The sequence below is a fragment of the Schistocerca americana genome, chromosome 4 (genome assembly GCF_021461395.2).
Source record: "Schistocerca americana isolate TAMUIC-IGC-003095 chromosome 4, iqSchAmer2.1, whole genome shotgun sequence".
In the NCBI taxonomy this organism is placed as follows: domain Eukaryota; kingdom Metazoa; phylum Arthropoda; class Insecta; order Orthoptera; family Acrididae; genus Schistocerca; species Schistocerca americana.
Genome location: NC_060122.1, coordinates 721,301,804 through 721,445,982, shown reverse-complemented (window position 1 = coordinate 721,445,982; position 144,179 = coordinate 721,301,804).

The following is a 144,179-nucleotide window of genomic DNA, read 5'->3' as shown; positions in this document are numbered from 1 at the left end:
AATATTAATCAACATAGCCCACATATGTGGAAATACCGGAGCAAGAGTTTTGTTGCATTCGTCCAAAGCGTTCGTGGTGTAACACTTTCCATTCGTGTCAGTGTATAAAAATTTGAATATTGATTCTCAGTTTATAAATTTTCCGTTAACATTCTTCGGATTTCTTGACAAAAAATACATGCGTCTCTGAGATGAGTCACGAAAACTTGAAATTAAATTTATGGAAAAATAAGATGTGAATCTGACCTTAAACTGGTTTGATCACAAAAAAAAAAAAGTGTCTAGTGTCTTTACTGTGGTAACGGTACTGATGATCGTTGAGTGCTGCTGCAAGGTGCTGATGTTGATGGTTGATATATTTCGTTCTGAGTGGGTGAATGGAATCTGAAGATAAGAACAGTGCAAATTGCGAATCGATTCAGAGGGAGGTGTTTGTATGGTTGTCGGGGGTATCAAACTGTGAAATTGAGTGTAGGAATTCTGATGAGATGAGATTCGTCCCGATATATGACAGGTGATTCTTCATTGAGAAGAGAGAAGAGGGGGTTTAAATTTTCTGTAGACAGGTTCTGCAGAGTTTGCAAGGATGCCGAAAAGGCAATATGTAAGTGTAGGGGCAGCAGTGGGTCAGAATTCGTAAGAAGTGTGGAGACTATAAAATTCCGATGGTCCAGTATACCGTAAAGGAGTAACAAGTAGACATCTCATTATCTTCCCCACTACTTTTCAAAGAGAGCTGAAAGAAGTTGTTTTGGAAAGAAAAGTACCACAGCTTTGCTTTATTCATTTCATTTACAAGTATTAATCGATACTACTAGCAAAGAACCATGGAAAACTGAATTGAATAAAAGTAGTGTTGTGGAACAAATGTGTAGAGATGTTAGTGTCCTGAAGAGTGGAGGCAACTGTGAAGTAGGAGAACATTTTCTTCCATTTTGTTGCCATTTAGTTCAATCACGTCTGTCATTTTAGCTAAAAACGTACGACCTTTGCTGACCGATATTGCAATCCCATGCTGATCAACAAGTCTCATCACTTACAGTGTGTGTGAAGCTATTGATCATGCTCCCAACAGCACCAATTTAATCAACCTTACTTATAATTTTGGACCATGGTTTCGGCAACTAGCTTTTGGTACTATGAACTTGGCACGTGACTACTTGTTGGTTGTTCTACCGACCTTCTTCGTAACCCGTGCTATCGCGACCTCACCCATTCAGATTGCAATTTCCACAGCTCTGCTATTCTGTGCGGTTCACCAGAGGCAAGTGTTTTTACCGTCAGTGAGGCGGAAGTGTGCTCTTGCCTCTCTTCGACATGCGATCGAACTTTACTAGCAGTTATACAGGAATCTACAATTTAACGTGGCCGTGAACCCACGGTGAAACTTGGAATTTTTCACATTATGAAATGATAGCCATTGGTCACAGGAGCGATATGTGGCGGGAAAAAGCAATTGTATTACATATAATATTCCGTAAGTATATGCGTGAAGTTGCAATGGGAAATACTGTTTCAGACTTAACTGTCTTACTGTCCATAGCTTTCACTATATCGAGGTTGAGTCTCATTGCTAAATTCAGTGTTGTATTTTAGTTACAGTGAGATATTTTCAAATTGTTGATTTGTTTCTTCGTGTTCTATATTAGTACAAATAAGGTTCAACGGCTATCCTTTCTTTGCGCACTTGGCTTGGGCCGGAACGCCGTCTGCTGGCCGTCTTGCGAAGCTAGGAGGAGAGGTTTCCGGTTGCAAGCACTCGCGAGCGGACACCGACGAGCAGCCTTCTTTCGGATCGCACCGGGTGTTGGCGGGGACAACTACAGGCCGCGTCCCGTAGAATGTCGTTTCCGAGCATAGAGGCGGAGCGCTAGGAAAGCGTGGAGGATATGAGGTCTGCACACGGTTGGCAGCAGACAGCGGGAAGACGAAGAGCACGTTGTCAAAGTGTGTTGCTGCGGACAACAATCAGGTTCATTTGCCTATGGTACATCATATGACACGTCCAATATTATTGTTTATGTTGTTGTTGTTTTCAGTCCATGCTACTCTATCCTGTGCAAGCTGCTTCATCTCCCAATACCTACAGCAGCCTACATCCTACTGAATCTGCTTAGTGTATTCATCTCTTTGTCTCCCTCTACGATTTTTACAGTCCACATTGCCCTCCAATCCCTTCATGCCTCAGAACATGTCCTACCAACTGATCCCTTCTTCGACTCAAGTTGTGCCACAAACTTCTCTTCTCCCCAACATTATTCAGTACCTCGTCATTAGTTATCTACCCATCCAATCTTCATCATTCAACTGTAGCACCACATTTGGAAAGCTTCTATTCTCTTCTTCTCCAAACTATCTATCGTCCATGTTTCACTTTCATACATGGCTACACCCCATACATATACTTTCAGAAACGACTTCCTGACACTTAAATCTAATACTCGATGTTAACAAATTTCTCTTCTTCAGAAACGCATTCCTTGCCATAGCCAGTCTACATTCTATATCCTCTCTACTTCAAACATCATCAGTTATTTTGCTCCCCAAATAGCAAAACTCCTTTGCTACTTTGAGTGTCTCATTTCCTAATCTAATTCCCTCATCATCACCAGACTTAATTCGACTACATTCCATTATCCTCGTTCTGCTTTTGCTGATGTTCATCTTATGTCCTCCTTTCGAGACACTGTCCATTCCGTTCAGCTGGTCTTCTAGGTCCTTTGCTGTCTCTGACAGAATTACAATGTCATCGGCAAACCTTAAAGTTTTTATTTCTTCTCCATGGATATTAATTCCTACTTTTTTCTTTTGTTTCCTTTACTGCTTGCCCAACATACAGATTGAGTAAAACCAGGGATAGGCTGCAACCCTGTCTTACTCCCTTCCCAACCACTGCTTCCCTTTAATGCGCCTGGACTCTTACAACTGCCGTCTGATTTCTGCACAAATTATAAATAGCCTTTCGCTCCCTGAATTTTACCCCTGCCACCTTCAGAATTTGAAAGAGTATTCCAGTCAACAATGTCAAAAGCTTTCTCTAAGTCTATAAATGCAAGAAACTTATGTTTGTTTTTCACGTTCAGTATTATGAAAAAAGTAGTTGCTACCTACCATTCAGCGGAGATACTGACAAGGGAACCTCCCCATCGCACCCCCCTCAGATTTAGTTATAAGTTGGCACAGTGGATAGGCCTTGAAAAACTGAAGACAGATCAATCGAGAAAACAGGAAGAAGTTGTGTGGAACTATGAAAAAATAATCAAAATATACAAACTGTGTAGTTCATGTGCATGATAAGCAACATCAAGGACAGTTACTGCTCAGGAGCGGCGTGGTTCCGTGGTTAGCGTGAGCAGCTGCAGAATGAGAGATGGCTCTGAGCACTATGGGTCTCAACTTCTGAGGTCATTAGTCCCCTAGAACTTAGAACTAGTTAAACCTAACTAACCTAAGGACATCACAAATATCCATGCCCGAGGCAGGATTCGTACCTGCGACCGTAGCGGTCTTGCGGTTCCAGACTGCAGCGCCTTTAACCGCACGGCCACTTCGGCCGGCGAGAATGAGAGATCCTTGGTTCAAATCTACCCTCCAGTGTAAAGTTTAATTGTTTATTTTCAGTTTGTGAGACAAACTCTTGTGTGTTCATCACGTTTTTGGGAGTGATTATCACATCCACAAGAAAACCTAAATCGGGCAAGGTAGAAGAATCTTTTTACCCATTCGCCAAGTGAACAAGTTAGGTGGGTCGACAACATATTACTCTCACGCGACGCCCATGCCGTCACCAGTGTCGTATAGAATATATGAGACGTGTTTTCCTGTGGAGGAATCGGTTGACCTATGACGTTGCGATCAAATGTTTTCGGTTCCCATTGGAGAGGCACATCCTTTCGTCTACTAATCGCACGGATTTGCGGTGCGGTCGCAAAACACAGACACTAAACCTATTACAGTGAACAGAGACAGCAATAAACGAACGGACAGATCATAACTTTGCGAAAATAAAGAAAGTAAACTTTTCACGCGAGGGAAGGCTTGAACCAATAACTTCTCGTTCCACAGCTACTCACGCTAACCACGGGACCACGGCGCTCTTGAGCTCATACTCTGCTTGATATAGGCTATCTTCCACATTGACTACTCAGTTCGTATATTTTGATTATTTTTTTCATAGTTCCACACAACTTCTTCCTGTTTTCTCGACTGATCTGTCTTCAGTTTTTCAAGGCCTATCCACTGTGCCAACTTATAACTAAATCTGAGGGGGGTGCCATGGGGAGGTTCCCTTGTGAGTCGCAGATAGGCACAACAACAAGACTGTTAAACAAAGCTTTCGGCCAAACATGCCTTCATTAGAAATAGACAAGACTCACCCCCCCACCACCACACACAAACACACACACACAAACACACACACACACACAAACACACACAAACACACACAAACACACACACAAACACACAAACACACACACACACACACACACACACACACACACACACACACACACACACACACACAAGCGCAACTCACACAGACATAACCAAAGTCTCTGGCTGTCAAGGCCAGACTTAACGTTGTCATTATTCCACCTGTATTTTCCATTGTTTGAAGTGATCCATTCAAATCTACAGAGGAAATAATAAATTTTAAAACCGATTTTGATCGATCGTCACGAGAGAAATATTATTTCACGTCTTGACGACGATGCGTCCAGTGCTCCTCAGCAAGTCTGCGAGACGTCGGGCAGCGAGAACAGCTGACACAGCTGAAGGCAAATACAATTTTTCTCAAAACGATAGCTTTCTAAGACAAGATCATTGAAACTGCTTACCATATTTGTCATACATTTTGATTTGATCTGTACTGTAAGTAAAGGTATGTTATACAAGAAAATTAACTTCAAGCACAAAACAAAATCATTATACTTGCTTGACAGCTGCTTCTACTCAGAGTTTTTAAAATGTGTATGAGATGTACGTGTGGATGTGTATGATTGTAGTTAAGTGTAATCATTGTGCGTAGAAAAGAATTACTGGTAGAAAAGACTAATGTAAAAGAGTATCGTAATAATGGTCAGTAAGTTGTCAACGGACAATACGTGCGTAAACTAAATCATTTGACACTACAGGGGGAGACGGCATTTATAATCCATTGCAGAAGTAAACAATTAACCATTTTCCGCAAATAACTCGAGCGAATACTGAGAGATAACACCGAAAACCGACGATATCTTAACAAGTAACAGTCACTGCAAGTTTATGGCATTTTACAGTTCGCTTCTTGAAAATGCATGGGTTTACCTACAAAAATTTCGGAGATTTGACGAATTTGTCGCGTCACATTCTCGCGAATTATTAGAACATCAACATTCCGGGAAAGCTTAATCTCTGCTTGGGCAACACGTTGTATCTCAGTCTGCATTATTCATAGGATACAAATTTCTAATCAATAAAAGCTAGGAACTTCTGATTACTATGTATGCAGCTGATATGTTGACAAACCTTTTTTAAAACATGAGTCTTTAAAACTAAGAAATATTGTTACTTTACTTTGTTCCAAAGTCTACATCGTAATACCGTTGTCACTGCTGTTTGAGTTTGTGTCTGATCCATCTGATTGTAAATTTTCGATGATAGGTTAAAGGCTTACATCCATCTTCCCTATCAAACCCTTCTTCCTGAATCTCCTCAGCACGCCACACAGACTGTGCCCTCTCTAAAGGGAGTATGTTGTCTATTACTTTATTCTCAAGCGATTCAGTGTTTTGTATCTTGAATCTTTTGTTTTCTTCTCCCACATAGCCTTTAACCTTCCCCCAAATCAATTCCATTGATATACTGTCGGTGACACGTGGGTAAATACAAGACTGTGTGGTGGTGATGTTTGGTTTATGGGGTGCCCAACTGCGTGGTCATCAGCGCCAGTAAAAAGGCCGAATTTTTTCACACTCCAATGTTTTACGCAGTCCAATCTAGCCACAATCACGAATGATGATGATGAAAGGATGAGGGCAGCACAAACACGCTGTCACCGGGCACGGAAAATCCCCAACTCGGCCAGGAATCGAACCCGGGACCCCGTGATCCAGATGCGGCAACTCTAGGCACTAGACCACGATCTGTGGATACAAAACTGTGTGACATCATTCACGTGTACGAAGGTCAGGTTTCTACGTTCTGTCGCCTCACTTGGATAAATCAACGAGCTGTAGGAGTGCGACACGAGTTGCTGTGCGATATATTTTTATTTTTATGCCGGGGCAAAACATCGGCTTTTCTGGTGTTTGTACTTGGTGTTCTCTCTAAAACAGCTGAAATATTAGTGGCAAGTTACATTACAATGAACGACTTCGGAACAAGGTCTTGTAAGAACTGTGAACCCCTCCACGAAACTGACAGCGTTCGACTCCAAATGGTAGTCACTGCTGTTCTCCTTACGTCTAAATAGAAATTTTCCCCTCAAGAACACAGCCAGAAGAAGAAGATAACTGATAACCTGTTCCTACGGGAATTTTAAGACCGCCAGTATTATCACTCATTTTCCAGAACGTCTTCCTGGAATGATTCTGACTGACCCGCGTTTCATCAATCTTTATGTGAGATGTAGTTCGCGCAGCACCTGTGTCACCTCTATCAATCAAAAACTCTCTTCTTAACATTTATAGAACCAATGTCTTTTAAGATACTTTATGTTGACGAAGCTCTACGTTTGAAGCCAATTTTCTCATGCATAACTCTAATAAATTTTTGTAATGACTGGTATCCACAATTCACATGGAGCACTTTAAAACGTCCTTGTTAAAACCATCCATTTGTGTTTCGCGTGTCTTCGATGATTTGCAGGTGACACGAAACCAACTTTTCCTACGGTTGCTACAGATCGGACACTTTCGTTTACAATTGTCTGTACAGTTTCCTTGCCGACACCACAAGCTTCTGCAGTCCTTTATTGGGTCTTCAAATGTCAACAGTAGGAGGCGTCTTGATTTCAAATTCACTTATGAAAATGTCATAGGGCCTAAATGCGCTAAATAATACCCCTCACCTGCCTGTGAAACTTTTCACTTTTATTGCCGTTACCTGAATACTGAATGAATAACTTTCTTTTGTCCTCTTGTCACGAAGTACGGCAACAGTGCAGCATGCAGGAAGTAGATTAGCTGTAACTCGCGGCTGGCCACTCGGAAAGAGAGTGAATATTATTGGCTGCCAGCCGGTAATGCAGGGGATGCGCGGAACGGCTGAAAATCGTGAGGCCTTTCTACATGACTCGCACCTTATGGCCGGAGAGAGGCGGTTGTGCGGGCGGGCCGCTTGGCCTGTGCAATGGCCGTCCGGTGTGATCCGTCCGAGTATTTCCAGTTTCTTACCCTTGATTTGCTGATGGCTGGTTCTTTCAAGTGAGAATGCATGAGAGCGTTTCTGATGGTCGCGCATCTCTCATCTCATGTACTGTCTCACCTTGTAAGCATAATTTCACTGTGACTGTTATCATGAACATTGCCGTGGGCGGCCGTGAGCTAGCCGCACTCAAAGTGTGATATTGTTAATTGCAATTACATTATTACGGTGGCAACACGAATTGTTTGACCCTGGAGAGTTGATCGTCTTGGGTGGATTTAGGAGCAGTTATTTCTGATTTGTGTTTTAAGTATCTGCCTCGTAAAGTTAAATTTTATGTGACTAGTGCCTCGTTAATGTGTGTTATAGTGTTGATCTGAAGTCTGTATTTGGCCTAGAGTGTGCTGGCCTCATCCTTGCCATAAATTACGAATTTTGCCTGGGCTGGGTTGGACAGTTGCTGAGGGCTCCATACATTTTTCGTTTCTTTTGGGGGCTTGTTGATACCGAAATCCATGTACCAGTCTTTTTGTCGTAGTGAGCACCACTGCTTTTAGTATCGCTCTAGCTGTTCGTATGTTTGTTTGTGGAGTGGCAGCGCTCGCTGACTCTCGTGTCCGATCATCTCTGGATCTTTCTTGCTTCCGTGCAGTGCCTAATTAATAAAAAGGGAAGGAAATGAAGGGAGAAGTACTTGATGTTAGTAGTGTATATGTGCAGTACATTTATGTTTCAATTGTATCTGTTCGATTATCGGTAGCTCATGACCAATCTTAGTCTGTTACAGAGGTGGCTCCTCTTCAGCGGCCGAGGCCTACGAGAAACACAAGCCGTGGCGTGTACGTCCCGAAGGTAGGCCTGAGCTCACTCGCTCTCTCAACTCAGCAGACAAACTTCATTTCTACACCTGTTAACCCGTAACTAGGTGTGTACATACAAACGAGAATTTCATCTTCTACTGCAGTCCGCTAGTAGGGAGTGAACGGGTTACCTTTCCCATTGTTATCTTGTTTCTAAAAAATGGCTCTAAGCACTATGGAACTTAACATCTGAGATCATCAGTTCTCTAGAACTTAGAACTACTTAAACCCAACTAACCTAAGGACATCACACACATCCATGCCCGAGGCAGGATTCGAACCGGCGACAGTAGCAGGAGCGCGGTTCCAGACTGAAGCGCCTAGAACCGCTCGGCCACAGTGGTCGGCATCTTGTTTCTCTCTGTCCCAATCTATGTTACAGCGTGCCAGTTGCGTGTGTGCCAAAGCCTCTCATATAAACGCTGGTTCAATGCTCGGAAGGATTCATTTAAGGGGACCGGCCCGAAGTTAGGTGATTATCATATTAAGATTTCACAACGGATGATGTGGGGGACGGCTCAAGCAACCAAGTGGGCAAGTAACTAATTACCACGCTCTAACATGTTCTACGTTCTCTATCCTTGATAATTTTCGTTCCTGCTGGATTATCATGACGTCAATTTAGCATTAACATTGTTCTCTGCACAGGATGGGGTGTTATGATCAGTCACTGAATCCATGAAATTAAATTCGTATGACATTTTTATGCTTTACCCAGAAACTTAACAAATGTTTTAACCATTCATACAATGAAGGCTTTCAGGACCGGATGGTACTGTTGTTGATAATTCTTCCTGGTTATATGGCCGTGGTCCATGGAATTATTCTATTCCTAACGTTTCGTCCAATACTACGTTGGACATCCTCAGAGGTATGGCTGGTCCTGCTGAGTCCTGCAGACTGACGAGTCGGGCGTCGGAGAGCGGCCTAAATACCGAGGAAAGTCGGCGTGGCCTAGCTTGCACATAGTAGCAGAGAGAAAACTAGTCAAAGATAAAATGTAACCATCGATAATAGTCCGTCATGGATAAAAACCACTTATCGATTCTTTAACGCCTCTGTCCATATCTCGCTTAATTTCAAGGCCTCTTCTTTTCTATTAAAATTATCTTCATGTTTATAAATTTCAATAGCCTCCCTATACAGTCGTGGATAATAGTTCTTGGTAGCACTTAAAACTGTAGTTTCAGAAAACTACGAGGGCAGTTCAATATTAATGCAACACATTTTTTTTCTGAAACAGGGGTTGTTTTATTCAGCATTGAAATACACCAGGTTATTCGCCAATCTTTTAGCTAAACAACACTATTTTTCAATGTAATCTCCATTCAATGCTACGGCCTTACGCCACCTTGAAATGAGGGCCTGTATGCCTGCACGGTACCATTCCACTGGTTGATGTCGGAGCCAACGTCGTACTGCATCAATAACTTCTTCATCATCCGCGTAGTGCCTCCCACGGATTGCGTCCTTCATTGGGCCAAACATATGGAAATCCGACGGTGCGAGATCGGGGCTGTAGGGTGCATGAGGAAGAACAGTCCACTGAAGTTTTGTGAGCTCCTCTCGGGTGCGAAGACTTGTGTGAGGTCTTGCGTTGTCATGAAGAAGGAGAAGTTCGTTCAGATTTTTGTGCCTACGAACACGCTGAAGTCGTTTCTTCAATTTCTGAAGAGTAGCACAATACACTTCAGAGTTGATCGTTTGACCATGGGGAAGGACATCGAACAGAATAACCCCTTCAGCGTCCCAGAAGACTGTAACCATGACTTTACCGGCTGAGGGTATGGCTTTAAACTTTTTCTTGGTAGGGGAGTGGGTGTGGCGCCACTCCATTGATTGCCGTTTTGTTTCAGGTTCGAAGTGATGAACCCATGTTTCATCGCCTGTAACAATCTTTGCCAAAAATTACGTCATAGGGTTATAGCCTTAAGTAACTCACACAAAACACGGATATCCTGGCGGAATCGTGATCTAAGTTTCTCATCAGCAGTTACGACCTCGTGTTAAGCTAACTAGGTGGGGTGAGGCCCCATGTTACTTCGGCAAGACCAGTAATAAATTTAAAATTGCAAAACGCTACTGCTAAAAGTGGAGCTATATGACTTTTGATACTTTTGCTGATCTCGTGAGCTGAAGGAACTAACTAATTACATTACTACAAATGGATAACGTGGGTCCCCATGCTCAACTCTGGAAAAGAAACTCTAACCGAAAATTTTAATTTTACGGGCAAAATTTCTCAAAAAAGTGAATGGTAGTAACGACATGCTAACTAATTCCATCCTGAGAAAGAGCGGATTAATAACAATACAATAAATTATAGCTCATCCCCCAAAGAATTTGGCAGCAAAAACGGAGATTGGCCTCGATTCCGTCCGCTCAGTTCAACAGCTTCCCCCAGAGTGACCCTGTCATGGCGGCCCTCCGCCTTGGAGGGGAGGGGAACCTGTTACCAAGCCCGTACTACCCCTGGCAAGCATGTGTATCATCGCTGCCCTTATCTGAAATTTATGTTGGCACTAACCAACTGACAAAGTGACCACATCTCTGCCTTGCCACTACCAGCAGACGAACTCTTAATATAAACTCAATGTTAATTAACCCAAGGCAACGTAGGGGGATTAAGGGAACGAAGTGCTTTCATGTAATTATGAATTAAATAAACATGTAGTCCTTTTCTTCCCTCGAATTATAACATTTCTTAAATTTGGAAAAATGATGAAAGTATCTCAAACATGCTTTTCCCTTTCAGGAGTCTTACTGTTATTAGTCCTACAATGATCGGAAGTCCATAGGCCTGCTAATAATTTGTTACGGCTGTACTGGGGTACAATAAAATTAAAATCAAGCCAAAATGATTATCAGTTGAATAAGGCACGACATGCTGTCTGAAATGAAGACTAGTAAGCAGAAGACACTAAATGCTATAAACAAGTCGTTATAACATTTATGTCGAGTATTGATTTTAACTGAATTTTGTTGTAGTATCGTTAATGAGTAACACTACATAGCAGAAGATTCCAGTACAAGATGCAGTTCTCGTTAGTGAGTACACACCCAGCTGCGAGTTAACAGGTTTAGAAACGCATTTTGTCTGCTGAGCTGAGCAAGCGAGGCAGCTAACTAGTTCAGGCCTACCTTGGTGACGTAGCTGCAGCGACCTGCCATTCTCGTGGGCCTCTTTCAGTGGCGCTGTGACTTATGTCTCGTCTGGAGGCGAGAGCCTTGGTGTGCCTTCAGGAGGGACCTCCGGTTGTATTTGCTTTCACCTGTTGTAATATACTACTATTAGCCGGTTTAACGTTTTAAATTTCTTAACTATTACAAAGACTGATTTGCATAAGCTTTCTCATTACTATTGTTTGGGAAAAATTATTAAAGCCCTGTTCTTTGTTATTATTTTTCTGGGATAAGAAATTCTTGAGCTATTTAAATTGATTCGCACTGTCTTTCGTTGTTATGACATTGTTGGAAAATTTTATTGATTATTAGAGCTCTGCTGTTTTTGTGACTGTTCTGGAATACATTTTTATCTACTGAAACTGATTTGCCTAAGCTTTATTAACATTATTGTCTGGGAAAATTTATTAGTTATTATTGCATCTTTTATGTTATTATTGTTCGGGATAAAAAATTAACTATTTGAACTGGTTTGCATAAGCTTTTGTCGTCATTATTGGTGTGGGATAAATTCACCAATTAGTTACTGTTGCTACAACCTTAACATAATGGAAGGGGCTAACCGTCTGAGTACTCTTATTAATTATTTTGAGGTTCGACTGCTTAAAACATCTTCCTAATCAACTGGAAAGTTGTTTGTTACTTGGAATTTGATCCAAAATAAATTCAGTGTGTGTAGCTATGAATGTCACTGCCCTTGCATGTTTCCTACACCAGCCTTCCAATGGCCACTTGCGCTGCATATTGCGGTCTTTTAATCCACAGAGACTCATCAGCGCTCTTCTTGTAATTTATCTTGTATCCACGGGAAAGTAGTCTTGTTAGTCAAACGCCAAACTCAGTCCGATTGCTAACAACTGAATCAAAGAGCTACATCGCGTTGAGCGTAAAGTAGCAGTATGTCTCGGTATTATTGTACTATACGATACAGATTATCCAATAGTGATGGCAGCTTAATCAGTTTGATTGTATTACTGATACGAATAGTAAAAGTAATACCTACTACGCCAATAGATCTATTAAGACGCACACATACCTATGGGAGACCCTTAGCGCTATAAAACATCTGGGATGGCAAAATAAATAGAAGGCCACCATGTATTATTTACTGGGTGAAATGTGATGGGCAACTGTTGGCAGGTAAAGGGAAACAAACTCAGACTCACTGTCAAATTTTACATACATTTGATTGATACCGACATTCATCGAGTCTGTTCACCTTACACGGCACAAACTTTACTATAGTCTCAGCGCTTGACAGTTTATACGCGTTTTGGGAACTGACGACTGTACTCCGAGCAACGCAAACATCGATTCTCTTCAGCATTATCTCTATCATCTGTATTAGCAGCCCCTGCCCTGCTGATAGGTTTATAACTCGGTGCATACGGACACTGTTGTGAGCGCAATGGAGCTGGTGAGTATATTACAAGCGTAACTTACTTTCGAGGTACCCCTTTGTATTATGCACAGAATGGCGGACATATGCCCACTCCTGTCGAAAGGTGGTCAGCCCTCCAGTAAAGGCAGGAAGATCAGACATTAACGTGTGGTAGACGAAGGGATCACATTAGACAAAGCACTGGACAAGGATTGTGAAGCAAATTTGTCCCTTTGTAAAAGTTTTCATCCTTGTATAAGCCTTAATCAGTATAGACAAACCATGCTAATCGAAAACAGGATGACTAATAGGATTTGAATCTCTTACTTAAACGATGACCAAAAACGAGTGAATGGTGCCTGGCTTACACTATTCTTAACTGCTTTACGGTAATTATTTTACTAGAACTTGAATGACCATATGTGCACTTGCTACTGCTTTATCAAAACAAAAATATAGTAACGCTCACTCTGTACTGATTCGTTGCAACCTCTCACGTCTTCTATTGTAAATAAAGCCAAGACACCGTTATTTTTTCTGTTTTCCGTCGTTCCTTAGTTGCTTCATAATTCATGAAGGCGTGTGCAATCTTTGCAGTTAAATGCAAGATAGATGGTAAATTATCATACGCGTTTATTACCCACATCAAAAGAAGTTTTGCATCACCCCTGTTCCCAGAACTCCTGAAGATAGGCGTTGACTGTGGATATTGTATCACAGACACAGTCCCTTTGACTGTTTAGAGATGTCACTAAACCTCCCCAAAGATGTCAACAACCATGCATTAACAGCGCCTATTAGACGGAGGAAGTTCGACAGTCGGTCAGTTCCAGTCATTCCACCAGGAAGGAGGTACATGGCTCGTTTTGTCGGTAGACGGTCAATACCGCGGTTCGATTGCGTCCGCATTGTTACTTTGTGCCAGGAAGGGTTCTCAACAAGGGAAGTGTCCAGGCGTCTCGATGTGAACCAAAGCGATGTTGGTCGGACATGGAGGTGATACAGAGAGACAGGAACTGTCAACCATATGCCTCGCTCAGGCCGCTCAAGGGCTACTACTGCAGTGGATGACCACTACCTACGGATTATGGCTCTGAGAAACCCTGACACAACGCCACCATGTTGAATTATGTTTTTCGTGCAGCCATAGGACGTCGTGTTACGACAAACTGCGCGCAATCCGTTGCATGATGCATAGCTTCACTCCCGAGGTCTATGGCGGGGTTTATCTTTGCAACCAGGACACCATGCAGTACGGTACAGATGGGCCCAACGACATGCCGAATGGATAGCTCAGAATTGGCATCACGTTCTCTTCACCGATGAGTGTCGTATATGCCTCCAACCAGACAATCTTCGAAGACATGTTTGGAGGCAACCTGGTTATGATGAACGCCCTAGACATACTGTCCAGCGCGTGCAGCAAGGTGGAGATTCCCTGATGTTTTGGGGTGGCATTATGTGGGGCCGACGTGCACCGCTGGTGGTCATGGAAGGCGCCGTAAGGGCTGTACGATACGTGAATGCCGTCCTCCGACCGATAGTGCAACCAAATCGGCAGCATATTAGCGAGCCATAGTCTTCATGACGACAACTGGCGCACCCATCGTGCAATTCTTGTGAATGACTTCAGGATAACCACATCGCTCGACTAGAGTGGCCAGCATGTGCTGCAGACAGGAACCCTATCGAACATGCCTGGGATAGATTCAAAAGACTATTTATGGACGATGTGACCCACCAAGCACTCTGAGGGATGTACGCCTAATTGCCGTTGAGGAATGGGACAATCAGGACCAACAGTGTCTTGATGAACTTGTGGATAGTATGCCACAGGCATGCATCGTGGACGTGCTACTCGGTATTAGAGGTATCCGTGTGTACAGCAATTCGGACCACCACCTCTGAAGGTCGCGCTGTATGGTGGTACATTATGTAATGTGTGGTTTTTATGAGCAATAAAAAGGGCAGAAATGACGTGTTATGTTGATCTCCATTCACGTTTTCTCATGTTATTTTCTTATTTCGTAGGTTAGAAACAACTTTTAAAGCACAAGTTTCTAACTTGGAAAATGAGAGAATACATAAAAAATCGTAACTACTGCATAATGCGTTTATTATAAAGGAACATGCGTTACGGGCTATTGAAGATGCTTCATAGAAGCGAACCACGCATAGCCTCTCATTTAGTTACAGAACCGGAGCATATTTTCATGAAAGCCAAGATACGTTCAAATACCCTCAATCATTCATAGCATCTGCAGCGGCTTCCCGGAAAGGAGCTTGTCCCCATACGAACTCCAGGATACCATCAACTGTTTGGGAGTTCTCTTTAAGCCCAACAGTCGATGAACAGCGCACCTTGCCTACAGTCGTCTCTTACAAGGCATACGCATAGATATCCATAGCAAGTTGCTATGATCACTGAACATGTTCCAGAGGGTGACTGATGTCAGTGTCTATCCGGTGTCCAGGATAACCAATCTCACTACGGTTCACCTGATACTGAAGTCGACAGCACACAGTTTGGAAGCAGTCTTTGGTTTCTTCGCAGTGAGGGAATGCTCATGAAAGTGCTATATGATATGCTCACCCTTCCTACCATGAGGAAGTCTCGGAATGGTCGATGTGCGAACTACAGCAGCTGTTTGTATGTCGCCACGATAATGATGATGTGGACTCGCCTCCAGCGCAGCTTTACGGAAACTCTGGTCGAAGAACTGGCTCCCGCCCGTCATGAACCACCAACTTCAGTGGCGCATATTCCCTGACACGGTGTAACCTTAAGGAGTTTTTGGTGTACTTCAGCACGTCAACGCCGACCAGACAAGTGAGCGGCTGCGGAGAGCCCACGATGTTCATCGGCGGATGATTCGAGGCCATCCCCGAAATCCGACGGAAAACTGTCTACCCTAGGTCACTTGGTAGATGGTCTGGCGTGTGGTGCATGGCGCTTTTCTTGATTTGGACACCAGAGCGCCTGGCGTCTGGTGATCAACCACAAATATATGAATCGCCGGAGTCTACACACCATACTTATGGCGGACTCTCCATTATGTCTCCGTGTGCCATCTACTTGATACATATGAACACCTTCTGTAATCTGGGATTGTTGTGGAGGAGTGGAGGTTGATGATACTGATATTGGCTCTCATTCAGTGCACGAATCCAACTGCAGTGACACAAACATCTCTTCTCATTCTGGATATGATGTCTTACCCATGTACTAAGATGCATGTAGTGATTTGTATCAAGGGTTCGACCTTACTGGATCTCTACCAGGATGATGACAAGCACTTTATTTTCTTACCTGTTCCACTGGAACAATTCACTGATCACTAGTGGAAACCACGCTACCGCCATACATATCTGGGTAGCGTCTTCTTGGACCCTTCCCACATTTGGGGTAAGCTGGATGTGAGAAGTTAATTTTATCAGGAAGTCAGTTTTATGGACTGGAACAAGTGACTATACAGCCCCTACCTTTGTGAAGATTTGCATGGCCCCAATGGTGGGTTAGAAGGATCTGCAGACATCTTGTAGCTACTAGCTGAGGGTGCAGTGTTGAACGCTGGCTCCGCAATAAGTGCGGCCTTTACATTGTATTTATGCTTTGATTTTGTTTTCGTTGTTTAGATATTTTCTTTACCCTAAAAGTGGCACAGTTGTATGGATAAAGGTGATTTGTTTCACCTGCTTTAACCTGCCGACCTGTGCAACAATAAGTTGCTGGGTCGGTTCAGAGACATGAAAGGAGAGGTATCGGGGCCACGCCTAAGGTTGCGATCCCGACCCTTTCTCCGCCGACATGAAGCTGACTGCTCTACTTCCCTAAGAATAACAAAGGCTGTTGAGGGGGGGGGGGGACAAGAAATAAAAATGCTGTTACGGTCACAGCTCGCAAAGAAAGACTAAAAAAAGAGAAGAAAGAAAAACTAGTTAAGCCGACCGCTCACGATTTAAAAAAAGAAGAAAGAGAAAACTCCGTAATTGGTGGATCGCAGGACAGGGTATCACTTAGGACTGCTCATATTTTTAAAAATATCGGGAATCCGGTATATTCATATTTAAAAAGAATCATTATCGGCTCTCGACATACTGAAAAAATATCGATATGTCGACACAAACATCGACATACCGGCCTATAAGAATATTGGCTGCACGTGGTAAATGTACTGCCAGTTTTATAGCTGTATATTAAAGTACTGGTTTATTATTACACATTCTGTACAAAAAGCTAGCGCAGCCTGATTATCCCCCTTAGAGGAAGAATTGAAAAGGAAACGATGCTCTTTAACGCTTGGCGATAACCACTTTCCTAACAATTTTATCTGGATGTAAGCGGCACAATAAAAGCCATCCGATGTGTCCATCCTTAGGTTTCGTCATATATCACATTTGCTCGGGACACTTCATGTCGACTTCACTGATTTTTCATTTCTGCAGACGCTGGCAACCTATCAGTTGTATGTCAAAACTGCATGGTGAAGTTAATCGTTGCAATTTCTCTTAGTAGCTCCGAGAGCCGATTACGTCAGCATTTTCCCTCACACGTCTCCGCCAACCACATACACCAATCTTGTAATTTAGATTTTTGTTCATTTTCAGCAACTGTTTTTGAGGAATACCGATGTGAAGAAACAGCACTCTAGTTCCGTTAAAGCCGGCCGCAGTGGCCGAGCGGTTCTAGGCGCTTCAGTCCGGAACGGCGCGACTGCTATGGTCGCAGGTTCGAATCCTGCCTCGGGCATGGATGTGTGTGATGTCCGTAGGTTAGTTAGGTTTAAGTAATTCTAAGTCTAGGGGATTGATGACCTCAGCTGCTAAGTCCCATGGTGCTTAGAGTCATTGGAGCCATTTTTGAGTTCCGTTAAAGCTTGCTATTTCTTCGCATCGGAACACTTGATACTCCGTTTACGCCACCATCCCCCAGTGCAAACGGACTTCTTCTTTGTGCCACCTATATTTGCTTCATACAGTCAAAGAGAAAGACTGATCGTGATGAAAGCCCAAAAAGTAGTAAGACTCCTTCACACGGTGAAAGTAAAATTATGTTCTACTACGATCTCAAAAGAGCAATTACATTTATCTACCAAAAATTGCGAAAAAATAACATAAAATTAAAATATTGGCACACGATACTGCAAATGTCAATATCGAACTATCGATATATCTGGGAATGTACTGCAGCGCAATTTATCAGTATATCCTTGAAAGTGTATCGATGTATCGATATTTTATCACAGGTATACCCCCACTCATTCTTTTTTTAATTTACATTTTTTTTTAACACTTGCCATTTTGTGTATTACATATTGCACCTGAAGGATGACAAAATGAGGGGACATGTATTTGCATGAACGTTTGTTTAATTTTCAAGGTTACTTCGAAAAATGACTGCTGGAACATCAAATCCCTATCAGCCTTCTATCTATGGTTCGAACGCTTACCAGGTTACTTTATTTTTTAGACGTCGTTCCCTAGTTCTCGGCGTTTATAAGCAGAACACAGTTTTAAAAAAAATAAAGAAATAAGTCGTTAAGGCGACGACTTGCATAACGCAGGAAATCAGGGCTCAAATCGCGGTCTGGCACAAATTTTGATTTGTCGAAATTGAGTTATTTGACGCCCCAGTTCAGTAAAAAATCCGAAATTTCATTCGTCTAAATTTTTATTTGCTCCTTATGATACACACAGTTGCCATAAATAGGTCGTGAGTGAAGTTCTTTAAAATCTCAATAGAAATTATACAAAATGACGCTAACATTTCAGTGAGGGTGGAGGTCGTGCAGTACCAAATTATATGGAGGCTGCATGGAGGCAACACAGTAAGATTTCCTCATCTGCGAAGCTCGTGAATTCAGAGATAATTAGACAAAAGAGACCAAATATGATCATAAAATATACGGTACAAGTTTCATGGCAGACCAAGTATGTTGCGAGCTCTGAGAATGTGGATTCTGCTACTACAACTGCAACACATCTCCCCAAAAATCAGCTAGGGTGCACCAATCAGCATCAGGCGGCATCTGGGAGATGAATAGCCCGGAAACTTCCTTCTCTGCCCTCAGCTTCCAGATTTCGAGAAACACTCCAGAGGGAGGGGATGTCTCACTGCTGTTGCCGATGTGACAAACGAGATTTACCGAGCGAGGTGGCGCAGTGGTTAGCACACTGGACTCGCATTCGGGAGGACGACGGTTCAATCCCGTCTCCGGCCATCCTGATTTAGGTTTTCCGTGATTTCCCTAAATCGTTTCAGGCAAATGCCGGGATGGTTCCTTTGAAAGGGCACGGCCGATTTCCTTCCCAATCCTTCCCTAACCCGAGCTTGCGCTCCGTCTCTAATGACCTCGTTGTCGACGGGACGTTAAACACTAACCACCACCACCACCACAAACGAGATTACCGTCAATTTCATGAAAAAGACAGCGGAATACAGCAAAAATTTTCCACTCTTGGCATAAAAAACGCACATTAACAAACAAAAGATTGTTACTGTCCTAGAGCAGCGTCCCACTGATTAATCAACTGGTTCGCACAATTTCGCTGATTGGTGTCACTCATTCAACCGGGCGCACAAATTTGTATTGAAAGCATCCAGTTTTCGCAAGCTGTTCGAATGACTCCATGGTGCGCTGTCCTTTGCTGTCGGTGCAGAAACGCAAGAATATCGTACTCAATCATTCTCTATGGACAGCAATGGCGGCACGGCGGTCTCTCCCCTCAGTGAGGACATGGGCTTGCTCTAGCCAACAAAAGCGCAGAGTCAGCTGCAGCAATCCCACTTCTGTAGAACTGCTCTGCTTCACAGGGACGCTCCGCCTCATAATGGGACTCACTGACTGCCATTTGCTGACAAACAGGTGTTAGGTATCACACTGAAAGTGCATTTTCCCATCGAGAAAATTACGTATCTTTCCTCCCAAGTCGGCCACGGAACCGCGCGACTGCTACGGTCGCAGGTTCGAATCCTGCCTCGGGCATGGATGTGCGTGATGTCGTTAGGTTAGTTAGGTTTAAGTAGTTGTAAGTTCTAGTTGACTGATGACCTCAGATGTTAAGTCCCATAGTGCTCATTTTTCCTCCCCAGCAAACACGCCCAGTATCCTCAACGAACTAACCATGAAAAAAAAAAAAAAAAAAAAAAACAGTGTCGCATAACGATATGTGACAGTTATTTCACGTCATCTTCTGTAACACAAGAGATTGCTTAACAGTCATTTTCTGTTTCCACTGTCGCTGTAATGCACTAGCTCTTTCGTCCTCTCAGTCAAAACAAGTAGTTACTATCTTCTTCACACAACGCGTCTGCATTTCTTTGACGAAAATCCACATAATTTTGGTTCTTCCATTGTCTTGAATTCTTTGTTCTTCCTGATCTTCTACATAGAATGTCTCGAAAACTTTCTGCGTCTCCTGTTCTTCTCCTCGTCTTCAGTTCTCGACCAGTGCCTTTTAGAGTTGCAATTACACATCCAATGAGGCCATGAGTAGTCTCCAGCAAATTTTATCGCTGCTCTCACACTGACATTCTATGAACTGATGTAATTGAATGGCCTTTCCAGATTTCCCCCTCTCTGGTTTTATTCCACTTGTTACAATCTGACTTTGGCTCAAGATAAACATTGTTCCTGAAATCACCGAATGCGAACTCCCGACCAAAGCAGAGCACCTCCAGCAGAAAACTTGGCAGCTTCATGTTTTTCAAGGCTGATAAATGAAACAGAAGACGGTTGTGTAGTTTAGGCATCTTTCAACACTCTGCAGTCTACCATTGAGACGCTGTTAATGGAGAAAAACGATTGCAGGACACTGGTGTTCCCAAGGAATCTGCTATGTCCAACCGCTCTGAATATTGAAACTTCCTGGCAGATTAAAACTGTGTGCCCGACCGAGACTCGAACTCGGGACCTTTGCCTGGCAGAAGTAAAGCTGTGAGTACCGGGCGTGAGTCGTGCTTCGGTAGCTCAGATGGTAGAGCACTTGCCCTCGAAAGGCAAAGGTCCCAAGTTCGAGTCTCGGTCGGGCACACAATTTTAATCTTCCAGGAAGTTTCATATCAGCGCACACTCCGCTGCAGAGTGAAAATCTCATTCTCGCTCTGAATATTATTTTGGAACAAATTATATCAGAATACATGACGATAATGCAACTTGAATAGTATGAATTCAGTAACACGGGGAGTCTTGAAGCATACTACTTATTAAAAAGGCTTAAATGCAAAAATGTTTGTAAGCCGCTTCTTGAAATTTGTAAAAGACTTATGGACACGATATAATTTGAATGGAGTAGGTGACTGTTTCCTAAAGAAAGGATACCTTTGTGTAATATTACACACAAATTTCACAGGCTACCGTCAGTGGTTCAGAGCGATGAATTTATTTCCAAGTATGACTGCTGTGATCAGTGTTTTCATTTGCTTTGAGATTACGAAGCTAATGGAAGACCTTTTATTAAACTGCTGTGTGAAGTTTGTAATAGAGGGAGACAGGAATAAACTCAGTGGCTGTTTAATGCGGTTTCTTATTTATTTCATATATGTGACTGATTTAGCACAGGCAGTTGGTAATGAGGGACACCCCATTTTGTCTGTTTGCAAGTACCAAGCTGACTGTGCTAAAATAGCAGCACGCTTGTAAGCTCTTTGAGTAAGATGCAAATCACGCAGCAGAGCTGTGTGTTCACGTGTTTACTCAAGCGCCTGGGGAGGAGAAAGGAGTACAGCCAACAGCCTGCCTGAGCTGCTGCTCACTCCAGTAGACGCCCGGGCACCTACTGGAGCTAACCCCCAGCCACTCCTCATTGTCCCCTAATGAAGCACAGTGTCAGTGTAGAACACAGATAATAACGTGCGTAGCGGTCCTATTCCAAAGTTACTACATTAGAGCAGCTAGAACATATTTTATGGTGCAGTGTGATGTTACTTATACATTTATCCGCGTGTCTAGAGTTTAGGCACTGTGATGTTAGTTACTTGGTACAGGAGCATTACTTACAATAATATTAGAGTAGCAACAGTTCCATGTTTGCAAATGTATTCCATAAAACATCGGTAACTAGCATTGGGGTGCGTTAACATGCTGGAAATAGACATGCCATGCTAGTGCTAGAGCAAGATATAGCCTAAGAATATAGTCTCAAGATGCTAGATATATTAAAGGATTGGGGGTGTGGGTGGGGAACGCTGGAGGATGTACCAATAGGAGCACACTGCGGGAGTGGTGGTGAGGAGATGCCGATTTTAGGTCGTAAATTATAATCTTTATAATGATGGCTGGTTCAAATGGCTCTGAGCACTATGGGACTTAACATCTGTGGTCATCAGTCCCCTAGAACTTAGAACTACTTAAACCTAACTAACCTAAGGACATCACACACATCCATGCCCGAGGCAGGATTCGAACCTGCGACCGTAGCAGTCGCGCAGTTCCGTACTGCGCGCCTAGAACCGCGAGACCACCGCGGCCGGCTTTATTATGACAGTTATTACTAAGAATTTGACATGAATCCATATACCCCCACCAGCCGCCAACTCGCCTGTAACCTTTAGTAATCTAGTTATTGACCATGAATTATGCAGCCACCAAATTGGCTACGAATTGTGGTAATTAACAAGACAGTTATTGACAATACTATTAACTATTGTACCAGTTATTTCCCAACAATTACGTCCATAACAAACAAAATATAAGCTAGAACGACTGTCTAATTCGTTCGCATATGGAGAACAATAGAGTCTTCTTTTAGTACTGATACACGCCTACTGATACCGTAATGGATGTGCCTGTAGTAGTAGTAGTTAATGTTGATGTTGCTGTTGCTGTTGTTGTTGTTTTCGTTCTGGAGGATGAGTTGACACAGCTCTTCATGCTACTCTTCCTCTCAGACAAATACTGCAACCTACTTCATTTTTAACCTGCTTACTGTACACTGATCAGCCAGAACATTATGACCACCCACGTAACAGCCAGTATGTGCGCCTTTGGCACGGATAACAGCGGCAGCACATCTTGCCATGGAAGCATTGAGATCTCGGTAGATCGCTGGAGGGAATTGGCACGACATCTGCACACACACAAGACATCTGATTCCCGTGAATTCCGGGGAGGGGGTGGTGCGCTCGGACGCCATGTTCAGTCACATTCCAGATGTGTCCAATCGGGTTCAAATCTGGCAAGTTCAGGGACCACCACATCAATTGTAGCTCGCCACTGTGTTCCTCGAACCACTCCATCACATTCCTGGCCTTGTCGCACGGCGCATTACGTTGCAGAAAAATGCCATGATCGTCATGAAGGGGTGTACGATGTCTGCAACCAGTGTACGATACTCCGTGGCCGTCATGGTGCCTTGCACGTGCTCCACTGGACCCATGGATGCCCACGTGAATGTTCCCTAGAGCATAACGGGGCCGCCGCCAGCTCGTCTCCACCCTGCAGTACAGGTGTCAAGGAACTGCTCCCCCAGAAGACGACGGTTCGCGCCCTCCCATCGATATGATGAAGAAGGTATCGAGATTATCACGCCCTGCAACACACTGCCACTGCGCCAGCGTCCAGCCGATGGCATGTACCGATTTCAGTCGTAGTTGCCGATGTCATGGTGCTACCATTGTAATATGCACGGATGGTCGGCTGCGGACGCCCAGTGTTAAGTGTTCGGTGCACTGTGTGTTCAGAAACACTTTTACTCTGCCCAGCATTAATATCTGATGTTAGTTCCCCCACAGTTCCCCGCCTGTCCTATTTCACCAGTCCGCCCAGGATACGACGTCCGACATCTGTGACGAGGGGCAGCTGTCCAACCCCATGACATTTGGTCGTCATCTTTGTTTCGCCACTTGTTGAAAACGCTCGTCAAAGTATTCTTCGAACACCCGACATGTCGTGCAATCTCTGTAATGCTCGTGCCGAGCCTCTGGGCCATCACAATCTGCCCACAGTCTAATTCAGATAGCTCGCGCGCCTTCCCCATGCTACACACGGACAGCACACTCACTGACATCACCTGCACAGTGCACAGTGCACGTGTCTGACTAGCAGTCATTCGTTGCCAGGTGACGCTGCTATCACCTGGAAGGGCTCATATCGATGGTGGGTGTTTGGCTATGATGTTCTGGCTGATCACTGTATTCATCTCCTGACCGCTCTACAGTTTTTACCACCCACACTTCCCTCCACTACGAAAACGTTAACTCCCTTGCGAGGTAACGGGCGAGATGTGGCGTCCTGAAAATATTCCAAGTTCGGAGTTGGCATGGCCGGACGGGCCGCTCGGCAAGCCGGGGCTCGTCAGGAACCCTGTGATGCTGACATTAGAGGGAGCAAGAGGGGTAGCCCCAGAACGAGGTCCAGGCCGACCGCATGGCTGAGAATTCCATGTTGACGCTGTGTCGAGGATTGTGCTTTGTGTCGATGAAGGAGATTTGTATGACGGAAGTGCAAAAGATGGCGGACTTTGTGAAACACATCACAGTTCATGTAGAAATTAATAGTAGGCAGAGGAATCATGATAACTCAAAAAGGAACATGTACATTAGCATTATTTGCACAACAATTATGATAGTGTAATCAGATTTTCAATATCTTTATTAAATTTTAGTATCTGACTGTAAATTATGGAAGTAACACCCAGCAACGAATTTCCAAAAGCTAAACGCTCATCCGATTTTGTCAATTGGTATGTCTTTAGAAAGCTATTAGTGTAAACCTAAATTGGTATGAATTACAGGCATATAACTTAAGTAGTACATGAGTTTTGGAGGTCAAAGAGGCTGATAACTACTTATCGCATCAGGCCATAAGTACTTCACAGTTACACGAAAAAACTGTAGCAGCATGCTTATAAATATATATTTATTCGTCAATGTCTTTGTTTATATCCGATATATACTGTTCATGAAGAAATTGGTCAAATATTTATTGTGGTTTAGAAAGCACAGGGACATTAGGCTACTGGCCGACTTTTACTTCTATTCCTTTAATATACGTTTATTTAATTTGTTTATGTATTTAATAATCTGTGTTAGAGCGTGTTTATGGTCCAGCCGCAGGAATATTTATTTAATTTCAAGTTATTTAAATGTAAATCCTGTATTTCGTATGTGGTTCAGTATGTTTGAGTGTGCATTGGCTCGGCGACATGGTGGGAGTACTCTAGCCAATCACAGCGCTCGTTACAACGGTATGCGACTTCTGAAGTCAGTGGAGAGGCTGGAAGTGGGGGAGGAGCATTGGGTCGCACAGGACACACGGGAGTGGTTGACGGGAAGGCGCGACGGAAGGTCGCAGGGCCCGCATCTCGTGGTCGTGCGGTAGCGTTCTCGCTTCCCACGCCCGGGTTCCCGGGTTCGATTCCCGGCGGGGTCAGGGATTTTCTCTGCCTCGTGATGGCTGGGTGTTGTGTGCTGTCCTTAGGTTAGTTAGGTTTAAGTAGTTCTAAGTTCTAGGGGACTGATGACCATGGATGTTAAGTCCCATAGTGCTCAGAGCCATTTGAACCATTTTGAAGGTCGCAGGAAATACTGAGAGGGTGTTGAGCAGTTTGCGCGTGGTCGTGGGATATTTTTCGTTGTTCCGACTTGTGGACTTGTGATATTTCCGTGGCTGCTGCAGTGAAGACGTAGTATGCGTTTATAAGTGAATATCTCACGAGCTATGTTGTTGCTCATAACTAATTACGTGAAGAAGGAATCCATTGTTTCCCTGTTAATCAACTTGTATTTTATTTAGTCGCTGGACCACCTACACCAGTATGTGTTTTTGCAGTAGTAATTGGCATTCTTAAAGGTACTTCTCCTATCGTACTCATTTAAAGTCGTTAAAACAGTACCTGCAGATTTTATTTAATTGCAATATGTCATTTATATGTGTATATTCATATTGTATACTATAGACTCAGCACTATTTGGCCGGTAATGCCGCAAGTACGTATCTCAAACCCTAGACAACGAAACCAGCCAAAACTTTTAATATTTCAACTCTGAGTCTGAGGGTAGGTAGTTGAGGGCCACATTTTTTTTTATTTTAAAGCCAGCACCCTGTTGTCTCAGTATATGTCGTATCAGATGACCCCTTCTTTTACTTACGTTATGGCCAAAATTTACCCAAATTCTATTGAGTCTCCCTCTTTAGTTACGTGATGTACCTACCTAATCTTCTGTATTTTTCTGCAGCAACACATTTCAAAAGTTTCTATTTTCTATTTGCCTGAATTGCTTAACGTCCACCTTGCACTTCCACACGAGGATACACTCCAGGCCAATACCTTCAGAAAAGATTTCCTAACTCTTAAACTTATAATCCACGTTAACAAATTTCTCTCCTTAAAAAGTGCTTTACTTGCCGTTGATCTACATTTTGTATTCTCCGTACTTTTACCTTCGTCAGTTATGTTATGGCCTAAATAACGAACTCATCTACTACTTTAATGTCTCATTTCCTTACGTGCTTCCTTCAGAACTGGCTGACTTAATTCGACTACATTTCATTACCTGTGATTTTGTTTTGTCTTTTCGTCTTATAGCCTCCCTGTAACACACTGTCCATTCAGTTCAACTGATCTTCCAAGTCCGATACTGTATCCGAGACAATTATAGAGTCATCAGCCACGTCAAAACCTTATTTCTTCTCCATGAACTTTAATTCCTACTCCTAAATTTTCTGCGATTTCCTTTTACTGGTTAATCAGTAACATTGTGAAAACTCGGTCTCACTCCCTTCTCAATCACTGTTCCTTTTTTAAGCCCTTCTGCTCGTAACTGCCACCAGGTTTCTTTGCAAATTGTGTATAACCTTTCACTCCCTGTATTTTATCCCTGCTACCTTCAGAGTTGCAATTAGCGTATTCCAGTCAACATTGTAAAAAGTATAACGGAGTGTAAAAATGACTTGGTGTGGTCGGTGATTCTGTACCAGAGATGGATCTGGATACAACGAGAAAGGCAACTCGTGGGTACAAAAATCTCTTTATTGTAGTTTACTTACATTCATCAGACTTTAAAGTTGCTAATGTCGATCCCAACACGTCGGCTCCCGGTGTGCTGTTTTCCCAGCGCCATCCTTGTTAGCGATAGTGAATGCCTACCAACCCTGCATAAGCGGAAGTCTCTCTTTACACGGCCTGTAGGTGGACGGTCGGCGTTGGTTGCTGTCAGCACGAGCGTGGCCAACGGCATCTCTCCCCTGTAGAATAGGTGAAGAAGTCCAGTGTAGAACATCAGCACGTGCAGGGCCAGCTGGACCTCAGCATCGTAGTCCTGTGAAGATAGTCAAATGCTGAGCCGCACAAAGGCCAGGGTGTTACGAGGGGCGTTTGGAAAGTCCGTGCAAAAATAAAATCCACTTACGAGTGTAGGGTAAACCTTTTCTATTTCTCGACATAGTCTCCTTTTAGACTTGTACACTTCGTCCAACGCTGTTCTAATTTGTTGATCCCTTCCAAATAATAGCAAGTGTCCAAGTCTGCAAAATAGCTATTAATTGCTGCATCACCTCCTCGTTTGAATAAAATCTGTGTCCCACCAGCCATTTCTTGAAATTGGGAAACAAACAGTAGTCCGAGGGAGCCAAGTCTGGAGAATACAGGGGATGTGAAACGAGTTGGAAACCTATTCCCAATCATTTTGCTACCACAACTGCTGAGGTGCGTGCTGGTGCATTGTCGTGATGGAAAAGGACATTTTTGCGGTCCAAGCGTCGGTGTTTTTCTTGCAGCTCGGTTTTCCAACGGTCCAATAACGATGAATAATATGCACCTGTAATAGTTATACCGTTTTCCAGACAGTCGATGAGGATTATCCGTTGCGAATCCCAGAAGACAGTCACCATAAACTTTCCGACAGAAGGAATGGTCTTCGCCTTTTTTGGTGCAGATTCTCCCTTGGTAACCCATTGGTTAGATTGTTGTTTGGTCTCAGGAGTATAATGTATCCATGTTTCATGCACAGTGACGAAACAACACTTAAAAGTCCTGCGGATTTTTCGTGAACAGCTGCAAACCATCCTTGCAACACTTCACACGATTCCGTTTATGGTCAGGCGTGAGCAATCGCGGAACCCATCTTGCGGATAGCTTTCTGATGTCCAAATGTTTATGCAAAATATTGTGTACCCGTTCATTCGAGATGCCTGCAGCACTAGCAATCTCATGCTCCTTAAATCTTCTGCCATCCATCACTTATCATGGATTTTATCCGTGATTTCTCTAGTCCTAACCCTCACAGGGCGTCCAGAACATTCAGCATCACTTGTGCCCATATGGCCATTCCGAAAATTTTGAAACCGCTTATAAATTGTTCTAATCGAAGGTGCAGAGTTACCGTAATGTTTATCAAGCTTTTCTTTAGTCTCCTGAGGCGTTTTTCTTTTCATAAAGTAGTGTTTAATCACCACACGAAATTCTTTCTCGTCCACTTTTTGACTCTACTGCCTTGATTCACACGAATGCCAAACACAAAGAAATAGACCAATATGGCTGAACCTTGGTGTGCGTTCTTTCCAAAGCTGCTACTAACTAAACATGACCTCAATGCGCGCCGGTGGTTCTATTTCTCTGACTTTACACGGACTTTTCAAACGCTCCTCGTAAGACGATGGATACAGATTCGAGGCCCACTGACGGTGGTATCAGCAGCGACACAAACTGGACGTCCTGCGCAGCTATTTTATGAACGCAGGCTTGTCCTTGAGAGTATAAATACCGCTTTTCAGCGCTGGTCGTGCGAAAGTGACCTCATTTCTATGTCACGTGGATATGTCTCAAACAGAGATAGTGACCGAGGCCCAGCTATGGTCTTACAACGCAGATTCTTCCTAAAGGTTGGTCATCATCACAGGCCATTGACCCAGTGATTCCGACATCCAGTACTTGACAGCGGAAAAGGCTGCTCACGCCTTTACTCTTCCTTCCTCCTAAGAAAATCTTGCATTCCGGATTCCTGTTGTAAGCTGACTGTATCATAAGCCTAATGCAATTAGGATTATTTTTAGATTGTGGCCTTCTACTTCACTCAGTCTTTTGTTTCTTTGAGCTATATATGCCTTTTTGGATGTTCCGCTAGCATTTGGCACACACACTGGTTGGTTCCGTCCTTCGTCAGTTCCTCGTCGATGGCGATAGTATCGGAATGAACCAGTATGTTGAAGGTTTGCAGAGATGTGATTTGGGCATCAGGCATGCCACTGGGGCTGTGGTGCCCATGGTTACGCATTGGTGATACATTTTCACGTGGTCTGTTCGGTGCTCCATTGACATACGCCCATTTTGTGCTTATATAGGGAACCGTGTCGAGTCGGGTCTAAAGTGTTATTCAAGTACATCTGCTTTTCAGTGGATAGGATAAAAAAGGATAGATCGTGTAAGAAATGTTGATTCTGAAGTATTGCATTGTGTGCCGTTGATCAATAATCCTTGTCCCTATAGCGCTATGGGATGTGCGCCCCCGCGAAGTAAAAATAACTACTTGGTTTGCTATGGAGTTTAACGATGCAATCCTACTGTTTGGAATAATTCCATTGTATCTGGGATTATCTCTTTAAGACACTCCGTCGCACATGGAAGTGGAAAAATTGAACTCACAGAACCTGTGGACGGTGTAGGGGAGATAGTTATTCTCCTGGGCAGCCAGTGCAGTAATTCCTATGTGGAGGGGAGGATATAGGACTGTGTGTCTAATTCTGTTCATCCTGTTACATAGTCGGGCGGAGTGGCCGAGCGGTCCTAGGCGCTTCAGTCTATAACCGCGGTCTGTAACCGATACGGTCGCAGGTTCGAATCCTGCCTCGGGAATGGATGTGTGTGATGCCCTTAAGTTAGTTAGGTTTAAGTAGTTCTAAGTTCAAGGGGACTGATGACCTCAGTGCTCAGAGCCATTTGAACCTGTTACATAAATAAAATGTTGTAGCTAAAAATATTTAATCTTAAAGCTAAATAACTACGACTAATGCATACACACGAAAAAACTCACACTTAGTAGCAAAGCATCTTACTTGCTATTCGAGTCTGCTAATAATGCCAACTACTTGCACATCAACCGAATGTGCATTCTTCACAAATATTTGACTTATCATACCACAGAACATTAATGTTTTCCAACCAGACTAAGCGCTAAGTGTCTATTGTAAACAACGTTGCAAATAATTTTACCTAAAAGTTCCTTCAATCTAGCTGCAAAGTACCAACCAAGCTCCACTTTCCTTCTGGAATGGTATAATGATCGGCATCAGTTGATGTGTTGAGAGGTTGATCGCTTCACAAAGAACTCAGATACTCAATTATAATGTTACTTAACGCATTTTATCTAACGATTTTAAGGGGCCCCGGGAACGACCAAAATCATGAAATGTTTTATTTTTACTTTTTTGCATTTTAAAAATCTACAGACTTTCCCCTTTTAGTTTGTATATCATTTATTCAATTCAGAAGAATACAACTGTTTTCTAAATATTTTTGTAATATGTTCTGCATGGGCGTGAACCACTGTGGCGCTGTTAAATTGCTGTCAAGTGCTGTACTCATGAATCTACACGCTCACCATGTACATTTTAGTGATGCGAGAGAAAGTATGTGTTACAAATTAAGTATTGCGGTTGTTTTATTGAAGGATAATCATGGGTAAACGTAAAGTGACTGGAAATCCTCTGAAGGATTTTAAGAAAAGGAGAAATGTTGGAAAGCCAAAGGAGGGTATTATAATCATAAACAATAAAGACGATAACGAAGTGTGTGAACCTAACCTAGCTGGTTGCTATGCAGTGAGAGCGAGGAAAAAGTACTCCACAGAGGAGGCTTGGTTCTGTTAGTAAAAAGTATGAATGTTTTATGGACGAACCGGATGTGAACGAAATATTTGATGTGTCAGTTCTCAACGGAATTTTTGCGAACTGTGTAAGATGTATTCAGTGTAATGAATTTGGTCTGGAATGATCTACAAAAACCACGTAGAATTTGTCAGTGAAATGGACCTGTAGTGTGGTAAGTGTTCATACACGACGACCTTTTGGAATAGTGTAGCAGTAACTCATAATGAAGAAAATAGTAGCTAAATATATGAACACAACATTAGATTTGTTTATCCTGGCGTACAATTGGTAAGGATGCTATTGCAGGTGCAATTTTCTGTGGCATGATGAATCTTCCAAATCATCCAACCAAGTATACGAACTATAATAGTTTTATAAAGTCTATGCAGATGTCTACATAAGATCTATGAAGAAAGCTGTGCATGCGGCAGTAATAGAAAACAGTGGTAACAGACACTTGACTGCAGCATCCGATGGTACCTGGCATAAATCGAGACACACATCTCCTCATGGTATTATATCTGCCACCAGTACGTATACAGGGAAAGTTTTAGATGTAGCAGTAATATCTAAATGTGTTAGGTGTCACAAAATAGAAATACACATGAAAAAATTGCACGGCTAACTATAGTGGCAGTAGTGGAGGAATCGAAGTGGATGGTGTTGCTAGTAAATTTCAACGTTCCGTTACATGTCATGAAGAGCGATATGTGAATTAAATTGGTGACAGTGATTCTAAAAGTTTCAAACATATTCAGCAACTGGAGACCTATGGTGATGATGATGTAATGCAGAAATCTAAGCGTCTGGAAGAGGGCAGGAAAAATTGGATCAAGACTACGGCGACTGAAAGCTTCTTAAAGAAATAAAAAGCTCAGTGACGGTAAAGGTTTGGATGCGAATGGAAGGGCAACTGACAGTGTAATTGAAAAAATAAAGAACTATTAGGAATGGCTACTAGGCAACATACATACAGTGTCGATGAACTGAAGAAGGCTGTTTGGGCTCTTTTTGTCATACGTTTTCAACCGATGGAAGTCCCCATCATTACTTGTGTCCCAAAGGAGAAAATAGTTGGTTTAAGTACAACAAGGGATTGCTAACTGGTCAAGTGAACACTATCTCATTGATGAGGTAGTGGAGGTGATAAAACCTATGTTCAGAGACTTAGCAGCACCTGAACTGTTGAACAAGTGTGATCATAGAAAAACGCAAAACACCAAAGGAGGTGTAAATAGTGTTATATGATCAAGAAACTCCCAAGACTGTTTGTTGGAGGAGAAACACTTCACTTTGATGTGTTTGATGCTGTTGCTACTTTCTATGATGGCAACGTTGTAAAATGCAAAGCATTTCGCAATAGGGGAATGAAGACAGGTTTGAACATGGTACGAACGATGCTTGCTTTAGACAAAGAACGTCTTCGGGCTACTAACAGGGCTGTAAACAGCCTACAAATACAAGCCAGAGTACACAGGAGGAGGACAGGACTTTGCAGAAGATGAAGATAATCCATCCTATGGACCTGGAATTGCACTAAAAAGGTAATCTTAACTTTGTCGCCCGTGTCCCAAAAGTTTTTTTCATAGAAATTACATATTTTATCGGGATGTAACAAACCAATTTGCTTCAGGTTTTCTGGAAATGTTGTAACTAGGCTGATTAGGTTCTTATATTGGTAGTGCCACCGCCACGTAGCGCTCTGTATGGAAATCACTGGCTATGCTGTGTGCAGTCTATGGCTGGGTGGCATTGTTGTAATGTTCGCTATCGTAGTGTTGGGCAGTTGGCTGCTAACAGCGCGTAGCGCTGTGCAGTTGGAGGTGAGCCGCCAGCAGTGGTGCATGTGGGGAGAGAAATGGCGGAGTTTTCAGAGTGGATGATTTGGACGTGTGTCCATCAGAGACAGTACATTTGTAAGACTGGATGTTATGAACTGCTATATACATTATGACTTTTGAGCACTATTATGGTAAGTATATTGTTTGTTCTCTATCAAAATTTTTCATTTGCGAACTATGCCTATCAGTAGTTAGTGCCTTCAGTGGTTTGAATCTTTTATTTAGCTGGCAGTAGTGGCGCTCGCTGTATTGCAGTAGTTCGAGTAACGAAGATTTTTGTGCGGTAAGTGATTTGTGAAAGGTATAGGTTAATGTTAGTCAGGGCCATTCTTTTGTAGGAATTATTGAAAGTCAGACTGCGTTGCGTTAAAAATATTGTGTGTCAGTTTAGTGAATGTCTGAGTACGTTCAGTTTTGCTCAGCTGTTTGAAAATCAAATAACATAAGATGTTTATCAGCACAGTCAATCATAAATTTTTCTAAGGAGACGTTTCATATGTCGACCCGTAGCTGAGGATACCTCACTGGAATCTTCTGATTTTTTCTTGTAGTTTGTGTAATTTGTGTAGCTATTGTTTATTGCTAGCGCATAATTAGAGAGAGAATTTCCTTTGTAGTTGTAGTTTTTCATTGTTGTACAGTAAAACAGTTGTGGCATGCATGTAGATTTGCATTAAGTATTTCGCAGCCTCGCTTGCAATTAACTAGATATTATTTTCAATGCTATGTTAATGTGTTTTCTTATTTTGCTCTTCAAATTGTGCTTTTTTGTGTTGTCATGTGAAATATTGTGACAATAATGGCATGTAAAAAACGTAACACTAGGCTCCAAAGTAAACTGAGAAATGACAGTGAAGACGAAAGCTGTGTGTTAGCGCCACCGTGTAGTGAATTAACTAATTTTCAAAGTAGTAATTTGGTAATTGTGCATAGGGAAATGGAGCGGGCTGCAAATAATGGTGTAGACAGTGAAACAATTAGTGAACAGGGAAGCATTATCTATCGATCGATCGGTCGGCAACAGCTCGCCTCAGGAATCCGAAATGACAGGACACAATCTTGCAAATAGTGTAGATTCAGGTTTTGCATCCTCACCGTATTCTCAAATAAGTCAAGACACATTTTCTTCTTTTCAAAATGCGAATATTGCCGGTTCAAATGCACTGCTGAATAGCACTGAGGAACATGTTTCAGACACCAGTGCATTGTTATTACAGCTAATGCAATAAATGGGACAAAGGCTACAAAAGTTAGACAACGCTTGAACAAATCCAGAAACAAATGGAACAAAATCTTCAAAAGTTAGACAGGATGGAACAAAATCTTCAAAAGTTAGACAGGATGGAACAAAATCTTCAAAAGTTAGACACCACGCTTGAACAAACCCGTGAAGATTTAACTACTGAGTTACATAAAATCGAATCGAAATGTCAAAAAGTCTGTAATGACGTAAAAACACAAATTTGTGAGCATTTCCAACCTATTTTTTCGCGGCATGAAAATACATTACAAAATCACGAAGCAGCCATAAAAGAACTGGAAACTATTGTTCATGAAAATCATGAGACCTTGCAGGCTAAAATTGACTCATTTACATCTACCGATTCGGTTACGCAACTTGCAAAAACTCAGGAAAACTTAAAGGACACAGTAGATACGATTTTAACACAAATGGACACTCTGAAACTTGGTTCAGAAAAACACACTGAGGAAATAAGTTCACTATCGGAGAAAGTAGCCGAACGTTTGGATCAGTTCACTAACTTATCTACAAAGGTAGATGATGATCTGAATGACAAGACCCGTAGCTTTCACTGACACAGAAGAGTATGAACAAATTAAGAAATTCAAACAAAATCAGAATCAAATTAATACGCAACACAAAAGAGAAACCCGGGAAGTACAAGATCAGTTGGCACAGGTAATACAAGAATTACATATTTCAGAGGACACTCGCGCTCCAACACGGAAAGAGGGACTTAGAAATACGGAGAAGCCACACAATAATAACACAGGGCATTTCGGAAATTATGGAAGAAACTGGCAAGGTGCACCGAATTTTGAGATCGAACCGCCGACACGACGTAACAATGATCGATATGCGACTCGCCGACACGATGATTTTGACTATAAGCTGTTCATTAGTACACGTAAATTCAAAACATTTAAGAATTCTGGCAACGACATTCATCCACAAGCGTGGCTTCATCAATTCTCTCATCGTTTTCCTCCCAACTGGTCATTGGAGCACAGATTAGAATTTATGTGTGGCTACTTAGAGAATGAACCAGCTGTAAGAATGCGATCGGTCATTCACGATTGCCACAGTGAAGGAGAATTGTATCATGCCTTCCTCTCAGCATATTGGTCTCAAGCTACACAAGACCGAGTAAATGATGATGAAACATTTCGAACAATCTGGATTCTCCAGTCTTGTGAAATATTTTGAAGATATGTTGCATAAGAATCAATATCTTTCAAACCCATACAGCCCTTCAGAACTCATCCACATTTGCTTAATGAAATTGCCTGAACATTTAAGACATATTATTTTGACAGGATTGTGCAAAGACGACATTGAAGCTTTTCAGGGACTGTTACAAGAATTGGAAATTGACACTGACAGTCGCGGGTCGCAAAAACAGGAGCACAACAATTACAGGTCACATTCGTAACAATTCTGCAATGACAGAAATAATAACTGGACACGACAAGGCTATTCTTACAACGTAAATCGTGACCAAAACAGACACCACCCGTATGACAACCGTTGGCAGAGTAGTAATAATTACAGGGAAAGATCACCTCTCCGCGGTAATGACTATCACAGAGACAATCGGAGAAACAGACAATATGTGAACCAAAATAATTATTATCAAGGGAGACAGAATAACTTCGGACGCAACGGTCCAGCCCGCAGTTACGATTCAGGGAGAAATTCTACACCACGTGACCGACAAGAAAGGAACAATGGAATCTACCGACATGACGACAGACGATTTAATCGTCACGACAGACCTGAATTGCATCAGATCTGGCGGGATTCAAACAGGACAGGGCCCTCTCGACAAGGTGAATTTGTAGAAGTTAGGTCTCAAAATCCCAATAACGACGCGCGCGAACAAAGAGACAATAGGAAATGACTCATATCGCTGGCAGCCACGGAACGTACTTATGAAACTGACGACGCAGCTGCTGTAGCTAAAATTACGTAAAAATGGAAGACATTAGGGACATCTTACTCCAGGAACACGACGTAAAACGTAACATTGCATATCCTGTAATTCACATTACAGTAAATGACGTAAACTTTACAGCAGTACTTGTCTCTGGCAGTCCCATTTCAGTAATTAGTGAAACAGCCTTTAGCAAATGCAACAAATCGAACGATTGCCCCACACTTCCGTTATGTAAGATTAAATTACAAGGTGCAATCGTCGGAAAAAGTGTAGATGTACGCCAACAAACCAACTTAGAATTCTTTTGTCAAAGCCACAGTTTCTCTATGAACTTCCTTATCGTTCCATTATTGTCAACAGAAATTATATTGGGAGTAGACTTTTTGAATGAATACAAAGCAATCTTAAACTTTCACGATGCTGAAATAAGTTTAGAGAAAGTGAGTAAGTCAATAGCTTTGAAATTTGAAGACTGGCTCTCAAACCATGACGAGGAAATTAATCGGCTTTACCTCCTGTTAGATAAAAGTTCGGAATTTTCGACGGAACTTGACACTAACAAACACTCTGCAAGGCCTAACAGGGATGACATCGACGGCGTATTTGATACTAAAGAGTTAATTCAGAATACAATTCAAACAATTGAGCATTGTAATGACACTGCTAGGCAGGATCTTTGAGATTTTACAAGCACATTCCACAGTTTTTACTCACAAAACAGGAACAATCAAGGGATTTCAATACCAAGTTCGTGTTCGTGAGCATACTAAATTTTGTGTTAGACCATACATAATTCCGGCGCATTATAGGGACCGTGTTAGAACAGAAATACAATCTATGTTTGACGAGGGCCCTATTGAGCCTGCAGTAAGCTCATACAACAATCCATTACATGTTGTTGAGAAGAAAAATGGATCGATCAGGCTTGTCTTAGATTCGAGACAAATCAATACTATCATTATGCCTGAAACAGACAGGCCGCAAACGATGGAAGAACTTCAAAATTTTAATGGTGTAAAAGTGTTGTCTTCTATTGATCTCAGATCCAGCTTTTATCAGATCGAACTTCATCCAGAATGTAGAAAATACACAGCTTTCCTTTGTTTCGGCGTTTGTTATCAGTTTCGGAAACTTCCTTTTGGTTTGAACATTTCTTCGGCAGCATTTATTTGCGGGCTAAATTCCATATTACCTGAGTTCTTAAAACGTCACATCACCTTATATGTGGACGATATTCTGATAGCAGAAGCGTTATGGGAACAACATAATCGCATCCTCAACAGCGTGTTACATATTTTTGCAGAATCTGGAATTACAGTTAACTTGGAAAAGTCTGAATTCGGTAGGACAAAGGTGAAGTTTTTGGGACATTATTTCTTCTGAAGGCATTCAGCCGGATCCTGGAAAGTTAGAAGCAATCAGAGCTATTCCAGTTCCATCCACAAAAAAACAAGTCCGCAGTTTTCTAGTTCTCGTAAATTTTTACCGTCGTTTTCTGAATATGCAAATTCTAGTTACACCAAAACTTTGTTCTCTCACTGGAAAAAATACTATTTGGAACTGGGACGAACAAGCACAGTTCTTTGAAAGAATCGCTACTTAACGCGCCAATACTAGCTCATCCAGATCTGTCACAAGATTTCTGCCTTAGTACGGATTCTTCTAAAGTCGGTCTTGGTGCCCATTTCTTTCAAGAAGCCACAGAAAATGACACTACTGTTCAGAGAACCATTGCTTTTGCTCGCCGAGTGCTAAAAAAATTTGAAAAAAGTTATTCCGTTACTCAATTAGAAGCTTTAGCTATCTTTTGGGCATTTAACTAATTCCGTTTCTTTCTTTCTAGTAAGCACGTAAAAGTATACAGTGATCATAGTGCATTACGACTTCTTATGTCTTCAAAATTAAATCATGACAGGTTAAAACGTTGGGCATTGTTTCTGCAAGAATTCCACTTCACAATAGTCTACATTCCCGGCAAGAAGAACATTGTTGCGGACGCACTGTCACGCGCACCATTTGGGCTTGAGAAAAGTAACGCGAAGGCAATCTCGAGAAAAATATCAGTATTCTTTACATTCAGAAAGTCGCCTTTGAAAACTTCATCACCACATCTTTAAAGGACATTGCTCATGAACAAGATAAGGATCCGATTTGGAAAGACATCAAAAGTGAATGGTATGAAAAGACACACATTCAGATTAAGCGTTATTATCTGGTTAGAAACAACATACTCTTCAAACGCTGTACTGTTGATGACAAGGTATGGGTACTTTGCATTCCAGACGATTTTGTTAATAAGCTCATTTGGTACATTCATTTCAGCTACGCACATTTTGGTCCAAGAAAATGTTACCATATTCTTCGAACGACTTGTTATTTTAACAATATGGAAAAGAGAATTCGAAGAGTCTTGTCGATTTGTAAATTTTGTCAAATGGCGAAACCATCTACTATCTCACATCGTGATCCGTTGTTTCCTATCATTCCTTCTAAATTAAAAGAGTTTGCTGCTGTTGATCTCTTGGGACCCCTTGTCAGAACATCGAATGGATTTTCGTACGTTCTAGTCTCTGTTGAACTTACTTCGAAATTTGTTTCTTTCACTCCGTTACGTAAAGCCACTGGATGGTCTGTATCCAACGCCTTTGTTAAAAATTTCTTATGTGAAGTTGGACACGTTAGTAAAGTCATTTCAGATAATGGACCACAATTCAGGTCTGCTGTTTGGTCACGCATGCTTCGGAATAATAAAATCAAACCTATTTTTATATCATTGTACTCACCACACTGTAACCCGTCTGAACGGATTATGAAAGAAATCAATAAGCTTTGCAGACTTTATTGTCACAGAAAGCATAAGCATTGGGACAGATATTTACACTTATTTCAAAACGTGCTGAACGAAATGCCTCATAACTCCACTGCTTTACTACCAATTCTTGTACTGAAGAATGAAGAACCACCGAACAGAATGAGAGAGCTTGTACCTTTCCCGAATACACGTAAACTTCGACACAAAGACAATTGATTTGGCTACTAAAAATACAAAATCTGCAGCAGACAAAAGGAGAAAACTACGCGGTAAAGCAAATGCAAAGAAATTATATATTGGTCAGAAAGTTCTCATTAAAGCTCATTCATTGTCACACAAGAAGAAACACTTCAGTCACAAATTCTTTCTAGTTTACAATGGACCTTACAGAATCCGATGTATACCACATAATTCCGTTGAAGTTGAAACTCTGCGTACTAGGAAGAGTAAAGGTTTACACCACATTTTACATGTAAAACCGTTTATTGAAAGAAAATCTGCTTTTTAACTTTGTCTTTGCCATAAAACTTTTCACTTTAAGTTTCTAGTATGCTTTGTCAGACTTAGAAACTGTTAACATTCTACAATGTTTGAAGTTAAATATCCAGTCAAGAACCAAGAGAACTTATTTAAACAGAAATTACGAATGCATTGTTATAGTGAACAGACGACATAGTGTTGTTATTTGTACATTCTTGCTTATTAGTTGCACGATCACGTAACGACTAGAAGGCTCACATACTTAGAGCATATATCGGCACTGCTAATGAGATTTTCATGCAACATTTTGGTTTACTTGAAAAGATATTCTTTATTTGAAATACTTTCTGTGGGATTAAAGATGGCTTAGCATTTGGTTTCTTTGACAGCTACACGATTATATCACGACGCTACTAATATGTGACACAATTTACATTGTTGCTTTTGTGCTGTATCTGCTTTATATCTGCAGTTTTTCTGAATTCTTCTGGAAAGAAGAACATGTTTTAGTAGTAACTTTTGTGGTATAGCTGCAATGAGACAGCCTTTTTCGTAGCACAACAATACGTTACAGTGTAGTACTTTCTTGATCACGGCACTGTTTGTAATAACTACGATATCTATATGCATAGTATTTCGCTTTTGTTTATTACGAGGTAAGTACATTGACTTCCACAGAACTTTGCTTACGAACGACGATAATTACGACACTTGGCACATTTTTTACCCTTAAGTAATGACAGAGATTATGTTACAACAAGACGCACAATTTGGCGCGTCAGTAGACGTACTTGAGTGATTAATTTTGTACTTAAAACATTGATTTCTAAAGATTTCTAAAGATTTTTGAATTACAAAGTAAGTTTTCTGTGATACATTTCATTCCATTGCTGTAATCTGTAACACCTGAGGGTATAATTACATTAATCCTCAGGGGGGTACACGCTTACTTTGTGTACCATGTGTTTGGCAAGCACGAGGAGCCCTAGCTAATATGGTATTTGCTTATACAACTTTACACATCGGTACCATATTTCTCTAACACAGAATTACACAGCTATCTGGTTATTTAACAGAGAAACAAACATTTTTTTACTACATCAGTGACACGTTTACGCAATTACACAGTTGGATAACTTCACATTTATAAAATTGTATTTTGTCTGTACTTTGTGAACTGTTCATATTTTTTTCAGAATCATTGTGATACTATGAGAGCTTTGAATGATATATTTGGTATGGGATCACGATTTTTAAAGTACGATTGAGGTAGATGACACTATTGAAATGAGCAGAGAATTTTTTTAGGTTTTGAAATTGTTGCAGGAAGCTACGACGTTTTTGAGATTTGGTTGCCTTTTTATGATATTATTACAATGACAATGTGTATTATGCTGTTGGGGTATGTTTATGATCAATAAGCTGATGCTATATGAGCAATTTGATTATGCTACATATTTATTATGATGAAATATTGAAGAAGTATCGACGAATATGTATACGTGTAATAAAGTAAGGAATAATGAGTAGTGGTTAGGGACTCTGACTTGTGAAAAAAGATGTTGGAAACCAATCACTATACTTTAAGAGTTATGAAATGTGTGTAAACGCGTGAATGTATCACAATGCCAGCGAAAAATTTTTGGACACTGTTATATTTAAAATATTTTGTTTCTACAGATTTGTAACGCAAATATTTCTACCTGTGAAATTTTATTTGTATCAAACTGTCACTGTAGCGGAAACTGATGTAATAAATATTTCGGTGAGGAAGGTGGGTCACCTTGACGTAATGCACTGTAAGCACCCAGCTGCATGACAGTCGCCTGGAAAAAAGCCATTAGTGTGTGCCTTTTAGAGGCACAGGTGGAGAAAGAAAAAGGAGGCCATTATCCTCGCTATTGACATTTCTTTGTAGAAAGCATCGCAAATACGACATGCCCAAACTTGAAAATGTATGATTACACTGTGGAGCTCTTAATTTATGATATTTACTAAATTGCCTAATGAAATGATGAAAAACATTTTTACATCTATTGTCTTTCTAGTTGAGAGATTTTTTACTGCCTTTGGAGACGCCATTTGCCTAGTGAATGACGTTTCACACATTGCTTTGTATATATTTGCTCATTTCATTTAATATCTAGTTTCTAGCTGCACTGCAGCATTGGTTAAAATAAAATTTATTAAATGTATTAATATAGATATATTATGCCTACAGATCCAGTAAATAATTTTATGATCTACTTAAAAAAAAAAAAAAAAAGAGGGAGCACAAAAAGACATTTCCACTTCACAGGAATTGCATACATAATTTTTGTCAGTGACTTGTTAACTTGCGTGCTAGAGTAAGTTATAGTGATGCATCACTCTAGTCTTAAGATGTTACATAGGTATTAGACATGGCCATCTTTAGTGTAACTTTTTTTTCTGCTTGAGCTTTGTCATGTTTAGATATAAGTTATAGCATTTGCTGCTGCTGTTTGCCAGGCATAGTGCTACTGAATTTAACTTTGTATTACTATGTTAAGCCAGTTTTACTACTGATTTATTTTTCTTGTTGCTGCACATTGGCTCATATTCGTTGTAATGTTGCATTTGCTCTGCTAATTTAGATATACTGCTGCTTGCTTTGCCAATTTGCATTTTTTTGTCATTGCTGTTTGCGTTAATTGTTTTGTACTGCTGCATTGCCTCGTCCCTTAGTGTATATAACTGAGCTCAGTAGATTTAATTTAGCTTAAGAGGGGATAGACTATATAAGAAACTAACTATGGAGAATAGGGAAAGAATGCATTGAGAAGTTATATGAATAATATCTGGGCCAAAATGAGTATTGTACACTAAAAGACAATTATTTTGAAAGAAATATGAATCGAATAAAGAAAGCAGGTATACATAGAACTTTTTGGGAATAATGATGAATGAAGTGAGATCTCCAAGAATTAAAGAAAGTTTTGTTTGCAAAATACTGCAGTAAAACAAACCCTGTCCTTTCCTTTTGTATTATTCTGCTATGTGTTTGTGTACCCTTGTTAATTTGTGCTCTTCCTATCTTTATGTGTTTATCTGATAAGACTTATGTTTTAGATTGTTCTAATACTAAGCTACATTCACTATGATGAGGAATACTGTTATCCTCAAATGTAATTTACATTAATAATATGTTATTCTCTTTGTAAAGATGTTTAGACATTTATTCTCTTTTGTTTTAATGCTCACATGTGAAGTTGATGTTTCGAAAGTTAATCTGACCTTTTACGTGTTTACTTATGTCATAATTCCTGTAACACTGATGTATACGTTATTTCGATTCTTTTGTAAAGCCTGCATTACCACAAACGTTTTATTCTTGTTATGTTCTTTAATGATGTATTTTGTACCTTTGTAATTGTATTCTCATGTTGTAAATTTATAATTGTATAGACACCAGTTCTTCAAATTAAGTTACATTTCACTGCACACGTTTCTGTTGGTCGTAGTATATGCACAATATGTGAGAAGCTGGAACTGTTAGTGTTTGCACGTGTGTTAATAATTCAGCAAGGGACTGATTAACAAGAATGCTGGTTCTAAGGACATTCAAAAAAAAAAAAATTGTGAGTGCACAAGTGGTGGCTTATGGACTTGCTATATTCTCCGCAAGACTCTTTGATGGTGATTGTGCACCTGCACAGTCGCAACAGATGGCTGCTGGCCGTCTCTACAAGGACTGCAGTGGGTCTGCACCTCTGGTGGCCCACCAATACCTACCAGGACTACAGTGGGTCTGGTCTGTGATGCCTGCCTACCAATATTCTTCAAAACTTCGACTGACACTGCTGTGGGTTTGCTCTGTTGTGGCCCATTACCTGTCTGCATGTCAAGAGTCAGCACTGTCTTTCCGTTGGAAGGACACCACCATTTCTTCAAGACTGCATGGAAATCCACTACTTCCGTGTGCATTCTCTTTTACTGCTCAGACTTTGAGAAAAAAGAAACACTACAATTTTACTGTGATGAAAGATCAGGACTGTCTTTATGGACTGTGAGAAAATTTTATCTTTTGACCAACACTGTATCAATAAGAGTGTGCATTTGATTTCTTTGTTATTGTAATTATGAAAAATTTTTTCAAATCTTTATTGGCCACTGCCCAAAACAATTTGTAAAATTTTTTGTGGGAAGCATGGGGGCTATGTAAGTAGGCTGTTTAGGCTCTTATAATGGTAACGCCACCTCCACGTAGCGCTCTGTATGAAAATCGCTGGCTGTGCTATGTGCAGTCTGTGGCTGGGTGGCACTGTTGTAATGTTCGCTATTGTAGTGTTGGGCAGTTGGCTGTTAACAGCACGTAGCGTTGCGCAGTTGGAGGTGAGCCGCCAGCAGTGGTGGATGTGGGGAGAGAAATGGGGGGATTTTGAGAGCGGATGATCTGGACGTGTGTTCAAAATGGTTCAAATGGCTCTGAGCACTATGGGACTCAACTGCTGAGGTCATTAGTCCCCTAGAACTTAGAACTAGTTAAACCTAACTAACCTAAGGACAACACAAACACCCATGCCCGAGGCAGGATTCGAACCTGCGACCGTAGCGGTCTTGCGGTTCCAGACTGCAGCGCCTTTAACCGCACGGCCACTTCGGCCGGCTCTGGACGTGTGTCCATCAGAGACAGTACATTTGTAAGAATGGATGTTATGAACTGCTATATACGTTATGACTTTTGAGCACTATTAAATAAAGGTAAATATATTGTTTGTTCTCTATCAAAATTTTTCATTTGCTAACTACGCCTATCAGTAGTTAGTGCCTTCAGTAGTTTGAATCTTTTATTTAGCTGGCAGTAGTGGCGCTCGCTGTATTGCAGTAGTTCGAGTAACGAAGATTTTTATGCGGTAAGAGATTTGTGAAAGGTATAGGTTAATGTTGGTCAGGGCCATTCTTTTGTAGGGATTATTGAAAGTCAGATTACGTTGCGCTAAAAATATTGTGTGTCAGTTTAGTGAATGTCTGAGTACGTTCAGTTTTGCTCAGCTGTTTGAAAATCAAGTAACATAAGATGTTTATCAGCACAGTCAATCATAAATTTTTCTAAGGGGAAGTTTCAATGTTACACAGTCGCTTCTGCGTAACTTAACACCGCCTTATAACCTGCCCATTCTGGAATTTTTTTAAAAAAATGGCACGAAAAGTAGTGTATTTTCATTATTATAGGAAAAATTAATCTCTGAAAACTGAATTCAAATTTTTAAAAATCCCCGTGTTACGTCGTAGCCAATATTCCAATGAAGAACTTCCTGAGAAAACATGTAATTTGTAAGCGCTATTTTAATATTGGAAAGATAGGGCTCTCCGGAGTCCCTTAAAGAAAAGTTGCCTAAGGTTTTTATTGCTGAATGCTCAGTATGCACGAATTAATAAGGACATTATATGGGATTTAGTTGAGCACACGCCGAAGAACATCTAACTGGAACATAAAATTAAACTATAATAAACTCTGGTAAGTTTGCCAATGTTATCTGAAAAGGAAACGCTGTCGGTGGCAATCAGTTTCCTAACGTATTAATTCAGTGCAACATAGCAGTAGATGGATAACAGTGATTGTGAAATCTTACTGTAAAGAGAAATGAAATTAAAAGTGCCACTATGGCTGTCTGCCTGGTTATGGATGAACCTACTTGAATTTACTGAAGTATGGAAAATCCCTAACTTTGTTGCGCCCTAACCAGCCGATACCGCATGATATTCGCATCAGAATTATTGTGTATTGGCTAGTAGACAGCGTATGTTGCAGATGGATGCCAACGGATCTCGTCTGTCAGTTCAGGCTGCCTCACGAGCAGCATGAAGTCTACGTGCAAGTTCGTCTTCTAATCTATATTCCCAGAAATGTACTTTTTTTACGCCTCTCTGCCACTAAGTGAAGTTAGAATGCGGCTGCTATGGCTGGTCTGCTAATACTTTTCATCTAGAAACTCCCACCACTGAGAAGGAGTTCGTTCAACTCTAAACAATGGCGTAATTGTTATGTTACTGTTTTTCTTCCATCAAGAACTGAGTAGAAAGCGTTCTCTAATAGGCTGGCTTTGAAACCGTGCTGTTCGAGAAATACAGACTCCTGCGCCTAAGTCATCATCTCCATTCTTTATTTCACCAATGAACGATATTTCACGTAAAAAAAATTTCTGAAAATGGCTCCTAGCTTGTCACATTTGCTGTTTTTAAGAGCACCTAATCCGTTTGTTTCTTGCCCTTGACTGGAACAAAAATTCTCCCATCTGACATAGTCTTGCGTCTTCTTGCCACAAAGCGCTTTCAGAATTGTTGAAAAATACAGGGAATGAGTTTGAATAGTTTGGCTGCTGCTATCGGGAGAGGCAGGCTGACAGCGATTTCTTCAGATGGGTCCGCCCTCCACCTGTTTTTCAAAATCTCACTGTACAAGATACAGGACCCTCATCAGAAAGTGCTTTCACGGAAGATCCTAAATGTGAAATGGCTGTTAATTGAAAAATTGAATTAAATATACAGGGTGTATCACTAACTATTGCCACCAAGAATAACTCCGAAAGTATGATAGGAGCTGAAAAGTTTGCAGGACAGAAGATGCATGGGACAACGGGGGCCATAATATGACGGTTTTTTGTTGCTACGTGGGCTCACTTCAGAGATAGAGGTCAACTTTGTTTTTTTAAATGGGATGCTATAGTTTGGTACTTATTTTCTGATAGCGACTATCGAGACGAATCCAATGATTTGTAACAGTAAGCCGGCTGGAGTGGCCGAGCGTTTCTAGGCGCTACAGTCTGGAACCGCGGGACCGCTAAGGTCGCAGGTTCGAATCCTGCCTCGGGCATGGATGTGTGTGATGTCCTTGGGCTAGTTAGGTTTAAGTAGATCAAAGTTCTAGGGGACGGATGACAGATGTTAAGTCCCATAGTGCTCAGAGCCATTTGAACCATTTTTGTAACAGTAAGGTTTTTTAAGGTCACGAAGGTGGCCTGAACGTCCAATTACAGAAGCTGTTCGAAGTGATGACCATTGGTATCAATGCAGGGCTATAATCTCCTTACCATGGACTGAGTGGTATTCCCCATCACTTCGGCACTTATGGAAGCACATGCTCCGACAATTCTCTCTCGCATAACTTCAGGTGTAGTTGGAACGTCTTTATAAACAGTGTCTTTTACGAAACCCCACAAGAAAAACTCCAGAGCGTCAAGTCTGGCGAAAGAGCCGGCCACGACATATCTCCTCCGCGTTCAATTCAACGACTTGAGAATGGTCTCTGCAACTCATTTCTACCGATCAGAGAAAAATGTGCCGGACACCCATCGTGTTGACACCACATTCTGTTCCTTGTTGCTAACGGTATTTTTTCTAGCGGGAATGTGGTGTACTTCCTGCCATTAAGATTTCCTTCGATGACATAGGCGCTATAATTCTGTCGTCCTGAATCCCACACCATGCATTCACCAACCACGGTTTTTGGTGTGGAGCTTGCCGCAACCAACATGGATTTTCAGTTGCCCAATAATGCATGTTATGAAAATTAACATTTTCATGGTTCGTTAATGTAGCCTCGTCAGTAAATAAACTCAAATTAATAAATGTGTCATCCCTCTGAATCTGAAGTTGAGCCCATCGGCAGAATTCAGTGCGACGCATACGATCCATACCAGTTAACTGTTGGTGGAGACTGATATGGTAAGGATTATACAAGTGTTTATGACAATGCAGAACACGAACAACACTACTCTGGCTCCTGCCAGATTCTCTTGCGATTTGACGCAAACTAACAGAAGGATCTCGAACCACAGTGGCAAGAGAACCAATTTCCGTTTCCTCGCTAGTAACTTTCCTTTGCCGGATATGTTTCCGATGCGTTAAAAATATTATTCTCAATTTATCATACACATATTTAAATGTACGACGTGTAGGGTAAGTACGTTGATGATATCTTTCAGCGTATAAGTCTCTAGCTCTCACTGACTTCCGTTGGCATTCTCCACAAATGAGAGGCATTTCGACTTTTTCTTCGAGGGAAGACATAATTCATATTCGCTTCATTCGACGATGCTGGTCTCGCCTTTCCTATTAGTGTTGTACTGCGAAACCGTCGAATGGTGTTTACATGTCAATGGCACTTTAGATGGATACGCCGTATACGGCGAATATTTTCTATTTGCACGAGAGAATTGTCAGAGCATGTGCTTCCATAAATGCCGAAGTTATAAGCAGTACCACTCAATCCATGGTAAGAAACTTGCAGCTCTGCATTGATACCAATGGTCGTCGCTTCGAACACAATCAGTAAATGGACGTTAATGCCACCTTTTTAACCTTCATTGGCCTTCAAAGAACTTACTGTTACACATCATTGGAAAGCCGCTATCAGAAAATTAGTACCAAACTAAAGCATCCCATTTAAAAAAACAAAGTTGACCATGTCTCTGACGCGACCCCACGTAGGAAAAAATGCAGCATTTGTCTCTCAAACTTTTTAACTACTATCATACTTTCAGACTTATTTTTGGTGGCAATAGTTAGTGACTCACCCAGTAGTTCGGCTGCAACGAAATATTTATTAGCAACGATAGCCAGTTTCGGTCATAATGTGACCGTCTTCAGATCATAACGTATCATGACAGCAGGTTGTGGCGATGAATGAAGTGAGTATCATGGATCCATGAACGCCTACAGATACGTACGTCACGATACCTGCTCCGTTCACCGCCACCGCCTGCCTTAAAGATGTTGTACGGTCTGAAGATCGTCACATTATTACCGAAACCGATTACTATTGCCGATAAATGTTTTATTGTGAACAATACTGTTTTTAATTCTGTTTTAAAACATTTTATCAAGACCACTGATACTCTAAAAGAGAAAATTATTGCCCATTTATTTGCTGGGGCGAGTCTCCACGATTCACCACTTTGGCATTCTGCTGGACACTCGCACTGTGCAGTGGTCTTAAAAGCAGGAGGACAAAGTCTGCTGCAAGTGCCAACGTACCTGCCATGTCCAGTTGAGGACAACACCTCATCCCCCTTTTGGGTGAGTTCTTCACATGTCGTCTCTGGCCCTTACAGAGATACTCGGCGAATAATCTCAGTTTGCGGTCCCTGGTCTTTATAACCGCTGGCTTTCCAAAGTCTCAGCTCACAAAGCCATAAATTCTACTTTTACATATATAGGAACGAAATTAGAGTAAGGAGAACATTATTAAAAGACGACTAAATTTATAATCCTTTCCTGTGGGCCTTAGTCCCCCATGACGCAGGGTCGGCCGTGTTATTACTGATGTAGCAATGTTAGTGGCGTAGGGTGGCCGGATGGATTTCCTGCCGCCACCCTGAACCTCCAGGGAGAAGAAGTGTACCCCAGCTGTCTGCATCAAGTGTAACTCATGAAATAGTGCGAACATTTTCAAATGTCTGCGAGCCATGCAACTGAGGTGGAACGTGTGGACCAGCCCAGTATTCACTTAGCAGTATGTGGAAAAACGCCTAAAAGCCACATCCAGGCTGGCCAGAAGATCGGCCTCCGTCATTAAACAGCTGGGCGCATTCGACCCAGGGCCGCCGCGCCTACCAGAGTGCAGGAAGCAGCGCATTAGCTCTCTCGGTTACCCTGGCGGGTGACTACCTTTAGAATCACTGTTGTTAAACCCGTAACTCACATTAAAAATTAGTTGACCGGTAAACATGACTAATTGATGATTAGGTGGATCTGCTTATTGAAAATGAGAAGTTTCAGGTGGAGAATGGCTTGCCACTTCTCACAGTACGTAAACACAATGTATGCTTTACGATCTTACAGAAAACAACGCTCTCTGTAATTTGGTGCGTCTTGTAACATAAATGTAGCGATGTTATAATACATACCTTACACTAGTAAGTGTACACATAAATTCACATTCAAAATGCGTCCTCACCTTGTGATCCTCTTATTAGCTTATTGTTTCCACTTATGGCCTAATGTCCCTCTCGCCTGTTTTTACCATGCTTTTCCTTTTTCCCAGGCTTCCAGTCCCCCCTCCCCCCCCCCCCCCTCAAGAAGATGCTGAAAGAAACTGAGGCGACATTTCTTGGTGAATCTGGGCTACATAAACTGATGTGGAGTCCAATTGGGAGTTGTAATTAAACATTAACAAGCAATGTCAATTCTGTTACCTGATAGGGCCCTTTTTAAAATATAAGAAATATTTTTGTGTTCCCTTTGGGCCGTAGGGGTTAGTCAGCCTCACCCATTGTCTGACATGGTACTTCGGTAATGTTGCTTTTTTTCATTATCGGTACCTTTCTGTCGCTCCAAGGCCTTAGTGTTCATATTTTTAACTTAGCGCCTAATATCTTTCAGCCTATTCGGAACTTTCTGATATATATTTTCTCCTACAGGAAGTTTACAAAATTCAAAAGGAGATAGCACCTTTCAACCGAGAAAACCTCATATGCGGATAAGACTTATGGCTGTTAATGTAGTAACCTCAATATTTTTCCTATTCTCAGGTGGACTCTTTCAGTTCGTCCATTTGCGTCCAAATGTAACACACTATTCCTAAGTTTCTTAATACGAAATAACTGACAATAAGTTTTTTTATCATGTCCACTTTCCCTTGGTCCGTTGTCACTGTATCATGTGTACGAAACTTTAGTATCCACGAATTAACCACTGCTTACGTCACTCTGTCTGTTCGCTGGGAAAGGCTATCACAAATACAAAATGGAAAAAAAGATCAATTTTGATTAGCATGTAACCGTTTCCCACCAGTGTTTGAGAAACGATCTGAGTACGTCCATGCCAATCATCTGAAATGAGTTATCTATCTCTGATACTCTCTGTAATGCAATTTTTGATGACTCAGTTCTGCTCTTTGTGCAATAGAACAATTTTTGATGGAATGGTTTACTTCTTGCTTGTGTGTTATCAAGCAATAATTCTGTGTAATCCTGAATTCAATACCTCTGCTTCCATTCTACTAAAATAGAATGACAGGCTTGCCTTAGACCTTCGTTTCGTTATTTTTTTGGACCCACGACGCATAACCCACATTATGTCTTCATAAACAGCACTGCATCTACTGTGCTAAATTTTGGTTGGCTTGTAAATCACTGACTTTTTTTGTGGTTTTAGGGTGCACAACTTCAATGGTCATTAGCGCCCAGACTACGTTAGGAATGCACCGCGAGGCACAAGTTTAAAACAGCAACTAAAAGGGAAAACACGATAAAAGATTGACAGGCATAGGATTAAAAAAATAGCGTAATCAAATGTCCTTAGACAGGTTTGAAAAGTTGATAAAACGAAGAACGCGAGCAGCTGCTCCTGGGTCATCCGCTAAAATGGTATCGAGAGTACATGGCAGGCCAAGATCAAGACGCAGTGTAGTAAAGTCCGGACAGGACGTTAAAATGTGGCGGACCGTCAGCAATTGCCCACACGGGCAGAACGGCGCAGCCGTCAGCAATCACTGACAGTCTGGATCAGGTGCTTCTCATCATTCTTGTCCATCCACCCTGATGTATTCCTTGGTAGGCATTTTGTAATTAAGACCATCTTCGTTTCGGTGTGATTCATCCAGTCGACGTCCTACTTCGAACTCTAATTCCCTCAGTCATAAGGCCCATGTAGGTAAACGACATGCTGGACCTGTAAGTACCATAAGCCATTTCAATCCCACATGCTCTTTTATCACTTCGAAGCATCGTGCAAATAGTAACAGTGGAAGTAAGTTACTCCATATATTAGAGCTAGCATCTCATTCTCTGTTATCTAATAATTTTTGTCAGCCTTACTGACTTGTCATGTTGTATATGTTATCTGATGTTCTTACCCATCTTCCTTCTGTCTTCAAGTGCAAGCTAAGGCTAAATTGCGGGCATCACGCAACAGTATAAATTGCTTGTAATATTCTGTAGAAGTAAGAGCTAGATAACAGGTCAATAAATCTTTCAAAATCACAAATTCTGTTTTGCAATCTGGAGACCACTGAAAATTGGCGAATTTTAGAATTACATATTTTATAGAAATTAGCTAGGCCTAGATACGACTATTATTACTTTGCTGAAGTGTTTGTCAGAAGGTTCCACCCTTCGTCAGTAAATCGTAGATTGCCTAATATGGTGTTCTGGTCGATAATAATATAGCCCATCTAGCAGACTTCTCGTATCATGAAACGGCAGTTTTCTAGTATGAGTGTCAATTATACCACACGTAAAAGATCAAAGACTTTGCGTAAACGCATGATATGCTGCTGGATATCGTTGGAGAGCACAATGATGTGATATAAATAGATCATGCATATAGACAGATCTAAATTGGGCATGCGTACCTTCTAACAGGTATCGGAAAGTTGCTGGCTCGTTTTTCAGACCAAATGGTTACAACAGTACTGATAATGACCAGGCAGAACTGTGCAAGAGGTTTTGACAGCGTCTTCTTTAATTGATGGTACCCATTTTGTTCGTCCATAGTTGTAAAATAACGACACTGGGCTAGATTATCTAAGGTCTCTCTTATATTAGATGTATTGTAGGCATTGTGACTTGATTTAAATAACAGTAATTGCAACAAATCATGTAAGTTATATTTTACTGTCATCTCAAGACTTCTTTGGTTTGATGACAACAGGTGTTATTAGTCTCTGCTAGGAGCCTACCTTGGTATTGTTGATCTGTCAACTCTTACCTTACATGCTATAAATGCTTATAGATAGGTGGTTGATTCCCAGTGGGAATATTGATAATGATGGTTTATGGTGGAAGGCGGTAAACAATAAGGTCATCAGCGCCCTTGCATTAATGATATACCGAAGAATATTGTGAAAATCTATGGAAGAAGATCAATAAACTCGAAAACTACGTTTGATCCCACCACATGAATCATAAAGCAATCCCAAGAAGGTGAGCTTCAGAAAGACCGTAATAAAATCCCAGTGAGACACAGCGGGATACCTAAATAAAATCATGGATCAAATACCTGTAAAAATGCTATTAATAAAAGGACAGATAAAGTTGGCTGGATGACAACTTAGAAAAAATACGTGACCCAGCCACTCTGTTCCACATCAGGATCTCACACCCAGTGTTTTGGAAAGAATTACGAACACCACACAAAATCTTAAGACACCAACAACACTCGCCTCGTTATCAGTTAAAATAAAGGGAAGATCCTGTGGAAGACCCAGTTCAACCCTCAGGTCGTCATGTAAAACACACTCACTCAATATACACTCCTGGAAATGGAAAAAAGAACACATTGACACCGGTGTGTCAGCCCACCATACTTGCTCCGGACACTGCGAGAGGGCCGTACAAGCAATGATCACACGCACGGCACAGCGGACACACCAGGAACCGCGGTGTTGGCCGTCGAATGGCGCTAGCTGCGCAGCATTTGTGCACCGCCGCCGTCAGTGTCAGCCAGTTTGCCGTGGCATACGGAGCTCCATCGCAGTCTTTAACACTAGTAGCATGCCGCGACAGCGTGGACGTGAACCGTATGTGCAGTTGACGGACTTTGAGCGAGGGCGAATAGTGGGCATGCGGGAGGCCGGGTGGACGTACCGCCGAATTGCTCAACACGTGGGGCGTGAGGTCTCCACAGTACATCGATGTTGTCGCCAGTGGTCGGCGGAAGGTGCACGTGCCCGTCGACCTGGGACCGGACCGCAGCGACGCACAGATGCACGCCAAGACCGTAGGATCCTACGCAGTGCCGTAGGGGACCGCACCGCCACTTCCCAGCAAATTAGGGACACTGTTGCTCCTGGGGTATCGGCGAGGACCATTCGAAACCGTCTCCATGAAGCTGGGCTACGGTCCCGCACACTGTTAGGCCGTCTTCTGCTCACGCCCCAACATCGTGCAGCCCGCCTCCAGTGGTGTCGCGACAGGCGTCAATGGAGGGACGAATGGAGACGTGTCGTCTTCAGCGATGAGAGTCGCTTCTGCCTTGGTGTCAATGATGGTCGTATGCGTGTTTGGCGCCGTTCAGGTGAGCGCCACAATCGGGACTGAATACGACCGAGGCACACAGGGCCAACAGCCGGCATCATGGTGCGGGGAGCGATCTCCTACACTGGCCGTACACCACTGGTGATCGTCGAGGGGACACTGAATAGTGCACGGTACATCCAAACCGTCATCGAACCCATCGTTCTACCATTCCTAGACCGGCAAGGGAACTTGCTGTTCCAACAGGACAATGCACGTCCGCATGTATCCCGTGCCACCCAACGTGCTCTAGAAGGTGTAAGTCAACTACCCTGGCCAGCAAGATCTCCGAATCTGTCCCCCATTGAGCATGTTTGGGACTGGATGAAGCGTCGTCTCACGCGGTCTGCACGTCCAGTACGAACGCTGGTCCAACTGAGGCGCCAGGTGGAAATGGCATGGCAAGCCGTTCCACAGGACTACATCCATCATCTCCACGATCGTCTCCATGGGAGAATAGCAGCCTGCATTGCTGCGAAAGGTGGATATACACTGTACTAGTGCCGACATTGTGCATGCTCTGTTGCCTGTGTCTATGTGCCTGTGGTTCTGTCAGTGTGATCATGTGATGTATCTGACCCCAGGAATGTGTCAATAAAGTTTCCCCTTCCTGGGAAAATGAATTCACGGTGTTCTTATTTCAATTTCCAGGAGTGTATGTCGTACTGTCAGCTGTGTTCCGCATCTCTGACATACTGGGGGCTTCTCACGACGTAAGAGGAAACCGCGTGTCAGTGGACAATGTCCCACTCTAAGCCGAGTAAGGACTACTTCTTCATACCGTCGCGTGCAGGAGAAGGTAATCCATGGTCGCACTGAAGTCTTAATGGAACGCAGTTTATTATTCCTCACTTATAGCCACTGGGACGCCCACCAACACGTGTCCTTCTTGGTCACAAATGAAGTGACAGCTCGCAGAGGGACTGAACAGTTAGCAGGAGCAGGAAGGGAGCAAGCCTCCCTGGCAGTAGCATCAGCGATTTCGTTTCCATGGACGCCTATGTTCCCTGGAACCCAGCAAAACGGACTTCCTTGTTTTGCCTTTGCAAAAGAAGGAGAGCGTCCTGTACCTGTTGCACCATCCGATATGCTGGGTACATCCGTCCAACAGCCAGAAGGGCACTTTGAGAACTAGAGCACATAAATTTTTTGTCACGACGCAGTCTCATCTGATCCATTGGTCTCAGGACAGGAAACAGTTCCGCTTAATAAACTGAAAACTGCTGTGGGAACCCTACCCCGAGGACAATATCGGGAAACACGACAGAACAACAGCAAAATCTTCCTGCCTAGAACCATCCGTGTAAACGCTAATAAAATCTGGGTGGTTACGTAAAATATCATTAAATTTAATTTTAAAAACATTGTCTGGGGTACAATGCTCCTTGTAAGCAGTCAGTTCTGTAAGGGATCTGGGCCTTGGAAGTAGCCAGGGGGATGCCATACTCCACCCCTGGTTTTAGACCTCAATGTCCCCGACCTGTAATAATTAAAGGCGCTCCCTTGCACTGATACCAAATGGGTGTGTTGCTTATAGCCGATGATCGAACAGCCGTTCCAATGGTGTCTGAACAACGTAACTGGCGATGTAGGAACAGACACTATCCCATTCGATTGGCGTACCACGAGAAGAAGACGTCGAACAGACATCGGAGGCGCACCAGCCTCCGCGCACAAACTAACAGGGCTCGTGTGATAGGCCCCTGTCAACAGCCTAATACCCTTGTGGTGAACTGCATTTACCATTTAAAGGAATGAAGGCCATACTGACGAATAAATTTGGCATCCGTATTCAAGCTGAGGTCGCACAAAGGCCTTATACAGTTGGAGCAGACGTGCCCTGTCGGCTCCTCAAGACCTGTTAGTAGTAGTTTATCCTGTAGTGAAGTAGAAGTGGATAGTTCCTGTGAGTTATTATGGGTGGAGGTTACACTAAACAACCGAACTAGGCTAATAATTGGCTCCTTTTACCGACCTCCCGACTCAGCAGCATTAGTGGCAGAACAACTGAGAGAAAATTTGGAATACATATCACATAAATTTTCTCAGCATGTTATAGTCTTAGGTGGAGATTTCAATTTACCAGATATAGACTGGGACACTCAGATGTTTAGGACGGGTGGTAGGGACAGAGCATCGAGTGACATTATACTGAGTGCACTATCCGAAAATTACCTCGAGCAATTAAACAGAGAACCGACTCGTGGAGATAACATCTTGGACCTACTGATAACAAACAGACCCGAACTTTTCGACTCTGTATGTACAGAACAGGGAATCAGTGATCATAAGGCCGTTGCAGCATCCCTGAATATGGAAGTTAATAGGAATATAAAAAAAGGGAGGAAGGTTTATCTGTTTAGCAAGAGTAATAGAAGGCAGATTTCAGACTACCTAGCAAATCAAAACGAAAATTTCTGTTCCGACACTGACAATGTTGAGTGTTTATGGAAAAAGTTCAAGGCAATCGTAAAATGCGTTTTAGACAGGTACGTGCCGAGTAAAACTGTGAGGGACGGGAAAAACCCACCGTGGTACAACAACAAAGTTAGGAAACTACTGCGAAAGCAAAGAGAGCTCCACTCCAAGTTTAATCGCAGCCAAAACCTCTCAGACAAACAGAAGCTAAACGATGTCAAAGTTAGCGTAAGGAGGGCTATGCGTGAAACGTTCATTGAATTCGAAAGTAAAATTCTATGTACCGACTTGACAGAAAATCCTAGGAAGATCTGGTCTTACGTTAAATCAGTAAGTGGCTCGAAACAGCATATCCAGACACTACGGGATGATGATGGCACTGAAACAGAGGATGACACGCGTAAAGCTGAAATACTAAACACCTTTTTCCAAAGCTGTTTCACAGAGGAAGACCGCACTGCAGTTCCTTCTCTAAATCCTCGCACAAACGAAAAAATGGCTGACATCGAAATAAGTGTCCAAGGAATAGAAAAGCAACTGGAATCACTCAATAGAGGAAAGTCCACTGGACCTGACGGGATACCAATTCGATTCTACACAGAGTACGCGAAAGAACTTGCCCCCCTTCTAACAGCCGTGTACCGCAAGTCTCTAGAGGAACGGAGGGTTCCAAATGATTGGAAAAGAGCACAGATAGTCCCAGTCTTCAAGAAGGGTCCTCGAGCAGATGCGCAAAACTATAGACCTATATCTCTTACGTCGATCTCTTGTAGAATTTTAGAACATGTTTTTTGCTCGCGTATCATGTCATTTCTGGAAACCCAGAATCTACTATGTAGGAATCAACATGGATTCCGGAAACAGCGATCGTGTGAGACCCAACTCGCCTTATTTGTTCATGAGACCCAGAAAATATTAGATACAGGCTCCCAGGTAGATGCTATTTTTCTTGACTTCCGGAAGGCGTTCGATACAGTTCCGCACTGTCGCCTGATAAACAAAGTAAGAGCCTACGGAATATCAGACCAGCTGTGTGGCTGGATTGAAGAGTTTTTAGCAAACAGAACACAGCATGTTGTTATCAATGGAGAGACGTCTACAGACGTTAAAGTAACCTCTGGCGTGCCACAGGGGAGTGTTATGGGACCATTGCTTTTCGCAATATATATAAATGACTTACTAGATAGTGTCGGAAGTTCCATGCGGCTTTTCGCGGATGATGCTGTAGTATACAGAGAAGTTGCTGCATTAGAAAATTGTAGCGAAATACAGGAAGATCTGCAGCGGATAGGCACTTGGTGCAGGGAGTGGCAACTGACCCTTAACATAGACAAATGTAATGTATTGCGAATACATAGAAAGAAGGATCCTTTATTGTATGATTATATGATAGCGGAACAAACACTGGTAGCAGTTACTTCTGTAAAATATCTGGGAGTATGCGTACGGAACGATTTGAAGTGGAATGATCATATAAAATTAATTGTTGGTAAGGCGGGTACCAGGTTGAGATTAATTGGGAGAGTGCTTAGAAAATGTAGTCCATCAACAAAGGAGGTGGCTTACAAAACACTCGTTCGACCTATACTTGAGTATTGCTCATCAGTGTGGGATCCGTACCAGGTCGGGTTGACGGAGGAGATAGAAAAGATCCAAAGAAGAGCGGCGCGTTTCGTCACCGGGTTATTTGGTAACCGTGATAGCGTTACGGAGATGTTTAATAAACTCAAGTGGCAGACTCTGCAAGAGAGGCGCTCTGCATCGCGGTGTAGCTTGCTGTCCAGGTTTCGAGAGGGTGCGTTTCTGGATGAGGTATCGAATATATTGCTTCCCCCTACTTGTACCTCCCGAGGAGATCACGAATGTAAAATTAGAGAGATTAGAGCGCGCACGGAGGCTTTCAGACAGTCGTTCTTCCCGCGAACCATACGCGACTGGAACAGGAAAGGGAGGTAATGACAGTGGCACGTAAAGTGCCCTCCGCCACACACCGTTGGGTGGCTTGCGGAGTATCAATGTAGATGTAGATTTATGGATGTTTAAGGCTTTGAGGCATCTGAGCTTCAATTCCTTAAGGTGTGGCAACCATGTTTACTTCTCATCAGAGATAAGACCCAGATACTGAACCTTTTCCTTAAAAGTGATAATGATGTCCGCCAGTTTTAATACAGGTAAGTTAAATAGACAACAGGAACGATTAAAATCAACGCAAACTGCTTTCTCTAATGAGAATTTGAAACCTGTGGTTCAAGACCATTCCTCCAACCACCTGTTCGTCATTTGCAATTGCCAAGTAGCCGTGGCGAGGCTGGAGGATGCACAGAAGATGGAGAAGTCGTCTACAAACAAGAAATATAGTACTGGACGTCGCACTGTGGATGTAATACAGTTGATTGCAATAGCGAAAGCCATGACACTTAAAACACTCCATTGAAGGACCCCATTCTCCTGCTTAAAACGGTCAGAGAGGACATTCCCAATACTGTATCTATTTGTCCGACAAAAAGGACCGTATGAAAGTCGATAGACGTCCACGGAATCCAAACTGATGGAGCAGCGACAAAATATTATGCCTCCAGGTAGTGTCGTAGACCTTTTCCAAGACGAATAAAACACAGATAAAGTGTTGCTTACGAAAGAAAGCTTGTTGAACTGCAACTTCGAGCGGGGTCAGGTTATCGAGCGTGGAGCGATACCTCCTGAGCCACACTGAGAGCGACTGAGTAGGGACCTGGTTTCAAGAACCCACATTAGGTGCCAATCGACTATACGCCCCAGTGTCTTCCCTATGCAGCTTGTCAGGCTAACACTACGATAACTACCAGAGTCTGTCCGATCCTTCCCTGGTTTCAAAACTGGGATTAAAATAATTCTTCCACGAGTTGAGAATGTCGCCTTTATCCAAATTTTATTGAAGAGCTGAATGAGGACCTTCGACCGACAGTCCAACTGTTGCAACATGCTACAGGTTATCAGGTCGTTTCCAGGGGTCATATCACAAGCAACTGAAAATGCAAATCCAGCTCCCACAGAGAGAGAGAGAGAGAGAGAGAGAGAGAGAGAGAGAGAGAGAGAGAGAGAGAGGGAGGGAGAGAGAGAGGCTGGTTGTATTTTGTATTCTTCCATGTTGGTGGAATGGAAATCAAAATCGGCCTTGTCCTGTGCCTCCCGATAGCGCAGAAGGTGGGATCCTGGGTGGAATCGGCCGTAATGGATTTATATGATTCAGCCATTGTCTGAGGTATGTCCCTCGTCGATGTCACAAGAGATCCCTGTATTCGTGCAGCTGCTATTGCCGGTCGAGAGTTGTGCCTTGAGATCCTCCTGATGCCTTCCCCTACTTTACTTGTGGGTGTGGACGTACTGATGGAGTTCAGGAACTTTTTCCAAGACCTCTGCTTACTATGCCGAGTTATTCTACTCGCCTTTGCACACGCCATTCGAAAGTTTGCCAGATTCTCATCTGTAGGGCATCGACTGATCTGCACATAGTTGCCCTCCTGTATCCCATGGCAAAACGATACTCATCGTTCCACCAAGGGACATGTCGCTTCCTAGGCGTTTCCATAGACTTTGGGGTGGGTGAATCAGTGTCGTGGTACATCACAGGTGTAATGTGATCCACATAGCCCTCGCCGCCGTCACATTTCTCGAAAACAGCTGATTGTAAAGCATCCAGTTAGCCTTTTTGAACAATCACCTCCATTGTTTTCTTTCGGGATCTGCTCCATCAGGCAGATAGATCCATATAGGAAATGGTCACTACCATGACGACGGCCATCGTCCACTGGCCACTGAGCAGTGTCTGCAAGAGCAGGCGAGCGGAAGGAGAGGTCTATGGCTGTAGACGAATCTGTAGAGGTGCTAAAAAGTCTAGCTTGATCCATGTTCAGCAGTATAAGATCTGTTGTGTAGAGCAGCTCTTCAAATACCTGAAACTTGGGGTTCATAGGGTGGTAAGTACAGAGAGACACTGACGTCGACATGGGCCACTATCCGAGCAGCACTAACCTATACTGTTGTTAAGGGAATAGGTGAGGAGTGTAAAGTGTCCAGTACGAACACTGCAGCCCTACCTTTTACCCTGTCACCAGTAAGTTCCCCTTTTCTGTAAAGGTGATAGCCTTCGAGTACAGGTGTGTCAGTCTCTTTAAAATGAGTCTGTTGAAGGCAGGGGCAATGGGGTCTGTTCTGTACAAGGAGTCTCAACCATCAGAAGAGTCCTGTATCCATTTACATTCCACTGGAGTATGGGAGCGACTTCATCAGCATGGTCTTTATTTACCCAGGTCTTTTTGCCGGAGTAGTGAGGCACTTGTAGAGCGAGGCAGGGAGGTGGGGCTGTCTGGGTCTGGTGATGAAGCATCAAAATCCATGATGTCCTGGTCAAACATACCCGAATATTATGTCTGACTGCGCCTGGGTCAGCTTTCGACCTGAATGTTGAGGTCCTTTCCCAGCAAGGATGAGGGGGAAAGGGGGCGGTGAGAGAAACTTGTCTTTCAAGAAAGTTGGCGTTGAGGGCTACTCTGCTTTTGGGGTGCCTTCAGGCTGCGCACTGTGGAAGGATTACTGGTCTCTTCCATCGTAGCTGCCTAGATCGCTATGTCTTTCACTTTGCTTTGGAACACACAGATGCAAGTACAAGTGCTAGTGGTGGATAATGGTGCACTGGACGTCGTCTGAGTCGAAACGTCGACCTTAGTAACACGTTCCTGCACCAAGGAAGCAAAAGAAGTGGAAAAGACTTGGAGTTTCATTGACTGACAGTCCTTTTTGGCTTATGCATAGGGAATCCACTTGGTCACTTTGATTTCCTGAATTTTGGTTCCTCTGCAAAAGCAAGGCAGGCTCGGTTCAGACTGGGCTGCTCTCAGAGCAGTCAGTGCAGACTGCTGGAGACAGTGTCAGTCCCAGATTCACGGGCTGCTTTTCATACTTCTCACAAATCACTTCGCCTCTGCAATTCAGCATTGTATGGGCAAAACGCTGGCATTTGAAACAGCGCATTGGGCTAGGTACATAGGGCCTAACCCCAAGTCGGAGGGAACTTGCTATGATGTGTTCAGGTACCGTCGCAGAATTGAAGGTCACAATAAAGGTGGCAGTCTTCTCAAACTCTCCATTGTTCTTACATGTCCTTTGCTCCATATCTATTATCCCCTGTGGCGCCCACTCATTTTTAAGTTCAGCAACGTCTATGTCCATAACACCAGGGCCGGTTACCACACCTTTGCTGGAGTTAAGAGAGCTATGAAACTCAACAATGATTTCGTACTCATCCGATTTCTATGACTCCTGAAGTAGTTCCATCTGTTCAGCCCAGTTAGTCTGGACCAGCAAGGAACCATTTCGCAACCACCTAATTAACTTTAGGATACCAGCAAGTCCTTCTAAGCCTTTATGGATATAAAAGGGGGACACTTTTTCAAGCGTACCCTCGCTCCTGTTGATCACTACAAAGATATTGTGACTCATGACTACTTGATACCGGTTACTGTCAACAATTTGATAATCAGGAGGACTAGCGTCCCTCATTCTTTTTGATGGATGGGTGTGAGTACTCCCAGGCAGTGCACCTTTTCCGCTGGTAGGAAAAGAAGAAGATTTCGAGAGTTCCATTTTGGCCCCACGAGCAGCTAGTGAAATAAAGTTCCACTCAAATAGAGCCCCGCAACTGACGTGAGGCAGGTCCCCAGAGGTTTCCCGCTAATGGCTGTTCCACCTCAACAGCCGCGCATCTCATCTGCGCTCAACATACCTTGAGATTGAGGGTTTTCGTATAGAGATTTATTCCAACCTCACTGTCCAGGTGTCAAGCACAGATCACCATTCCCTGTGACACTCAACGTTCCACCGCCGCGCCGCACGATGGTCGCTGAGGCATGCCCTAAACTTATGGTGGCAGAGGACTGGCGGCACTTACCAGTCCCCAGCTCGGGAACCCTGGGCCGCCAAGCTTGTACTCAGCAAACAAATGCTGAGCCCCTGAAGCCCAGTGGGAATATTATGATGAGTTAGTGGCGTGGCAAGCAATGGTCCAACAGGATAACTCTTCTTCTAACAGTCTCTCCATGTCCTCTTTACTCTCTCTCTCTCTCTCTCTCTCTCTCTCTCATGTGATATTTTCTTCCCCAGTGTCGTTAAACAGAAATAATTTTCCGAGCATTGTCCAGACTGATGAGAAATTCCTGTATAATTATTCATCCTTCTTCAGTACCTCTAAGCTAACTGATAGCTTCACTTTTTCAGACCTAAAGTCATCAGTGCCTACAGGTACAACTTGATTGTACGACGACATCATGCGAAATATTGTGCTTTACCCAACTCTTAGTTGTGACGCAAAGATTCAACCATATGTCAAGCTTAACTATGAGGTCGGCTCCTACAACTAGCCACATGAATTTTCCAGTTCCTTTCGATATGACCTTAGGTGGCCACTCCTGGCCTGGGGGTGACCCTTTGGTCAGTAATAGTTCTCTGGCAGTAACGCTAAGGTGCAATGTGGTAGATTCGTTTCTAATTCTCTAAGTATACTCGTACTTGCCGCCGAAGCTTGAGACATGATGTCTAATAAGAGCTTGCACAACCTTCCTTTCAAGTAGCAGATCAGAAAAAAGTCTGCCACTCATACCATAAAGAGGTCACTTATGCATTGCACAATGGACGCATCGCCCCCTGCCCCACTTAACAGAGGTGTACGAGGTACACCCTGTGACCACTTTTCCTGTCTCTGTGAACCCTTGTGTGTAAAATGCCATTCAGAATGCCCAAACCATTTACATGTTTGACACTGTTGTTAGGACGACCACATTTAAATCACTTGATATCTGTATTAAGTATCACTTTTTTCCCATGTGTGACCACATCAGTTTCAGCTAGTGCTATACTGTGTTTACCGCTTCATCTAGAGTCTTTGGGAATTCCATGTTAACACTACATAATATATCCGGCGGTGAACACCACAAAATGCATCATGTCTCCCCAGCTTGGCTCCCTGCAATACAGCTTGATTAAAATTGCAATCCTCAGTCATCCCACATGCAATAATATCAATTTTTCGAATCCAGTAAACAACCCCTCTGATTATGTTTCTGAAATATCTCCAACTGCTCACAGTAGTGCGTTGACGTATCTTGTTCCTGTATCTCCATTAACCCTTATAAGTCGACAAACGACTGTGAATCCCTTAATTTCTCGTGATACGTTACGTAAAACCTAGCATCCCTCGGTAATTTCAATATGGCTACACTTAATAACTGCTCGTTATTCCAGTTTGCCAACTTGGTTACTGCATCTAAATTATCAGAAAACCAAAAGACTTCTTCCCCTGACATACCAGAAAATGGGGTTTACTGACGAAGTTGTGTTAGAATCGAGGGTAGGTGCGCAAGGATGTAACGGTTTCCTCCTTTCCTCCCTTAGTTTTCCTATTCTAGCTTGTAACTGAGCTACCGGATCCAGCAGATGGTGGATCACATCCTGAGCCAGAGTCTTTGTATGTATCTTGCTTACTTACTACCACCAAAAGTAACAGTATATCCGCCGGCCGCGGTGGTCTAGCGGTTCTGGCGCTGCAGTCCGGAACCGCGGGACTGCTACGGTCGCAGGTTCGAATCCTGCCTCGGGCATGGGTGTGTGTGATGTCCTTAGGTTAGTTAGGTTTAAGTAGTTCTAAGTTCTAGGGGACTTATGACCTAAGATGTTGAGTCCCGTAGTGCTCAGAGCCATTTGAACCATTTGAACAGTATATCCAAAACATGGAAAGACTAGGTAAAACATACGTATTTCTTCTGACACCAAATATAATGGGGTTTCTAGGACTGCTTTGAGTGTGTGGTGCTTCTCTCTACCAAAAGCAGATGTGGGTGCAACAGAAGGATCAGCTCTTGGATACAGGAAACTCTTAATTTCTGTTGATTCCTCGCAAGCGTAGTGGATATGTAGACACGGCGTTTCCCAGTGTGTTCACTTCTAAGCGTCGTCCCCGGTCTGCGATAGCGAGCGCCTACGGCATAGGCCTCGGTCTCCCAGCCCGTAGCTGGATGGCCGGAATTGGCTGCTGTCACAGCGAATACGCCAAAAGGCATCTCACCTGTGGCACGATGTCAAATAGTCCTACACAGAACAACGGCAAGTGCAGCGTCGCAGTTCAGTGAAGGCGTCAGAGAGTTAAGTTGCCTAATTCTCCAGGTGTTTAGGTGACGCACCGAGATTCGAGGCCCGGCGGTATCATTTTTTCCCTGATGAACGGCACAAGCTGGATATCATATCACCAGGTGTTCTATGAAGACGGACTGTTCCTATGGGGTTTAAATGCCGTTATTCAGCGCTTACCGTGAGGAAGTGACCGGATTTATGCACCACGTGGAAATGTCTTGAACAGAGTCAGTGTCCCAAACCCAGTTGTCGCCATACGGTAATGGGTTGAAGCACGGATGCTACCTGATAACTGGGCAGTGTGTCAGGCCGTTCAATCGCAGAGCTTGGTGATATGGAAATGCCTCTCTGCTGCTGCGTCGGCTGGTCAGTTGGCGGGTTGAGGCAGCAGAAAATGTCCTAGGTCCTGTGCTGTACAGAAACGTACTCTACGTCTGCAACTGCTTCAAACCAAGTTTTGCCTTTTTTCAACCCATCTCCTAAGGTAAGCTGTCATGAAGTCAGTATTTCCTTGCATGTTCGTATATATTTCCAGAACCCAAATTTATCTTCCTCGAAGCTCTCTCCTACAACTTCTTTCATTCTCCTGTAAATAATTCGTGTCATTTTTTTGTAGCTGTGACTTAATAAACCGAAATTTCGGTAATTCACGCCTGTCAGCACCTGCTTTCTTCAGAGCTGTAATTATTACATTTTTCTTGAAGCTTCACTGTATTTCCCCTATCTCCTACATCTTCCACATTAAGTGGAATAATTTTAACACTACAGGCTCTCCGAAGGATATCAGCAGTTCTGAGGGAATGTTGTTTACTCTATTTGTCCTGTTTCCAGTTAAATCTTTCAGCATACTTTCAGATTCTTCTCGCAGTGCTACATCTCCCATCTCCATCTACGTCCTCTTCCCTTTCTATAACATTGCCTTCAAGTTCATTTCTCTTTTACAGCCCTTTTAGCTTTCAGCTTTGCCTTCTTCATTTAGTGCCAATTTTCAATCTTAGCACTGTGTGTATAGTTTTGTTTCATACTTGTATGATGCTGAAAGAAAAGGAACGGAAAAACTTTTCAAAAGTAGCTTTGCAGTCTTTCGGAGAAAGTGATAGCGTAGGAAAATGTCATTCTGACAAAATTTGAGACTATTTCAGTTTTGCAAACTTTAAAGTTAGATTGTGACAAACGTATCATTACAGCCAATTTAGTCGGAAAATGCACTCCCAGAGGTACTCGTTTTTGTAAAACATTACAAAAATGTGTGTCACTATGAAATATATAATTTAGTTTTGAAGTTTTTTTGTTTTATTTACATACAGGGTGGTCAGAAAAAGTTTGTGAAGTTTATAAGGGTGTTGTTGGGTAGGTTGTGCTGAGACATTTTTTAGAAAAAAATTGATACGTTGCGCCGTTTCGAGTTAATTGGCGTTCTATTCAGCCGGTAGACTTGCTCATGAAAATTTAAGCTGCCCTCCAGGGACGGTGTCGTCAAACATATTCTTCGTTTCGTTACCTAAATCTGAAAAGAGAGCGATACAAAAATTGGACATAGAATAATAGTCATGGTCGAACCCGAGCCAAAGGCTCAGCTGCTGTGTCGTCCGAACAAGACACAGCCAGAGCAAAAGCACCACAGGGGCAAAGATGCGAGCTGGTGACAGTGCCATAGAGACTCGCAACTTGCGCGAGTTCCACCAGAGGCTTGGGCGGCGCTGAGGATGAAGATACCGACTTCGCCTCTGCCAATTGCCGGCCGAGTACAATCCTCCTATGTCCGGACGACAACGGACAGATGCCTACTTGGCAGATAGAAGAGCAGTTCTCCCCCATTTGGTTATAGATCATCGTCCAGGGCTGACAAAGGCAGGGAACGTCGTTTAGTGAACTCTTGGAAGTATATTTGCACTAAGCCATTGAGGGCCTTTCTCGTGTTATATTACAAGCAGTGTTGCAGACATCGTCGTCGTCGTCGTAAGTAAACCCTTGTAACTAAATTGTGTGACTGTTTCTAATTTGTTTTTGTGTTGCAGTACCTCCGTTCTCCTATCTTGTTACGTGACCCTAGGGCATAGCTATGTTATAGTGGCTGGGAGAAATTATCTTAGTGGTGTACTGCACCAGAAACCGCTTCACAAACTTGGCATACCGTAACCACAGTGGCAACTCGGCCTCCACAGCAGTAGCGGTGAAGCCGTTACAAAACTGGCGACGAGAGTTCACAAAATGAGCTGTCTCGCGTGCTGACATCTACGCTGTGAGAACAGCTGACACTAATTGTATCTGCCGGGCCGTTCGAATTTGCGTGCGCAGTGGCCTGATTGGCTAGCTTCAATCATAATTAACTCTGAAACGGCCCAGCGTATCGAACATTTTTAACAATTACTTCTCTGCACAGCCTACCCTGCAATACTCCTACATGCCTTTCAGACCCTGACCACCACGCGTAAGTAAACTAAGAAATCTTATGGTGGTTCTTGATGACGGTTAGGGGATGGGAGACAGAGGGCGGTGACACAGGAGGTTGCTCAGGGGGACGGGGGAGTTTTGCACTACTCAGAGTACCTGACACTCGTCGACTTCGTTATATTTTCTGTTTCAATCATAAGTCATTGGATCTAGTCCTTTGCTAATATTTATAAAAATTTAAAAAGGAAAGCCCTTTAGCCGTCTTTTACAACTCTCATTAATGACGTACGTGCCAAAGCTTGCAATTTCTACATCTACATCCATACTCCGCAAGCCACCTGACGGTGTGTGGCGGAGGGTACCTTGAGTACCTCTTTCGGCTCTCCCTTCTATTCCAGTCTCGTATTGTTCTTGGAAAGAAATATTGTCAGTATGTCTCTGTGTGGGCTGTAATCTCTCTGATTTTATCCTCATGGTCTCTTCACGAGATATACGTAGGAGGAAGCGATATACTGCTTGACTTCTCGGCGAAGGTGTGTTCTCTAAACTTCAACAAAAGCCCGTACCGAGCTACTGAGCGTCTCTCCTTCAGAGTCTTCCACTGGAGTTTATCATCTCCGTAACACTTCCGCGATTACTAAATGATCCTGTAACGAAGCGCGCTGCTCTCCGTTGGATCTTCTCTATCTCTTCTATCAACCCTATCTGGTACAGATCCCACACCGGTGAGAAGTACTCAAGCAGTGGGCGAACAAGTGTACTGTAACCTACTTCCTTTGTTTTTGGATTGCATTTCCTTAGGATTCTTCCAATGAATCTAAGTCTGGCATCTGGTTTACTGACGATTAATTTTATATGGTCATTCCATTTTAAATCACTCCTAATGCCTACGCCCAGATAATTTATGGAATTAACTGCTTCCAGTTGCTGACCTGCTATATTGTATCTAAAGGATAAAAGATCTTTCTTTCAACGTATTCGTAGCATATTACACTTGTCTACATTGAGATTCAATTGCCATTCCCTGCACCATGCGTCAATTCGCTGCAAATTCTCCTGCATTTCAGTACAATTTTCCATTGTTACAACCTCTCGTTATACTACAGCATCATCCGCAAAAAGCCTCAGTGAGCTACCGGTGTTATCCACAAGCTTGTTTATGCAGGGTGAAAAGTATTTAAACCGACAAACTCTGGGAGGTTGTAGTGGACATCAAAACAAATATTTTTCCCTAATGTTATTTTTTCCTACGAGGATTATTTAAACCGGTGGAGGCCGTGTTACGCTCTTCAGTTGTTGTAGGTCGTATTACAATGTTCAGTTGTAGGCAACTGCTGTCCACCAGTGTAGTAGTGCATTGTCTCTGTTTACTAATGGAGCGATACACCTGCAGTGAGTACACTGATATGGTTGGTGCGTACGTACTATGTAGCGCACCACAACGGACGAGCTGCACAGCGGGTTTAACAACAACAATATCCTAATCGCCGTATCCCGCATCATACGACCTTTGCTGCTGTGTACCAACGTCTGCGTGAGACCGGGTCATTTAGCAGATTACCTGGACAGGGACGCCGTCGCACGGTAAGAACGCTGCAATTTGAGGAAGCTGTCTTGCAGCATGTGGAGCGGGATTCTTCAGTCAGCATTCGTGCAATTGCACGTAACATGGGGACGAATCAGACGAATGTAAGAACAGTCCTCGGAGAGCAATTGTTACGTCCATTTCAGTTACAGCGTGTCCACAACCTGGAATCAGTTGATTATCCACCCAGAGCTCAATTTCCGCAGTGGTACCTGGAACAGTGTGAAATGCATCCTACATTTCCATCCTCTTTGTTCTTTACCGATGAAGCAACGTTCGGGCGTGATGGAGTCTTCAACATGCACAATTTGCATGTTTGGAGTGAGGATAACCCACATGCCACAGTTACTAGCGCTCATCAAGTGCTACTCTTCGTTAATGTGTGGGTCGGTGTTGTTGGGGACCTTTTAATTGGGCCGTATCTGCTACCTAGGCCATTAAATGGCAGGCACTATTACAATTTTCTCGCCAGAGCATTTGCCAGAATTGCTGGAAGACGTCCCGCTTCCTACAAGACAACGCATGTGGTTCCAACATGACGGGGCGCCGGCACATTTCAGTCGTTATGTGCGTCGATTCTTGGATCGACGGTTTCAAGAAACGTGGATTGGCAGAGGTGATCCTGTACCATGGCCTGCTCGGCCCCCGGATATGTCCCCTCTGGACTTTTTTGTGTGGAGAGAGATGCGCAATCTTGTTTACGCAACTCCTGTTGCATCAAAAGAGGATCTGGTTGACCGGGTAGTAGCAGCAGCAGCAGCAGCAGCAGGAACAATTCAGGTACTTCTGCGGTTTTTGCCCGTGTCGGATAGAACATGATCCGACGGTGCAACCTTTGTTTACGTGTCAATTGAGGCATTTTTGAAAATCTACTGTAATTGAAATTGGGTTGTGTTAATGTCTTGTCTCTTGTTCATAAAAAATGGAAAAGTGTTGGTTCAATTAATTGGCCACCAGAGAAATCTTCCTCTACCGGTTTAAATACACCTCATAGGGAAAAATGACATTAGGGAAAAATATTTGTTTTCATGTCCCCTACAACCTCCCAGAGTTTGTCGGTTTAAATACTTTTCACCCTGTATATTGTTATTAGAAACACTGTCTCGGTTAGATACGCGTTGAAAGCAGCGACACACATTGCCGAAGTCGCGAAAACAAAGCTCTGGCGGCTGCTTTTGCCACTTCGGTTCCGCGCCCTGCCCAATCAGGCTGTCGGCAGGAAACCGCTGCGGTACCTGCGCAGCACGTCCGCCGCCGTTGCGAAACGGAGAGGCACCGCTCCGTTGAACCGGCCTAATTTGTGTTCCATGTGCACTGTGCCTCGCCTCATATGAATCAGACTGATTTCCTGTACATACTGCCATTACGTACACTATGAAGCCAAAAGCATTCGGATAGAGCACTAAATATGATCCTTGTGAGACCGTGCTTTAAATATGCTTTTTGTAAAACTAAGCTCACATCAAAGTCATGGGCGTATTTTTTTATCACAAGTTCAGGCATTCCGTCACAGATTGTCCATTGGATATTAGAAAATCACTCCTCCACCTTAGGGTAAATCGTTTATGTATGGGACAATGTCTGTGGTACACAGTCCAGTCACATTAACGTGACCACCTGCCAAAAGCTTGAATAGCCAGCTTTTGCGCCCCCGACCGCTGCGAGACGTGCAGGATGAGAATGAGAGTGTGGAATGCATGTGCATCCATGCCGTCTCCAGTGCTACGGCCAGCAGTACTAGGTTTCTCGCTTGTGGATCCATGCATGCATGCATGCATGACCGAAGGAACTGTGCATCGTTCTTCTGAACAACATAGAAACCAGGCAAGCGACTTTGAAATAAAATGTCTCCCATGTACGGGAATATAAATAATGGATGTACGGGTGCAGGTTGAAGACACACAGTGGACGACATGTCGAATTTTGGGTCTGGCCGTGAATAACGCTCTGATAGCGAAGTGGTAAGACGACTGCTTGGGATAAGCGGGAAACCGGGTTTCGAGTCCCGGTTCAGCACAAATTTTCATTGTCATTTCATTATACAGCCGATAGTCGTCCATGTTCGCAGCTGCGAATACGTTTCGTGTATTTCATAATGGCTGTAGTGGCTGCAGTGCCAATGTAGGACCTACAGCAGTGCAGTAACCATTACGTACCGGCAGTTACTGTTGTGTAGTGCAGTCAGTTAATTAGATTATTGTTGCGAAATGAATAATGAAGCAATTATTGGTCTGTCGTTATGCAGGACTTGCCTACATCTCGCAGACGGCATTTTATGAGATATTTGAGCGTATATGACGTATATGTCTCACTTTTACGGTCACGGTTACATGGTACAAAGTACGAAGTGTGTGTATGTAGCAGGTAAACTACATAAGAAAGATGGTGTTCATTCACAACCTGTAACTTCCACCAAATGGTGTAACAAGTTAATGCTAGTATTTCCAGAAAAACTAATTACTGGTAACTTACGTTATCTGTATTACGGTATTATGAAATAGTGACAACAGTAACGAACCTTAGCCCTCTATTTCATGACGGCAACCAACCGAAAATATTGATTACTTATTAATCGTTTAGTTACATAGATTTAAACGTAATCGATGCTATCATTAAGCATCATGTTACATACCTTCAAAATCTAACTTGATTTGATCTAAGTGGCAGAAATAATTCACTCTGTGTCGTTTCAGCCAGACCGCGTGTGTTGCCATAGAAGGCGACAGCTTGCATGTGAGATAGTTCTTTAAGATTATTCTTAAATTTACAGTTTATCGCCATATTCCAACAGCACGCGATAGAGGATTAAGAAATAGTTTAGTTTCTTGGATGAAACGCAACCGAATCCTTTGTTTTTCTCCGCCCAGAAGATTGTATTTTACCCCTCAGAGAGTAATTACCCCGAATCGGGAACCACTGATATAGTGGATGATGCTGGCCTTTATGAACAGGCAACCGTTATGACCAATGGCGTTTTATGTCAAAGCTGCAGTCGTCAATAGCCTCCATGCATACTCCAGTGGTTACTAAAAATTGCAGCATCAGAAAGGATACCAAATAACAGCATACTACGTATTGTGCGTATGCGCTATAATAGGATGAATACATTGATGAAAAAGTTATGGGATTATCGATATGCACATAAACTGAAGGCGGTAGTATGAAGTACACGAGGTATAAAAGGACTGTGCATTGACGGAGCTGTCATCTGTAATAATATTCATGTGAAAAGGTATCCGACATGACAATGGCCGCACGGCAGCAATTAACAGACTATGAAGGCGGAATTATATTTGAAGCTAGACGCAAAGGACATTTCGTTGCGAAAATCGTTAGGGTAATTCAATATTCCGAAATTCACGTTGTCAAGAGTATGCCGAGAATACCAAATTTCAGGCATTAATTCTCACCACGGAAAGCGTATTGGCCGACGGTGCCTTCACTTCACAACCGACAACAGCGACGCTTGCGTAGAGCTGTCAGTGCTGACAGATAAACAACACTGAGCGAAATAACCGTAGGAATCAATGTGGGACGTACGATGGACGTGTTCTTTAGGACAGTGGGCGAAATTTGGCTGTGGCAGCAGACAACCGACGCGAGTGCCTTTGTGCCCCTCCTGAGCTTGTCATCATACCGGCTGGACACTTGACGATGGAAACAGTAACCGAACAGAAGAGTCTCGATTTCAGTTGGTAACAGCTGATAATAGGTTTCGAGTGTGGCGCAGACATACGAAGCCATGGACCCAAGTTGTCAACAAGACACTGTGCAAGCTGGGGTGGCTCCATAATGGTGTGGGCTGTGTTTACATGGGATGTACTGGGTCCTCTCGTCCATCTGAACCGATTACTGAGTGAAATGGTTATTAAAGTTAAAAATCTTCTGCTTTGTTAGGCAGCATCATGTTTCCTATAAAATAATCGTCGTTTCGACCCCTCTACTGGAATCTTCTTCAGGATGTTCCGGTGTCCACTATTGCGAGGACACCGTCAGAGACCAATGTCGCGTTCTTTTATAAAGGGAAGTTTTGCCGCATTTGTACTGGAGATGTGGGAGAATTGGTTAAAATTCTTGTGGCTGTCATTGGTGGGCCATCGTCATAGGCTAATATTCCAGCGCGGATTGTATATTTCAGTAAAACGGGTAACATTTTCAAAGTTCCAAGGCAAAACTATCTTGTTACGTTACGGTAATGTCGACACGAGGGGGCCTCAATGAAAACATTTCGCCACCGAGGCTGCATCAGTCCAAACCACAACATCGGGCCCTCTAGAATGTAGTGGACTAGTGCAGCCAAACAGCGTCACATCACCTTCGATATGTAACGAAACAAGGTCTAAGACGAGTGCAACGAAAGGTACCAACAGCTCTTATGAACCAGTTCTGTACTATAACAATCTTGTTAAAGAAGCTTGGCAGAAAGAAAACCGCTGATACTTTCGTAATAGCAAGCCATATGCGCTCATGATGAATGTCGTCGGGTGAACACTAGCCACTACTTCACTCCATAAATACCCCAACCGTTTACCTCTTAAGGCAGTCTGTCGGACAGATCGATGACGTACACAACTTTGCACTAGATTCCCTGATGGCAGCGAAGTGACATCTGGTAAAGGTCTGCTGTATATTTCCTGCATGCTACGAACAACAACAGCTACTGGGAGAGATGGCTACCTCGCTATAATCACCAGTAGAAGAGTTCAACACCATAAACTGCCTCTGTTACACATTGGAGATCCTGGAGGTCTTTCCTTCCCACCAGGATCAGGACGCCAGCGTTCCTGGCATTCGGGAGACTGAATAGGGCCTACCCCTGGACGGCAAACCAACATCGCTGAACTTCACGGCTACACAACAACCATCATCACGGTATGATGGATGGCGAAGAAGGGTGGTGAGCGAGAAGAGACAGAGCACCTCTCAAGTCGGCGTGTGTAAGTTCAACACACGAGCCGCCGTTAATAACTGCCGCTGCCGCGGTGTCTCAGAACAACCGATGCCGCGGCCACCACAAGCGGCCAACCGCTAGTGCAGCAGCCGGCTGGAACAAAGCGTTCGGTGTCAGCTGCATTAAGCGGACCGAAGGCCGCTTACAACGCGATTCCTCAGTGGCATTGTCAGACGATGCCAACCACGGGTTAAGACGCTAGCTGTATTTTCATGTAAATAAAAAACTAATTCTGAATCTTCTTTTACTGCGCCTACCGGCGACCACAGGTCACTACCATCCTCCGAGAAAACCCGGAAAGGAGCGAACTGGAGGAGAGCCTCCTCACACGGAAACAACTTCGCTTACGCTCTCCCGATAGTAACCTGCCGGCCGCGGTGGTCTAGCGGTTCTGGCGCTGCAGTCCGGAACCGCGGGACTGTTCCGGTCGCAGGTTCGAATCCTGCCTCGGGCATGGGTGTGTGTGATGTCCTTAGGTTAGTTAGGTTTAAGTAGTTCTAAGTTCTAGGGGACTTATGACCTAAGATGTTGAGTCCAATAGTGCTCAGAGCCATTTGAACCATTTTTTTTTTATAGTAACCTCTCGCTTATTTGGTGTTAGGAAGTGATCGTACTTCTGACTCTTGCAGCATCTACATCAGAAAGCTGTACGAAGCGTTTTGTACACAGTCACAACAGCAGTTACAATATTTGTGGGATGAGTCATTGAATAGCTCTGATTCTCACACAAGTATGTTTTGATGGTGATCATGTCCAGAATGAGACAACGATTTCAGAGTTACTGTTTCCAAACAGTAGTATCTGTATGTAAGGGGTATTAAAGTAAAGTGTATTTTGTACCGTAAATTGTAAAATTTGTAATTTATCTTAGCATAAAGCGCCTTGTTTTAAGATTATTCCTGTAACATATTCGACTTACAATATGGTTACGCAAAAGACAGCTTTGTTAAGTGTCACTTGGTGTCAATGAGACGATGTAATAAGCAAAATTTTAATATAAATTATAGTGTGTGTTGCGTGGGATGTATAAGGTTTACTGTGACAGAAAAGGAAACCACAAATATGGCACAAGCGCTAGAAGATACAACAGTAAATCAATGGTGGTAGTACCTCCTCCAGCCATGGATTCTATAGCCGCCAGTCTTATTTCCCTTTTCTCGCGCAAAACATCGCAGGTGTCACAATATTTATTCAGGACGTGCTATCCGCAGCCAGATTCTGCAGCTAGTACGAACAAAAATCACTGCAGATGGCCAAATTGCATACCTTGAGGTTTCGAGTAGAGTAATTCCATTTACAGAGTTGGCCAAATGCTTAAAGGAATGGCACAGAAAACAAAATATGACTGTTTCTTTCGAGAATAGATAACTACTTGTAGTTTGAGATAATTGCCGAATGAGACTGTCGAAGCGTTTACGGACAGGATACGCAAGTTGAACGCCCAAACTTATGAGTTGACTAACAAACTGGACTCTGATGCAGTTTTATTGAGAGGCGCTGAGGATACAGCACTAGATGTATTCCTATGGAGAGCAGAATTTTCTCTCAGAGTGAGAATGGAAAATTTATAAGATGTAGCAGCATCGCTGCAGCTAGCCAGTATGTGCGAGAGACAGATAGTGCTACAAAGTCTCGGAATGATCGGAAAATGGTTGTGCTGAACAAAGAATGTTATCACTGCGGAAGAAAAGGTTATTTTAAAACATCGTGTCGCCAGCCATAACGTTTTAATTTCCATCGGATTGGTTATAAGGAATACGAGTGTAGGGTGCTATATCATCACACAATATAGAATACCAACAGGCAATCATCTACCAATATCTAGAAATCAGTATCAGCTACCTATGCATTTACAGCCTTTAGCAGAGGAAATGGTGAATCAAACAGTTATCAGATAGGATTATAGATCATAGTCATAGTCCAAGGTCAGTAAGTATCGTGACTGTGGTTAAGAAGTCATAAGATGGAACAGAGAAATATCGGTTTTGTTGGGACTACAGATTCTTAAATGAAAATAGTAACAGATGCATACCTGATCCCTAGTATTATCGACAAATTAGATAATATGAGTTAGTGCAAGCTCTTTTCAACCGTAGTTTACGAAGTGGACATCATCAAAGTGAGGTGCACCTTGAGGATAGACCTAAAACAGCATTTACGATAACTTCTGGTCACTATCAGTACTGTAGGAGGCCTGTGGGCTGAAAAACGCACCAGCTATGTTTCAACGTTTATTAGATGGAGTCATCAGAGGTTTAAAACCAAACACGCATGGTGTACCTGAACGATGTAATGGTATTCACACACAGCCTGGGAGAGCATGTTCAGCGCTTGGAGATGGTATTTGACAGGTCGAGAAAGGGTTGACTTAAGCTTAACATTGATAAGTTTCACTTTGCACAATCAAAAGGAAATTATCTGGAGCATATAACTAGCCAAGATAGAGTAAGGACAGATCCGCACCTTACATCAACAGTACATGACTTTTCGGTCCTTCAGACAGTAAAATAATTACAATCTTTCGTTGGATTGCAAACTACTAAAGACAATTCGCGAAAGGGTTTGCTGATGTGGCATAACCTCTAACAAAACTATTGTAGAAAGCTAATATATTTAGCTGGGCACCTGAGTGTCAGACATTTTAAAATTGAAAAGATATATCAACTTCAGATCCCGTTTCGATTTTTCCAGAGGTCACAAGTGATTTAATATTGTCATGTGACGGTAGAGGTACAGCTGTAGAAGCAGTTTTTGGGCAAATCATTTCTTTTAAAGAACACCCAGTTGCATAAGCGTTTCTTCAGCTGAAGAAGGACGAAAAAATTATTCCATCACTAAAAAGGAGATGTTAGCATTAATATACAGTAATTCTTATTTTAAATGTTATCTGTATGTACATTATTTTGCAGTAAATGCTGATCACGCAGCTTTAAAATGGCTACAGGGGCTAAAAGATCCTTCAAATCGTCTAACGAGGTGGGCTTTGAAACTAAGTGAATTTCAGTATGATGTCATTCACCAACTGTGTGTTCAACGCACAAAAGCAGACACATTTAGTAGGAAGATTGGGACATTGGAAGTCTCTTGGTTTGATCTAAAAGGTCTGAAAAAAGCCCAAGCAAATGATGAACACTGTCAGGTGTATAGCAAATAGCCATAGTTTGTGGCACAAGATGTTTCGTATAGATCAACCAGGTATGGACCATGTGGTGTTGTTCCAACAGCTTTGCAGACAGAAGTCCTATGGGAAGCAGATGATCATATGTTATGGGGCCATAGGGGTAAGAGAATAACTGAAAGGTTCTGGTGGAGAACAAGATGTGTTGATGTTCAACAGTACGTCAAGAACAGTATTCCATGCGCACAACATGCTGATTTATGCCATCAAGAGATACAATTACAAAGACTACCAGAGTCTGACTGTCCATTCCAGATGACGGGAGCAGAAATTTTGCGGCCGTTTCAGAGGAGTCAATCAGGTAACAAGTATTTGTTAACAATTATCAATCACTTATCAAGGTATTTCGTAATGGCAGTAATACCAGATCAGAAAACAAGTGCAGTAGCTCAAGCTATGGTAAATAATTGGATACCCAAAGCTGGGGTACTACAGAGATTATTATGGAGCAGGGGACAAATTTCATGTGCGATCTCATTGAGTAGTTGTGTCACTTACTGAAAGTTAAGAAATTACGTACAGTTCCATTCCATCCATAGGCAAATGGTTGTACAGAAAGATTTCATAGGGCTATATGTAAGATATAAGCCGTTACATGAATTCTCAACACCTAGTCTGGGACTTATACAGCATTTAGATTTCGTAATTTGTGCCTACAATTCAAATACACATACAGGAACGGGGTTATCACGAGATGGTATATGGACGCAGAATGCCTTCTCGGTTTGATTTGATTCAGCCGAAGTTGGGAAAAGAAAGTGAACACATAAGACATTCGCAGAAACTCTAAAGGAAGTCAGGTAAAAGGTAAAAAGGGCTAACAGAAAGCGCTAGAATATCAAGAGCGTGTGGGGTTAAGTAAGTGAAATTTACTACAGTAACATACACTCCTGGAAATGGAAAAAAGAACACATTGACACCGGTGTGTCAGACCCACCATACTTGCTCCGGACACTGCGAGAGGGCTGTACAAGCAATGATCACACGCACGGCACAGCGGACACACCAGGAACCGCGGTGTTGGCCGTCGAATGGCGCTAGCTGCGCAGCATTTGTGCACCGCCGCCGTCAGTGTCAGCCAGTTTGCCGTGGCATACGGAGCTCCATCGCAGTCTTTAACACTGGTAGCATGCCGCGACAGCGTGGACGTGAACCGTATGTGCAGTTGACGGACTTTGAGCGAGGGCGTATAGTGGGCATGCGGGAGGCCGGGTGGACGTACCGCCGAATTGCTCAACACGTGGGGCGTGAGGTCTCCACAGTACATCGATGTTGTCGCCAGTGGTCGGCGGAAGGTGCACGTGCCCGTCGACCTGGGACCGGACCGCAGCGACGCACGGATGCACGCCAAGACCGTAGGATCCTACGCAGTGCCGTAGGGGACCGCACCGCCACTTCCCAGCAAATTAGGGACACTGTTGCTCCTGGGGTATCGGCGAGGACCATTCGCAACCGTCTCCATGAAGCTGGGCTACGGTCCCGCACACCGTTAGGCCGCCTTCCTCTCACGCCCCAACAACGTGCAGCCCGCCTCCAGTGGTGTCGCGACAGGCGTGAATGGAGGGACGAATGGAGACGTGTCGTCTTCAGCGATGAGAGTCGCTTCTGCCTTGGTGCCAATGATGGTCATATGCGTGTTTGGCGCTGTGCAGGTGAGCGCCACAATCAGGACTGCATACGACCGAGGCACACAGGGCCAACACCCGGCATCATGGTGTGGGGAGCGATCTCCTACACTGGCCGTACACCACTGGTGATCGTCGAGGGGACACTGAATAGTGCACGGTACATCCAAACCGTCATCGAACCCATCGTTCTACCATTCCTAGACCGGCAAGGGAACTTGCTGTTCCAACAGGACAATGCACGTCCGCATGTATCCCGTGCCACCCAACGTGCTCTAGAAGGTGTAAGTCAACTACCCTGGCCAGCAAGATCTCCGGATCTGTCCCCCATTGAGCATGTTTGGGACTGGATGAAGCGTCGTCTCACGCGGTCTGCACGTCCAGCACGAACGCTGGTCCAACTGAGGCGCCAGGTGGAAATGGCATGGCAAGCCGTTCCACAGGACTACATCCAGCATCTCTACGATCGTCTCCATGGGAGAATAGCAGCCTGCATTGCTGCGAAAGGTGGATATACACTGTACTAGTGCCGACATTGTGCATGCTCTGTTGCCTATGGCTATGTGCCTGTGGTTCTGTCAGTGTGATCATGTGATGTATCTGACCCCAGGAATGTGTCAATAAAGTTTCCCCTTCCTGGGACAATGAATTCACGGTGTTCTTATTTCAATTTCCCGGAGTGTAGATCAGTGGGTATTACTTGCAACCCTTACACTTCTAAGTTTCAGGTCCTTACCAGGGGTCGAGGAAAAGTCGCCTGTAAATGTAGTTGCAACTACCAGGAAGAACTTCAGTAGACGATATAAGTAGAATTAAAGCTTTTCAACGGGCCACAGAGTCCTTCAAAGCACCAGCGGAGATGCTGCAGACTAGAATTAAGAAGTAAAAGAGTAAAGAAACATCGCGGAATAGGATACATGGGTTGAGACCAAGGAATATGCATTTGTGGCTGTAAACATACATGGGTAACTGATTCATGTATTTAACTTGATAATATAGGTATTTTTGTGGTATTGTCATTTTTCCTATGGAAGAAGGGAGTACGTATAAATTATTTTCTATAGGTGATGTTGAGGCTGATGCGATGGAGTATAGCGAGTATTATGGTCCTACTCATCGTTGGAGCAGAAGGAATTGGTAGCCAGCCTTTTCAGAACGGAGTTTTGTTCATGCAGCAGCCAGATGTAGTCCTCATGAACCACAGGTACTCGTTGAGATTGACATTCGACATCTGGGAAGTAAGGAACGAAGTGAGAAGATCGCAAGATATGTTCTTAGAATTAATAAAGGAAGAGAAACTGAGAAACATGATAGGGGATACACGAAATGAATGTTATGAACTTAAGTGCTCCTATGATAAGCTGGGAGAGGAGTTGTAGCAAGCGACAGGTACACAATTCATTAATCTCTTGTATGTAGGGAGAGGGAATGACTAATTGCTGGTGAACAACTGCTCAAAACCGTATTTAGCACAGCAGACACTGATGGTTTCTCAAGTACAAGAAATAGCGAGACATACAAAACGATAGTGGATTGGCATACGACCCAAATTACGGTTGTGGAGCAAGAATTCTTAAACGTAACTAAAACAATGTGCAAAATAACAATGGCATTACAGCAGAATGGTAATTATACAATGATTAACATAAATGGATTTAGGTGTAATACAGAATCATGTAAAAACATTGGACAGCAAGTAGGCACAGCTAGGTTATGAGGGAATTAGCAAACACTATAAGAGATGCTAGATTAGAACCGGAAAAAAATTCAAGCAGCTATCTACCACCCTACACTGCTAACACCGGAAATATTTTTCCGAGGCCTATTGCAAGCGAAAAAGGAACGTCCCGCAGATGTAAGCAGTACAGCATTTTACTGTCACGTTTCCATAGTTAAAGTTATTTTGATAAAATGCGTATGTATATTAACTAGGTTTTAGTCACAATTTGAGTGTTATACGATTCACACGCATCGAACTGGAGTGTTATTAAAAGATGGATTAAATTTTCAGTTAATGAAGTATTGCTTGTATCTAAACAATTTTAAGGCATGGACTTCTATCACTAGAAGATCTTGGTAAGTGTATTAATGAAATTACTACTTTTTGTCCTGGACCAGTTGTACAAATGGACAACCGATCCTCTGAAGTACGACTGTTCTTGGGAATTTTGAATGCACCAGATTATATGAAGCCACGGACAAATTTCCAGCGAGTCGAAAATCATTGGAATTATTTTGTATACAAGCCACAAACGGTAATAGCGAACGGTTATAAAACCAAGATTTCTACATTTATCACAAGAATAGAATTACAGCTTAGCGGTATACTGATCAACAGAATTGAATGCGATATAGCAGGAGTAGATTCATTCCCCAGTAAGCATCATCGGTACTACAATAATTGCTAGTCTACAGCGGACATTTTATTGGCCTTCAGGATTTTTACCTATTCAGATTTCAGAATATTCGCTTCCTAAATTACACACTACATGCTACAGTACCACAGTACTACATAGCATAGATAAACTGACTAATGCAGAAAATGGACAAACTGCTGCAGATAAAATATTAAAACATGATCAGGAACATCACCGTGGGCGAAAGCAGAACAAAATTACCATCAGTTGAACCAGTAGTATAAACGCAGTACTGGCTGCCATTTGTGTAATTTATCTTTTCCCGCGGAATAAAATAATGAAAGCAGAGTTAAGTCCCACACAAGAAATCCCTCTGGAACAGGTTGTACCAGAAAGAAGAAGAGAAACTGTAACGTAGGTTAAGTGATAAATTATTTTACGATTTTATTTCTTTCTTCTTTTTCTAAATTTTAGTTACGAATTTATTTATTTAATTTTTTTGTTGTTGGTGTTGACACGATGGATATACTGAACGCCAATCTTGTTTAGGGTAGTAAAGTGGATAAAATTTTCAAAGTCCCAGAGTAAAACTATACGTTACGGCTACAAGGCGGTCCCAATGAAAACATTTCGCCACGGAGATTGGGTCAGGGCAAAACACATCACTGGCGTTTCTGACGAGCCAGGCAGCAGACGTTAGCGTAATGTAGTGGGACGGAGCAGCCAAACATGTCATGTCACTTTCATTATGTTACGAAAGAAGAGCTAAGGTGAATGCATCACGGTACCAATGGCTTTACGAACCAGTCCTATACTACGTATAACAAACTCGTTAAGCAACTATGGCAGAAGGAAAACCGCTGATACCTTCGTAATAGCAAGCCCTATGCGGTTATGGCGTCGGATGAACACTAGCTACTACTTTGCTCCATAAATACTCCAACCGTTTAGCTCGTAAGGCAGTCGGTCGGACGGATCGACAACGTACATGACGTCTGGTACAAATCTGTTTTAGATTTCCTGCATGCTACGGAAACCAAGAGCTACTGGGAGAGATGGGTAGCACGCCATAATCGCCAGTCACAGAGTTCACCACAGTCTGCCTCTGCTGCACATGGGAGATCCTGGAATCTTTCCTTCCGATGAGAATCAGGACACCAGCGTTCCTGACATTCCCGCGGACTGAACAAAGTTTGCGGTGTCAGCTGCGTTGAGCGGACTTAAGGTCCCTTACGACGCGATTCTTCGACGGACATTGGCAGACGATGTCAATCACGAATCAAGACGCAAGCTGTATTTTCATGGAACTAAATAATTCTGAATCTTTTACTGTACCTACTGGTGACCACAGGTCACTGCCATCCTTCCGAAGTAAACCAGCAAGAAGCGAACCGGGAGAGTGTCTCCTGACATAGAACCAACTCTACTTACGCCCTCCTAGTAGTCGCCTCCTGCAGGTGACAAAGACGCCATTCTCATCACATCACTGAATTTGAACGTTGTGTAATAGTGGTAGGAGAATCTGGATGTTCCTTACGCGACGCTGCAGATTGATTTGGCAGGGATTTAGCCACTGTACAGTGGTGCTGACAGCGATGGTCACGAGAATTTATGGTCCCAAGAAGACCGGGCTCCGGACGGGCACGTTGGACTACCAAGAGAGAAGACCGTCCTGTTCGGGGTATTGTTCTGGCCTGTCGTACTGCATCTGCAGCAGCCATCTGAGCAACAGTTGGCACCAGAGTGTCACAACGAACTGTTACAAATCGGTTACTTCAAGGACAGCTCCGAGCTAGACACCCTGTAGCATGCGTTCCAACAACCTCAGACCACCGTCATCTGATACTTTAATTGTGTCGGGTGAGAGCGCACTGTAGGGCAGGGTGAAGGTCTGTTGTATTTTCTGCTGAAAGCTGGTCCTGCCTCTGTGCCAGTGATGGTTGTGTTTTAGTTAGGAGGAGGCCAGTTGAGGACCTGCAATCAGCCATCTGCGTTATAGACATGTGTACCAGCACTTTGAGCTATGCTCTGGGGTGCAATTTCGTGTAACAGTAGTAGTAGTCTCATGGTTATCTCATGCAGTCTGACTGCAAAATTGTACTTTAGTCTGATGATTCTACCTGTGCTGCCATTCATGAAGAGCATTGCAGGTGGCGTTTTCCAACAGGATACCAGTCGCCCACATATCGCTATTGTAACTCAATATGCCCTACAGAGTGTCAACGTGTTGCCGTGGGCTGCTTATCCACCAGATCTGTGTCCTATCGAACACATACGCAACGTTGACGGACGACAATCCCAACGTCATCCATAACTACCATTAGCCGTCCCTGAACTGACCGACCAAGTCTAACAGGCATTTAATTTCGTCACAGAAACTGATATCTGGCATCTGTACAGCATAACACATACACGTCTGCGTCCTTGCACTCAACATTCTGGCGGTTGCACGGTTGTTACTGTACTAGCACTTCATATTTACAATGGCTTATCTCGCTGTTACATTAACATGTGATCTTCCAATTAATCAGTTAAATACGTTACCTGGTCAAACGTATTCTGGAAAACTCGTTACTCTTATTGTTGTTTGATGTTGCGATTTTTGTTCCCGGCAGTGTATTTCCTTCAACAGCGATGCTTGTTTATGAAATCCCACGACGCATAATACCTTTAGAAAGCCTGTTAAGAAAATACTAATGACCAGCTGTAAGGGAGGACTTTCCGAATGTTCTTCAGACCTCTAAATAACGCTCGTGCTGAGACAGAGAATATAAAATATCCGGCAAAGAAGCATAGTAGCAGTTGACCTTCGCACTCTCTTCAAAAACGGAGGCGGCCAAATCTTAGTTTATGGCGCAACAAGAAATACACTGTTATAAATACTGTCGCAGAAGAAGCTGACCAGTATAGTCACCTTTGTGTAGTGGTTATGATACTAGACTATTGCGTGGAGGGTCATTGGTTCAAAACTCGCCAGAATTGTAAAATTTTACCTTCTATATTCGGTTCTACTACATTCTAGAAGTATGCACAAATGACAAGAATCATTGTACTGGAATGTTCTGTAACTGTACATATGTTGTTGTTGTGGTATTCAGTCCTGAGACTGGTTTGACGCAGCTCTTCATGCTACTCTATCCTGTGCAAGCTTCTTCATCTCCCAGTACTTACTGCAACCTACATCCTTCTGAATCTGCTTAGTGTATTCATCTCTTGGTCTCCCTCTACGATTTTTACCCTCCACGCTGCCCTCCAATGCGAAATTTGTGATCCCTTCATGCCTCAGAACATGTCCTACCAACCGGCCCCTTCTTCTTGTCAAGTTGTACCACAAACTCCTCCCCTATTCTATTCAATACCTCCTCATTAGTTATGTGATCTACCCATCTAATCTTCAGCATTCTTCTGTATATATACCGTTTGTGTTCTGGCTGGTGGCAGTTCGCTCCACGCTCTTGTATGTGCAAGTGCTGAATAAACCTTCGTTAAGTGAAGTTAGTGTTCGTCATTCATCTAAATACACCTTCCTCTACCTGACAATGTCATAGAAGCTAAAAGATGTCTCCAGTTTATCTTATAGGCTGCCAGTTTCGACGGTATGGAGGCCGCTTCACACACATCAGTGACGTGACAGTGCTGTGACTGGCCCGTTATACAGGCAACGTGTTCCAGGAATTTAAAGGGCAGCGTTCACACTCACCACTGGGGAGTGACAGCGACAGTGCAAACCGTCCTCCCGCCGACGCCGTACCGAGACCGCAGCATTTCTTGCGGACAATATTTTCTCACTTCATGGCCGCGGCGCTGTCAGGTTGTTGTGTTGCCGTGTAGTAGTTTATCATCGTAAACACGAAAGATGAAAAACTCACTGAATTAATGCACAACTATCCTGTGTTGTATGACATCTCCAGTCCCAGATACATGGACACAGAGCTGAAGAATACACTCTGGAATAAAACAGGAGCAAAAAGAAAAACAATTTGCAAATACATAGTGTATATTTCTGATTTTACATCAATGATTACATTCACCTTGGTAAAAAATTATTGTTTGAGACTGTTGGCTATAACTGTAACATTTTCTTTCCATATGATCCAACATCAGTAGCAATATAGTTGCAACGAAAGTTTACAACAGGCAACAAAGTTACGGAGAATTTCTTCGTGTAATTAAAGAACAGTGATCCAGTGTTGAAAGGAGATTGAATAGTAGCATGTTTTTCATTCCAACGCTCGAATACAGCTGGGAATGTGCTGGCGTAAGTTGGCGCCAGCACAACATACGGCAAAGAGGACATGCGGTAAAGAGGTTGCGAGAAGATTGGCAGAGACCAACAACAGACTCGCACGAAACGTGCCGCCAGTATTTGGATAGCCGCTGCCGGACCGGAGGGCGAGTCTGTTAAGAGTCTGACGCAGTCTGTTGAACTGAGTACGTTCCAGTGTCAACAGTCGCAGCCCATTAGGAATACGCAGTAGCAGCTAACTCGGAGACAATCAGCACATAGCAATCATAACTGTGATCATAGTGGACTTTGTACTTCACCAGTAGTGAGGGTAACGTGGACTATAGAGAGAAGTTTGTACCTCAACAAATATCTTGAGTTAAGTAAACTTTCCATTCTTATAAATAAAGAACCCAGTTAATCTACATGTGAGCCGGCCGAAGTGGCCGTGCGGTTAAAGCCGCTGCAGTCTGGAACCGCATGACCGCTCCGGTCGCAGGTTCGAATCCTGCCTCGGGCATGGATGTTTGTGATGTCCTTAGGTTAGTTAGGTTTAAGTAGTTCTAAGTTCTAGGGGACTAATGACCTCAGCAGTTGAGTCCCATAGTGCTCAGAGCCATTTGAACCAATCTACATGTGCTGTTCGTGTTATAGAAAGAGAATACCAGCCACCAAACAACAACCTATCTTTGCTTCCCATTGTACAGCTCTACAGAGACAACGAGACGACATAAAAGGGAAAATGCCAAGTTTCATAAAACATCCTTAACAATATTCTTCCACATTCCTTCTGTCAGAGCAGGCATCAGTTCATTCATCGCATTGTCTAATTATCTTGTAGCTTTCTTGTAACGTTTTGTGAACTGTATTATGTCCCATGCTATAATTAAATGAAATCGTGTTTAGTGCATCTCCAGTGGCCAAAATGTATGAAAACAGGTATATAGTACGGACACAAGAAAAGAAGATTTCGCAAATGGTCTTAGGTGCAATGAACCAGTATCGCGTGAAACAGAAGAAAATACTCAAGACTATACAACAGAAGCCAATAATGATCGATTTTGATTTGACATATTTGATTACCAATAAACTTTCAAACCGTGTGTTAATTATGTTATATATTAACTATGCTGAAGCAAACGTCAAGGCTTTCTGTTGGTGTGACGGCTTTTCTGCAGTGTGTGGTTCGCTTTTTCAAATGAATTTCCAGCTTGTGTAATAGCAAGCAGAATGAATTTCCTGATATTTGAAATATTCATAAAACTTTGTACTATCGCCCATCAGTTCTATGCATAGAGTGCAAATTCCCCTTCTGTGGTCTGTTTTTCCACGCTTGATGAACACAACGTCCGTGGTTTTTCTTGTTTTTCTTCTTCTTTGGCCAAAATTACAGCTATCAGCTTGGGATCGTAGTCTGAGAACTTCTCCATTCGGACCGCTCAAGTGCACTGCCATACACCTGAAGAAACAATGACCACTGTAAACAGGCGTCACTGAGGCATCACAGTAGGTGCAATCACGGGTAGCTCACGACACTGTCACGTCACTAATATGGTTGAAGTGGCCTTATTACGCCATCATCAGGCCCTCTGTTCTAGATTTCAAGTGCCACTATTTAGAATAGAGGACTTTGTGGTACTGTTGTTTTTGTTATTGTCGTCTTCAGCCCGAAGTTTGATTCGGCTCTCCATGCTGTTCTATCCTGTGCGTGCTACTTCATATCCGAATAACTACTGCAACCTACACCCACCTGAATCTGGTTCCTCTAGTCATCTCTGTCTCCCTCGACGATTTTTAGACCGCATTTCCCTCCTTTACTAAACTGGTGATCTCTTGATGTCTCAAAAAGTGTCCTATCAACCGATCCCTTCTTTTACTCAATTTTTGCCACAAATTTCTTGTCTCCCCAATTCTATTCAGCGCCTTCTCATGAGATGCGTGATCTACCAATCAAATGTTCAACATTCTTCTGTGGCACCGCATTTCAAAAGCTCCTATTCTCTTCTTGTCTAAACTGTTAATCGCCCATGCTTCACTTTCATACATGGTTACACTTCAGCCAAATACTTTAAGAAAAGACTTCTTAACACTTATATCTGTATTCAGTGTTAATAAATTTCTTTCAGAAATGCTTTTCTTACCATTGCAAATCTACCTTTTATACCCCCTTTACTTCAATCATTCAATTAATTTGCTACCCAAATAGGAAAACTCATCTACTCCTTTCAGTATCTCGTTTCCTTGTGTAACTCCCTCAGTATCATCTGATGTAATTCGACTACATTCCATTTTTCTTGTTTTGCTTTCGTTGATGTTCGTCTTGTATCCTCCTTTCAAGACACTCTCCATTCCTTTCAACTGCCCTTCCTAATGCTGTTCTGTCTCTAACGCAATTACAGCGTCATAGGCAAACTTCAAAGATTTTATTTCTTTTCCCTGAACTTTAATTCCCACTCCCATTTTTCCTTTGGATTCAGTTATTGCTTGTTCACTGTGCAGATTGAATAACTCTGCTTCCCTTTCATGTCCCACGACTCCTATAACTGCCGGCTAGTTTCTGTGAAAGCTGTAAATAGCCTTTTGCTCCGTGTGTTTTTACCCCTGTTACCTCCAGAATTTTAAAGAGGGTACTCCAGTCAGAATTGTCAAAAGCTTTCAAACTTATTTTCTGAGGGTCAGTATTGCCTCGCTTGTTCCTACATTTCTGCGGTATCAAAACTGATTTTTCCATATAAACACGGGAGAACTACCGTAATTCAGTAACATCTTGCCACGCATCTTGTGGCGAGATGTTACTGAATTACGGCAGTTCTCCCGTGTTTTTATGAAACAATCAGTACGCCGGTAAAGTTTCAAACATCACATCAAAACCGATTTTCTCTGAGGTCGGTTTCCATCAGTTTTTCATTCTTTATTACATCGCCGGAAATAAGGTAGAAATGACTAACTTGGCGGCATTTTTTATGTTAATTGCATACATATCTGCTGCTCTCCCACCATTCGTGCATTTATAGCAACAAAAGTAAAATCGTATGACACTCTTGCGTGAGAGACTCCGAGGAGTGCATTTAGCTCCCAAACTGGTAGATTTTTCTTCCTCTCGCACAAAAGCATCTTAGCTTCACGAAGTGTGCATTAAATGTATCTGTTAAGCGTAGGCGACCGCAATGAGTGTGTGTGTACAATCTGTTGTCACGTTTTTCTTCCGTGATAGTGATCACTCTCCAGCTTATAGTTCCTGTCACGAAACATTTAAAAATGTTCCTGTGAATACTAGACGGTGCTCACAGATGCTAATAACGAATGTGGAATGTGGTAGTTCGCATTTCCGGCCGTTCATCGTGTTGCAATCTCGGAGGCGCGAAATCGGATTGCAGCAGCGGCAGCTGAGCTAATTATACGCGCAACCACCGTGTAATACGCGACAACGCTCAGTAATTCAGTTAGACCACTAACTCAGACACACGGCTGCAGCGCGACGGCCCAGCACTGTAATGTAAAATCTCGCCGTGTTAAAATTCCGCCACCTTGTTTTCCACGGCTGAAACAGTAATTAGCGATATCGTGAACAACAGAGTAATGCAGCAACTGTGAGTTGAGAGAGGGGCCTGAGTAAGAAAGTCGTGAAATAATTTCCCTAAGGTTTGAGTTCGGCTTATCACGTGACTGGGTGTGTAACAAGGGCATGGTAGTGTGTACCATAGGTGTCGTTTTGGAATGGATGAAATAGTAACGTCTGTTCACCTGTACTCAGCTCCGCAACCATCGTTCACTCTTGGCATCTATACCCAATCGCCAGAATTCCAAATTTCTTGTACTACACAGAGTGGCCGGTGTAGATACAGTTCCGTCAGAGCTGATTTATTGGGCTGTAGGAGCCAGTGTACCCACGGTTTTCTGTCCCTCTTCCATTACTGCACGATTCGTCTGTTAGACGAGGATCTAGTAAGCTCTAGAGGGGATAATTTTTGGCATAGCCAATAAGTGCTGCTGTCTTCAGTGCAAAGCGAAAATTCCCTTTAACTTCGTACTTGGTGCGGATCCAAAACCTAAATTCATCACGCCTGACAAAACCCAGTTATTTCAATGAAATATGACCCAGGGAACGATTATGATTCAGAAGGGAATTGGTTGGTTGGCTTAAAAGTTGGGGTAAGGGACAAAACTGCTTGGTCATCAGTCCCTTGTTCCTGTAAAAACAATCCCACCAGGGAAGGAATTAAACACCGAAAGGAAGGAAAAACCACAAGAACTACAGAAAGGCAACATATACAACAAGGAACAAAAGAGGACAATAAAACAACAGAGAGACTCAAGAAACGGGTAGAAGAGAATAAACAAGAGAGCAGAGTACCATGGCTGGCTGACCCCGAAAATAAAAAGGAGAAGCCAGCCTAGAATCACTATAGTGGGGCACACAGAGGGACAAAGGAGATGCGCTAAAACTTAGAGAGAATAATAAAACGCACCCTCAAGGAGAAAATGTAAAACCAAATCAGCCGATGAGGCGTTGTCAGCTAAAATTAACGGCCACGAGTACGGTAACAGACGATTTCGTCGCGGGGCAGCCAGAGTAGGACAGGGCAACATAATATGGACCATTGTCAACCGGGCGCCGCACCGACACTGCAGGGGACCTCACGGAGCAGGAGATAGCCGTGGGTGACCCAAGTGTGGCCAGTGCGGAGCCGGCAGAGAACCACCGTCCCTGCGAGACGCCCGCGTGGATGACGTCCACACATTCGTAGTCTCATTAATGACACGCAGTTTGTTGTGCGCACTGTTATGCCTTTCCTTCTACCAAAGCCGAAAGACCTTGCGGCGTAATAAGGAACGCAGGTCATTTACAGGAATGCCGATCTCCATAAGCGGTTTCCGCATAGCCTGTTTAGCCACCCTGTCATCAAGTTCATTGCCTGGGATTGCGACGTGTCCTGGGGTCCACATAAAGATAAAGGAACGACTGGACCGTTCCAGCGTATAGATGGACTCCTGGATGGTCGCTATCAAAGTATGGCGAGGGCAGCGCAGCTCGGTAGCTTGTAGCCTGCTCAGGGAGTCAGTACAGAGAAGAAACGACTCGCCATAGCATGAGATATGGCCCCAGCTCTGCAGTGAATACACTGAAGCCGTCGGGCAAGGAATACGGGTCAATATGGCTTCTGTGGACGTAGGCGAAACCAACATCGCATCGGCCATCGAGCCGTCGGTGTAAACCACTTCAGAGCCCCGGAACAGGTCAAGAATCGACAGGAAGTGGCAATGGAGAGCCGTGGGGTTAACTGAGTCCTTAGGGCCATGCAAAAGGTCCAGACGAAGCTTCGGCCTACGTTTACACCATGGATGTGTACGTGAATGGACCGCCAGTAGAGGTGGTAAGGGGAAGGATTCCAGTTCAGACAGAAGGAGTCGGACGCGAACCACAATCATCGTAAGCCCTGACCTGGGTCGCCGATGCGGGAGACAAACCGCCGGGGTTGGGAATATGAGAGCTACGAATGTGTGTAACGTAACTGGCTAGCAGTTGTACACGTCTGATCTCCAGCCTCCACCAGTACACTGGTCACCAGTCTCGTGAGGAAGCCAAATCAATCGAGCTTAAGAACCAGTCGTAAAAGTCGATATGTCTCCACTACCGTAAGCGGATCGTCATTGAGGTAAAGCTCTGGTTCCGGATGAATGGTACGATGCCGACAAAAGTGAATGATACATGACTTCACGTCTGAAATGTGGAAGCCATGGACTAGAGCCCGTGACTGCCCCTTGTGAATGGCTAAGCAGTACGAAATTCAGAAGTCCTCTGCATACAGTGAAGGTCAGACAGACGGCCCTACAGCTGTTTCTAGTGTAAATGGCCACTAAAAATAGAGAGACACTCAATACACAAGCCTGTGGGACTCCACTCCCCTGAATACGGTGGGAACTATGCGAAGCACCAACTTGGACACGTAAAGTATGGAGCGACAGGAAGTTTTGGATGAAAATCAGGATCAGGCCCCAGAGGCCCCACTCATACAATGTGGCAAGGATATGACGGCGCCAGGTCGTGTCTTAAACCTTACGTAAGTCATAAAAGACGGCAACCAGGTGTGGGCATCTGGAAAAGACTGTTCCGATGGCATACTCGAGGGACACAAGTTTATCAGTGGTAGAGCGACCCAGGTGGAAACTGCCCTGGCATGGAGCCTCCAGGAGCCACCAAAACAGCTGACTTACCATACATTCTAACAGCTTACAAAGAACGTTGGTCAGGTTGATGGGACGATATTTATCCAAATCAAGCGGATATTTGCGGGGTTTAAGCATGGGAATGATGGCGCTCGCCAGCCATTTTGATGGAAAGACGCCATTGCACCAGATCCAGTTGAAGATGATGAGGAAATGTCACTTGTAGCCAGACGATATTTCTTCAGCTGTGGATCCGATCTGGTCCAGGAGCAGTGTTGGGGCAATGTGCAAGGGCACTGAGGAGCTCCCACTCTGTAAATGGACTTTATAGGGTTCACTGTGGCGTGTAGTGAACGAGAGGACCTTCTCTTCCATCCACCATTTGAGGGTGCGAAAGGTTGGGGATGGGGGGGGGGAGTGTAAATCTCCGACGCAGAGGCTTGAGCATAGTGCTCAGAAAAGCACTCGGCAATGGCGTTGGCTTCGATAGATGACACGCCGTTGATGTTAATGCCAGGGAACACCTGTTGGGGCCTGGTACCCAAAAACATATCTGACATCTGTCCAGACTTCGGAAGATGACGTATGGCACCCAATGGTCGAGACGAACCTCTCCCAACACTCCTGTTTCCATCTTTCTATAAGCTTGCGAATGAGGGCACAGAGTCATTTAAAAGCTGTTTGGTGCTCTAGAGAAGGGTGCTGCTTATGTTGTTGTAGAGCTCGGTGACACTCCTTGATGGACTCCGCAATTTCCAGCAACGGCCAAGGTACTGACTTTCGCCAGGGCGCCCTAAAATACAAGGGATCGCGTTACCTACTGCACTAACGATCCCTCTAGTAACCCACTCAACCTCCACATCGATGGTACCATGTGAGGGAGGTCCAAGAGTGACAGCAGAGTTGAAAGCTTCCCAGTCTGCCTTGTTTAAAGGCCGTCTGGGTGGACGTCCAGGTAAACAGCACTGAGGGAATGACAGGAAGATCGGAAAATGGTCACTACCACTCAAGTTATCATGGGCTCTCCAGTGAACAGATGGGAGAAGTCCTGGACTGCAGAGGGATAAATCGATGGCCGCATATCATGAACAACACTGTAATGTGTGAGGGCCCCAGTATTTAAGAGGCAGAGGTCGAGCTAGACAGTAAAATTCTGACATCTCCACTTCAGCCAATAAGCATGCTGAAACCCCACAAGGGATTATGGACATTAAAATCTCACGAAAGTAGGAAAGGTTTAGGGAGTTAATGAATCAGGGCAACCAATGCGTTCAGGGTACTGCACTATCTGGAGGAAGATATACGTTGCAGACAGTTATTTTCTGCTTCATCTTTATCCTGCTTCAAGCAGGGTTTGAGGGGGCCCAGTTTGACTACATACTGAGTTCAGGACATAGACGCAAACTCCACCTGACACTATTATAGTCACTATGGTGGTTCTAATACATCTACAGCTGCAGAGGGCAGGGGCCCACATTTCCCAGGAACCAGGTTTCCTGGAGGGCGATGCAGAAAGCAGGTGTGAAGCTTAACAGTTGCCATAGCTCTGCCAAGTGGTGCAGAAAACCTCAGCAATTCCAATGGAGGATGACGTTATCGTGAGGCTGGGATACATGGAGCGCACGAGGAGGGAGGTTACGCCTCAGGGTCACCTGCTGCCACTGACTTAGTACCTGAGCAGTCTTTAACCATTGTGTCTGGTGGTCCAGTGAGATACAGGACCTCCATTGATGCTAGAATCTCCTCCTCATCCTAAGACGCAGAGCTTGTAGGTAGTGGTTGTGTGGGTACCACTGCAGTTTCCTTGTTCTTGGGAGTTTTTTTTATTTCTCTCACTGATTCCTGTGTTTCTCTGGATGGGAGGGCTTCACTGATTCACTCTCCAGGACAGAGGAGGATTGTGAAGCTCTATGACCAGCTGTTTTTGGGCACTTCAGCCACAGGCAGGCGTCATTTTTCCCACTAGTAGAAACCTGGGAAGGGAGGGACCCAAGGGACACCTACCTAGCGAGAAGAACCCAAGAAGACTTACGCTTCTCTCGCTGAGAAGTGGGGACTGATGTCCCCAATGGTTGGGGGTTGGGAGGGGGCTCTGTTCCCGAGGTAGGTGGTGCAGGAGCAACAGGGATGGAAGTGCCCCCCCCCCCCCCCCGCCATCAAGAGGCCGGTGTAGTTGGTTAGTTGGTTTAAAAGAGGGGGAAAGGGAGGAAACTGCTAGGTCATTGGTCCCTTGTTCCTAATAAAACAACGCCACAAGGATGAGAATAAAACAAACAAGGCTGGCAACACAAAATACAGAGAAAGGAAAAACCTCAAGAACGATGGAAGGGCAGCAAACACGTAGTGGACAAAAGGGGAGAAGAAAACCACAGAAACGCAAGAAAAAGGTACAAGAGATTAAAACGACAAAACAGATTACCATGGCTAGCTGACCATGAGACTAAAAAAGAGAAGCCAGCCACTCAGCAACCCATTAAAACATCCACCCTAAAAGCACTAGGGTGGAGAACACAGAGAGACAAAGGACATGCACTAACACTCAGATCAAATGATGAAACCCACTCTCACGGAAAAAATGTAAAACTATATCAGCTGATGAGGCATTGTCAGATACAATTAGCGGAAACGAGTCTGTAGGGCAGTCAAAGTGTGACAGAGCACCAGAATATGGGCCACTGTCAACCGAGTGCCGCATCGACACTGAGGCGGGTCTTCACGGCCCAGGAGGGAGCCATGGGTCGCTGAAGCGTGGCCAATGTGGAGCCAGCAGAGAACCAGAGTCCTTTCGAGAAGCCTGCATGGAGGACTGCCACACATACGTCGTCTCCTTCATGGCACGCAGTTTGTTGTGCATACTGAGACTATGTCATTCCATCTCCCAAAACCGAAAAACCGGGCAGCGTAAAAACTAATGCAGGTCAGTTACTGGAATGCTGATCTCCATAAGCGGTTTCCATGTAACCTGTTTGGCCAGCCTGTCATCCAGTTCGTTGCCTGGGATTCGGACGTGTCCTGGAATCCAAACAAACATTACTGAACGACTGGAGTGTTCCAGGGCTTAGATGGACTGCTGGATGGTCGCTATCAAAGAATGACAAGGGTAGAACTGATCGATAGCTTTGAGGATGCTCAAGGAGTCAGTACACAGAAGAAACGACACCCCAGGGCATGAATGGATGTGCTCAAGATCATGAGATACTGCCACCAGCTCTGCAATGAGAACACTGCCGCCATAGGGCAACGAATGCTGTTCATTATGTCTTCTATGGACATACATGAAGCTCACCTGACCATCAGCCATCGAGCCATCGGTGTAAACCGCTCCATGGCCTCGGTACATGTCAAGAATCGAGAGGAAGTGACAGTAGAGAGCCGCAGGGTGAACTGAGTCCTTTGGGCCATGTGAAAGGTCCAGGCAAAGCCGCGGCCTAGGCGTAAACCATGGATGTGTATGCAAATGGACCTCGAATTTAGGTGGTAAAGGCAAGGACTCCAGTTCAGATAGAAGGGATCGGACACAAACTGCAATTGTAAGCCCTGAACTGGGCTGCCGATGTGGGAGATGAACCTCCATGGGTGGGAAAAGGAGACAGTAGTTTGGATGTGTGGAAGAACTACAAACATGTGCAATGAAACTGGTGAGCAGTTGTGCATACCTGATTTGCAATGGAGGAACTCCAGTCCAGCCTCTGCCAGGACGCTGGTCACTGGGCTCGTCCTAAAAGCTACCATCGCTAGTCGAACGCCTCAGTGGTGCACTGGCTCGAATAAACGCAATGCCGAGGGCACTGCCGAACCATAAACGAGACTCCCATAGCCAAGGCGGTATTTAACAATGGCTCTGTATAGCTGCAGCAGCGTAGAGCTATCTGCACCCTAGTTGGTGGTGCTCAAGCAGTGGAGGGCACTGAGGTACTGCCAGAACTTCCGCTTAAGCTGCGAAGGTGAGGAAGCAATGTCAACTGGGCGTCGAAAACCAGTCCTAAGAATCGACATGTCTCCGCCACAGCGAGGGGATCATCAGTAAGGTAAAGTTCTGGTTCTGCATGAGTGGTACAGTGTCGGCAGAATTTCATAACACACGACTTTGTGGCTGAAAACTGGAAGCTGTGTGCTTTAGCCTATGATTGCGCCTTGTGGATGGCTCCCTGTAGGCGCCGCTCAGCAAAACCAATACTGGTGGAGCAGTACGAAATGCAAAAGTCGTCTGCATACAGAGAGGGTGAGATGGATGGTGCTACAGCTGCTGTTAGACTGCTAACTGCCACCAAAAATAGATATACACTCAATGCAGGGCCCCGCGGGACCCCATTCTCCTGGATATGGAGGGGGGAACTATGGGAGGCACCAACTTGGACACGGAAAGTACGAAGCGACAGGAAATTCTGGATAAAAATCGGGAGCAGGCCTCAGAGACGTCACTTGCATTATGCGGCAAGGATATGATGTCACCAGGTTGTGTCATACGCTTTTTGTAAATAAAACAAGACGGCAAAAAGGTGTTGCCATCTGGAAGAGGCTGTTCAGACCAGAATGGCGGACTCCAGGGACACAAGATTATCAGTGGTAGAGCTACTCTGGCGGAAGTTGTCCTGGTAAGGAGCCAGCAAGCCACGTGACTCCAGGACCCATCCCAACTGCCGACACACCATATGTCCAGCAGCTTAAAAAGAACGTTGGTCAGGCTGATGGGCCGATAGCTATCCACATCAAGCGCGTTTTTGCTGGGTTTGAGCACTGATATGATGTTGCTCCACGATATCGCACCAGATCTGGCTGAAGATCACGAGGAGATATCGCTTGTAGTCACATGAGAGATGTTTAATCATATGACTGTGGATCCGATCTGGCCCAGGACTTGTATTGGGGCAATGTGCAAGGGCACTGAGGAGCTCCCCCTCTGTAAACGGGGGGTTATAGGGTTCGCTGTGGCGTGTAGTGAACGAGAAGATTTTCCATCCGCTGTTTCATGGTGCAAAAGACTGGGGGCTAATTCTCCGACTCAGATGCGCGATCATAGTGATCAGCGAAGTGCTAGGCAATCGCGTTGGCGTCAGTAGATAACACGCCATTTATGTTAACACCAGGAATGCCTGTTGAGGTCTGATATCCAAAAACTCGTTTGATCTTTGCCCAGAATTGGGAAGGTGACGTATGCCACCCAATGGTTGAGATGTATCTCTCCCAACACTCCTATTCCCATCGTTTTATAAGATGACGAAAGAGAGCAACGACCCATTTAAAGGCTGTGAGGTGCTCCAGGGAAGGATGCCGCTTATTCCACTGTAGAGCTAGCCGGCGCTCCATGATTGCCTCAGTGACTTCTGGCGACCACCAAGGGACTGTCTTTCCCAGATGGCACCCTAAGGAACGAGGGTTCTCGTTTTCCGCCACACAAACGATCTTTGTAATTACCTGCTCAACCACCAAATCGATGTTACCATGTGAGGGATATTCAGTGGTGACAAAAGAGGTGAAAGAGTCTCAGTCCTTTATAGCCTATCTGGGCAGGCATCTGTGGGCCTGATGCAGGGGCAGTGACAGGAAAATGGAGAAGTGGTCAGTACCGTCATTTGCTCTCTGGTTGATAAATAGCGAGAAGGTCAAGACTGGACACAGAGATCAAAGGCCAAATATGTTCCATGTGCCACACTGAAATGTGTGTGGGCTCCCGTATTTAAGAGGCAGAAGTCGAGTTGTGGCAGTAAATTTTCGTCATCTCTGCTTTGGCCAGTAAGCATTGTGCCATCCCACAAGGGTTTATGAGCAAAAAAATGGCTCTGAGCCCTATGGGACATAACTGCGGAGGTCATCAGTCCCCTAGAACTTACAACTACTTAAACCTACATAACCTAAGGACATGGCACACATCGATGCCCGAGGTAGGATCCGAACCTGCGACTGTAGCGGTCGCGAGTTTCCAGACTGAAGCACCTAGAACCACTCGGCCACCCTGGCCGGCGATGCGGTATTGATAGGGAGTAGTGGTGGGGGCCACCAGAGGGTCCTGTTTCTTAGCAGACTTCTACATAGTTTGCTTGCTCTCTCGCTTCCCTTAAGGTGCTTGGTGCGAAGATTTCTCCAAAGCAGCTTCAGGAAATGGGCAGCTTTTGGCTCGTTGAGCCACTGGCGAGTGTCTGCCGTGGCATTAGTGGAGACCTTAGGAGAGAGGACCCAAGAGGCCCCTTCCACAAAAGAGGAGCTGGAGGGGGCGTTTGCTTCTCCAGCAGGGGGGAGTGAACCAATGTAACCTTGCTCCCAAAGTAGGTGCTTTGGGAACAACAGAGGAACAGTTGCCCCCTACCACCAAGCGGGCAGGTGTATTCTGGTGGCCTGGACGGCCCACTGTTTGTGGCAGAGAGTGAGGAACCACTGGCGCTTGGGATGGCGATGGTGATGTAGGTGTAGCATATTTTGACCTCAACCAAATGGGGTGTCATCTTTTAAATTTACGTTTAGAATCTGCAAGTCAACTGGTCCAGGGTCTTTTACTCCATAATGTTCCGCTCCTCTTGAAATACTGGGCAGTCTGGCGAGCAGGGGGAGTGGTACTTTCCACAATTGATGCAAGTGCGAGGAATCTCACATGGAGTATCTCGATGCAATGGTTGGTTGGTTGGTTTGGGGAAGGAGACCAGACAGCGTGGTCATCGGTCTCATCGGAATAGGGAAGGATGGAGAAGGAAGTCGGCCGTGCCCTTTCAGAGGAACCATCCCGGCATTTGCCTGGGGTGATTTAGGGAAATCACGGAAAACCTAAATCAGGATGGCCGGACGCGGGATTGAACCGTCGTCGATGCAATGGATATGCGCAGTCTCGACATGTGGTGCTGAAAGTGCAGCGGGAAGACATGTGCTCGAACTTCCAGCACTTAAACCAAGACATGGGGGTATGGTTTAACGTCACAGCAGTAAGCCATCACCTTGATCTTTTCAGGCAATGAATCACCCTCAAAGGCCAAGATGAAGGCATGTGTAGCAAACATGTTGTCTTTTGGTCCCCTGTAAAAGCGCCAGATGAAATGAGCGCCCCACCGTCCTAAATTGGCGCACAGCTCGTCGCCAGACTGCAAGAGAAGATCGCTATGGAATATGATCCTCTGGACCATGTTGAGGCTTTTGTGGGGAGTGACAGAAACAGGAATATGACGTAGTTTGTTACAGGCGAGTAACGCACGGGATTGGGCAGGGGATGCTGTCTGAATCAAAACTGCACCGTTTCGCATCTTTGAAAGCGCTGTCACTTCTCCAATCTTATCCTCAGGGTGTTCAACGAAAAACTGATGCTTTATAGGCAGAAAGGAGTCCCCATCAGTTCTGCTATAGACTAAAAACCAAGTCGAATATGGCTCTCTCCGTTCTGCAGCCCTATGTTCCTCCCATGGTGTAGCGAGGTAGGGAAACGGTTTAGTGTTATACCTGTCGGCACTGTATTCGATTTTTCCCTTTTTAAAGACTGCTGACGCCATATGATCACCAGTAAGAGAAGACTTAGTCCGCTTAATTGCTGGTCATCCACCCTGATACCACCCATTACAATCAGGGGATCAGCCACAGCAAAGGTCTACTTTCATGATGGCCATTGCTGGGAGTCCTGATGCACAAGGAAGACAGGCATACGTGGGGAGTTTAACGCTCAGGCATCAGTACCTGTGTTGTCAGGGTGCTACCACCAAATGGCTACATGACGGCCCCACCACAACGGACTGGCTACTATGCTGGCTGGATATCGGGCGCAGAGATATTCAATATTGTCATGTGGGTGGAGGAGGACAGGAGACAACGGAAGAAGATGACATACCCCGCAAAGTATCGTCGCCCATATAGATGAATCACAGGTGGATAATGCAAAGCCATGACAAGAGATTCAGGAGGTCGAATCTAAGGGCACTGTGGGTAACTCGTGCACCACGTAAGGCGTCCTTCCCCATATGGCCCGCACTGCTGTAGAATTTTGAAAGTGGCAAGTCAGACCATAGAATGAGACGTGAACTCATAGGGCCGAAACGTGTTAGACTCCTTTTAGTCGCCTCAGGGTGACGGGCATCTAGTGCTTGGCATACGTGGGGAGTTAACGACACGGCATCAGCATAGCAATCCGTGTGCTTTCTGTGGGCTACAACCAACAGGGTATATGGCGGCCCCACCACGACGGACTGGCAACCGTGCTGGTTATGACGTGCAAAGAAGTCCATGGTCATCGTCGGCGCACAAAATGACTACATAGTGGATGGATGTAAACGCACCCAGGAAGGTGTCCTCGCCGAAGAGATTGAGAATGAGCGGAAGGGACGACAATCCCAACACCGTCGATTTTCAGATAATCTTTTTAATTAATATACGGATTCATTATACTTAGCGACGAATGGATCACTATCCGTCAAACACAGATTCGAAACTACGTGGTACTGAATACCACAAAGGATACATTCAAACTATCTGTGTGTTCCCTTTTCACCTAATGCTTTATTTGTAGAACTTTACGTATCGGCTGTGGAGAATGTGCACTTGCTTCGAAAGCTCCCTTTAAGTGTGAAAACTCACTCAGCAGAATGATGTCAGCAATACAACGTGCTACGTGAACCAGTTGTTCCAGCACTCGCCTGTAAATGATGGTGGCTGCTATTTGCATGTAAATACAAGGCTGCATGAGTCGACATCCGATAAACTGCATATTGAAATTCTAGAGTCGACTTCGCCTTTGTGGTATATGGCGCTGATCGAAGCAATTGAAATTCGCTTAACGAACAATTTAACGTAGATAGTGGTTTCAGCATGGAATCCGGCGTTTGTTTAACGAATTCACTACAGTGCAGTGTGAATCGACCTCGTAGCCACACATTCAATTTATTTTGCCTCTGATCAACTTCTATGGATCTTATATGGGGCTAACAGTCGCTGGACAACACATCTTGCAAACTTGACGTCATTTTGACGTTAAACGCAACATCGACTCTCGCGCGGTAGGCTATCGACTTTATGACAGGGAAGAACTTGGATGTAATTGCTTTCCGATTCACTCGCAGCAGTTTAAGCTCTCCTCTTAGGTTCCTGCTTAAACACCCACACTGAGTCGCCACATATTCGGAACTAAAGAGCCAAATATTTATGAGGAGAAAGAATATGAATTGCTGCTCCTTCCTGTCGCAGCAATTTAAGCTGTCTCCTTAGGTTCCTCCATAACCACATAGTGGGAAATTGCTGAATATTTACCGGTATTTTATCCTTCGTTCTTAAATCATACATAATATGAACAACACCGAATATTGGAAAACATGTTTGTATGCCATTCATAAGGAAGTTCCAGAATGTCTTAACAACTTTAACATGAAAACGAAAGATATTTGCACGAGGCGACATGCGAACCTATACATTTCAACTCCCGAACGCACGGATTATTCATTGCACTAGCACACAGTAATGTGATTTTTGTTTCATGTATTGGTTGTCATAGTCTTTCTCTAAGGCTTATGTCGCTGATGTGCTATTAAGTGAAAATGATAAGGGTGACGCCCCGTTATTTTGAAACGTCATAATAAAATTATAATACAAGCGTGTTTCTAACTTAATTTGTGAATTATTGACAATAACTCATTCTTGAAAGAGCACTCTGATATGTTGGCATTCACCGTAGATAAATCATTACGCTTCAATTAATTATAGCAGTAATCATAATATATCATTCCAAGAGTGACGTATTTTTGTAAATCCCCAATAAGAGTGCATAAAGTCTTGTGAGAGGCCCGTATTGACCGCTAACGAAAGTCGATAGTCGATCATGCGGTCGTCGATATTTGCAGGAACGAGGCCTACGAGGAAGGCAGGCCGTCGGCTCTGAGCACTATGGGACTTAACTTCTAAGGTCATCAGCCCACTAGAAGTTAGAACTAATTAAACCTAACTAACCTAAGGACATAACACACACCCATGCCCGAGGCAGGATTCGAACCTGCGACCGTAGCGGTCACGTGGTTCCAGACTGTAGCGCCTAGAACCGCTCGGCCACACCGGCCAGCGCCAACAGCCGTCATCGGCTGGTAGCGACTAACTGTTTCGGACGAGTTTAATAATTCGTGACTGCGTATTAGAATACATGCAAGTTCTCGACAGTACACGATAAAATTAAGATCTTTTGTGAGTATATTTTCAATTTAATATTGATTTCCCGTGGCCCTGCACAGAAGCGAGCGTTCACGAAGTGTGGCGGACAAGCCGATTAGTGTGACATCACGACTTCGTCGCACCGCCCGTGTATCTCGTTGACCCCGTGCAATGAGTGTTGTGAAACGAATGTTAATCCTTGTGTGTCTGTGGTTTAAAATGACGGAACGAGTATTGTTGCTTCAGACTTTCGGCTCACTCTGAATATTGCCGAAAAGTATACGGCAGAAATCTTTCAAGATGATATTTAATGGATCAGTTGTTGCTCCGCGAAAACATGAAGATGCACTTCAAAACATAGGGTGATTAGCAGGAGCGGGTGGGGGGTGCAAACACGTCGGTTACCTCCCTGGCAGCAAGTGCCCCCGTTTCGCCTTTGCAGCTGACTGACGTCTTGATGTCATCTGGCGGCCGTCGGCATGATGGTCGACCTCACGTTGGGGAAGCCATCTGCCAACATTGTATTAACCTGCGACTGGATCGATCATGCTGGACAAGTGGGACACCACATCTGCGGGTTCGTGTAGGCACTCTGGTTTTCACGCCCCACCGATTAGAGGCTGTATCGCAAGCATACCTCGTTTCGAAAAACCCGCTGCCGCCAGAGTCAACGGATGACCATCGACTATCGTGGAGTGATTGACGGTATCAGAAGTTACGGTTGCTACGTTTGCAGTACCGTTGGCCACTCAACCAGAGCCTCTGTTTTTAAGTGTTTCTAGCAGCTCAGCTTGTTGGGAGGTATGCTTATAATAAATCAGTAGAAAGTAAAGCTCTAAAATACTGACTGAAAAATGGATTGGCAAAGCTGCTAAGATTTTGTTTCACAGGTGCTTGACAGGTGCACCTACATTTAAATTCCGCAAGCCACCTTCCGGTACATTGCAAAGGTTACATTGTGTACCAATCTCGCTCAGCCACTTTCCGGTCCACTCACGTGTGGTTCGCAGGGAGAACGATTGTTGGTAGGCCTACGTGTACTCTCGAGTCCCTCTAATTTTATGTTGAACGTTTTCTCGCGATATATACGTAGGAGGAAGCAATGTAATAGTTAACACTTCTAGGAACGTATGCTCTCGGAACAGTAGACCACACCTTGGTGCAGAAGCCTCTCCTGCAGCGTCTGCCACTAAAGTTGTCTGACTACCTCCGTGGCGCTTTCGCGCTTCTTAAATAATCTGTACCGAAACGTGCTACTCTTCTTTGGATCTTCTCTATTTTCTCCGTCAGCAATACCTGGTATGGTTTTCACACTGATGACCAATACTCAAGTATTGGTCGGGCGAGTGATTTGTAACCCACTTCCTTTGCTTATCGACTACATTTCCTCATGATTCTTCCAATGAACCTGTCTCGCATCTGCCTTACTCGTGGTTAATTTTATGCGCTATTTCCGCTCCAGAAGGCTCTGTACACGTGCTCCTAGACATTCTGTGGTAGTAAATGCTTCCTTTGATTGTTTGGCAGTTGTGTAATCATACATAAAGTGTCTTGCTGTCTGTGAGTTCCCAATACGTTACAGTTGTTTATGTTAAGAGTCGTCCGCTTGCTTAGCTCGGTGGTAACGTGCTCGCCTCCCATACAAGCAGGCCCGGTTTCGATTCCCGGCTGGGTTGAAGTTTTTCTCCACTTGGGGACTGTATGTTGTGTTATAATCATCATTTCTTCCTCATCACCGGCGTGCACGTCGCCCAATGTGGCAACGACTGAAATAAGACTTGCACTTGTCGGCCGAACTTCCCCTGATGGGGCCTCCCGGCCAAAGATGCCATACGCTCATTTCATTTAATTTGATGTTAAGATTCGACGATCTGCAGGTCTTCGCGCATTTCGCCACAATTCACTAGCCTCGAAACTTCTCCATACACAACTGCATCATCGGCGACAAGCCTCATGGAACTATCACTAGGTCATTTACATATATTGTGGAAATTTATGGTGCTTTAACACTCCCCTGTGGCACGTCCTTAAGGCTGAAGACATCTTTCCATCCAGAATGACATGCTGTGTGCCATTTGCTAGGAACTCTTCAATCCAGTCACGTAGTTGGCCTGATATTCCGTACGCTCATATTTTAACATGTCACAGTGTGAAACTGCATCGAATGCCTTGCGCAAGTCACGAAACATGGCATCTCCCATGGCGCCTGCATCTGCCGCCTACTGTGTCTCGTGGGCGAACAGAGTGAGCTGGGTTTCACACTATCACTGTTTTCGGAACACAGGTTGGTTCCTGATAGGAGATTTTCGGCCTCCAGGTATGTCACAACATGCAAACATAAGACGTGTTCGAAAAATCTAAACAGACCGATGTCTGAGATACAGGCCTATAGTTTAGAGCGTCTATTAGAAGACACTTCATGAAAACGGGAATGACCTGCGCATTTTTCGAATCCTTAGGAGCGCTTCGCTCCTATAGAGACCTGCGGTAGACTGCTGCTAGGAGAAAGGCAAGTTCTTTCTCATACTCTGTGTAGAATGGAACTGATAGCCCGTCAGGTCCAGCGGTCTACCTCCTGTTCAGCGATTTCAGTCGCTTTTCTATCCCTTGGTCACTTATTTCGATACATGCCATTTAAGAGGAGGAACTACAGTGCTTTCTTCCTCTGTGATGCAGTTTTGGAAAAAGATATTTATCATTTCGCTCTTTCTGTATCATTCTGTGTTTCAGTGTCTTCGTGATCACAGCCTCTACAGATGGTTTCGATCAGTTTACTGATGCAATGTGAAACCAAATCTTCTTAGAGTTTTCTGTCAATTTTGTTGATAGGATTTTACTTTCGTATTCGTTGAACGCTTCACGCATAGCTCTCCTTTAGCTAGTTTTGGCTTCGTTAAGTTTTTGTTTGTCTGTGATTCATTGGCTACATTTATCATTGCAGTGAAGCTCTTTTTCATTCGTAGCAGTTTCCATACACGATTCTCAAACCTCGGTCGGCCTTCCCTATCCCTCGGAATTCTACTCGGCACATACTCCTCTAAAGCGTGTCCGTTAATGGACACCATTGGATTGATCATCTGTCAGGTGATCTGAAATATTTCGTCCCTCTTCCTAACCAGAAAGATCTTCCCATCTGTATTCCCATTTACACCCATACTGATCGATTCTGTGACGGCCTTACGGGCACTGATTCCCTATTCTACGCTGAGTGAGTCGAAATTTTCGGGTCTGTTTGTCGTCAAGAAGGCTAAGATGTCATTTTCACAAGTCGGTTCTCTGATTAATTACTCAAGTTAATTTTCGGTTAAGACACTCAGAACAATTTCATATGATTCTCTATCCCTGCTATGGGTCTTAATCACCTAAGTTTCCCATTTCACTGCACGTAAATTAAAATCTCCACCTAAAACTATAACATGACCAGGAAATTTACGTGAGACATTCTCCAAGATTCCCCTCCCTTGTTCCGCCACTACCGCTGCTGAGGCAGAGGGCCTATAAAAAGCATTCTTTCACCATGTTTTATCCACCTTCAAAACTCTCCTTCACCCAAACAGTTTTTAATTCTCAATCGGTACCGCTCACGAGACATTATCGCATTGTTATTGCTATAAACACGCCTCCACCATCAGCTTTCAACCTATCTTTGAGATATACCTTCCTGTCATAGTTTAGAATCTCATTGCTACTAACCTATAGTTTCAGCAACGCTTTCTGTTCTCAGTACTGTGTGGGCACTATTGCCGTTTATAAACGACATCAGTTTTGGGACCTTTCCACAGAAACGTTTGCCGTTAACTAATACTGCACTAACATTTTCTTGCCACGATTTGGTATGACGAATCCTACTCGGGCTGGACTCAGAAAGCATCTTATCGAACCTTTGGAGCGATTTCTCTACCGTAAAAAACCACATGTGCACGCCTGACATACTCTGCTACCACAGTATCCACTTCCTGCGTATAGTGTACGCTTGACCTACTCCTGGGAGCCCTATATTTCTATACTCCATAGCGGATATCGATAAATCCGCATCCAAGATCTTCACAGGTTCGTCTGTGCCTCTGACTTAAGCCTTAAAATAGGCACCAAACTAGTCGATAGCGACTGGTTTTGGAAACGATGCTAAGATGAAAACTAATATCGTTCCGTCATTGACTCAAGGACTTCAACAAGAGCACTTCACTGTTAAGCAGACTACAAGGTATGCAGATATTTTAATTGTGTTGTAGACCTTGCTTAGCGCTCTCATTGCACAGTTATCATCTGACAGGAGGACAGAGTTTTTAGAAATTTTTATTGTATAAGTAGTACCCTATTATGCCCAAATGTTTGTTCTGTAAACATTTATAGCCTCTCAGACATTTAAGTTTTACCAGACTTCTAAAGACAGTGTGTATTAGTACATGCAATTAGCCGTTGGGACTTCTGAAATTAGTCCTGGAGTTAAAGACAAACGACAAGTTGCGAAACCAGTACGGGACAGATGTTCGCAGCTGCCTTCTCAACATGAGACGAAACAGCAGTGTCTTACACTACGAAATTTTTGAAAAAACTCCAACAAAGAAATCGTTTAACCTTGCTACTCTTCTTCCCACATAAATGTCAAAATATTGAACTGCAGTAGTGCTGTAAACCATCAAAATTTGGTCTCCTGCCAATCGTCACATGTCAAGATGAAGCATAAGGGAAGATCCTTCGGAATGCAGCCCACAACAACAACAACAACAACAACAGTGTAAACCAAGTTTTTAGTTATGCCATATTTTATCATTATCAAAACTAAATGTATTTGTCTTCGTGGATTTACCGTGATCGTTATTAATAAAAAAGTGCCCAGATTCAGTCTCTAGATAGCTTTCCGGTTTTGGGCCAGCAGTTCATTTTCTAATTTATTACAAAAATTAGTTTCTAATTACAACTCGTGCAACTCACAATGGAAGCACGAGAAATTATTTTTCTAATAATTTGAAGATTTTCTAATTTTAATGATAATAATATAATACCGTCGTCGTCGATTTCTCCTTTGTTACATTGAGGAACATCTTATGTATTTTTATCAGTCTACTCCGTGGTTTATAAACTTTGCACCAGTTAGGATCTTCATAAAACATTTCAAATTGTTTTTGATAATATTTTGGTTAAACTCTTTTAAAATGTTTTAATGTTATTAAATAGCACATCAGTGCTTCTCACTGTACTTCGCTTTTCAGCGCTGTTGGTGTCGCTGCAATCAGTTTTCTTAAAAAAATTATATTGCTGCAGCAGGCTAGTGTATAACTAGTTATGACAGAACTTTCAGTTCCAAATTTGCAGGTTACTCTGCAAATTTAATAAATGATATGTAGCGCAATTTTTTTTATTATAGCTAATGTCTGTACAATCTAGAAGCTTTATAAACAAATTTTATATCATTTGTAATCGGCGCTAGTTGTCATTATAAAATAATTTTTACACCAGATCTGAATATGGGCAGCTGGCCCGAAACCGTTGATACGGAAATAAATGAGACTATTTTATCCTTAATTTGACCTAAATCCCTGCCTACTCTGTTACCCGCTCAGACGCGATCGACAGAGGAAAAGGGACTACAAATATCAAAAATGAAAAACAGTCGATTTTGCTTTGTTTTTGCGACGTAATTTCCAATATGCGAAGACTATTCGTATTTATCTATGTATAAAACCACGTATGCATTTGTGGGATATACAGAGGTAATCCAATCCCTAGTAACGTCGGTAGTTCATTGGCTTCCAGAATCGCTACAGATTTGATCTCGGATGTCGCGCAGCGTGTAGTGTTCTCGAATCCGTACGGGAGGAGGGGACTGAAGCGCAGAGAACGTGAAACAGGAGCGTGGCGGAGATAGGAGTGTCAGGTGGAGCGCGATGTACGACGTGGTGCGCGTTACTTGATTCTCGGCTCTCGCGTGTGTGTGTGATGGATGCCGGAGGCCGGTGTTCAATTCCGGTGCGGTCTGGCAGCCATTTCCTGCCGCAGACGAGCTCTCCCTGGCGGATTGCGACCACGTCGCCAGACCGCAGCAACGGCTGCACATTAACTGACTACCAAACCAGGTAACGACCTCGTGCCTGAAAGGGACAACACCATTATTTCTGTCAGTACTCGGTACATTATTCCTGTACCCAGTATTGAGATAACTGAGAAATGAAGACACCTAAATTTCTCTTTTATAATATGGTAAACTGATCTTCTGTCTGTCGACTGGAATCTTTAATAGTAAGGATTATGCAGTTAGTAACGATGTTATGAGATTGGCTAACATCTAGGAGGTAGATTAGATAAAGAATGAAGATGCAATAAAACACTAAGGGGGGCGTGGAAGGGGGTTGGGGAGGAGTTGTGAGATGTGAGAAAAAGGTGAAAGGGCTCCCTGTTAAGAAAACTGCTACCAGCATCTAAAAATATAAAACTTACAAGGAGAAAAAGGTCCGTGAAAAACTGTGTTTAGAGAATAACTTTGTATAGGCATAGGTTGGTATAGGTGTGAAACATGGACTACAGGCTAGGCAGAAATGAAAATAGAAGGCTGTTACATCAAACACCTGAAAACCAGATGGATTAATCGATTAATAAATGAAGGCATCTTGTTAGGTGTCAATGAGAAAAAAATGCCTGATAATGAACATAGCGAATGAATGGATATATGAGGTGGCTACAAGAGTCGTTCTGGAAAATTGAGATGAAGGGATTGTAAAAGGAAAGAATCACTGTAGATTCCTATTTCTTTGTCTTGCGCTATCATTCTTTGTTTTTCTTTTTATGAGACCGTGACTACAAGTCTTTATTCTCGAAGTGCCTTTTTTTTTAAAAAAAAAGACTCATATATTACCTTTTTTCACTCCTGTTTAAATATTCTTTATTCTTAAATTCACTTTCATCAAAATAAACAAATTAATATATTTGTTAAACACTTTATAAAGACCCGACACACATACACAGAAAATCTTTTGATTCACTTTTCTGACTAATAAGCATTTTTTCGAGTTATAAGAGGCAAACTGTCAGTGCGACAACAGAAACTATATAAAAAGCCTCAAAGAAACTTGATATAAATTTCCAACCTCCTTTTCTCATACGACCATGAAGGCCGCCATTTTCTCCGATACCCTATTCTGTTTTTCAAATGCCCCAAACAGTAGCACATAACAGAAATAGAGAAGCAAAAAATATTGCCTTGTCTACTTATACGAACAGTGACGTATTCTCACTTTGAGATTCTCCGTGACGGCTCTGTGTTACAGTGCAAAGCACAGACGACATCTAGCTCTACATCTACATGATTACACTTAAATTCGCAATTAAGTCACTGCCAGAGGCTTCATCGAACCGTCTTCAGCCTATCTAACGTTCCACTCTCTAAAATCGCGTGCGAAAAACTAACACTTAAATCTTTCTGTGCATGCCTGATTTCCCTTATTTTATAATGGTAATCACTGCTCCCTATTTAGGTAGGCGCCAACGACATAATTCCACACCGAGGAGAATGTTGGTGATTGAAATTTCGTAAGAAGAGCCCACCGCAACGAAAAACGCATTTTAATGATCACCACCCCTGTTCACTTATCATATCCGTGGCGCTCTCTCCCCTATTTCGCGATAATACAAAACGGGTTGCCCTCTCTGATGCAAACCCCACATCGCTCAGCAATAGAGCAAAAGAGGACGTACAAACGTAGTGTAGGCAGTATCTTTAGTAGACCTGTTGCATTTTCTCAGTGTTCCGCCAATAAATCGTCGTCTTTGGTTTCCTTCACCCACAAAATTATCTGTGATTTTTCCAATTTAAGTTATTCGTAATTGTAATACCTAAGTGCTTAGTTGAATTTGTAGCCTTTAGATTTTTGTGATTTACCATGTAACCGAAATTTAGCGGATTCGTTTTGGCACTCATGCAGATGACGTCTCACTTCATTATTTACAGCCAATTTCTACTTTTCGCATCATAAAGATATCTTGTCTAAGCCGTTTTGCAATTTTTTATCAACTTATAGTTCTGTATAACGGTAAATTACAGCAGCACCTACAAACAACCTAAGAGTGCTACTCAAATTGTCCCCTAAATCGTTTATGAAGATCAGAAACAGCAGAGGACCAAAAACACTTCCTTGGGAACGCCTGATATTACTTTTATATTGCTCGATGACTTTCCGTCAGTTACTACGAACTGTGACTTTTGTAGCAGAAAATCATGAATCCAGTCGCACAACTGAGACTATAGTCAACAGGAATACAATTTGATTAGACGTCGCTTTTGAGGTACATGTCAAAAGCGTTCTGGAAATCGAAAAATATGGAATCAATTTGATATCCATTCTCAAAAGCACTCATTACTTCATGAAAGAGCTAGTTGCGTTTCAAACGAACGATATTTTCTGAATTCGCGGTAGCTGTTTATCAACAAATCTTTTTCTTCGAGATAACTCAATTTTCGAACACCGCATTTGTTACAAAATCTTACTGCAAATGGACGTTAGCATTTGGGTCTGTAATTCAGCGGCTTACTTTTATTTCCTTTCTCGGGGATTAGTGTAGTTTCTGCAACTTCCCAGTCTTTACGTACAGATCATTCAATGAGCTATCAGTTTATATGACTTCTAAGTATAGAGCTATTGCATCAGCATACTCAGAGGATCCCGACTGGTATGTAATTTGGACTGGAGGCCTTGCCCTTATTAAATAATTTCGGCCCCTTAGCTACACCGAAGATAAGTACTTCTAAGTTACTCACGCTGGCAGTTCTTGGTTCAAAGTGTGGAATATCTACTTTGCCTTTCTTGGTGAAGGAATTTCTGAAGAGCGCATTTAGTAACTGTGCTTTAGTGGCGCTGTCATCAGTACCATAGCGATTGTTATCACGTAGTGAAGATACGTAATGTACCTTTCAGTTGGTGTACTTTACTTGCGGCCAGAATCTCTCTGGATTTTCTGCCAGATTTCGAGAGTTTCGTTGTAGAAAATTGTAGAAGGGTCTCGCATTGGAGATCGCGCTACGTTTCGAGCTTCTGTAGAACTTCGCCAGTCTTTACGATTCTGCGTTCTTTAAATTTTTCATTACATTTGCAACAATGTTCTGACCTGTTTTGTGTGCCGTGGAGGATAAGTACCATCTCTTATTCATTTATTTGATGTATGTTTCACACTAGACTTTCATAGTATTTCTTTGAATTTAAACCACAACTGGTTGTTCAAATGTGTGTGAAATCTTATGGGACTTAACTGCTAAGGTCATCAGTCCGTAAGCTTACACACTATTCAACCTAAACAATCCTAAGGACAAACATATACATCCATGCCCGAGGGAGGACTCGAACCTCCGCCGGGACCAGCCGCACAGTCCATGAATGCAGCGCCTGAGACCGCTCGGCTAATCCCGCGCGGCCCACATCTGGTTTACGCTTATATATTGAGAAAATATAAAAATGCAGTAAATGAAGCAGGCAAAAATGAGATCGACAGGAAGTGCAAAATGGCTAAGCAGGCATGGCTCGAGGGCAAATGTAAGGATGTAGAGGCTTATCTCACTAGGGGTAGGATAGATACAGCCTACAGGAAAATTAAAGACCTTTGGAGAAAAGAGAGCCACTTGTATGAATATTAAGAGCTCAGATGGAAACGCAGTTCTAAGCAAAGAAGGGAAAGCAGAAAGGTGGAAGGAGTATATAGAGGGTCTATACAAGGGCGATGTACTTGAGGACAATATTATGGAAATGGAAGAGGATGTAGATGAAGATGAAATGGGAGATACGATATTGCGTGAAGAGTTTGATAGAGCACTGAAAGACATGAGTCGAAATAAGGCCCCGGGAGTAGACAACATTCCATTAGAACTACTGATGGCCTTGGGAGAGCCAGTCCTGACAAAACTACCTTCTGGTGAGCAAGATGTACGAGACAGGCGAAATACCCTCAGACTTCAAGAAGAATATAATAATTCTAATCCCAAAGAAAGCAGGTGTTGACAGATGTGAAAATTACCGAACTATCAGTTTAATAAGTCACAGCTGCAAAATACTAACGCGAATTATTTACAGACGAATGGAAAAACTGGTAGAAACCGACCTCGGGGAAGATCAGTTTGGATTCTGTAGAAATGTTGGAACACGTGAGGCAATACTGACCTTACGACTTATTTTAGAAGAAAGATTAAGGAAAGGCAAACCTACGTTTCTAGCATTTGTAGAGTTAGAGGAAGCTTTTGACAGTATTGACTGGAATACTTTCTTTCAAATTCTAAATGTGGCAGGAGTAAAATACATGGAGCGAAAGGCTATTTACAATTTGTACAGAAACCAGATGGCAGTCATAATAATCGAGGGACATGAAAGGGAAGCAGTGGTTGGGAAGGGAGTGAGACAGGCTTGTAGCCTATCCCCGATGTTATTCAATCTGTGTATTGAGCAAGCAATAAAGGAAACAAAAGAAAAGTTCGGAGTAGGCACTAAAATCCATGGAGAAGAAATAAAAACTTTAAGGTTCGCCGATGACATTGCAATTCTGTCAGAGACAGAAAAGGACTTGGAAGAGCAGTTGAACGGAATAGACAGTGTCTTGAAAGAAGAATATAAGATGAACATCAAGAAAATCAAAACGAGGGTAATGGAATGTAGTCGAATTAAGTCGGGTGATGCTGAAGGAATTAGATTAGGAAGTGAGGCTCTTAAAGTAGTAAAGGAGTTTTGCTATTTGGGGAGCAAAATAACTGATGATGGTCGAAGTAGAGAGGATATAAAATGTAGACTGGCAATAGCAAGGGAAGCGTTTCTGAAAAAGAAAAATTTGTTAACATCGAGTATAGATTTAAATGTCAGGAAGTCGTTGCTGAAAGTATTTGTATGGAGTGTAACCATGTATGGAAGTGAAACATGGACAATAAATAGTTTGGACAAGAAGAGAATAGAAGCTTTCGAAATGTGGTGCTACAGAAGAATGCTGAAGATTAGATGGGTAGATCACGTAACTAATGAGGAGGTATTGAATAGGATTGGGTAGAAGAGAAGTTTGTGGCACAACTTGACTAGAAGAAGGGATCGGTTGGTAGGATATGTCCTGAGGCATCAAGGGATCACAAATTTCGCATTGGAGGGCAGCGTGGAAGGTAAAAATCGTAGAGGGAGACCAAGAGATGAATACACTAAGCAGATTCAGAAGGATGTAGGCTGCAGTAGGTACTGGGAGATGAACTTGCACAGGATAGATTAACATGGAGAGCTGCACCAAACCAGTCTCAGGACTGAAGACAACAACATTGAGTCTGGAAGGAGAAGGCCTGAAGTGAATTGTTATCCGGTTTTCGGTAAATACATGTATTTTGCGATTATTTCTAGTATATTTGGATGTGTTCCCGATGTCTTAGGACTGGAGGACTGGAATTTCTAGGCTGGAATGTGGTCAGCCTTTAATATCTCTGAATGGGTTTCAACAGAAAAAAGAACTCTAGCTCTCCCGGATATTCAACTTCCGTCGCCCTCTGTGTGATGAGAGGGAGCGAACGCCATCTGTGTCTTCGCCCACCCCCAGGAAGACCTTCCGCAAGGTCGGGTGGTGAGACGTTAAACCAAGCCAAACGTGCAACACGCTGTCACAGTTTCCCTGAAACTAACTACAAACGCTACCTTCGTCCTGTAAGTAATTTTGCGCAAACTTAGCAGCGTGCTTAACAGCTTAAAACTCAAACAGTTCATTTTTCCGATCGTTTCAGCTCTAATGGGAGTGGCCCATTCCCGAAGCTCAACTACTTAGCCATAGGATAAATATAAATACTGTATCACAGAGCAAGAAAAGGCGGTAGGCGACATCAGTACTAGCGTAAGGTTTTAGCCATCAAACACATAAACGGCAGGCAAGACAGATCAAAGTTTACGCTAAATACAACTTACGCTAAATACTGGCCCAGTGCATGAATACTACCTTCAAACAATAGGCTGACAGGGCTTAGCAACAAGGCTTTAAAACTGACTCCATCAAACATAATGCTGGCCAGTCACTGACCAGTAAATTCACACAATAAGCTACTATCAATCAGACGCGCTATACGCTCATAGGGCCACAACCGCAATGCGATAGTTTAAACTTAACGAGGCGTAGCAACGTCAGCGAACCCGAACACTGGCCAGGCTGTAACCGTGCGGACACTAAGGCACTGCGCAAACAGTGTTAAATAAGCCCGTGAGACCGTACCCAGCACACAAGTTGCGGTCAAATGTTCTTACTTAAAATTTACTAACTGCGGTGTTGCACCACTTTACTATTTTACAGAAGATAAGCGCGCTACGTCAGAAACGCACTCTGCAATAAAACTGTCTCCAAAAGTCCTCATACATCTTTATAATAATAACTTTAGAGTCAGTTCAAGAACCTCGACCATGTGCCCCGCATTGTCAGGACATTGTGACCACAGCATATAGCACAGGGCTCAACTTTCCACAGTCGAAATTTTAGTTTTTTCAAGCGACATACTCACGTGACAGCCCACCAGACGATTTTCCTAAATCGCTTCAGGTAAATGACGGGATGGTTCCTTTGAAAGGGCACGGCCAATTCCCTTCCCCATCCTTCGCTTATCAGATGGTACCGATGAATTCGCTGTTTGCTCCCCTCCTCCAAATCAACCAACCAACCTCCCCCTCTTGGGTTATAGGCCGGCCGGTGTGGCCGTGCGGTTAAAGGCGCTTCAGTCTGGAACCGCGTGACCGCTACGGTCGCAGGCTCGACTCCTGCCTCGGGCATGGATGTGTGTGATGTCCTTAGGTTACTTAGGTTAAAGTAGTTCTAAGTTCTAGGGGACTGATGACCACAGATGTTAATTCCCATAGTGCTCAGAGCCATCTTGGGTTATATCAATAGCAGCAACCAGATACGGACGATCCAGAATCGCCAGTCAAAAACGGTATCACTATTGAACAACGATCTTTTCAGTCATCCCACTACAACTTGTCCATGTGCTAGCAGTCCGTTGCAACTAATGAAACTTTCGCCATTCAAGGTTGCCACCGGAGGCAATCCTTATATTTCACAACGGCCTCACCACATCACAACAAAACAAGTAGAATCAAATACAGCATCTCTAGTAGCAGCTACTCCGTAACGGTTGTTTCCGTCACTTTTCTTCGGCTGGCATGCTTTTGTAGTTCTCCTTAGCAACAAGCAGCTGATCGAAGACAGTTGTTGTCGAAGCCAATCCTTGCAATAACTCACAACGGCCACACCACAAAACAAGGTTAGGAAATCAGAACGTCGCACACAGTTGAAGAGTAACGCTAACAATTGGCAGTCGTTACAGGCACTGTAATACGATACGAAACACCATCTAGAAGCTAAGGAATCAACGTAACTGTCTTAGTTCTCGTGGCAGCATCACATACCTTCTTATCGACGACATGGTCCATCGGTGTTGTCTTCTTCAGGTAGAACAGCGTTACAGTGGCGCTATTCACCACTTAACCGAACCCCGCCGGCAACGTTGAAGAGTAACAGGAACGATCAGCCGAGCCTTACCACAAATCTTGGCTACGAATTACTCTCCCCAGTGTCCTGCCCGAATCCAGCTAATAACCAAACTTGGTGAACAGCAACGTGGAACTGAAGCACCACAGATATATTTCAACACGTAAGCAGAGTCTAAGGCCAACGGACACACTTGCTGTTGGCAGTCACGACACTGACCAACACAACTCTGCCTCGTCGCTGCTGTGCCCCTACGCAACGCTGCGACCGCATACACCGGCAGTCGAGAACTGGTCGCCCGGCCTAGCTTGCACTACTCCATGCTGTCACCTTTGACGCCGCTAGCGCCACCGCACCAACACTTGCGGTCCTAGACACAGCCAAGACTCCGCAGAATACAGTGGTATAGTGGTAAAACCGGAAAGACACGAAATACAAATTGCTGAAGGAGGAAACCAGCCGGAACAGATGTGACAGTATTCTGTCTCGCTGCAACAACCTTGCGGTCACTAATCCCTTCATGCCTCATGATGCTACCTATTTTCTTAAGATTATTTGTTGGTAAGAGGACAAGTATGTTTTCGCAGCCATTTACACTTCGAACGATAATTAAATCGAGACCCTAAGCTGTCGACAGGCGTTGATATACATCAACGGAGATAGTTTAAAAGGTATGCCCCGACCGGGACTTGAATCCGGGATCTCCTGTTTACAAGGCAGACGCTCTATCCATCTGAGCCACCGAGGACACAAAGGATAGCACGACTTCAGGGATTTATCCCTTGTACGCTCCCCGTGATACCCACATCCCCAACGTATTGTCCACACATTACATTCGTAGTGCCCCTGCCCGTTACAGTCATTACTCGCCCCAGACAATCTTACCGAGTCCCGTAAGAGTTCGGGCAATACGTGTGCATCCAGCACAGAAGAAGAAGACCGGTTAGCTTAACTATATGAAGATGGTATCTGTTCCTTCGGAACTATCTTCATATAGTTAAGCCCAACCGGCCATTGACCTTCTTCTTCTGTGCTGGATGCACACGTGTTGCCCGAACTCTTACGGGACTCGGTAAGATTGTCTGCCGCAAGTAATGAGTGTACTGGGCACGGGCATTACGAAAGTAGTATTGGACATTAAGTTGGGGATGTGGGTCTCACGGGGAGTGTGCAAGGGATAAATCCCTGTAGTCGCGCTTTCCTCTGTGTCCTCGGTGGCTCAGATTTGCCGGCACGGTAGCTCAGCGTGTTCGGTCAGAGGGTTTATCTACCCTCTGTATTAAAAAAAAACTGAGTGAACGATTCAACGAACAACCTGAACGGGTTGCATGAGACGTCCGCCCCGATCATATACAACGAACAAAATAGAACAAAATGAGAACAACAAAGAATTAAAAAGAAAAAGATGGATAGAGCGTCTGCCATGTAAGTAGGAAATCCCGGGTTCGAGTCCCGGTCGGGGCACACATTTTCAAGTGTCCCCGTTGATGTATGTCAAAGCCTGTCGACAGATTAGGGTCTTGATTTAATTATCATTTCATTCTAAGAGAGCTGCATGGTCACCAAAAGACATGTCCGAAATAATTGTTCAAATTTAATTTTCAGACACTGGATTCAGAACGAATTCGGACAACGTTTTATGCATATCTCCGACTCCAGACATGTATTTTCGCCAACATATCGAGGTTAGATTGGAGGAAGAGGAGGAGGAGATTACTGTTTAACTTCCTGTCAACAGAGAGATCATCAGAGACGGAGCACAAGCTCTGATTGGGGAAGGTGGGAGAAGGAAAGTGGCCGTGCCCTTTCGAAGGAACCATCCCGGCGTTTGCCTTAAGCAATTTTGGGAAAATCAGGGTGGTCGGACGCAGGTTTGAACCGTCGTCCTCTCGAATGCAAGTCCAGTGTGCTAACCACTGCGCTGCCCCGCTCGGTAGTAGGTTGAAATCGCCACCAACTATCTCTAAAATTGGAGTACCGATTTGAAATGAGACTCAAGTTTTCTTTGAACAGGTCAGAAACTATCATCTGAGTGGTGGGGATGAGGGACTAAAAGGAGCAAATTATTAGTTTATTCCGGCTGTCAAGTGGAACCTCTACCCATAATAATTTACAGGAACTATCTACTTCGATTTCAAAACAAACTTCTGACAGCAACGCACTCCACCACCAGCTGCATTTTATCTATCCTTTCTGAGCACGGTTAGATCCTTTGTAAAAGTTTCGTCTGGACTTAATTTCGGCTTTAGCCAGCTTTCCGTACCGATAAAAATTTAGCCTTCAGTGCTTTCTAATAGTGCTTGGAGCTCTAGTTCTTTTCCAACACAGCTATGACAGTTTACAGCAACAATACCGACTATTTCTGTGTCTACTTTCCTGTGTTTGACCTGCACCCTTTTAGACTGATGCCCTTTCTGTAGTTTCCCAAGAGCATTTAACCTAAAAACCCGGCCAGTCCCCTCCACATTGCCCTTACTGTCTTTGTAGCCGCTTCCTCTGTGTAGTAAACCCCTGACCTTTTAAGCTGGCTTTGCCGGAAATGTAACACATCACAAGCAAAGATAGCACAGGCCACAGCGTTTCGATAAAAAAAAAAAAACCATTGTCTGTATACCACTTGCCGGCCGGAGTGGCCGTGCGGTTCTAGGCGCTACAGTCTGGAGTCGAGCGACCGCTACGGTCGTAGGTTCGAATCCTGCCTCGGGAATGGATGTGCGTGATGTCCTTAGGTTAGTTAGGTTTAATTAGTTCTAAGTTCTAGGCAACTGATGATCTCAGAAGTTAAGTCGCATAGTGCTCAGAGCGATTTGAGCCATTTGTATACCACTTGTGGTGTAAACAAAATAAAATCAGTTTCATGGTTGTTTTCTTATTGCTTTTCGGCGTGCAACAATATTAAGTACATTGAACTAACAAAGATATATCTCTTTTAAGACAACAATGTAGGTTCGCAGGAAGGCGAATTTTAAATAGGCGGATAAGTGCTGCTCTCTATACATAAATTATCTGACAGGTAGGATGAGCAGCAATCTGCAACTGTTTGGCTATGACACTGTAGTATGCTGGAAAATATCGTCATTAAGTTTCTTTATATGGATACAGGACGACTGATGGGTGGCAACTTGTTCCAAATGCAATTTAAGGCATATGGCTCTGAGCACTATGGGACTCAACATCTGAGGTCATAATTCCTCTAGACCTTAGAACTACTTAAACCTAACTACCCTAAGGACATCACACACATCCATGCCCGAGGCAAGATTCGAACCTGCGACCGTAGCGATCGCGCGGTTCCAGACTGAAGCGCCTAGAACCGCTCTGCCACACCGGCCAGCTAATTTAAGGTAGAATAGCAGGAAAAACTATAGTGTAATCTTCCAGTACAGTGTTAGTGTTGTGATGTTTGACATAGTCATGCCGATTTAACTCTCGGGTTAGCGTTTCAAAGAGATACGACATGTACCGAGCGCTTAAGGACGTTAGCACGAAAGGCAAATAACAAATTTCAGATTAATTGGGAGAATTTTAGGAAAGTGTAGCTGATCCATTAAGAAGTCAGCGTTTAGCACTAGTGCGACCCATTCTTGAGTATTGCTCGAGGGTTTGGGAACCCTATCAGGGCGGATCAAATGAAGACATCGAAGCAGTTCAGAGGTGTGCTTCTAGATTTGTTACCGGTAGGTTCGATCAACACACGAGTGCAGAGGAATGCTTGGGGGACTCATATGGGAATCCCTGGAGGGAAGACGACGCTCTTTCCGCAGGGCATTGTTGCGGAAGTTTACAGAAACGGCAACTGAGGCTGCCAGTGTACATTTCACTAAAGATCATGAAGATAAGTGATGTAAATTAGGATTCGTAAGGGCTTATAGACAGTCCACTTTCCAGTTCTTAATTTGCTAGTGGTACAAGAAAGCAGATGACTAGCATTGGTGCAAGGTACCCTCTGCCATGCCCAGTCCGGTAACTTGAGGAGTATTCTATGTTTTTAGCTGTAGATGTACTGTAAGGCGAATCCCAGTATTGCCCGAATTCGGCCCCCACCCTAACTTCTGCGACCAGCAGAAAAAACAGTCAGGCATAATTGTAGTCTGCTTCCGCTCCCAGTGTGCTTCATACTGTCTTCCTTCCTTCCATAATCTAATTCTTAACAGAAAATCGGTACCTGATATTGCATAATTGCAAATTTTTCCACCTTTCCTTATACGCCCCACTGTGCGTGTCTGCGGCAAATCTGAGTTGTTGACACAAAGGGATCCATACATTACCCTCGGACAGCAGCATGTGTTGCCAGATCGCTTGATCCGTGGGCCACACGTGTAAGCGTAAATCACTGATCGCAGCGATGGATCGCTGATCCTCCTAGTTCCTGTGTAGTCCCGTTAATCGCAAACTATATATTGCCTATGCTTGGAAGTATGGCTGAATCACTGCGTCTCATTTATCTAGCTGATTAGTGTGGCGCACTTTGGTTTTGTTTCCCTGTGACTAAGTGGTGTAAGGATTTCACGTTACTATTTACTCGCGCCCCACAAATGACTCACTAAAATGAAGTCGAAAGATTCCATTTCTAATGAAAAATAGTAAAAATATGAAATGATATTGATATTCAGATGTTTTACTGATCACAAAAAAAACTGGCCTCTCTCTGGATAACGGCTCATTCTCTCTGTTTTGATCTTTGGTCGTCGGTTGTGACTCGAGCGCGAGGTGGCGCTCTCTGACGCAGAGAAGAGGGTCGCCGGAGAGAGGTGAGGGCAGTCGGTGCTTCGCTAAGTAGTCGCAGATTTGACTGACGTCGGCAGTTTTACGGTGTGTTGTGGACTAGCCGGGAAGCCTAGGCACTTGAGAGCCGTTGACGGCTATTGCTATATGGATCTGCTTCACTTATCTGACAACTGGAGAATTTATACTGTCTAATGTGGATTCTTGCAAATATTTTAAAGTGTTTATGTCGTATTATTTGAACATATTTCTAGGCCTGTATGTCTGCAGGTGTGTTATCCTTCCGTTCTTTTAAGACGTTTGCTCTTTGCTCCTGAACTCTATATTCGTATTCATGATTTATCGCGTGGGTCTTTGTTTTTAGCTGAACAGTAATTCATGTTTTCATGGCAGGGTTTGAGTTGTTAGACTTACTTTATTACCTTGAAAGTTTGTTGTTTTACCCTCTATCACTTGGTCTGTTCCAGGCCACACTGCTTATTGCCGAGCAGGGGTCATATTCGACAGCCTTTTTATTCCACCAGATATTTTCTGGTGAGTTTCGTGTGTTGCCTCTGCCAAAGATTGTCAATGACGGTAAAGTTAATTTGTAATTGGATATTTTTTGAAACACATTTTACGGCAAATTTGATTTGGTTTTGACTAGAGCGTGTTAAGATTTAAATTTCTTGTTCACTTGATTTGGCTGTATTCCCCCATGTGCTCGTAATTTCTATTTAGTACACTCATTTGAAATTGTGTCACAGCATAGCTGTTCTTTGGGGTGTTATGGGCTTATTGTGTTAATTTAAGTTGGTGTGCACGCCATTGGGGCGTCCGTTGTTTAATATTTACTAATGCATGCTCCGTACTACAGGTATCTACTCTAAACTTGAATGCTTGTGGGTCTTGTACTGCTATGTGCGGGTGTGAGTGTTGAAGCCTGGTTGGGAATTGTGGTCCTGTCTGACATGCCCGTAGTCTATCAGTACAGTGATTGTCATTCCGGCGGCTGTCGAGCTGTCGCGTTAGCGAGGCATTCATTAACTGTGGCTACTGCAGTGTGCAACGCTGTTATCGGAGCCCACTACGTGCACGGAATTCACATACAAAATAAGTTTTATTCATTTTGTGCTACCCTCAAAGTCTAGACACAGTTTTGGAGAGTTGCTTTAATAGCTTCTGCTCTCCAAAGTATCACTAAATTAAAGAAATGCGTTTTAATTTTGTACATTACCCATCGCTTCGAGTGGTTCCTCTGAAAGGGCACGGCCGACTTCCTTCCCCATCCTTCCCTAATCCGATGAGACCGATGACCACGCTGTCTGGTCTCCTTCCCCAAACCAACCAACCAACCATCGCTTCGAGTTGTGTATATATAGTTTCGTGACGTTTGCCTACAACACCTCCAAAAAAGACGCCATTTTTCCTGATGCATGGTCGTGAGGCAACTACGACGATGGACACTGTTTCCATTACACCCTGATGGGGTGGACGACGACTACATCGGTCAGGTATTAACCAGAACTGAGGAAGCTCGGCAGTTAGCTCGACTCCGCAGGCTGCAGCCTGGTGTCCTCGTCTGGATCTTCACTCGTGTTCGGAAGGTTGGTCTCTCTGAGAAGCTCCTCAGGCGCTACTTTGGACCTGATAGGGTTGTAAGACAGTTGTCTGATGTTACTTACGAAGTTGAAGATTTCGACCCAGACATAAAACGACGAAAGATCAGAGATATGGTCCACGTCCTTCGAATGAATCCCAATAAGGATCCTGCAACCCAGGGTAAATTCGAAGCTCCAGCGACAGGCAACAAAAGTAAAGGTGACGAAGAGCGCAGCGGCAAAGGAAGTTCTAAGAAGATCACCGCGAGGGCGAACATCGGTCATCGGGAGTCGGAGTATGCAGGACGGATGACTCGTTCCCCGACTAGGAGGACGTAACACCGACACACTTTTCTCTTAAGAAGAGAGCAATGTCACAAAGAAACTGTGAAGTGGTGGTTATTGCAACTCAAAAAGCAGTCTTGCTTACACATTGTGACTCGAACGTCTATGTTGCTTAGCCATATGGTTTCTCCTGTGTTTAGAGGTGTACTGTCCAGAAAAGCTTGAGAGGTGTATGCTTTTCGTATCTGAAGTAGACCAACGGCAACACGAAATAAGTACCTTCACTGCGCGATAGCAAATGTCCCGAGTTCGAGTCTCGGTCCGGTACACAGTTTTAATCTGTCAGGAAGTTTCATATCAGCGAAAACCCCGCTGCAGGTGAAAATCTCATTCTGGAAGCAATGCTATTGTCACAGAAACCGTGGTGTAGTGGTTATTATTCTAGACTGCCGGTACGGTAGCTCAGCGTGTTCGGTCAGAGGGTTAGCTGCCCTAAGTAATAAAAAAAAACTGAGTTATTCGATCAACAACGAACTTAAACAGATGTCTTACGACGTCCGCCCTGAGGAGATGCAACGAACATTAGCGAAAAAAATGAGATTAAAAAAAAATTAATTTCTGTATTCGCTTCGAGTTCATTCTAAAAGTATCCACATATGTCAAGAATCATTGTAGTGGAATGATCTGTACTGTATATATACCTTATGTGTTCTGCCTGGAGGCAGTTCGCTCCGCGCTCTTGTATCTGCAAGTGCTGAATAAACCTTCATTAAGTGAAGTTAGTGTTCGTCATTGATATAATTACGCCTTCCTCTACGTGACTTTATTCTTACTGATGACTGTGCCACGAAAGCAGGGTTACTAAACACGGTTTTTTGACATTCCTTCACCAAATAAGATGAAGTAAATTTTCAGAATTCGAATCCCTGCCGACGTGATCCACTTAGAAATAGCTCTCCTCAGTGCAACGGAGCAACTCACATGACTTCATAAAGGGAAGTCTTCTGCTCCAGATTCTACAACAGTCAGGTTCCTGTCAGAGTATACTAAAATTATAGTTCCATACTTAGCAATCATACACAACCTCTCGCTCGTCGAAAGATCCGTACCAACAGACCGGAAAGTAGCAGAAGTCACACCAATAACAAAGAAAGGAAATAGGAGTGATCCGCTGAATTACAGACCCATATCGCTAACGCTGATTTGCAGTAGGGTTTTGAAACATACACTGTATTCTAACATTACGAACTACCTCAAACAAAACGATTTATTGACAAACAGCCTACAAGGATTCATAAAATTCCATTCTTGTGAACACAACTAGTTTTTTAGTCTCAGGAAGTGACGTGTACAATCGACAGGGGATATCAAACGGATTCCATATTTTGAGATTTCCAGCAGGCGTTTGACTTCGTTCCACACAAGCGAATTTTTATCTAACTACTTGCATATGGAGTATCGTCTCAGTTTTGGAACTGGAGTCGATTTCCTGTCACGAGGGTCACAGTTCGTAGTAAATGAAGAAAAGTCATAGAGTAAAACAAAAGTAATATCTGTGTTTCCCCGAGCAAGTGTTATAGGCCGTCTGTGGTTCCTAACCTGTATCAACGACTTACGAGTAAATCTGAATACCCATCTTAGATTGTTTGCAGTTGACTCTAAATATTGAGAAGTGTGAAGTCAACCTCGTGAGTACTGAAAGGAATACACTAAATTTCGGTTACACTATAAATCACACAAATCTGTAGGTGGTGAATACTCAACTAAGTGCTTAGGGTTTATAGATTCGAACAACTTAAATTTGAATGATCACATAGATAATGTTGTGATCTAAGACTACGGTTTACTGGCGGAACACTTAGAAATTGCAACAGACCTACTAAAGGAGTTCCTTACATAATGCATTTACGACCTATTCTGGATGTTGCTGCACGGTATAGGATCCTCATCAGATAGGATTGACGGAGCACGTCGAGAACTTCAAAGGAGGGCAGTTCCCTTTGTATCATCGCCAAATAGAAGAGCGAGTACCACAGATATGATACGCGAAACGGAGTGACAACATTAAAACAATGGCGTTTTCCGGTGCGGCAGTAACTTCTCAAGAAATTTCAGTCTACTTTCTCCACAAAGTTTGCAAACATTTTATGTGCTCAACTACATAGGGATAAATGGCCATTACGACAATATAAGAGAAATTAGAGATCACACGGAAAGATTTAAGTGTACGTTTTTCCTGCGCGCTGTTTTAGAGTGTAACAGTAGCGAAATAACTTGAAGGTGGTCCTAAGAACTCTATGCCAGGTACTTGATTGTGATTTTCAAAGTAAGCATGTAGATGTAGACGTAGATATAGACCCTGTGTACACAATCTGCACAATACCATAGTAAGTCGTATGGCCGTTAAAAAAGGCCAAAACATACCTGGGTGTGGTATGTTGACTACTCAATAGGGTTCTGTATAGAGTAATAGCTGTTTGCTATTTCTTTTATGTAAAGCAGTCGATTTCGGATGAGAATTGAGCAGTACTGTTGATCCAGCTAAATGTTTATGTACATGACCTAACTTTCTGCCGTACTTGTTCTTTTATAATTCTGGCATGGAGCCGGCCGGAGTGGCCGTGCGGTTCTAGGCGCTACAGTCTGGAGCCGAGCGACCGCTACGGTCGCAGGTTCGAATCCTGCCTCGGGCATGGACGTGTGTGATGTCCTTAGGTTAGTTAGGTTTAATTAGTTCTAAGTTCTAGGCGACTGATGACCTCAGAAGTAAAGTCGCATAGTGCTCAGAGCCATTTGAATCTGGCATGGTCAGTGAGTGCGATAAGCGTGTTACTTACCTTTCCTCCTAGAGCAGGTTTATTTATACAGGCATGGCAATTAGTTTATCCATTTGTTGCTACATTACGGTAGCACTGCAGATGTGTATGGTTTTGCGTAAATAGACAAATTATTTAGAATATTTTCAAACGGTTCGATAAAGTCTATCCATCGTGTGTGTTGTGTAGTGGCATAAGTTCTTGTAAATTGACTGGGTTCTGTGAAAACGCTTTTAACCAGGTTACTGTGAGGGTGGTACCAGAGTCTCAAAATGTGTTTAATGCTGTTGTCTTGTAAAAAAAATTCTATATCTTGCACGTACAATTTCACTCATTGTCTTTGAGGAATGTGACTGACTTGTCATCTGTTCCCATATAACGTTTGAGGATCCTCCTAATAATAACAGACGCTGCCACCGATCTTGTAGTATACAGCTGGATATATTTTAAGAGAAGATCATAAAGGTTTCTAAATACTTAACACCACCTCGTCCATAGGCTCTGTTCCGTTGATATCAAGAGACACATTTTGTAGTGGCTGTGTTTGTAAGATGGATTGTAATTCCGTGTAGCAGCACGTATTAATACGCTTTGCATTTTGACACAGTACCCAAGTTTTTAATAGCTGTTTAACTTCCCGACTCATATTTGGAAAGTAGCAATATAGATATAGCTTTCTTAAACATTTTGTGGCACGGTGATGATCCCAAACATAAGCAGAATAAAACGCAGTTTTGAGATTTGTAATGCTGAAAAATTTTGTCACATGGGTTTTGTGCATGAAGAATTTGCAAATGTGTGTGAATTCCTAAGGGACCAAACTGCTGAGGTCAGCAGTTCCTGCACTTACACACTACTTTAACCTACATGAACTTACGCTAAGAACAACACACACACACCCATGCCCGAGGGAGGACTTGAACCTCCGGCGGGAGGGGCCGCTCAGTTAGTGACATAGCGCCTCAAACCGCGCGACCACCCCGCACGGGTGCTAGAAGAGTCTTTATTTTATGCCACCTCTGATCTGCATCCTATAATGTAGCCATTTTGTTACATATATCTACTGTTGTATGTAGTGAGTTTCTTTCATTAACGATGTTCTATGATCAGTTATTTGTCTTGCTAAATCCGAAGGATCAGTCAGTCCTTGAGGTAGACTCGACAAATCGTCAGCCATAACATCGTTCTTACCTTTTATATGCGTTATATTGAAACTTTATTCCTGCAGAAAAGCTGGGCATCTAGTAATCCTAGGATGTAGCAGCTTGCAGATACTATATCTGCATCTACATCTATACTCTGCAAACAACCATGAGGAGCATGGCAGAGGGTACGTCCCATCGTACCAGTTATTGTGGTTTCTTCTCGTTCCATTCAAGTACGGAGCGCGGGAAGAATGACTGAACTGAGTGCCTCTGTGCATAAAGTAATTATTCTAACCTTATCATCACAATCGCCATGTGAGCAATGCGTGGGGGACTGTATTATATTCCTAGAGCAACCATTTAAAGCCGGTTCTTGATATATTGTTAACAGGCTTTCTCGGGATAGTTTGCTAGTTTATTTCTGTCTTCAATAGTCGTAAGTTCCTTCAGTATTTCTGTGATACTCTCCCACCGATGGAACAAACCTGTGACCATTCGTGCTGCCCTTCTCTGTATAGGTTCAATATCCCCTGTTATTCGTATTTGGAGTGAGTCCCATACACTTGAGCAATATTCTAGAACTGACCGCCCGAGTAATCTTCTTTGTAGACTGGTCGCACTTCCCCAGTATTCTACAAATACACCGGACTCTACCACCTGCTTTACACATGACTGAGCCTATGTGACCATTACATTTACATTTTACGTCCCTACGGAATGCTACAACCAGGTATTTGCATGAGTAGGCCGATCCCAACTGTGACTCACTGATATTAAGGGAGACTACATGTTTTTCGTTTTGTGATGTGCGCAGTTTAAAGCAAGTTACCTAACTTTTCACGGCTTTGAATTCTTTTCAAGGTCAAGATTAATAAAAAGCTCAGAGCGCGGTGATCACAAATTACCTTAACGTGTCTTCCACAAGTGTAATAAAATGGTTCAAATGGCTCTGAGCACTATGGGACTTAACTTCTGAGTTCTTCAGTCCCGCCGGCCGCGGTGGCCGTGCGGTTCTAGGCGCTTCAGTCCAGAACCGCGTGCCTGCTACAGTCGCAGCTTCGAATCCTGCCTCGGGCATGGATGTGTGTAATGTGCTTAGGTTAGTTAGGTTTAAGTAGTTCTAAGTTCTAGGGTACTAATGACCTAAGATGTTAAGTCCCATAGTGCTCAGAGCCAATTTCATCAGTCCCCTAGAACTTAGAACTACTTAAACCTAACTAACCTAAGCACAAACATCCATGCCCGAGGCAGGATTCGAACTGCGACCGTAGCGGTCGCGTGGTTCCAGACTGCAGCTCCTAGAACCGCTCGGCCACACCGGCCGGCACACGTGTAATAACTGAACTCCTTAAACGCTTATGTTAGCGCAAGAGCTTCGGACTCAGAAGCGGAATATCCACCTTCGCACTCTTAAAGGGTTCTACTAGCAAAACTAATTATGTTAACTTCAATATTACCGCCCTTTTCAGGCATTTGAAAGAGGTATGCACCTGTTACCGAAAAGGATGCGCCGGTGGCAACGAAAAATCTAATCTCAAGTCAAGGTGACATCCCATTTCAGAATCTACTAAGGATTTCTTTGTTGTTGTTGTTGTGGTCTTCAGTCCTGAGACTGGTTTGATGCAGCTCTCCATGCTACTCTTTATTTTCTTTATTGCATCGAAATCTGCTTAAGATTTTTCTGACCAGTGCCATGCAGAGCTCTTCCTAAATAGGCTCAACAAATCTGGACTGTTAAGTAACTGTCCAGGAACAAACCGACGAAGGCAAAGAGAAGCTTTCGACTGCTATTTGTTTCTTAAAGACCAAACTTCGATTTCTACTAGTTAACTGTGGCTCCAGCCTGTGAAAATTTACGTAACTTTCGATCCAGTAATTCAAGGTATTTTTCCCACGTCGGAGTAGCAATATAGATATCATCAACATATAGTGTTTCTTTATCTACAGTATTTGTTTCGAGAACTGTGTCTAGTGCAGTAACAATTTCACCCAGATTTACGTTATGTCCAAACACAAAAACACAAAATTAATAACTTCTGCCATCGCGGACAAAAGCTCTATATTTCCTGACTCATTGCAGAATAAGAACTGCCAACAGGAATAGTGGAGATCTAGGCCAGTCAAACAGCGCCTACTGCTGTTCTTCTAGAACATCTGACTTCATGCAGACCAATAGAATTATTTTATAAATAGTGTGCATATCCAAAACGAGGCTTACTTGGTCATTCGAGAACTGTGTCTAGTGCAGTAACAAATTCACCCAGATTTACGTTATGTCCAAACACAAAAACACAAAATTAATAACTTCTGCCATCGCGGACAAAAGCTCTATATTTCCTGACTCATTGCAGAATAAGAACTGCCAACAGGAATAGTGGAGATCTAGGCCAGTCAAACAGCGCCTACTGCTGTTCTTCTAGAACATCTGACTGCATGCAGACCAATAGAATTATTTTATTAATAGTGTGCATATCCAAAACGAGGCTTACTTGGTCTTTATGTTTATTTTCTGTGAGTAATGGACAACAATACGGTAAATGTGATGGATCAGTATATTTCTTTTTCTCTGCCTCGTGATGACTGGGCGTTGTGTGATGTCCTTAGGTTAGTTAGGTTTAAGTAGTTCTAAGTTCTAGGGGACTGATGACCATAGATGTTAAGTCCCATAGTGCTTAGAGCCATTTTTGAAGTATTTTTCTCATTTCTCGATCAACCGCCTCTCGCTTCGTCCACGGAACGGAGTAAGATTTACTGCAAAATATGTCATGTAGCATCACGCCCGTGTGGTACACATACATATTTATTATGTCCGGATTTTTCTCAATTTAGACAGGACTGCACCATGTCGCCGACCCTGCGTAAAATATGTATGTAGTGCATATTGAAACGGTGTAATCAGTCATGCAGAGGTATGGGATTTCCTTTCCAGCATGGTAAAATTTACTCATTATTATTTGCCGATGATCAGGTACTTATAGAATGAAGTAGAGAGGATGTCAAATTTATTATGAGGATGTTAATGGAAGCATTTGAAAGAGGCGGGCTTAGAATAAATATGAGCAAAACATAACATCTAGTAGTGTGAGGAGATAGAATGGATTCAGTACTGTCGCAGGGAACTAGTGAAGCTGTAAAGCAGTTTAAAAACTTTGGATCGATTATCCATTCCTCGGGGAGCTGTGAAGCAAATGTGGGACGCAGGGTACAGCACTCAAGAGGACCAATTAAAATGCTAAATGGAGTTCTGTGGAGCCGCGAAATATCAAAAGAAACAAGATTCTGCAAACAGAAATGAAAAATATATTAACGCACGGTGCAGAAGGATGGACTCTGGTGGAGCGACAAAGAAGCAGAATACAGAATGGATGGAATAAGGAGGGCAGCCAGGACATCCAGAACAGAGCGCAGAAGGAATGAGGACATTAGGGAGATAATGGACATGGAACAACCAGTCGTGCAAAGGACTGAGAATAGAGCTGTGCAATGGTATGGCCTTGAACGGCAAATGGAGCAAGGACGATGGCCAAAAGCAGTCCTGGAATGGTCGCTGCCACGAATAAGGAAGGATATGTGGACGTCAGAGGTTAACCTGGAGAGCGGGGGTGACTGGAATGATGAAGAAGAGAAATCTGAAAGAGGAAGACTGCTATGATGGTGAAAAACTGTAGAACTGGAGTGCAGAACAACTGCTGAAGAGTAGAGAAGCCTTTAAAAGTAAGTAGTTTTTCCTAAAAAACACGTCAGTATTTCAAAAGTATCATACTCTAGATTCTTAATCTAACTGCTGTTATGTATCGAGATAAGAAGATTCCATTGCCTTATTATGTGTATATGCTTTGTTATAGTCTTTTTCACCACAGCGAGCTAGATATGCGAGTGCATATCTTTTATTATGTCGCTTCCGCCGGGATTTAGTTCATTCCGTTACAAAACAGAAAGTAAGAAATGTAGCGTTGGCTAAGTTGCACTCACTTACACACGTAATTCAGTCCCACACCCTATTCATGTTACCTTTTTCTGTTTTGTATTTTCAAATGTTTATTAATGTGTCCGATCTTCTCTAAAGCGGAGGCGACCTTTCGTGGGCCAAGCAATGTTACTTTTTCCGTGATGATCATACCGTATATCTGGACGCAGATTGGTCTCATCTGAGCCGTGGTGGAGTCGCTGGCGCCACTGATTCTCTTATCTAGTAGGGGCAGTAATCACGTTCGAGCTGGCATGCACGTTTTCTCTTTGGTTTTCCTCTTCTGGCCGCTATTTAAGCGCGGCGCTTCCGGCTATGGTTCTCTTGCTTTTCCGCTACGGAGTCCTAGTGGTCGTCCTTTCCCGTTGCTTGGGCACGTGTTGTGTTGGTGAACCTTGGAGTGACCGTTACAGAGGAGCGTTGGTTGCTCACGGCGTTGTGCTATGATTTGAGGAATGTGTCGGCAGCGGGCTGGCGGTGATGACCTCCAATGCAGTAGCAAGTGTGTGTACTGTACTACCTTATGCTGGATGCCCATGTATGCTGTGTGGATTCTCTTCGTTTGTCGCTATTAGTGTGGGCAACAGCTATTTCTTTGAAGTTCTGTTTGTGATCAATCTGATCGTAATTTGTGTTCACAGCCGGAAACAGTGATTCGTACGTGATTATCCCCGCCATTCCGAGAAAAAGGAATTCACTCTTGGTTCCGGTACATGTTGAGTAGTGCTGTTAAGACTGTAAAACATATCTCAGTGACGGCAGAACTAAGCGCGAGTAGCGTGAAGGCTGCATGAGTCATTCTAGGATAGTGAGCAGACCATGTTCAGTGTTAAGACAGTGTGTTTGTAATGTTACTTGAGTGTCTTATGATTCATTCTGTGGTCTTCGTTTGAACGGGCCGTGACTTTGGTGTCCCGCATTATGGGATTTTATACTCTTGGTTCGGCAGGCCGTTAACTTCTCCAGACTTATGCTTGTTACTGTGGTCTGCCTGTAAGCGTAAAGAATTGTGAGCTGTAAGAAGTGAATAGTTTTCTATGCTACTTGTTTGAGGTCTTGTATGTGTTAAGGGTATCAAATTTAAAAGCGGGGGGGGGGGAGGGGGGTCATAACTCTGAAATAAGAGGGTTTGTGCTGTGTCCTTTGATTCGGTTGTCTCTCCTTTGTTTTCTTATTTTTTCGTTTTTAATATTACAATGTACCACGAGCAGCGGGCACAATCAGTACTGGGTTGACCAATAGAGGGGGCGGCACCTTGACTGAAATAAGTTCGGACGGCGTTATCTCGGCCGGCTACGTCTTGGTGGCGCTCGGCGCTACTTAGCTGTGTCCTGACAGAGTCGCTGCTCGCCACAGTAGTTGACAGAAGTGGAGTATTCTATCTCCTAAGTATTCGAGATTCCTCTCGTTAACGTGTTCGGGTGGCGCCAAGGTGCCTGCCCTGTTCCCAATAGTTTGGTCACTCTTGTGTTAGGGTGGGTCATCCGTGGGGCTGTGCCCGCTCTTGCGTGGCACTTAAACTATTAAAACTGTCTTTTCTCCCTAAATATTGTTTTATTCTTGAAAAGGATTTAACAAGTGAGTGCAGTGGAATAATTCACTATATAATTGGTGGAATTCCGTTGTTCTATGATCTGTTTATTGGTCCAAGGTTCCCGTTGGGCATTTGCCTTTTTACTTAAAGTTTGTTTTTTAATATTCCGTGCTGTAGCTTGTTTTACCAATGAGGAAGTAGTCCCGGTAAATTCCTGTTAAATCTGTGGGCAATTATGATTGTCATCTATATTTATCTGGGGCTATTTGTTATTTAGTTAAAAGGAAGGATCTTTACTTAACTTGCTTCATGCCATACACTCTTGTAAAGAATTTTTAATTATATTTGTTACTGGTGGCTTTTGAAAGGTCGGATTTGCAAAAGATTTTGTGAAACTGTGTTTGGGGATATGTGTAATAAATCTTTGTGAACTACAAGTCTTTGTTTATGTTTTCTTGTGAATCACGTCCCATCGTAACCTGGTGGAGGAACTACGCAGTATTTCTCTCTCTAGTCCTTATCCCTCCAACAGGGAGCTTTAGAAAAAAGCTCCATGCAGCAATACGTGCCTCTCTTCCTCATGGGACCTGCCTTCACTTGGGCACCAATTTAACGCATCAATGAGAAGTAGATCTACGCCGGAAAGAAAATTAGTTACAATTTTGGCCACGAGGTGAAAATCTGGCGCTGTTAATGCAAGAAAGTCGTATAGAAACGTCTTCATATGTAATTGTTTATGAAACGGACGTGGGAAAAAAGGAAGGCACAATGCTGATTTCATTATTAACCGCTGCTTACACCGAAAACGTCGACGACATGCTGTATCCTTAAAACGACGAGATCAACAGTTGCTCGCAACAATGCGGATGGAATCTGCTTACCGTGTCCATGTATACTGGCCTTCAGATCAGGTAGAGACCGAGCGTGTTCCTGGTAAACGCGTGCTTTAGGTAACCCCAGAGTCACAAGTCACATGGATTCAGACCATGCGGTCTTGTAGACCATGCTTCTGGAAAACAGGGCTTTCCACACAGTAGCGCTCTTCCAAATCAGGAATCACTTGCAGCACAAGGAGGTCTCGATAACGTGCAGACATCGCGGTACACCTGACAGGCCCTCTTCTAAGAGGAATGGACCGAGAAGAACGGTGCTTGTGAATCCACACCACACAGACACACCCCGCAAGTTCAGTGACACTTCCTGCGCAAAACGCGATTTAAAAGTACCCCAAATTCAGAGTTCCGTGTATCACTGCACCATGTAGTATAAAATGTAAAACGAGAGTCGTCGCTCCACAGAATACTGCACGCCATATGTCAACTTCGAGCCGTGCCAAAAACCAAAGACCAAATTCAGGACAGTGCTGCGGATCGCCAGGTTTCACTTGCTGCACCGTCTGGGCTTTGTACGGGTACGAGTGTAAAATAGACCGCAAAGCTTTCTGTACCGTTGACCATGGAATGGACAATTCTCGTCAGACTGCGCGAGCACTACCACTAACTGTTGCACGTGTTCCATGGTCAGTTACAGCAACAGAAACCTAGTCAATACCTTCTATCGGGATAGGACGACTTTCTCTTTTAGTTGCCACAGCAAGCTCACCCGTGTTTTATTATCATCTTCTTTAAACCATTTAATGACAACGGACCTCTCCTGAGACCCTCCATGCGGCGATACTCCCTCAGTCCAACACTGTAGTTGATGCTGTTCACATAAAGCAGTTTCGCTAACAGCGCACAGCCTCTCTTCTCGATAGCCACACTGTCAACTCACGTTTGGTGTGTCAAATGACAGTGTAGTTGTTACACCGTCATATAAACAATGAACAGCGCCATATTTGCATTTAGTGGCCAGAATTGGTACTAATTTGTTTTCCAGCGTAAATTGGTTTCGCATTAATGCATTACCATATCTACCAAGTTTCACTGCCATAGATAGTTACAGCGTACACTGGACCTCCGTGAGCACCTGAACTTTAATTACAACTACCCGGTATGTGGGTTTGGCAGAGGCTGTTGCTTAATGCAAATATACACTTTATTTCATTTGCACCTAGGTAATTTATTTCTCTGGGGTACAAACAGACGTGACGGTAATAAAGAAATGTACATTGTGTCAGCTTCAGACAAAGAAAGAAACAAATAAACAGACCAAAATATGGTATGACGATATTTTTTTGTCTTGCGGTGAGAATGTTAGTGTATCTACATACAGCTTGTGAGCATACCTACCGCCTTTATGTTGCACAAGAGCCAACATCACATGTTGCTTTTTCCATACTGTTTCCTACACGTGTAAGAATAGAATGTAATTTCTGTGTGACGTACCTAGGACGTATGTTATTATTTCTTTTTATCTGAAATTGTCCACAATTTATGTCGTTAGTCATATCATTAAGTTGCTTGGAAATGCCTTAAGTAGTGATATTAACAAACTGGAAACGGAATAAAGTGTTTATTTCGAATGAACAAACTGCCTGACGCTGGAAATTCATTTAACATTCCTCAAAATAAATGTAATGCGGCCGTAGATCCGAGCATAAAGAATGCAGAGGAAGATAATTCCGCTCAAAATTTGGCGTCCATTACGATCAACAGTACAAATGCCTCAGTGATGAGCGAAGAAGGCTTGCGAAAATTTATTTGCAAAGGTAGGTGGAATAACGGGGTCTGGCTCTATCCGTCGACGAACGAAGGATTCATTTGACGATATTCGTGGAAGGGAATGGACACAGAGTAGTTCCAACGAATGTGTCTCACATGTAGTGGGTCGAGCAGGAGGGCTGGTCGAATATTTTTGGGGCCAGTGTTGAGACACGACCCTCCAGTGTAATAGCTTAACCAACAGTCAAAACGTCGGCGATGGGTTCATCTAACAAGATGATAAAACATGAGCACACTACATTCACTTTGCGAACTCGTTCCTCCAGAAGGCAGGGGATAACCGAAGGGAATAATGGCTTATGGCATTTACCGAGATGAATCCCGTTAAGAAGGCTTGGGACTTGTTCAAACCTTTAAGGCGTCGTCGTAAAAGCTCTCCTCTTGCACTAATTAAAAGTGAAAGGAAAACGACGTTCTAGTTCTCATTACAAACGGAGAGTAGGACGAATTTAAGTGCCGACGTCTCACCACTACGTCCACAGCAAGCCAAGGAGGAGCAAAGCATTTACAATACACGTGTAGGGTATACAACGCTACTTATTCAGCAGCGGATTTTGGTTTCATAGATGTGCAAAGATGTTAGTTTTCGAAAAGACTGTATATTCTGAATATTGCTTTGTAAACGGTAAAACTATTTTTGTCATAGAGACGTAAATCTTATTCTTTTATTCCCCACTCCCCTTCAATACAACACTCGTTCGCGGGTGTTCAAATGGTAGACAACATATCTGAGCAGTTTATAGTGCCAACTGCGGCTTTACGCGTCTTACAGGTGAAAGGAAAACGATGTTCGGGTTCTCATTAGAAACGAGAATTGGGGAGAAGAGGAGTTTGTGGCACAACTTGACTAGAAGAAGGGATCGGTTGGTAGGACATGTTCTAAGGCATCAAGGGGTCACCAGTTTAGTATTGGGGAGCAGTGTGGAGGGTAATAATCGTAGAGGGAGACGAAGAGATGAATACACTAAGCAGATTCAGAAGGATGTAGGTGGCAGTAAGTAGTGGGAGATGAAGAAGCTTGCACAGGATAGAGTAACATGGAGATCTGCATCAAACCAGTCTTAGGACAGAAGACCACAACAACAACACAGCATCCTGAAAATATAGAGAGCAATTTGAAATTTGTTTGGTGAGACATTCTTTCCAACTACGGCTGCCAACACAAAGCAAAACATAACAATCAGTATTTCCAAAAGCGAACTCCATACAGACTCCTTTTCATAGAGCGTATTGTACCTCACTGGTTCGTGTTTGCTCTAACGATTGTCCAAATAAAATCCCTATTCAGACAACATTTTGTTTGTAAAGGGAGTCAACATGTAGCTTCTCGTTGACACTGGCCGTCATGTCAGACACGCCCTTGACTCTCTTCCTGCTGACTGACTCCATCCACAAAAACCAGTTGAATACATCTTTAGGAACTTCAAGAAAGGTCATTTCACAGATATCAGAAATTGTTTGCGCTGTAAAATGATACGTACTTGAAGTGAAGAGCGAGTAAACATCGAGATTATTGAGAAACTTCAGAAATCAGTAACATGACTTTTCAGGTGGGATCAGAAACGTATGAAGATGAGTGTGTGTTGCGTACTACTACTGTTTTCGAGCAACATAAAAGATTTTCCCTAGACAGGAGCTCTCGAGAAGATCATGACCAGAAAGGTTGGCCACGTTTATAATAATCGACAAAAACATTGTGAGAGTTCTAGAAGCAACATGGAAAGACTTAAGTTGAATGCAGGTGTTACTGCTGATATGTTGCGTGTAGATAGGAAGGTATTGGACACATTAGGTGATCTATGTATTTAACAGAGCAGTGTACGAATATAGCGTACAACAGTGTTTGTACACAGAAAGAAACTAAGTTTATCCTGACCTTTACAAGTCTACTAAGTAAGCGTCCAGTTTTAAATAATATTTTAATTTCGTATGACAATATGTAGATTTTTCTGTGTCACCCAGAAACCAAGAAGAAATTCTTCTATGTCTTAGAACTCAGTATATTTCCGACACGCGAATAAATATATGTGCACATTTCGTATATGGCCGTCTTTCACACTGTGTAGTTCACCAATTCATGAAAGAACAGACGCTGAAGAACAAGGGAACTGATATATTCGTCAGCTGAAACCAAAGCAATATTGGCTTACTTACCGACTACTGCCTCGTTCGTTTTTTAGGAAGTGCGTAGAGTGTAGTGCTGAGAGGAAAATGGTAAATAGGTTCCTTCACGAAGCTTCTCAACTTTTCTGCGACCTAAGCTGACCAGTAACAGGACTTAAACCTGGACCAGAACTCGCAGTCTCACAACTAATCGTGAGTCAACAAGATGGGTTAGATCCGCCATTCAGGGTAGACGTCAATGTCTGGCCCACAACCAAGTCACGGGATCACAGCATAAAACGTAAAATAAGACAAGGCTTGGGAGGGGGCTTTAGGACTTTTCGACCGTGACCTTTTAATTGAACATATGATTATAGGGAGCCATAAAATAAAAAGATACGAATGTCTGTCTCGTTAGCACAACACAAGTACCTTGTCCCCGAAAGAGGGAAATCTCCGACACGGCCATGAAGAGACGCCAGGATCCTACAATCTGGAGGCACAAATCTGACCACTACACCACAACCCTGGAAAAGGTTGTAGTTCACTGCCACTAATCAGAACCAGCCGTTTGTGGCGATGCGCTGTTCAAATGTTCAAATGGCTCTGAGCACTATGGGACTTAACATCGGAGGTCATCAGTTCCTAGACTTAGAACTACCTAAACCTAACCAACCTTAGAACATCACACATATCCATGCCCGAGGCAGGATTCGAACCCGCGACCGTAGCAGCAGCGCGGTTTCGGACTGATGCGCCTAGACCGCTCGGCCACAGCGGCAGGCCGTGCGGTTTTCCAATGTTGATATCTCGTACAGGGAAGGTTAGTATGCGACTGCAAAAGCAGCCGCCGCATACGTTATTATGCGAGTACGTTTCGCCAGCATCAGAAATGCGGAAGCCCGGGGCGACCTGTCTGACGTTTTCCACTGACGGTAGAAAGATCAAGGTTCTTGCACTGGCAGCTCTAACGGCTGTTATGAAATTCCGTTGTTGCCTTCCTGCCGTCGCACGGTTTGCATACCGCGCAGGCGCAGCCGCACGTCATACTTGAAAAGCGCTGTGGGAATTCCGCTGTCGGTGTGTTTGTTGTCAAACTAGTTAATATTAGGGCGGCAGCTGCACACATTCAAATCGAGACAACTGTAGTGGGAAGAATAAACAAAAAAGGTTGAAAAGGGAGCCGTGCACACGAAAGTAACGTCAAACAATCTTCAACAATAGTTTTTAAAATTCGTATTCACAAAAACAAGGTAAGGTGGCACACTGACTATACATTAGATTCGTGATCGGAAGGACGGTGGCTCAAATCCTCTTCTGGTTATAGCCGCCGTATCTCTGCCTCTCTATCGACTCTTTCAGTCTTTTGAATACGTATCAACATAGCATTGCCACTAACTGCCGAGTAAAATGGCCCCCTTCTCTGCCGAACAGTTCCCTAGTGGTTGTCTGTACCTAGAACGATAATAATTCCGCTTACTTACCCAGTTAGAACTGTGTAACTACGAGGTACTTTTAATTTAAAACACATATGCGGTCCATGATGTGTATTTGCAGACTGAAGTGACGAATGAAAATTTGTACCAAGGCTGGGACTGAAAATGGGTCTCTTGCTCACTAGGCAGGTGCAACAACTACTACATCACCCTGGTCACAGCGGCTTTCGAACATGAATCCAATGCATAACCAGTGTGCCATCTTGTTTTTGTTGCCGTCGTCAGGTCAAAGACAGGCTTGATGCAGATCTCGATGCTACTCTATCCTACGCAAGCCTCTTCATCTCTGAGTAACTACTACAAACTACATCCCCCTGAATCTGCTTACTGTATCCATTTCTTGGTCTCCCTCTAGATTCATACCCCTCCCCCTCCCACCACGCTTCCCACAAGTACTAAACTGGTGATCCCTTGATGCCTCAGAACGTGTCCTACCAACCGTACCCTTCTTTTAGTCAGGTTGTACCACAAATTCCTCTTATTCCCAGTTCTATTCAGTACCTCCTCAATCGTAACGTTATCTACCCATGCAATCCTCAGTATTTTTCCGTAGCACCACATTTCAAAAGCTTCTGTCCTCTTCTTGTCTAAATTGTCTATCGTCAATGTTTCACTTCCATACATAGCAACACTGCATACAAATAAATACTTTCAGAAAGCACTTCCTGACACTTAAATCCATACTCGATGTTCACAAATTTCTCTTCTGGAGAAACCCTTTCCTTGCCATTGCCAGTATACATTTTATATCATCAGTTAGTTTGCTCACCAAATAACAAAATTCATTTACTACTTTAAGTGCCTGATTTCCTAATCTAATTCCCTCAGAATCGCCTGATTTAATTCCACTATATTTTTATTATCCTGGCTTTTGTTAATGTTCGTCTTGTATCCTCCTTTCAAGAGAATGCCCTTTCGATTAAACTGCTCTTCCGGGTCCTTTTCTATCAATTACAGAATTGCAATGTCATCAGCAAACCTCAAAATTTTTATTTCCTCTCCATTGACTTCAATTTCTACTCCAAATTTTTCACTTGTTTACTCTACTGCTTGTTGAATACACAATGAATAACATTGGAGATAGGCTACAACCATGTCTCACCCCTTCTCAACCGCTGTTTCCCTTTCGTACCCTCGACCCTTATAACCGCCATCTGGTTCCGTAAACATTTTAAATAACATTCCGCTCCCCGTATTTTACTCCTGCCATCTTTAGAATTTGATAGAGGTAGTCAACATTGTCAAGAGCTTCCTCTTAGTCTATCAATGCTATAAACGTAGGTTTGTCTTTCCTTAATCTATCTTGAATGAGAAATCGTGGGGTCAGTACTGTCTCGCGTGTTCCTCCATATCTACAGAATTCAAACTGATCTTCCCCCAGGTCGGTTTCTACGAGCTTTTCCATTCTTCTGTAAGGCATTCGTATTACTATTCTGCAGCCGTGACTAATTGATAGTTCGGTCATTTTCGCAGCTGTCATCGCCTGTTTTCTTTCCAATTGGGAGTTTTTATATTCGTCTTGAAGTCTGAGGGCATTTCTCCTGTCTCATACATCTTGCTCACCAGATGGAAAAGTTTTGTCACGACTGGTTCTGCCAACGCTATCAGCAGCTCTAACGGAATGTTGTCTACTCCCGGTGCTACCTTAGTCAGCGAATTTCTTGTTTTTGTGAGTGGGACTTTGGGTTAAGGAGAGAGGCCTGTGAAGTTGTGTAAAGGCACTTTGCGTACTGAGCGAGATACCCGTGTACGAATCCAGCCCTTAGTACAAATTTTTATTTGTCGCTTTAGTCTGCTTATATACTTCATAGATGATTCAGACTTATAAAGGTCCCTGGAACAATATAGTTTCATTTGATTAAAGTATCGCCGGCAATTGTGGCCGAGCGGTTCTAGGCGCTTAAGTCCGGAACCGCGCTGCTGCTACGATCGCAGGTTCGAATCCTGTTTGATGTCCTTAGGTTAGGTAGATTTAAGTAGTTCTAAGCCTAGGGGACTGATGACCTCAGACGTTAAGTCCCATAGTGCTCAGAATCATTTGAACCATTAAAATACCTATGCCTGGGATTCACACACAATCCCCCGTTTCCTTCAATACTGAGGTGCTATTCCTTATACAGTTGGGAAACCTATGCAATGGTGTTGGAGTTTAAGGGGCATACCAAGTGGGCTGCGGCGCGAACGGGGATTTGGACAGATTAGGCAGGCGTGCTAGGATAGACCGTACAGTTTTTCAAAGCAGCAGTGGTAGGGTGGTGTAATGGTTAGTGCTACTGCCTGGTGAACAAAGGGGCCCGCGTTCAAATCCAGGCCTCGGTAAAAATTTTATTCGCTGCTTCAGTCTGTATATATACATCATCGATGTCTGAGGCTCGAGAAGGTCACTGGAACCACAGAGTTTCATTTGAGATTTACAGTCGCATTATACAATGAGGTGACGTCATGGGACAGCGATATTCACATGTACAGCCGGCGATAGTATCGCGTACACGAGGTATGAATGGTAGCTGTCACTTGATGATGATTCATGTGAAAAGGTGTCCGACGTGATGGCCGCACGACGGGAACTGACGACCTTTGAACGCAGAATGACAGTCGGAGCTAGTCCCATGGGACACGCCATTTCCGAAATAGTGAATTCAATATTCCAAGATCCACAGTGTCAAGAGCGTTCCGTAAACACCAAATTTCAAAACTTGGCTTGACTACGTAATAATTGTTATGTCTGCCAAAAGGCATCCGTTACTAAAAAATATACTTCTATGCATCTCAAAAAATGTATGCAGAGTTACTCTTTAACGTATTTGAAACGGTGTCATGTGCTTCAGTAGCAAAAATAAACGCATTTTAGTATTGTCACCTACAATTTATTCTAGAGGTGCCACACCACAGTCAGAACATTTCATCTACTATTTATTCTAAGAATGTAAGAACTGTAGATTTTGTATAAGCTTTGCAAGAAGACTATACTCTCACATTTACTGTGAATATTAAACTATGTGCATTTGACTATAGTACTTTTTTAACAGTTTTACGTAGAGAATGCTTCAATACCCCAGATGTCTAAATTTATTGTAACCGCGTTGGAAAAAATATTTTCTTGTTCCAGTAATGTGATAGCACTCTTAGTATCATACCACAAAACTTGAACTTTTGAAATTTTCGTTCTGTTCCAAACAAGTTTTAAGTAGTACATCTACATCTACATTTATACTCCGCAAGCCACCCAAGGGTGTGTGGCGGAGGGCACTTTACGTGCCACTGTCCCTTTTCTGTTCCAGTCGCGTATGGTTCGCGGGAAGAACGACTGTCTGAAAGCCTCCGTGCGCGCTCGAATCTGTCTAATTTTACATTCGTGATCTCCTCGGGAGGTATAAGTAGGGGGAAGCAATATATTCGATACCTCATCCAGAAACGCACCCTCTCGAAACCTGGCGAGCAAGCTACAACGCGATGCAGAGCGCCTCTCTTGGAGAGTCTGCCACTTGAGTTTGCTAAACATCTCCGTAACGCTATCAAGCTTACCAAATAACCCTGTGACGAAACGCGCCGCTCTTCTTTGGATCTTCTCTATCTCCTCCGTCAACCCGATCTGGTACGGATCCCACACTGATGAGCAATACTCAAGTATAGGTCGAACGAGTGTTTTGTAAGCCACCTCCTTTGTTGATGGACTAAATTTTCTGAGGACTCTCTCAATGAATCTCAACCTGGTACCCGCCTTACCAACAATTAATTTTATATGATCATTCCACTTCAAATCGTTCCGCACGCATACTCCCAGATATTTTACAGAAGTAACTGCTACCAGTGTTTGTTCCGCTATCATATAATCATACAATAAAGGATCCTTCTTTCTATGTATTCGCAATACATTACATTTATCTATGTTAAGGGTCAGCTGCCACTCCCTGCACCAAGTGCCTATCCGCTGCAGATCGTCCTGCATTTCGCTACAATTTTCTAATGCTGAAACTTCTCTGTATACTACAGCATCATCGGCGAAAAGCTGCATGGAACTTCCGACACTATCTATAGTAGCTTCTTTCGTAGTGTATACTTCCTTTCCTGGTTTGATTCTGGGTTAATAGTCAGTTGTATAGTTGGATCAACTGTTGACAGTAATTTATTTACACACTAATATTTACTATGAAGGAAATGATACGGAATTAGTAGTATGCAGCATACCAACTTTATACTTTCCTGCATATTGCATACTGTACACTGTGACAAAATGAATTAATACGACGGTTACGTCTTGCCTTGGCTGGGTGAAGTCAGCGATATTTGTGCTCATTTAACAGCTGCTCATGAATCTGTTTACATTTTGTACAGGTCACCCAGTAAATGCACAATCTTCTTGTGGATATAACACCATGTACAATTCCTCTCCCACAAATGTATTGATGTATCGTCGATTTGAGACTACTAAATATATTGTGAAGGAATGTACAACCATATCTAATTTTCTTCTCCCCTCTTATCTTGGAAAGCCACATTCTTATACAGAACACATGATACTGCCCATTCGAACGGTACGAATCATATTTTTGCAACAATCTTGCACACAGTGCACTGTTAATTTTTTCTCCCCATGCGTTCGACTTTCTACTACATACCGTTCAAATCACTCTGCTAAACGCTCTTCACTCGCTGATCATCTACCGACTGACTAATAAACCGTCTTTTGGCGGGTGCAGTAAATTTCCAGGTGCTTCAAACACGGCACCGGGACATGCTATTGAAAGATATATAGCTTTCACCTCTCCTCAGGATACGATTTTATACTATAGTTTACCATATTAATTTCTCTTACATATGTTTACACTACTGACCATTAAAACTGCTACACCACGAAGATGACGTGCTACAGACGTGAAATTTAGTCGACAGGAAGAAGATACTGTGATATGCAAATGATTAGCTTTTCAGAGGATTCACACAAGGTTGGCGCCGGTGGCGACACCTACAACGTGCTGACATGAGGAAAGTTTCCAACCGATTTCGCATACCCAAACAGCAGCTGACCGCCGTTGCCTGGTGAAACGTTGTTGTGATGCCTCGTGTAAGGAGGAGAAATGCCTATCATCACGTTTCCGACTTTGATAAAGGTCGGATTGTAGCCTGTCGCGATTGCGGTATATCGTATCGCGAAATTGCTGCTCGCATTGGTCGAGATCCAATGACTGTTAGCAGAATATGGTTTCGGTGGGTTCAGGAGGTTAATACGGAACGCCGCACTGGATTCCAACGGCCTCGTATCACTAGCAGTAGAGATGACAGGCATCTTATCAGCATGGCTGTAACGGATCGCGCAGCCACGTCTCGATCCCTGAGTCAACAGATGTGGACGTTTGCAAGACAACAACCATCTGCACGAACAGTTCGATGACGTTTGCAGCAGCATGGACTATCAGCTCGAAAACCATGGCTGCGGTTACCCTTGACACTGCATCGCTGACAGGAGTGCCTGCGATGGTGTACTCAACGACGAACCTTGGTGCACGAATGGCAAAACGTCATTTTTTCAGATGATTGCAGGTTCTGTTTACAGCATCATGATGGGGGCATCCGTGTTTGGCGCACATTGGAAGCGTATATTCGTCATCGCCGTACTGGCGTATCACCCGGCGTGATGGTATGGATGGGGTACCATTGGTTACACGTCTCGGTCACGTCTTGTTCGCATTGACAGCACTTTAAACAGAGGACGTTACATTTCAGATGTGTTACGATCCGCGGCTCTACCCTTCATTCGATGCCTGCGAAACCCTACATTTCAGCAGGATAATGCAGGACCGCATTTTGGAGGTCCTGTACGGGCCTTTCTGAATACAGATAATGTTCGACTGCTGCCCTGGCCAGCACATTCTCCAGATCTCTCACTAAGTGAAAACGTCTGGTCAATGGTGGCTTAGCAACTGGCTCGTCACAATACGCCAGACACTACTCTTGAGCCGGCCGGTGTGGCCGTGCGGTTCTAGGCGCTTCAGTCTGGAACAGCGTGACCGCTAAGGTCACAGGTTCGAATCCTGCCTCGGGCATGGATGTGTGTGTTGTCCCTAGGTTAGTTACGTTTAAGTAGTTCTAAGTTCTAGGAGACTCATGACCTGAGCTGTTAAGTACCTCAGTGCTCAGAGCCATTTGAACCATTTTTGAGCTACTCTTGATGAACTGTGGTATTGTGTGGAAGCTGCATGGGCAGCTGTACCTGTACACCCCATCCAAGCTCTGTTTGACTCAAGGCCGTTATTACGGTGAGAGGTGGTTGTTCTGGGAACTGATTTCTCAGGATCTATGCACCCAAATTGCGTGAAAATGTAATCACATGTCAGTTCTAGTATAATATATTTGTCCAATGAATACCCGTTTATCATCTGCATTTCTTCTTGGTGAAGCAATTTGATGGCCAGTAGTGTACATAAACATATTGTTACAGATTTACACAAAATGAAACCAAAAATGAAGGAGTAACAGTAGAATCATTACATGTCTTGAATATTATCGGTGTGTACTGTATTGCACACAACGGTAAGGAGAGGTTGGCTGTAGGCTGGTGTAACCTCACCAGGAGCAGAAATGATTCGCGAACATAAAAATACAGTAAAAATTAATTTATAGCTCCCTCCAAGAGTTGTGAAGAATTTTTACAGGAAAAAGCAGCAATAATGTCAAAATATTACTAAAGAGTGGCTTGAAGTGTGAGGATCTTGCTACTCGATTGAACTGTCGAAGGCTGACTAAAGCTCAAGACCGTTGTTGAGTGCGACTGAAACCGGGTTGTGTAGCGGTTACCGGCCATCCTGTATCGTGGTGGCAGAGGGCACCTGTAGTCGGGGCCACCAAAGGCGTGGCTCAGTGTGTAATTGGTGTAGTTTCTTTACATGATCATCGAGACAGATTTTCTGTGATTTGTCCATATTTCTTAAGATGGTATGGGTCATTGGAAAGGATTTATTTCCTCAAATTCAGGTTTGAGCTACATTTCTAATGACTATGTGTCTGAAGGGAATTTTGCGGCAATCTTCCTTAAAAATGATAACGTCATTTAGGCGCAACGATTCGTTTACACTGATGACTCCAAACAAGGGAATTTCCTTGGCTGTTCTGTAGTGTTCCCTGATCATGTTACCCGGATTCGCCCCCTTCATGAATATACAGTTTTCGCAGCGGAGCTCCACGCGATCCTTAAGGCACTGGAGCAGATGAATCGGGCTCGGGGCAATCAATTTCTCCTCTGCTCCGATTCTCTTAGTGCCTTACAATCATTGCAGAATCTGTACCCAACTCAGGAGATGGTCTAACCGATATATGACCAACTGTGCTTGCTCCAACGGCGGGGTAAGGAGGTGTCCTTCTGCTGGGTGCCTGGTCATGTAGGGATATGGGGCAATAAACAGGCCGATCGGGCTGGAAAGAGGGCCGGCAGAGAGCAGGATTTGGTCCAGTGTCCTATTCCATTGCAGTCTGTCTTTTCTGCACTCCACAAGAAGTGCATGGAGTTGTGGGAGCAAGAATGGGTGGCGGTGAAGTCAACAATTCGGCCGTGGCGTTCCTCCTGCCAGTTACTCAGGCGGGAAGAAGTGACCCTCACGCGTCTTCGGATTGGGCACTATCCTCTCACACATAGCTTTCTATTACGGCGGGAGGATCCCTCATGTTGTGATGCTTGTGGTGTGCACATCTCTGTCCGGCACATTTTAACAGACTGCTTTTTATACCGTGATGCAAGGGCAGAAGCACAAGTTGATGGGAATCTACCCTGTGTTTTAGCTAATGATGAGACGTGGGTGTCTAGGGTTTTAAACCTTTAGGCCGGAGGTTTTAGTGTATTGCAAAGTGGCTGGTTCCTCTCTTTCTTCCTTGCGGTCGGCCAGCCACTTCCATCTGCTACGTTGTTTTAGCTCCCTCTACCGCTTTCTTCCTGTGTTGTCCATGTTTTACTGGTGACGGCATGCTTCGTCCCACGTTTAGGTGTGGGTAGGCACATGTTTTTCCAACCTTGTTAACTGTGTTTTACGTTCTGTTTTATCTTACTGTTCTGAGTATTTTTTTGACACTCGTCTCAATCTGTTACTGAGCGGGTAATGAAGACCTTGCCGTCGTGCGCCCATACAACCCTCTACATCCATCATCCATCCATTAGGCGTAAAGGCTATGATAACCAATCCAAAGTTGTTGGGTCACGATGTTGATCTCAGCTACTGCTTGAATTTTCAACAAATAAATATCATTACCTATAGCGGCAGACGACTTCCGCTACGTAGTCCTCATTCTGCCGACAGCCTTGACTAAAGAGGGCGGAGGAGCAGATGGAGGTGCAAGGCTTACCAATCTGCCCTCTGGTGCGAAAGTGAATAACTGAATTAC